A 144,179-nucleotide genomic window follows, 5' to 3' on the forward strand; every position below is an offset into this window, starting at 1 on the left:
CCCCTCCAGAACTAGTGGAGAAGCCATCCACTTACCCCATCCTCCACAGGATGAAGCTCACAGGGCACAATGCCCCCTCCAGGACCAGGGGTATTGGACCATCTTCCGGCTCAGGTGCCGCCCCATTACCAGTCCTCCTCAGGTGCCTGGCTATTTTCGACCTGATGCCCCTGCAGTGTTCTCCCTGTGTTGTTGCTTGAGTGAGGTGGGGCCTTGGACTATGTGATGTGGCCCTGTGGCCCACGGACATTGGACAGGGCAGTGTCCCTACATTTGTAAATATGTATATACTTGTTGATTTGGATGCACGTATTTATACTATTTTATCTTATTTCACTCACTTTAATCAACCCATTTTGTCCATGCATTATTCCTCAGGGGTACGGGGTGAATATGTAATGTTAGTGCATCTGCTTGTGTGTATGGTGTTGGGGGTGGGGGTGTTGCGTGTTGTGTGTGTGTCACTCTCTTTTTCCTCCCCCGCTCCTCTGTGTGCTAGGTGGCAGTACTCACGTGGTTGTCTTCGCCGGTGTTGGTGTTTGTAGTGGAGCAGAACGTAGAAGAGCATGGGGAACACATGCAACTCAGGCTCCATGGCAGCATGGTTCTTCCTTGAGTCTCCAGATGTGAGTCCCTTCTGTGCAGTGTTTCCGCCAGGCTTTTGATGTCGTTGGTACCACCCTGGAAAAGGTGGTGGATTGGTGTGTCATTATACAGTGGGCAGAACATTGCCTTCCGCCTGGCTGTAGGCGGTTACTGACGTGGTGCCTGTTGATTTAACCCTGGCGGTCGGTGTGTTAAAGTGGCTGTCTGAGCGGTTTCTGCTGTGGTCATTATTTCATACTTATTACTGCCAGCCTGTTGGTGGTATTACTGCCACTATATCACCAACCACCAGGGTTGTAATGAGGGCCTGAGTCTGTGAAAGGACAGCGGCAGCATGTCGGAACCAGATGGTTGACGTGATCCGGTTGGCAGTGTTGAATGACTCTGTGACAGCTTCCTCTCAGAGTCGGACAAGATGTCACTGGGTGGTGGTGGTGATGTTGGGGGCACTGTTGGGAAGGCCCACCAGTGTAGGGTTTAAGGCTGGAGTCAGTTGAGATCTAGGAACAGATCCAGAGAGCCCAAAAGCCGTCAGTGACGGATCCTCCAGCGGTAACGGAGCTGGGACACCTCAGTTCCATGGGACCCATAGGCACACCAGAGAGAGTCAGTAGCCAATAGATGGGAGTGCATTGCCTCATGAAATGCCCTAAGTTGGGTGGGTTAGCACCAGGTCCAGGGAGGCAGAGCAGACCCAGCCGCAGGTTCCACCAGTGGAATGCAGGAGTTTTAGAAAACTGGCTCTCTATATAGTGTACGAAAGTGAGGTACACTGTGCAAAGTCCAGGTATCACCACTAGTGGACAGGGGCTTGCTTTAACAATATCGAGGTGCTCGATTTGTGGTAGTGTGGTTGAGCAGTCTTAGGCTTAACAAAGGAAAGTGTTAGATATTTGTTGCACACAGTGTCAATAAATGAGACACTCAAATAAGGAAATCTAACACAAATTTTGAAAAATAACAGATTTTAATATTAATTTATACACCAAGATCTTTGGGATCAGGTAAGTACTTTTCAAGTTAATGATATTTAAAAGTACAGAAAATACAGCAGTCCGATTTTAGGCATGAGCATCGAACAGGGTTTTGTTATCCTAGATGAGAAACATACACTGAATAGGGTCACTTGCAAATGACTTACAAGACTGTTCTTCTGGACTTAAGGTAAGGAAGGGCCAAGGTCCTTAGAACCACCAACATCTCTAGTTTACCTACCCTGATATGTCCAGGTGCAGAGGTGCTTACCGTGTTGGTAACACCATACTCTACATGCTAAAGTTAATGGGGAAAAGTACCTGTAAGAAAAAGGCTGCAAATGGGGACTGGGGAACCAGTCCGGCAGAAACCAAAGGGAGGCTCTCAGGTCCACAGAGACACCATTGGTCTCAATGGGCTCGGGCTGGGGAGCTCAGGTGCATAGATGTTTTGTCCAGCGGGTCGGCAAGTTTGAGGCTCTCACAGTTCTCAGTACACCTGCAGAAGATGGGAGAAAAACACAGCAAGATTACTTCTGGTGTGGAGCTGGCTTGTCTTGAAGTCTCTTGATAAGCAGGTAAGATTTGGCAGCAGTGGTGTTTGGACAGAAAACAAACAAGCCTTGGTGTTTGCAACAGGTTCTGGTACTAGAGTATAGTTTCAGGGAACCTCCGGGGTGGATCAGAGCCTCCAAGACTAGATGGACCATCAGGGCTGATCTCCTAGATGCTCAGTGACCAGGCAATGGGCTGCTGCTGTGTCGTGGACCAAGCGGTCAGGAGATCTGTGACCCGGACTGTGCTGTTGATGTCTGCAGGCATGTGGCTCCTCCACTTCAAGGGAGATGCATGCTGGTTGGTGAAGTGCTGGCAGTTCTCCAAGGCTATCTGTGGGTGCACAGCTGCAGGATGAGTCGGATTTTTACAATTTTTGAGACAGGAGGAGGTAGGCAGCTCAAGGTCCACAAATAGTCCAGAGCTCTTGCGCTTTTGTTTCTTTTTTTTCTTCTTCTTGTAGTTAGGCGTATCTGAGCTCCTGCTGTCAGGGGGCCACCTAAATACTTAATTTAGGGGTATGAAGGGTAGTGGCCAATGGGCTACAATACCCCTGGGGTCACTACTCCCCCTATATGACCACTTCCTGTGGGGAGTGGCCATAACCCTGCCCAGAGTTCCTAATTCCACCAAAAACAAGATGGTGGAACCCTTATTCCGTGGAGCACATGAGGCAGCCCACCTTAGGGGTGAGACTAGCCTGGAGATGCAACACGTCTACTGCATAGCTAATTTACTGCCTGCCCTAGTGCCAATTGGACCTCAGGGCAGGGGTGGCATTCCCCAGGTCTGGAAGAATTCAGGGTTGCATTTCAAAGGGTGGAAGTAAATAGCAATAAGCTGTTAAAAGTTCTTTTCAGAACAGTTCTAGGGGGGAAGAAAAGTTAGTACGATTTGAAGGTAAGTACAACCCCAAACACCCACCACCAGCAACAAGGGGCCAGCCAGTTGCAGAGGTAAAAGTTGAGGTCGGATTAACATGGGCTCCTATGGAGACGGAGGGAACTTGGAATCAGGCCTGCCTGCATGTAAGTACCTGCGTCTTTGGAGGGCAGACCTGTGGGGTTTAGAGGAGCACCAGAGGGGGCCACAGGTCAGCACCAAACACACACTTTCAGCAGCGCAGGGGCAGCCGGGTGCAGGGTGCAAACACAGTGTTGGCCTTCCAATGCTTGCCTATAGGGAGACCTCAGGCCACAAAGATGCTGCAGGTGAAATCCAGGGGGTCGGTTCCAAGAAACCAAAGGCTGGATAAGGAGGGAAGCCACCTGCTGGAAGTTGCTGTACTAAAGGTCGGATTCCCCAAGGCCAGAGGGCTGTGGGTGCAGGGGTACCTTTTGGTATTGGGAATCTTCATCCAGTTCTGTCGTGGTCAGGGGGGTCCTCTGGGTTCAGGTTGCAGGTGTTGTTGTGGTGGACAGAAGGGGTCAACCCAGGTTCTGCACTTGCTCAGAATCACCTGGGGACCAGCTCTAGTTGGTTGAGCCATCTGGACACGGACCGTGAGCGTAGGGTGCAGAGTGGACAGGACTCATGGATCAGTGAGGGCTCTCGAGTCCTTGGATGGAGATTCTTCTTGGGCAAGGCTGCTGTCCAGTTCTTGGTCCTCTGGGAAGCAGGCAATCCTCTGAAGGCTTTTCAGAGGTTGCTGGTCCTGCAGGATGCGTCACCTTCTTTTTGCAGGGCTTTTGAAACTGGAGACAGGCTGGTAGGGCTGGGGCTAAGTCAGTTTGCGTCTTCAGTCTTCTCTGCTGGGGTTTCAGCTTAGCAGTCCTTCTTTCTTCTTGTGAGATAACCAGGAATATGTCGAGCTAGGTTCAGGCAAATCCATAAATCCTAGATTTAGAGGCTTTACAAGGGTCAGCAGCCAATGGCTACTGTCCCTGAGGGTGGCTACACCCTTCTTGTGTCCACTCCCTTTAGGGAGGGAGACACAGACCTAACACTATTGGTCCCTGTCCTCCAAACTAAGATGAAGGATTTTGCAATGGAATGGGTCACCTCAGTTCTGGACACCTTAACAGTGGTCCCAGCTGAGGTGGTCACTCCTTGTTTTTCCTAAATTTCCTGCTGAACTTCCCACCAAACGTGGGGCTTTGTCCGGGGGGAGGGGGGGAGTATCTCCACTACCTGGAGTGCCCTGTGGCACTGTAAATAAGAGGCCTGAGCCTTTAAGGCTCACCACCAGGTGTTATAGTTCCAGCAGGAGGGAGGTGTGAAGCACCTTCACCCAGTGCAGACTTTGTTTCTGGATACCGACAGCACAAAAGCTTTCACCCATGAGGTCAGAAACAAGTCTCTTAGTGGCAGGTTAGCACAGACCAGCCAGTCCTGCACTAAATGACTGGGTAAAATACAGGGTGCATCTTTCAATAAATCCAACACTGGCATCAGTGTGGGTTTATTGTGCTGAGAAGTTTGATACTAAACTTCCCAGTATTCAGTGAAGCCATTATAGAGCTGTGGAGTTCATAATGACAAACTCTCAGCCCATATACTCAATATAGCCACGCTGCACTTACAATGTTTAAGAATGGACTTAGACACTGTAGGGGTATTTTGATCATGCAGCTATGCCCTCACCTGTGGTATAGTGCACCCTGCCTTAGGGGTGTAAGACCTGCTAGAGAAGTGACTTACTTATGCCACAGGCAGTGGTTTGTGAGTATGGCACGCTGTGAGGGGTGCCATGTTGACTTTGTCTTTTTCTCCCCACCAGCACGCTCAAGCTGCAATGGCAGTGTTCATGCGCTTGATGAGAAGTCCCCCAGGGCGGCATATTGCATGCAGCAACCCTTGAGAACCTTTCCTGGCCACAGGGCCCTTGGTACAATGGGTTCCTTTTACAAGGGACTTAACTGTGTGCCAATTGTAGGAACAATGTACAGTTTTTGGGAAACACTGGTGGCTGGGGCCTGGTTACCAGGATCCCACTCTCAGTAAAGTTGGCATCAACATCATGTAAAAAGGGGGAGGGTAACCATGCCAACAAGGGCACTTTCCTACACAATCCTTTCTCAACTGAAAGAGGATGAGACTAACCTTTCCCAAGAGAGCCTTCATTGTCTAAGTGTCTAAATGGAAGAACCTGGAAAGGCCTTCTGCATTGGCATGGGCAGTCCCAGGTCTGTGTTCCACTACATTCCCTGTAGGGAGACGGACCACCTCAAAAGTTTGTGGTTCTCACCTTTTATTTGCATTAGCCGCCTGAGAGGCCTGTGGTCAGTTTGAACTATAAAGTGAGTACCAAACAAGTATGGTCTCCGCTTTTTCGGTAACCAAACCACAGCAAAGTCCTCCCTCTCAATGGCCCTCCAACACTGCGCCCTGGGTAGTAACCTCCTGCTAATGAAAGCAACAGGCTGGTCATGGCCATCATCATAGGTTTTGGACAGGACTGCTCCTATCCCATGTTCAGAGGCATCTGTCTGCACAATGAAATGCTTAGAATAATCTGGAGCTTTGAGAACTGGTGTTGAGCACAATGCCTCCTTCAAGGTGACAAAGCCCTTTTGACAGTCAAGGGTCCAGTTTACTTCTCTAGGCATTTTCTTTGAGGTCAGTTCTGTGAGGGGAGTCCCAATGGATCCATACCCCTTCACAAACCTCCTATAGGATCCAGTCAAGCCACGTAATGCCCTGACTTGAGTCCTGGGTTTTGGAGCTTCCCAGTCTAGGTTTGTCTGGATCTTAAGCTGTAAGGGTTGCACTTGGCCTCCACTTACAAGGTGGCCCAAGTATACAACTATTCCCTGCCCTATCTGGCACTTCGATGCCTTAATAGTGAGGACTGCTGATTGCAAGGCCTGCAAAATCTTCCCCAGGTGGGTCAGGAAATCCCTCCAGGAGGAGCTAAAGACCACAATATCATCTAGATATGCTGCACTAAGGACTCCAAGCCAACAAGAACTTGATTAACTAACCTTTGTAAGATGGCAGGGGCATTCCTTAAGCCAAAGGGCATAAGAGTGAACTGATAATGTCCATCAGGTGTAGAGAATGCTGTCTTTTCTTTTGCTCCAGGTGCCATCCTAATTTGCTAGTACCCTGCAGTTAAGTCAAAGGTACAAAGGAATTTGGCTGCAACTATTTTTGTCAATCAATTCATCTGCTCTTGGTATAAGATGGGCATCTGTCTTGATGACAGAGTTGAGACCCCTATAATCCTTTATTCTCTCTTCATTTCTCTCTTGCCATCTTTGGAATGAGGTTTGGGGACTAAGACCACTGGGCTATCCCAGGGTCTGCCAGAGGGCTCAATAACCCCTAAATCCAGCATCTTGTGGACTTCCACTTTGATGCTCTCTTTGACTTGGTCAGACTGTCTGTATATTTTGGTTTTGACAGGTAAACTGTATCCTGTGTCCACATCATGGATACACAGGTGAGTCTGTCCAGGAGTCATAGAGAAGAGCCCAGCACACTGCTGTAGGACTTGCCTGCAGTCAGCTTGCTGTTGGGCAGTGAAGGTCTCTGAATAGACAACTCCATCAACTGACCCATCTGTAGGGTCCTTTGAGAGGAGGTCAGGGAGAGGTTCACTCTCTGCTTCCTGCTCCTCATCAGTAACCATCAGCATGGTTCCATCTGCCCTGTCACCTGAGAGCTTGAGGCGGTTCACATGAATCATTATTTTGGGTGTCCTGCTAGTTCCCAAGTCTACCAAGTAGGTAACCTCAATCTATTTCTCAGAAATAGGGTAAGGGCCACTCCATCTGTCTTGAAGTGCCCTGGGAGCCATAGGGTCCAGAACCCATACCCTCTGGTTTGAATTATACCAGTGCAGCCTTTTGGCCATACCACAACGTCTAGAGCTGTTGGCTGGCCTCAAGGTTTTGGATGCCTTTTCCATGTACTAAGCCATCATTGAGCAGAAGGCAAGTACATAGTCTACCACATCTCGTTTAGGCTCAAGGAGAGGTCTCTCCCGGCCTTCTTTTACAAGTGCGAGTGGTCCCCTTACAGGGTGGCCAAACAGAAGGTCAAAGGGAGAAAACCCTGCACCTTTCTGAGGCACCTTTCTATAAGCGAAAAGCAGGCATGACAGGAGGACATCCCATCTCCTTTTGATTTTTTTAGGGAGCCACATGATCATGCCCTTCAATGTCTTGTTGAATCTCTCAACAAGTCCATTGGTTTGTGGATGGTATGGTGTGGTGAATTTGTAAGTCACCCCACACTCATTCCACATGTGTTTCAGGTAAGCTGACATGAAGTTTGTACCTCTGTCAGAAACCACGTCCTTAGAAACCCCCACTCTGGTAAAACTACAATCAGGGCCTTGGCTACTGCACTAGCTGTAGTAGACCCTAAGGGGAATTGCTTCAGGGTATCTGGTAGCATGATCCACTACTACCGGTATGTACTGGTTCCCTCAGGCTGTGGGTGGCTCAAGTGGACCCACAATGTCCACACCAACCCTTTCAAAGGAAACCCCCACCACAGGAAAAGGAATGTGGGGGGGCTTTGGGTGGTCACCTGATTTAACTCTGGCTTGGGAGGTGACACAGGAGTTAAGAAACTCCTTCACCTTCTGAGACATATTGGGCCAATAGAAGTGGCTGACAAGCCTACTCCAAGTTTTTGTTTGTCCCAGATGCCCAGCAAGGGGTATGTCATGGACCAAAGTTAGGATAAACTCCATAAACTGCTGAGGCCTTACCACTCTCCTGGTTGCACCAGGTTTGGGGACTCTGGCCTCAGTGTAAAGGAGTCCCTCTTCCCAACAGACCCTGTGGAAGCCACTGATACCTTCCTTTTCCTATGCAGCTGCCTGCGGCCGTAGGCCTCCAAGAATTGGACAAGTCTTTTGTCCCTGGCACAGCTATTCCCTTGAGGGTCCCCCTATGCCCAAGAGCTCTACCTGTTAAGTATCCAGCTCCATGGACTCAGTTTCCTCAGGGGAAAAGATATCTTCCTGAGAAGAGAGGTCTTGTTTCCTATGCTGCTCAGAAGATGGTCACCCAGGCTTCTTGCCTTTTCTCTTAGGAGGTTGGGCTATAATTTCAGGCTATTCATCTGTATTTTAAAACTATATTGAAAGAGATAGTTAATAATTTATTTTAGATGTAGGGCATGCTCTGTATAGTAGTATAATATAGTTCAATGTGAGATTGAATTAGGAACTCGGTTTATTAGAATATGGTAAGGGATATGTTAGGTTAGGGTGTAACAAAATTTGTGGCTAAAATTTATGTAAGAATGGTTTTATTTCAGCTGCCACATGGGCAAAATACAATTATGACATTGATTGATTTAGTTTACATTTCGATATAATATAATTTTGGATATTTCAAACGTGGTCCCAGTAATAATACATACACGACCCTTGGTATAGGTATTCGTACCAAAGGGATTAGTCCGCTTTCTATTTCCCTTATACGGACGTACATAATTTCCTAGTCCGTTTTCTATTTTTACTACTACCATCAGTGATACGTATTTGTACCAAATGGATTAGTCCGCTTTCTATTTCCCTTATACGGATGTACATAATTTTCTAGTCTGTTTTCTATTTTCACTACTTGATCGCGGCCTTTAAATATGACGCAAATAGGGGGAACTCGGTTTGGATAGTGGCATGTTGGCGTACTCGCCGAAAGGATACAAAACTATATACAGGTAAGATATGAGACTTAGGGGGTCATTACAACATTGGCAGTAAAAGGCGCTTACCGCCGTGCAGAAGACCGCCAACACACCGCCGCGGCCGCGGGAGCCCGCCACAGCTATTATGACACACATCACGGAACCCGCTGAAATTCAGACACCCACACAACACCGCCACACCAAAGGTCAGCGATAAACATGCGGAAACAAATCCTCCACCTCCACGCCAACAGAAACACGCCAATGCCATTACGACCCACGAATCCACGCGGCGGTCTTTCAACCGCGGTATTCCATTGGCAGTACACACCGCCGCGCTCAAAATACACACACAGCTCAAAAACACCGCCACATTGGACAAATCAAAATACACACACCTGATGCACATACAAACAACACTCCCACACATCCAACACAATATAAATCACACACCCACATCACCCACAAACCCCTACGACCAGAAATTAGAGAGAACGCCATAGAGAGACAGCACAGAATAGAGAACCCCATCACACAGAGGCACACTACACCATCACCCACACAACATCCACGCACAAAACACCACATACCACTACACTCACCACACTCATCAACACATACACCACCCCACACCTCACCCACACCACCCCATGTCATGCCAAAGACACCCCCGCTTCTCTGAGGAGGAGCTCAGGGTCATGGTGGAGGGAATCCTACGGGTAGAGCCACAGCTATTTGGCTCACAGGTACAGCACGCATCCATAGCCAGGAAGATGGAGCTATGGCAAAGAATAGTGGACAGGGTCAACGCAGTGGGACAGCACCCAAGAAATAGGGAAGACATCAGGAAGAGGTGGAACGACCTATGGGGGAAGGTGCGTTCCACGGTATCCAGGCACCACATCGCGGTACAGCAGACTGGCGACAGACCCCCACCTCCTCCCCCACAACTAACAACATGGGAGGAGCAAGTCTTGACCATCTTGCATCCTGAGGGCCTCGCAGGAGTCGTTGGAGGAACGGACACTGGTAAGTCAAATCTTAACTTTCATATCACCCACCTTACCTGCATGCAATCACCCCCCCCCACCCTCACACCCTCCCCTATCACCCTAACTCCTCACTAATGTACCCATAACACCAACCACCCATCCCAACCCCAAGACCTGCATGACACAACTAAGCATGGATACCCATCACTAAAGCATGCCCACTGCACATACCCAGAACACCCCCCAACCATCAGCACACAAGCCCCCACACAGGAATGCCTGCACTGGGATACACGCACACCCAACCATTGCACACCATGAAACACACACATGCAATAATCATGTACTTATACCCCCCCAGGAACCCGAAGGAACGTCACCACACCAGAGGATACAGACAACACCACTCCACCCCAGAAGAGGCCCACAGTGACGACAGCAGCTCTGCCCTACTGGATCTTGATGACCAGCCCGGACCATCGTGGGCCTCAGGACAGTCGGTTCCCCTTGCCCAGCCACAGCCCAACACCGAACTACCACCCTCTGGTAACACCAGCACAGCATCCACCCAGCGGGCCCATACCTCCCTACCCAGGACAGGTCAATCAGCGGTGTGTCCACCACTACAGGGCACCCAGGCTAACCCACCACCCCAACAACAACAGGGACCTGGGGGCAGTGGTAGTGGGCACACGGTCCAGGGGACGGAGGCACAGGAACACAGGGGAACTGGGAGGGCTGCTGTGCGACAGAGGGAGGACAGGCCAAGGGAACCTACTCTCAACGAGGCCCTCTCCTCCATCATGGGAGCATACCACCACTCCCAGGAGACGATGGCAACGGTCCTGGACAAGTTGCAGGAGACCCTGCGTCTGCAGGAGGAGCAGTATTTGGGGTTCAGGGAGGAGCTCAGGACCATCACCTCCGCCCTGGGCACCATTGTAGGGGTGCTGACGGACATTCAAAAGACGTTGAGGGACACCGTGGCACTCCAAGGGGCCCCTGACACTAGCCACGATGATGAAATGCCCACCTCCACCGCCGGCGCTAGTGGACAGGACGCCCAGCCACAGGACCACCACACCAGCACCCCACCCCCTGCAGACGGACAACCACCACGAAAGCGGTCCCTGAGATCCAGGAACAGGACAGAGCAAGATGGCAAGACCCCCGCCAGGAAATAAGACTACCCTGATTGTCCCCCCACTGTCCCACTTTGTCATCCTGTCCAGATTGGAACTGCCCCAGCTCCACTTCCAATGGCCAGATGGGCAATGTACCTGTGAGACTAATAGACTGGACTCTGCCATGGACATTCTTCTACCATAACCCATCCCGAATTCACAACCCCCCTTCATTTTTCTGCACTTAAATAAACACCCTTGAAACACTAATAAAACTGGAGTCAGTCTATGATTTTGAACTTTGTATCGTCAATTACAGTGTCAAAAAGGGTTACCCATTGGAAGGCCAACATACCAATGTCACACATCACAAGCCTTTCAAGGGTGCAAGCTGTTGACACGTAGGTTACCACATTTGTGAAACTGAAATGGAAGGGGACAACTCAATTAACAAATAGTGAGTGAAATGTAGGTACAGGATAGAGGTAGACGTGTGAAAGTTAATGTAATGTTAAACCTGAAAATGTACTCACCTGTGTCTCACTGGAAATATTGCTGTATGACTGACTCCCTGTTGTCGTTTTCATCTTCCTCAGCTTCATCCTCATCACTGTCCACAGGCTCCACAGCTGCTACAACACCGTCATCTGGATCATCCTCCTGCAGAAAAGGCACCTGGCGTTGCAATGCCAAATTATGGAGCAGACGATGATCATGTCACACACCTTCTTCGGTGAGTAGAATAGGGACCCACCTGTCATATGGAGGCACCTGAACCTGGCCTTCAGGAGGCCGAAGGTGCGTTCGATCACCCTCCTATTCCGCCCATGTGCCTCATTGTACCGTTCCTCTGCCCTGGTCCTGGGATTCCTCACTGGGGTCAATAGCCACGAAAGGTTGGGGTAACCAGAGTCCCCCAATAGCCATCTGGAGTTGACCCATCATATCAGGGATGCTGCTATTCCGCAGGATGTAGGCGTCATGCACAGAGCCAGGGAACATAGCATTTACCTGCGAGATGTACTGGTCTGTCAAACAGACCATCTGGACATTCATCGAATGATAACTCTTCCGGTTCCTGTACACCTGTTCACTCTTCTGGGGGGGGACCAGAGCTACATGGGTCCCATCAATAGCACCTATGACGTTGGGGATATGTCCAAGGGCATAGAAGTCACCTTTAACTGTAGGCAAATCCTCCACCTCAGGGAAAATGATGTATCTCCTTAAGTGTTTCAGCAGGGCAGACAACACTCTGGACAAAATGTTGGGAAACATAGGCTGGGACATCCCTGTTGCCATGGCCACAGTAGTCTGAAATGACCCACTTGCAAGGAAATGGAGCACTGACAGCACCTGCACGTCAGGGGGGGATTCCAGTCGGATGGCGGATTGGTGACATCAGGTCTGGCTCCAACTGGGTACATAGTTCCTGGATTGTGGCACGGTCAAACCAGTAGGTCACGATCAAATGTCTTTCTTCCATTGTCAACAGGTCCACCAGCGGTCGGTACACCGGAGGATTCTGCCATCTTCTCATATGTCCCAGCTGACGGTGCCTAAGAAGGACAACAGCGAAGAACCAGTCACTATTCCTCCAGGTATGTACCCACAGTTACACACAAGACTACACTACTCACAAAACCCCTTCCTGTATGTGTGTTGATTATAGGCCTAGCTATGTGTGACGCAGTAGTAAATGAAGCCATGTGGGCCCCTGAAATGGCGGCTGCCTGACCTCTAAAATGGGACAATGGAATTGTGGGGTAACTGCGCTGGCGTTGGACACCGTCGCGGTAGGCGGTCGTAGAGCGCGGCGCAATGCTGCATTGGTTAACATTGGACCCTATGGGTCCCAGGAGCCAATGAACAGGTGCGCCGGCAGGGATGATGCGCCCCGCCACAGACGTCACCACCGCGGACGTTATCGCAATTTTCTATCTCTTCAATCACTAGATACCTGACCTTCGACAGGAGAGGACCTACACTGCTAGTGCTGCTGTGACCTCGGTCTGGAAGCGACGATGGCTGCTGCGTCTGGGGAAAGGGCCCCTGCCTTCACTGCACAGGAGTTGGAGAAACTTGTGGATGGGGTCCTCCCCCAGTACATGCTACTCTACGGTACTCCAGACCAACAGGTCAGTACACAGGGAGCACGTTGGATGGGCTATGCCTGGGTGGAGAGGGCTGGTTGGAAGAGAGAAGGGTGCAGAGTTCATAGAACATAAATGCATGGGAATGAATGGGCCACATGGCCAGAGTATGGAGGGGGCCACTCACATTGTCGGTGCAGTAGGTAATGACTGTTCCTCTTTCCTTGTGCATGTCATGTAGGTCAGCGCCCACCAGAAGAGGGACATTTGGCGTGCCATTGCCAAGGAAGTCCGGACCCTGGGGGCCCACCAGAGACGGGGCACCCACTGCCGGAAGAGATGGGAGGACATTCACCGCTGCAGCAAGAAGACGGTGGAGGCTCAGCTGGGGATGGCCTCCCAACGTGGGAGGGGTGCCCGTCGCACCATGACCCCCCTAATGTTCCGGATCCTGGCGGTGGCCTACCCGGAGTTGGATGGGCGCTTAAGGACATCACAGCAGACACAAGGGGGTGAGTACAACCTCATTCTGTGGATTTTGCGTGCAGTGGAGGTGTCTGGGTGGGGGAGGTGGGCAGTGGGTGTCCATAGGCCAGGGCGAGTTAGGTAGGCAAGGCCCCTCCGTAATGTAGGCCATGTGGCACTCTAGCCCAGCTCAGAACAGTGGCAAGTTGATGTATAGTTGCCCCTTTGCCATCCATGTGCGCAGATTTCTACCATTGCCATGTAGGCCATATCCCAGAAATTGCATGTGCAGAGGGCAGGAGCACGGCGTAATGCATGGGGCTGCTGCGCCTGTCTTGTCTGCCAACGGTAGCGGTATGCCATGCACTAAAACTCTCTTTCTTCTGTCTCCCCCCCTTTTCCCTGTCCTTTTGTACATCAGCATCATCAGGCGGAGGTACAGTGGCACCGGAGCACGAGGGAGCTGCATCCCACATGGCCATGGAGGGCCACACCACAGACTCTGAATGCACCAGTGGGACGGAGGGCGAGGGGAGCTTCACGTCGGCCACAGGATCACCAACCAGTGACACTGACTCGTCCGCCGATGTGAGCTCCCCTGTGGTGGCGGCACCATCTGTGCGCCCCACTTCTACAGGTACCGCCACCTCCCCTACCAGCACCGCCCTCCCAGCAGCCCCTCAGTGTTCGCCCCGTGCCCGCTCACCCAGGAGGGTGGGCATCACCTTTGCCCCAGGCACCTCAGGCCCTGCCCCTGTCACCCCTGCTGCCCTCAGTGAGGAGGCCATTGACCTCCTCAGGTCACTCACTGTTGGGCAGTCGACCATTGTGAATGCCATCCAGGGTGTAGAACAAGAGTTGCAACACGGTAATGCATTCCTGGAGGGCCTTCATTCTGGTCAGGCTGTCCTTCAGCGAACCCTGCAATCTCTGGCCTCAGCACTGATGGCAGCCATTGTCCCTGTGTTCAGCCTCCCCGCTCCAACTTCCTCCACCCAGACCCAATCCCCTGTACCCCAGCCCATCCCAAGCACACCTACAGACCAGCATGCACACAAGTCAACACCCAAAAGTAGCTCAAGCAAACATAGGCACCACACACACCACAGGCACTCACACAAGCATCACACCCATACAGACACAGCAACATCCACTGTCTCCACTGTGTCCCCTCCTCCTCTTCTCCCTCCTCCCTCCCAGTCTCGTCTACAGACACACCTGCATGCACCACATCTACAGGCACTAGGACTCGCACCAGGACAACCAGCGCCACAAGCCGCTCACCTGCACTCACCACCCCCACTGCCATTTACACGTCCCCTGTGTCCTCTCCCAGTGTGTCTGTGACGCCCCCTCCCAAAGTACACAAACGCCGGCAATCACTCACCCAACATCCATCCACCTCACGACAGCCTCCAGTACCTGCACCTGCACCCAAAACACCTAAAGTGACACCTCCCACAACCACCTCCTCTTCCTCCACTCCCAGACCCCCTCCAACTACCCATCCCAGTGTCCGTCAGGAACTGTCCCTATGTCAAATTGACCTTTTTGCCCCCCCCTCCAATTCATCAGTCCCGTCGTAGCGCCTCAGCCAAAAAGCCTCCAGTACCAGTGGTGCTTGTTCCAGGTTTTTGGAGTGCACCGTCCACCAGGGCAGGCAGTAGGACCCGGAGCCAAGGCACTGGCAGCTCACCCCCTGTAAAGGCTCTCAAATTGGAGAGTGGACGACGGGACCGTGTCAAGACTCCTGGTGGGATTACAACTGAAATGGGATCGAAGGCGATTGGTGAGTCAGCTGTAACTCCAAAAAAGGTGGGGAAGGTCCCGAGGAAGTCTCCCCAGCCTGTTGTGAGTGTCACGGCGGAGAAGTGCGCCATCATTTCCGGCGGTCCAGGCACCGTCGTTACTGGTCAGGAGACCACCGCCAGAGTCACAGCCCAGGAGGGCCCAAGTATCGTCACTGGTCAGGAGACCACCGCCAGAGTCACAGCCCAGGAGGGCCCAAGTATCGTTACTGGTCAGGAGACCACCGCCGGAGTCACAGCCCAGGAGGGCCAAAGTATTGTTACTGGTCAGGAGACCACCGCCGGAGTCACAGCCCAGGAGGGGCCAGGATGCCACAGCCCCGCTGGGCAATGATGGAACGTCATGCCACACACCAATGTCCAGTGTGGAGATCGTCATGCCACACACCAATGTCCAGTGTGGAGATCGTCATGCCACACACCAATGTCCAGTGTGGAGATCGTCATGCCATACACCAATGTCAGTATCAGAACCGCCATGTCAAAGCAATGATGAACAGTCCTGAACCGCCATGGCAAAGCACCGCTGAACAGGGCACAGACCGCCATGTCAAAGCACCGCTGAACAGGGCACAGACCGCCATGGCAATCCACCGCTGAACAGGGCACAGACCGCCATGGCAAAGCACCGCTGAACAGGGCACAGACCGCCATGGCAAAGCACCGCTGAACAGGGCACAGACCGCCATGGCAAAGCACTGCTGAACAGGGCACAGACCGCCATGGCAAAGCACCGCTGAACATACCAAAGACCGTGAAGATATGAATAGGCCACCACATCAGGCATCCTTATCCCATGTGCAGCTGGGACAGTGACAGGACAGGAACTTTCACGGGGAGACTCATCCAGTCTGGGCACCAGTCCCACCCAGTACCAGTAGAGAACTGCATCTACTTGAGAGACTGTGGCTTTGCACTCCCCAGGATGGCACAGTGGGCAACCCACCCACTGTAGAGACTTGAGAGACTGTGGCTTTGCACTCCCCAGGATGGCACAGTGGGCAACCCACCCACTGTAGAGACTTGAGAGACTGTGGTTTTGCACTCCCCAGGATGGCACAGTGGGCAAGCCACCCACTGTAGAGACTTGAGAGACTGTGGCTTTGCACTCCCCAAGATACATCAATGGGCATGGAGCCCCGTCGTGGATCTGGCTTCGCATTCATGTGGCTGAGGTGCCCCCCTTCCCTTCCCCCTGATGTGCCTGTAGTGTTTCTATCTGATGCCCCGGCAATGTTCTCTCGGATTTTGGTCAGGTATCTGTTGTGGGCCTCGCCCATGCATTTTTGGACTGTTGGTGCACGGACATTGTTGTGTACATATCTGCACTACTTCTTGTATTGTATATATAATTATGACAGATTTCGAGATATATATCAGTATATTTTTGTATGACATGTATATTGGCACATTACAATGTTTGACCGCAATTTGCTTTGTCTTTGCATTCTTCCGGGGGGATTGTGGGTTGTTCATGTGATATTTTTGACTGCATTGGTGTGTATGTTGTGATATGCGAGGGTGGGGGTGTTTGGTGGGTGTCACCCTAACTTTTGCCTCCCCGTGTCGTAGGTGCAGTACTCACCGGTATCTTCGGCGCCTACGTCGCTGTTGGTCGTAGAGGAGCAGAAAGACAAGGGCAGGTAGTATATGGAGTTCCAGCTCCATGGAGTCGTCGTTCCTCGTGGAGTGTGTTCAGGTGAGCGTTTTCCCATAGCAAAAGCTGTTTCCGCCGTGTTTTTATCCGCGGTGAATCCGCCCCGGAAAAGGTGGCAGATTGGTGTGTTCTGATACTATGGGCGATACATTGTCTCCCGCCTGTCTGTTGGCGGTGACCGCCGCGCTGCTTGTCTGTACCGCCGTGGCGGGCGGTGTGTTAAAGTGGCTGTCTTTGTTGGCGGTTTCCGCCAGGGTCATAATTCCCTTTTTTTGTCCGCCGGCCTGTTTGCGGTATTACCGCACCTTTAACACCGTCCGCCAGGGTTGTAATGACCCCCATAGTTTCAGATATTTAGTATATTGGATTTTGCGATTTGGGAGATCACTCATTTTGAGTTTTTTCATGGCAGATATTACAGGAGGCAAAGTCGGGGATATACAAATACCAACAGAATACATATTACATATGAAATAATTTTGTTGAGATAGGTGAGCATTATAGGAAATCTAAAAATATTACAACGTATAATTGTGGGAGAATATGAGGTATATTAAAATAATTATATATTCCCCGTCTATTTTTAGCTACACGTGTAGATATATTGAAATTTTCCATAAAGAACGGGTCTCCAAGGCATTGGATAAGTGAGCATTATCTAAATATAAAGGTATATAGTATATATTTTCATCTGGATGCACATCTTGGTTCGAATTTAAATTGACATGTGGGGTTTATTTCAGATATATAGTACCTCTGTGGTAGATAATCTAACTCTTATGAGCATGCTCTACACGTGGAACACCTCAATATTAATTTTAATTTTAATTTAATTTCTCTTATTTTAATTTATTTTCTCTTACTCTACTTCACATTAACAAGAGTGCTTCACAAATGGACATTATGAACTATTGTGGATGAATAACTTGCACGGTTCCCACTATATGACATGGTTACGTTGGTACACTATTAATAATGAGACTAAGGAAGTAAAATATATGTTGAATAATGATATGTTATTTATGGGAATACTATTTTAGGAGGTCCTGAAGAAATCCAGGGGCACTCCCCGGATGAAACACGTGTTGACGGACAAGCAAGTTGAAGGTTTTTTTTTTTTTGGATATGTATACGTGAATGACGGATAAGCCATTGAAATTTGAAGATTTTGCTTTTAGAGATGCACATGTGATTTTGTAAAACTTCTGGATGGAACATTTAGTCTGGACTGCTAAATTTCATTTCTGAATAAACGCTTTTCGAAACGCAAGGAAGGACTTTATTGCACATGATATTATAAATAATGTTCTACTGTATTTTCTGATACATGTATGTACTGGTCTATTGATATTGTAATTTTACACGTGTGCCATCACTTATTACATTGTTGGATAACTGTTAGTGTTATCGTGTAGGGTGTTGGGGGGGTGAAACCCTAGTTTTGGGCACCTTGTTTAATCTATACACAGGTAGTTTGATTTGATAGTAGGAGCGCCATTCACTCACTATATCACCCTCTTTTTCATATTTATAATTTCAGGCGCCAACACTTCTTTTTCACCCTGTGCTCTTGTTATTACACACATCAGTTCAGGGATTCCCACCATGGCTGCATGGGTGTTGAGCTCTACCTCAGCCCAAGCTGAGCATTCCAGATCATTCCCTAGCAAGCATTCCAATGGGATTGCAATAGACACCACTACCTGTTTCAAGCCAGTAACCTCTCCCCATTCTAAACTCGCATAGCCATTAGACTTTAGTTACATTGTCAGCACTGGTGACTGGATAAGTTTGTCCAGCCAAATACCGTCCTGGGGACACGAGTTTCTCTGTTACCATGGTGACAGTGGCACCTGTATCCTTCAGGGCTTCTATCTGCATTCCATTAATTAAGAGGTGCTGTTTGTATTTTTGCTTGTTAGGCAGCCAGACAGCAAGTGTGGCAACATCTACTCCACCCTCAGATACGAAAGTAGCTTCAGTGTGAACCCTGATTTGCTCTGGGCACACTGTTGATCCCACCTGGAGACTGGCTATACCAGTACTAACTGGAGCAGTGCTAGGGGGATTCTTTTTGGGACAGTTTGGTGCCCATGCTGCTTTGGGATCAAAGTTTTTACCCTTGTACCCACTTGTGGACTGTGAAGAGGCTCGGGCCCACCCTCCTGTGCCCTTGTGAAGACTTTGTTTTTGTCCTTAGGCGTCTCACCACCCTTCCCTTTGGGAGACTCTGTGATCCCTTTCTTTTGGTCACCCCCAGTGGAAGTCTTGGTCACCCTTGTCTTGACCCAATGGTCTGCGTTCTTTCCCAATTCTTGGGGGAGAAATTGGACCTAGGTCTACCAGATATTGATGCAACTTGTCATTGAAGCAGTTACTTAAAAGATGCTCTTTCATAAACAAATTATAAAGCCCATCATAGTCATGCACTCCACTGCCAGTTATCAAACCATCTAGTGTTTTCAGTGAGTAGTCTACAAAATCAGCCCAGGACTGGCTCGAAGTTTTGTAAGCCCCCATGAACCTAATTCTATACTCCTCAGTGGTGAATCCAAAGCCCGCAATCTGTGTAGCTTTCATGCAGTCATAGGATTCAGCATCTGTACCAGTGAGTGTGAGGAGTCTATCCCTACACATACCAGTTAACAGTTCTCAAAGGAGAGCTCCCCAGTGAAATTTGCTTAGTTTTCTGGCTGCACAAGCTCTCTCAAAAGCTGTGGACCATTTGGTGATACAATCACATTCTTGATATTAAGAGACTATCCCCTAGGGGATTTTTAGGATATCAGAATGCTCTCTGACCCTATTTAGGTTGGTGCCACCATTAACCCCTCGGGTGCCCGGAACGAGTTGGTCACATCTGTTGCTGTGGCGCTCAGACGCCAGGGATGTAACCACCTCCTGCAGCTACGGGTCCTCGGGGGAAGCGGCCTGTCACCCCCCCATCCCTTGGGCAGGGATGGAAGGGGAATCGCTTCCCTTGCCACCCCCCCCACCCGATTGCGCGCTGACCTCATCATAGGCCTACCCCAAAAGCATTTCTCCTCCGATCACGTGGAAGGGTCGAGAGAGGCATGAAAGGAGAGGAAAAGCCTTTCCTCTCCTTTCATGTCTCTCTACATTTCTGCTGCCCGATCGCGATGTGAACGGGCAGCAGAAATGCCACTAGGCACCAGGGAGTTTGTTTGTTTTCTCTAATTGTGAATGAGGGGAGCAGCCCCTTTGGCAAGGGCCATTCCCCAGGGATCATTATATTAGGCCGATCTGCCCCCAGGGGGCCAGAAATCCCTAGACAACAGGGATTTTTTTTTGTGGGTTTTGTTTTTATATGTGGGGAGCGACCCATTAGGCAAGGGTCGCTCCCCTAGGGGCCAAATTAACTCTAGGCCATTTGTTCCCCCCCTTGGGGGCAAATTGGCTTATTTTTATTAGTCCAAGAGGCAGAAAGCACTAGACACCAGGGATTTTTTTAAATATATATTATTGAATGAGGGTAGTGCCCCTTTGGCAAGGGCCGCTTCCCAGGAGGCAAAATATTTTTAGGCCTTTTCTACCCCCCCCTTGGGGCAGAAACCCCTAGACACCAGGGATTTTTTTTTTTTTAACTTTGTTTTTTTTATATAGAGGGAGCGACCCCTTAGGCCAGTGGTTCCCAACCTGTGGTCCGGGTACCCCTGGGGGTCCTCTAAGCCTTCCCAGGGGGTCCACGACTACTTAGAAAAATATTAATAAATATTGACAGATATTGACAAATTATGACAATGACTCAGTGGAGGGGGTCCCCGGATTCCAATGATGATTCAGTGCGGTCCTTGGGTTCAATTAATAATAAAGTGGGGATCCACAGAAGTCACAAGGTTGGGAACCACTGCCTTAGGCAAGGATTCATCCCCTGGGGGGCAAACTGTATTTAGGCCATTTCTGTGCCCCTTGGGGGCAGATCAGCCTATTTTCATTAGGCCAATCTGCCCCAAGGGGAGCAGAAACCACTAGGCACTAGGGATTTTTTTTCTGCGTCAATTTCACACAAGAGGAGCGACCTCTTAGGCAAAGGTCGTTCCCCTGGGGGGCAAATTTATTTTAGGCAATTTCTGCCCCCCCTGGGGGGCAGATCGGCATATTTTTATTAGGCCGATCTACCCCCAAGGGGTGCAGAAACCACTAGGCACCAGGGATTATTTTTCTCCGCCAATTTTACGCAAGGGGAGCGACCCGTTAGACGAGGGTCGCTCTTGTGGGGGGGGGATTTATTTTAGGCCATTTCTGCTCCCCTTGGGGGAAGATCTGCCTATTTCTATTAGGTAGATTTGCCCCTTAATAGGGCAGAAACCACTTAGGCACCAGGGATTGGTGTGTGTGTTTTTGTTTGGGGGGGCAGCCCCAGGGGGGCAGAAAGCCCACCAGAGACCAGGGAAGATTTTTTTTTCAAAATAAGAGGGTGGGGGTATGGCCATACCCCCACCCCAAATAAATAGGGCCAAAGGTGTTCTGCCCACCAGTGGGCAGATGGGGCAATTACCCCCGATCCACACCGTGGGGGGCAGAAAGTCTACTAGCTGCCAGGGAATTAAAAAATAAAATAGTGGGGTGGTGGCTACCAACCAGTATGGGCCTGGTTATATCCTCACCCGAACTGAAGGGGGTAGCAGTCTTTCAGCTCTCCCACCGCACACTAAAACATCTAATTCCACAGCACGCAAGAGGTCATTTGATTATTTTGGGTTTTGGTTTTACATTTGGGTCATGAGAGCTTGGCTAATTCTCAAAATCGTCCCACTTGCAATGGTGAGGGCTGCACTTTTTGGACATTTACATGTAGAAAAATCCACAAGACCTAGACACATCTGAAAACTAAACACCTGGATGATTCCAGGGTGGCGTGCTTCACATGCACCCTGCACCATTTTCTTACCCACAATGCCCTGCAAACCTCCAACTTTGCTGGCAATCACACATTTTTCCCACAGTTTTTTAATGAAGCCTTCCGGAATCTGCAGGAATCCACAAAATTCCTACCACCCAGCATTGTCTCATCTATACCAATAAAAATTCTGCCCCACTTGGCATCCTAATATTGTTTTTTTTCTAACTGCCCTTTTGGACCCGCTTTGGTTCCCCCCTACATTTCGACATGTTTTTGGTTCTTCCCTGTCACAGGCACTTGGCCCACCTACACAAGTGAGATGTAATTTTTACTGGGACACTGAGGGAAACGTTGGGAGGTAGGAAATTTGCCCCGGTGCGGTGATCCCACACAGAAATGTGGGAAAAATGTGATTTGTTTTTTAGCTAAAATTAAGGTTTGCTGAGGATTCTGGGTAAGAAAACACTGGGGGATATACGCAAGTCACACCTCCCTGGATTCCCTCGGGTGTCTAGTTTTGCAGAAATGTCTGGGTTTCGTAGGTTTCCCTAGATGGCGGCAGAGCCCAGGACAAAAAACCGCAGGTGCCCCGCAAAAAAAGGTAGTTTTGTATTTGATCATTTTGATGTGTCCAGATAGTGTTTTGGGGCATTTCCTTTCGCGGGCACTAGGCCTACCCACACAAGTGAGGTACCATTTTTATCTGGAGACTTAGGGGAAGGCTGCGTGGAAGGAAATTTGTGGCTCCTCTCAGATTCCAGAACTTTCTGTCACCAAAATGTGAGGGAAGTGTTTTTTGGCCAAATTATGAGGTTTGAAAAGGATTCTGGGTAACAGAACCTGGTGAGAACCCCACAAGTCACCTCATTGTGGATTCCCCTAGGTGTCTAGTTTTCAAAAATGCACAGGTTTGGTATGTTTCCCTAGGTGCCGGCTGAGCTAGAGGCCAAAATCTACAGCTAGGCACTTTGCAAAAAACACGTTAGATTTAAATGTAAAAATGTGATGTGTCCATGTTGTGTTTCCTGTCGCAAGCATTAGGCCTATCCACGTGAGTGAGGTACCATTTTTATCGGGATACTTGGGGAAACCTAGAATAGCAGAACAAGTATTATTACCCCTTGCCTTCCTCTACATTTTTTCCTTCCAAATGTAAGACGGTGTGTACAAAAAGACATCTATTTGAAAAATGCCCTGTAATTCACATGCTAGTATGGGCACCCCGGAGTTCAGAGATGTGCAAATAACCACTGTTTCTCAACATCTTATCTTGTTCCCATTGTGGAAATACAAAGGTTTTCTTGATACCTATTTTTCACTCTTTATATTTCAGCAAATTAATTGCTGTATACCGGGTATAGAATGAAAACCCATTGCAAGGTGCAGCTCATTTATTGGCTCTGGGTACCTAGGGTTCTTGATGAACCTACAAGCCCTATATATCCCGCAACCAGAAGAGTCCAGCAGACGTAACAGTATATTGCTTTCAAAAATCTGACATCACAGGAAAGTTACAAAATAAAACATGGAAAATAATGGCTGTTTTTTTCACCTCAATTTTTTTTATTTTTTTTATTTCAGCTGTTATTTTCCATAGGAAAACCTTGTAAGATCTGCACAAATGACCCCTTGCTGAATTCAGAATTTTGTCTACTTTTCAGAAATCTTTCCTTTCTGGGATCCAGCATTGGTTTCACACCCATTTCTGTCACTAACTGGAAGGAGGCTAAACGGACAAAAAATAGTACAAATGGTTTATGTCCCAGTAAAATGCCAAAATTCTGTTGCAAAATTGGGTTTTCTGATTCAAGCCTGCCTGTTCCTGAAAGCTGGGAAGCTGGTGATTTTAGCACCACAAACCCTCAGGGAAAAAACCACAAGCCTTCTTGTGCAGCCCTTTTTTTCCCCATTTAAAAAAAAAACTAAATGGAATTTTCGCAGTATTTTGGCTACTTTCTTGGTCTCCTTCAGGGGAACCCACAAACTTTGGGTAACTCTAGAATCCCTATGATGTTGGAAAAAAAGGCCGCAAATTTGGCATGGGTAGCTTATGTGGTTAAAAAGTTATGAGGGCCTAAGTGTGAACTTCTCCAAATAGCCAAAAAAAGGCCTGGCACATGAGGGGGAAAAGGCCTGGCAGCGAAGGGGTTAAGGGGTGCTAAGCCCATTTCTGCTCTCTGCCTCTCTATAGCTAGGATATGTTACGCCAAAGCTCATCTTTTGGCCATCCTTGCTAAAAGGAGGTCCTCTTCATTGAGGCTGCCCTCAATGTTCCCAGAGGAACTGTACTCCCCTGTGGAAGATCCAGATCCTGTGAGCATCATCCTTGGAGACGGGCATTCGGGCCCTGATCTCCCTAGATAGGTGAGGAGGGGGGAGTTCATCCTCCTCATCTCTAACATCTTCCCTATCTGATGGGGGGGTCGCTTGTATACTCTTCCAAGAGCTCCTGGAACTTGATCTTGGTAGATTTGGAACCTGTCTTAACCTTTTCCAGTCTACAGAGGGACCTTAACTCTCCCCTCCCTAGATGGGGGTGGGTTTGAGTTCCACAACCATTTCCTCTGACCTGCTCATTATGTTACTAAAGTTGGGGATTACGTTTAGGAACTAAAAACTATTTCTAGTTACTAACCCCTAACTTAAAATAACTTTTCAATCTAAAAATAAATGCTAAGGGGACTTAACTAAGGCCCTAGCAGGACTTTAAAAAAAAAATTTGCCAAATTCAAAAATCTGTTTCCAAAGGCAATTTTGGAATTAAGTAGTGTGATTAGGCACTGGCTGAGTAGTCCAGCAAATGCAAAGCCACATTCCCCACCATTGATCCCCAATGTAGGAAGCTATCTCTGTAGATACTATATCAAAATGAAATATTGTGTGTTCAGAGTCCAAGGGTTCCCCAGAGGTTTAACAGAGGCTAAAGTAGATAACACTAATCCTCTCTTTTGTGGTAGTTTGGTCGAGGAGTTAGGCTTATCAAAGGGTAGTGCAAAGCATTTGTTCTACACACACAAACAATAAAGTGAAGCACACACTCAATGACCCCCTCCAGGCCAATGGTTTTTATATCGCAAAAATATATTTTGTTACCTTATTTCTAGAACCACAAGATTCAAGTTGCAGGTAATTACATTTGCAAGTAAGTATCTGACATTTGTATCAATACCACTTTGTTTCAATTTGCAAATTTAAATAGATTTCAAGTAAATAGCAATGATCTTCTTTAACAGTTGACACTGCAATTTTCTGAACAGTTCTGGGGGAGGGGGGATAGGGGGGAGTAAGTATGATTTGAAGGTAAGTACAACCCCAAACACCCACAACCAGCAACATGGGGCCAGCCGGGTGCAGAGGTCAAAGTTGAGGTTGGTTTAACATAGGCTCCTATGGAAACTGGGGGAACTTGGAATCAGGCCCGCTTGCAGCTAAGTACCTGGGTCTTCGGAGGGCAGACCTAGGGGATTTAGAGAAGCTTTGGGGGGGCCACAGGTCAACACCAAACACACACCTTCAGCAGCACGGGGAAGGCCGGGTGCAGAGTGCAAACACAGCATTGGACTCCTAGTGCTTTCCTATCTGGGGACCCCGGGGCCACTAAGATGGTGCAGGTGTAGTCCAGTGGGTCGGTTCCAGGAAACCAAAGGCTGGAGAAGGACCGGGCCGCCTGCTGGACATTAGTGAACCAAAGTTCAGAATTCTTCAAGGCCAGAGGGCTGTGGGTGCAGGGGTACCTTCTTGCGTTGGGAACCTTTGTCCGGTTCTGTCGCGGTCAGGGGGTCCTCTGGATTCAGGCTGCAAGCCTCGTTGTGGTGGGCGGGGGGGGCAACCCAGGGTGGGCCCTTGCTCAGAATGGCCTGGGGACCAGCTCTAGTTGGTTGGGCCACCTGGACACGGGCCATGGGCATCGGGTGGAGAGGGGATAGGACTCCTGGATCCGGGGAGGCTCTGGAGTCCTTGGAACGAGTTTCTTCTTGGACAGGGCCGCTGTCCTCAGGAGTTATTTGTCCTCTGGGGTGCAGGTGGTCATCTGGAGTGCAGGCAATCCTCTAGAGGCTTTTCAGAGGTCACAGGTCCGGCAGAATACGTCACCTTTTTGCAGGGCTTTTGAAGCTGGAGACAGGTTGTTAGGGCTAGGGCCAAGTCAGTTTGTGTCTTCAGTCTTCTCTGCTGGGGTTTCAGGTTAGCAGTCATCCTTTTTTTTCTTTTTAGGTCACCAGGAATCTGATGAGTTAGGTTCAGGGGAGCCCTTAAATCCTGGATTTAGGGACATTACAGGGGTCAGTAGCAAACAGCTACTGTCTCTGAGGGTGGCTACACCCTTCTTGTGTCAACTCCTTTTGGGGAGGTGGACACAGACCTAACTCTATTGGTCCCTGTCCTCTAAAGTAAGATGGAGGACTTTGCAAGGAGGGGGTCACCTCACTTCTGTACTCCTTAGTGGTGGTCCCAGCTGAGGTGGTCACACCTCCTTGTTTTCCCAACGTTTCCCGCCAAATTTGCTGCCAAAAGAGGGGACTTGTCCGGGGGAGAGAGTGGGAAACTCCAAACCTGGGGTACTGTAACAAGAGGCCTGTGCCTTTGAGGCTCACCGTCAGGTGTTAGCGTTCCTGCAGGGGGGAGGTGTGAAGCACCTACCCCCCATGCAGAGCTTTGTTTCTGGCCACCGACAGCACAAAAGCTTTCACCCCAGGAGGTCAGAAACTCGTCTCATAGTGGCAGGCTTGCACAGACCAGTCAGTCCTGCACTAAAGGATTGGGTAAAATACAGGGGTCATCTCTAAGATGCCCTCTGGGTGCATTTTTCAATAAATCCAACACTGGCATCAGTGTGGGTTTACTGTGCTGAGAAGTTTGATTACCAGTATTCAGGGAAGCCGTTATGGAGCTGTGGAGTTTGTAATAACAAACTCCTAGCCCATATACTCAATATGGGCACACAGCACTTACAGGGTCAAAGAATGGACTTTGACACTGTAGGAGCATATAGCTCATGCAGCTATGTTTTTACCTGTGGTATAGTGCACCCTGCCTTGGGGTTGTAAGGCATGCTAGAGGGGTGACTTACCTATTCCACAGGCAGTGGTGCCATGTGGACTTTGTCTTTTTCGCTCAACCAGCACACACAAGCTGCTATTGCAGTGTGCGTGTGCTTGGCGAGGGGTCCCCCATGGTGGCATAATACATGCTACAGCCCTTGGGGACCTTCTCTGGCCACTGGGCCCTTAGTACCATGGGTACCTTTTACAAGGAACTTAACTGTGTGCCAGGGGTGGGTGTGGCATTTTTGGGAACAATGCTACAGTGTATGAGGAAGAACACCGGTGCTGGGGCCTGGTTAGCAGGATCCCAGCACACTCTCAGTCAAGTTGGTATCAATATCAGGCAAAATGTGGGGGGCTAACCATTCCAACAAGAGCACTGTCCTACAAAGTGTTTGATACCAAACACCATAGCTTTCAGGGAATCCATTATGTAGCTGGGTAACTCGTGATTCCCAATGCGTATAACGTACCATAATATTGCTTCCCAATTCACTTGTAATATCTAGTAATCAAACTAGATCTCGCAGGGGCATATCTGCTCATGCAGATATGTCCTCACATAGAATATAATGCACCCTGCCTTAGGGCTTACATACATACATTACATGCAGTGACTTTGGCATGGCAAACAATGAGAGTGCCATGTAGTGATTTCGCACATGGTTAGCACCATGTCACGCAGTCTGCAGTGGTAGTCTGCCTGCATTTGTTATGGGGTCCCTTAGGGTGGCATAACACATGCTGCTGCCCTTATGGACCCACTTTAGCATCCAAGCCCTAGGTACCAGGGGTACCATTTACTAAGGACTTACAGGGGTGCTAAAGTGTATGTCAATTATACACAATTAGACCATTTAACCTTGTGTTTAGGAAAAGAGCATTGGCACTGGGGACCTATTTAGCAGGAACCCAGTGCACCTTCAGTTGAAAAACCTCAGTACCAGTGGGGGGTGACCATGCCAAAAAGAGTACTTTCCTACACCCCCCCACCCTCAAATAAAAGGAATGAGACTCATCTTTACCAAACAAGCCTTCATTGTCTAAGTGAAAAACCTGGTAAAGCCATCTGCATGCTCAGTCCCAGGCCTGTGTTCATCTATAAAGTCCATTTCCACTAGGGAGATGGACCACCTCAACAGTTTAGCATTTTCCCCTTTTTATTTGCATCAACCATATGCCGTGATATGACTGCTCCTATTCCATGTGCAGAGGCATCTGTCTGCACAATGAACTGCTTAGTATGATCTAGAGCTTTCATAATGGGTGCTAAGCACATTGCTTCATTCAGAGTGTCAAAAGTATTTTGACAGCTCACAGTCCAGTTTACTTCTTTTGGTTGTTTCTTGAAGGTCATTTCTATGAGGGGTGACACAATAGTGCCATACCCTTTCACAAACCTCCTGTAGTAACCAGTCAAGCCAAGAAATGCCCTGACTTGGTTCTGGGCTGTTGGAGCCTCACAATCCAGAATAGTCTGGATCTTGGGTTGTAAGGATTGCACTTAGCCTCCACCTACAAGGTGGCCCAAGTATACAACAGAGCCATGCCCTATCAGGCACTTGCCTGCCTTGATAGTGTGTCCTGCTTTCTGAAAGGCCTCAAGGATCTTCCCAAGGTGGATCAGGTGATCCTGTCAAGTGGAGCTAGATGGCAATATCATCAAGATATGCACCACTTAAAGCTTCCAGCTGGCCAGGGCTTTGTTTATCAGCCTCTGGAAAATTGCAGGGCCATTTTTTTGCCCACACGGCATTACAGTAGATCAGTAATGTCCATCTGGGGTCTAGAACACTGTCTTTTCTTTAGCTCCTGGGGTGAGACCAATCTGCCAGTACCTTGATGTTTAATCAAAGGTACTGAATCATTTTGCTGTACACAGCCTGTCAGTTAATTAATCTGCTCTTGGAATAGGGTGGGCATCAGTCTTTATGACTTCATTGAGTCCCCTGTAGTCCACACAAAACCTCAACTTTGATTTACCCCCATTGGAACAAGGTTTGGGGACTAAAACCACTGGGCTTGCCCACGGGCTCTATGACCCTTAACTCCTGCACCTTGTTGACTTAAGCTCTGATGCTTTCCTTGGCTTGGTCAAACCATCTGTAGATTTTATTTTTAACAAGCAGGCTGTCCTCAGTGTCCACATAATGTGTGAACCATTTTGTCTGACCAGGGGTAAGGGAAGAAAGCTTAGCATACCTCCCCAGGACTAGCCTGCAGTCAGTTTGCTGTTAGGCACGGAAGGTGCCTGAAAAGACAACTTCTTCAACAGATCCATCTGCAGAGCTGTCAGAGAGGAGGTCAGGGAGAGGTTCACTATCTTCTTCCTGATCTTCATCAGTGATCATCAGCACAGTCAAATCAGCACTGTCAAGGAAGGGTTTAAGGAGGTTCGCATGGATGACCCTGTGAGGGCTCCTGCAAGTGCCAAAGTCCACCAGATAGGCGACTTCCCCTTTTTTCTCAAGGACAGGGTAGGGTCCACTCAATTTGCCCTATTGCCAATTAGGTTCCACAGACTCCAAAACCTATAACTTTTGCCCCGGCTGGTACTGAACCAATGCAGCTTTTTGGTCAAACCACTGCTTTGGGAGATCCTTAAGATTTTATTTGCTTTCTCAGTGTAGTCAGACATAATGGAAAAAAGGCTTGTAGGAAAGTACCTCTTTTGACATGGTCATACCCCCTTCCCCACCACACACTTTTTACCTGACTGCCCATGTGATTTTGACAGTTAGTGCACAGGGTCCCTGCTAACCCGGTCCACAGTGTCAGATCTCTTTCCCCAAATTTACATTTACACGGGTCCCCGTTGTGGAGCTCCCCTTGCCCTCCGTCTCACTGGTGAACTCGGAGTCGGATGCATGGCCCTCCGGGGCCATGTGAGATGCAGCTCCTTCGTGCTCCGATGCCACTTCTCCTCCGCCTGATGATGCTAATGCACACATGAACAGGAAGACCACAAAAAAGGGGGGGGGGGAAGAAAAAATGCATGCACTGGCGACACCGTTGGCGGAGAGGACAGACACAGAAGCCCCCTGCACTACGCTGCGCACTCGGTGTACACTACTCAATTATTGTGACTTGGCCTACAAGCCTATGGACGACAACTGCACACATAGGTGACCCAGGGCCATGGATAGCTGTACTTAGCACCCTACAGAGGTGGGGGATGGGGGCACAGGGCCATGCCTTACGGAGGGGCCCAGCCTACAGAAATCGCCCTGGCCTAGAGATACCCACAGCCCTCCTCCCCCACCCAGACACCTCCACTGTGCGCTAACATAGCAGAATGTGCTGGTACTCACCCCCTTGTGTCTGCTGTGATTTCCTCACGCGCCCATCCAAATCGGGGTAGGCCACCGCCAGGATCCGGGACATCAGGGGGGTCAATTGACGGGAGCCACCCCTCCTACGTTGGGAGGCCATCCCAGCAGAGCCTCCGCGGTCTTCCTGCTCCCGAGGCGGATGTCCTCCCACCTCTTGCGGCAGTGGGTGCCCCGTCTGTTGTGGACCCCCAGGGTCCGGATGTCCTTGGCGATGGCACGCCAAATGTCGATCTTCTGATGGGCGCTGACCTATGTGACATGGACAGGGTGGGAAAATAAATATCATCATTTTCTGCATGGTCGATGTGAGTGGCCCCCCTCCCCAACCTTGCCATATGGCACATGCTCTCATCTGTCGTGCGATGCATGCCTCATTCGCTCCCCTCCCCACCATCTTTCATCCACCCCACTCAACACAGGCATTGCCCACAAAGCATGGTCCCAGTGTACTTACCTGTTGGTCTGGAGGACCGTAGAGTAGCGCATACTGGGGGAGGACCCCATCAACAAGTTTCTCCAATTCCTCAGATGTGAAGGCAGGGGCCCTTTCCCCAGTCGCAGAAGCCATTGTATCTTCCAGACCGAGGTCACAGCAGCACTTGCAGTATAGGTCCTCTCCTGTGGATGATCAGGTCTCGAGTGATTAAGCAGATAGAAGATGGCGGTCACGCCCGCGGCGGTGCGTACTGCGGCAGTGCGTACCACCGGCGCACATCGTCATTGGCTCCTGAGACCCATAGGGTTCAATGTTAACCAATGCTGCTTAGCGCCGCGGTCTTCGACCGCCTACCGCCACAGTGTGCCACGCCAGCGCATTGACCTCACATCCCATTGTAACACTTCACAGGTCAGGCAGCCGCCATTTCAAGGGCCCACATGGCTTAATTTCTACTGCGTCACACAGGCCTAGGCCTTGCATTGCCACTCATACAAGCCATTCAATGCATAGCAAATCGTGTTCTGTGCAAGCTGTGGTTACGTACCTGTGGGTTGCTTGACTCTGTGCTCCATGTTGTCCTTCCTAGGCACCGTCCGCTGGGACTTGCGAGGAGATGGAGGAATGTTCCCGTGTACAGACCGCTGGTGGACCTGTCGACAATGGAAGAAAGACATGTCATACTGACATACAGACTTGACCGAGCCACTATACAGGAACTGTGTGCCCAGCTGGAGCCAAACCTGATGTCCCCCATTCGCCAACCCACAGGGATTCCCCCTCTGGTGCAGGTTCTGTCAGTACTCCATTTTTTGGCAAGTGGATCATTCCAAACAACAGTGGCCATATCATCAGGGATGTCTCAGCCTATGTTTTCTAAGGTTTTGTCCAGAGTGTTGTCTGCCCTGATGAAATACATGCGGAGCTACATTGTTTTCCCTTAGGTGGGCGATTTGGCTACAGTGAAGGGTGATTTCTATGCCCTTGGCCATATCCCCAACATCATTGGTGCCATTGATGGGACCCATGTGGCTTTGGTTCCCCCCAGTGAAAGTGAGAAGTTGTACAGGAACAGAAAAAGTTATCATTCGATGAATGTCCAGGTGGTCTGTTTGGCTGACCAGTACATCTCCCATGTAAATGCCAAGTTCCCTGGGTCAGTGCATGACGCGTACATCATGCGAAATAGCAGCATCCCTTATGTGATGGAACAGCTACAGAGACACCGTGTGTGGCTAATTGGTGACTCTGGTTACCCCAACCTGTCGTGGCTACTGACCCCAGTGAGGAATCCCAGGACAAGGGCAGAGGAACGGTACAATGAGGCCCATGGGCGTACTAGGAGGGTGATCGAGCGGACCTTCGGCCTCCTGAAGGCCAGGTTTAGGTGCCTGCATATGACAGGTGGATCCCTAATGTACTCACCAAAGAAGGTGTACCATATCATCGTGGCCTGCTGTATGCTTCACAACCTGGCTTTGCGACGCCAGGTGCCTTTCCTGCAGGAGGATGGTCCAGATGGTGGTGTTGTAGCAGCTGTGGAGAGTGAAGAGGAGGAAGACGACGGGGACGACACAGACAACAGGGACACAGTGATACAACAGTATTTTCAGTAGCACACAGGTACGAATCAACCCCGCCATTTTACATTTACTTAAAGTCTCCTGCCTCTCTACTGTCTGTGTTTCCCCCCAGTTCCTGTTAACTGAGTTGTGACTTTCCCTTCCGTTTTCAGAGCTGTGGGCCCCACTGCGTGACCTCTGCTTTGTTTGCCCATGGACTACAGCTGTGCGACAGTGGTATGTTGTCATCACAATGTAACTGAACATTTTGGCACCGTTATGTCTAATACATTTGTTCAAAATACAAGCAGACTCCAGATTTTTTAAGTGCAATAAGTGATTTTATTAAAGTGCTAAATTTAGGGACATGATTGTAAAACGGTGATGGGTGATGGTGGAGTAATGTCCATGGCAGAGTCCAGTTTTCAGTCTCACAGGTGCATTGTCCATATGCCTGTGGAAGGATGGAGCAGGGGCAGTTTAAGTTTGGACAGGGTGACAATGTGGAACAGTGGGATGACATCAGGGGGTATCGTTTGCTGGCGGGGCTCTTGGCATCCTACTCTGTCTTCTTGTGAGATCTCAGGTACCGCTTGCGGTGTGGTTCTTCTTCTGCAGGAGGTGGGGTTCTGGTGGCCTGTCGTTGTGTGGGGGCCTCCTGTCCACTAGCGCCGGCGGAGGTGGTAGCCTGGTCTGGGTCCATGCTAGTGACAGGGGCCCTTTGTGGTGCCACATGGTCCCGCAATGTGGTGACTATCTGGTTAAGGGCCACGACGATGGTCCCCATTGCGGAACTAATGTTTCGCAGTTCCTCTCTGAACCCCATGTACTGTTCCTCCTGCAGTACCTGGATATCCTGGAACCTGGCCAGTACCGTAGCCATCGTCTCCTGGGAGCGGTGGTATGCTCCCATGATGGAGGAGAGGGCCTCTTGGAGAGTCGGTTCCCTGGGCCTGTCCCCCCCCTGTCGCACAGCAGCCCTCCCAGTTCCCCTATTTCCCTGGGCCTCTGTCCCCTGGACCGTGTGCCCACTACCACTGCCCCCAGGTCCCTGTTGTTGTTGGGGTGGTGGGTCAACCTGGGTGCCCTGTAGTGGTGGACACACCGCTGATTGACGTGTCCTGGAGACAGAGGCATGGGCCCGCTGGGTGGGAGCTGTGCTGGTGTTCCCAGAGGGGGTTAGGTCTGCTGTAGCCTGTGGCTGTCTGTGGGGAACCGACTGTCCCGAGGTCCCCGATGGGCCGGGCTGGTCATCTGGGTCCAGGGAGACAGAGCTGCTGTCATCACTGGGGGCCTCTTCTGGGGGTGGGATGGACATCTCTGGACCCTCCTGGGCGGTGTGGTGGCGTTCTGGTCCTGCAGGGGTATAAGAGTATGGTTATTGCTTCTGTGTGTGCCATTTCGTGCAATGGGTGGGTGGCCGTGTACCCCAGTGCTGGCATTCCCTTGTGGGGGCTTTTGTGACGGTGGCTTGTGGGGAAGATGGGTATGTGCAGTGGGCATGCTTTGGTGATGGGTGTCCATGCTTGGGGGAGGCATGCAGGGCTAGGTTTTGGGATGGGTGGGTTGTGATGGTGAGCCATTTGCAAGGAGTTGGTGTGATGGGGTGGGGGTGAGGGTGGGGGTATGATTTGGCATGCAGGTGGGGTGGGGGGAATGAAGTAGTGAAGATTTGACTTACCAGAGTCCATTCCTCCGCCTACTCCTGCGAGGCCCTCAGGATGCAGGATGTGCAAGACTTCCTCCTCCCATGCTGTGAATTCTGGGGGAGTAGGTGGGGGTCCGCCACCAGTCCGCTGTACTGCGATGTTGTGCCTTGATACCATGGAACGCACCTTCCCCCGTAGGTCGTTCCACCGCTTCCTGATGTCGTCCCGATTTCGTGGATGCTGTCCCACAGCGTTGACCCTGTCCACTATTCTTTGCCATAGCTCCATCTTCCTGGCAATGGTGGTGTGCTGCACCTGTGTCCCAAAGAGCTGGGGCTCTACCCGAACTATTTCCTCCACCATGACCCTGAGTTCTGCGTCAGAGAACCTGGGGTGCCTCTGGGGTGCCATGGGGTGGTGTGGATCAGGTGAGGGGTGGTGTATGTGTTGTAGAGTGTGGTGAGTGTGGTGGTGTATGGTGTTTTGTGCGTGGATATTGTGTGGGTGATGTTGTGATTTGCCTCTGTGTGATGGTCTACTCTATGCTGTGCTGTCTCTCTCTGTCCTTCAGTCGCAATTGTGGTCGTAAGGGTTTGTGGGTGATGTGGGTGTGTGTTTTATATTTAATTGGGTGTGTGGGAGTGGTGTGTGTATGTGTTTCAGGTGTGTGTATTTTGAATTGTCCAATGTGGTAGTGTTTTGTAAAGGTGTGTGTATTTTGACCGCGGCGGTGTGTACCGCCAATGGAATACCGCGGTTGAAAGACCGCTGCGGAGATTTGTGGGTCGGAATGGCATGGGCGTATTTCTATTGGCGTGACGGTGGAGGTTTGGTCATCGCCAGTTTTTCGCTGGCCGTTGATGTGGCGGACTTTTGTTGATGTCGGGTTTTTGGCGGTTTGCCAGTTGCGGGTCAGAATGACCGTGGCGGTTTACCGCGACCACGGCGGTGTTATGGCGGTCTTCTGACCGGCGGTAAGCACCTTTTACCGCCGAGGTCAGAATGACCCCCTAAGTGTGAGGGCACCCTGGCACTAGCTAAAGTGCCCCCACATTGTTCAGCGCAATTTCCCCGGACTTTGTGAGCGCAGGGACACCATTACACGCGTGAACTACATATAGGTCAATACGTATATGTAGCATCACAATGGTAACTCCAAACATGGCCATGTAACATGTCTAGGATCATGGAATTGTCACTCCAATACCAGAATGGTATTGGGGGGGACAATTCCATGCATCCCTGGGGCTCCAGCATAGAGCCTGTGTACTCCCAAACTAACTCTCTGGGGTTTTCTCTGCAGCTACCGCTGCTGCCAACCCTCAGACAGGTTTCTGCCCCCCTGGGGCCTGGGCAGCCCAGTCCCAGGAAAACAGAACAAAGAATTTCCTCTGAGAGAGGGTGTTACACCCTCTCCCTTTGGAAATAGGTGTTAAGGGCCTGAGAGGAGTAGCCTCTCCTGGCCTCTGGAAATGCTTTGAAGGGCACAGATGGTGCCCTCCTTGCATAAGCCAGTCTACACCAATTCAGGGATCCCCCAGCCCTGCTCTGGTGCAAAACTGGACAAAGGAAAGGGGAATAACCACTCCCCTGACCAGCACCTCCCCAGGGGAGGTGCCCAGAGCTCCTCCAGTGTGTCCCAGACCTCTGCCATCTTACATGCAGAGGTGTGAGGGCACAATGGAGACCTCAGAGTGGCCAGTGCCAGCAGGTGACGTCAGAGACCCCTCCTGATAGGTGCTTACATCTCTCTGTTGCCAATCCTCCTCTGAGGACTATTTTGGGTCTCTCCTGTGGGTTTCTCATCAGATAACGAATGCAAGAGCTCACCAGAGCTCCTCTGCACTTCTCTCTTCGACTTCTGCCAAGGATCGACCGCTGACTGCTCCAGTACACCTGCAAAACTGCACCAAGGTAGCAAGAAGACTACCAGCAACATTGTAGAGCCTCATCCTGCCGACTGTTTCCTGGAGGTGCATGCTCTGAGGTCTGGTCTGCCTTCACCCTGCACTGGAAGCCAAGAAGAAATCTCCTGTGGGTCGACGGAATCTTCCCCCCTGCTAACGCAGGCACCAAACTACTGCATCACTGGTGCTCTGAGTCCCCTCTCATCTTGGCGAGCGTGGTCCCTGGAACACAGGAGCTGGATCCAAGTGTCCCCGACAGTCCAGTGGCCCTTCTGCCCAAATTTGGTGGATGTAAGTCCTTGCCTCCCCACGCCAGACAGTAATCCTGTATACTGTGTGAACTGCAGCTGCTAGGGCTTCTGTGCACTTTTGCAAGACTTCCTTTGTGCACAGACTAGCCCAGGTCTCCAGCACTCCGTCCTGCATTGCCCAGCTCGCTGAGTTGGACTCCGACTTCGTGGGACCCTCTTTTGTTGTGCTGAGACGACTGCCGTGCTCAGATCTTCTGAACGCCTGTTCAGGTGCTTCTGCGGGTGCTGCCTGCTTCTGCGTGGGCTCTGTGTTGCTGAGTGCCTCCTCTGTTTCCTCCTCCAAGGGGCGACCTCCTGGTCCTTCCTGGGCCCTGGCAGCACCCGAAACCTTCAACTGCGACACTTGCAGCTAGCAAGGCTTGTTTGCGGTCTTCCTGCATGGAAATAACTCTGAATCCTCCAGCATGCCGTGGGACATCTTTTGACCAAAGGAGAAGTTCCTGGCACCTTCCGTTGTTGCAGAATCTTTGGCTTCTTCCACCAGGAGGCAGCCCTTTTGCACCTTCATCCGGGGTTTGGTGGGCTCCTGCCCCCCCCCCCCCCCCGACACCTGCGTGACTCTTGGACTTGGTCCCCTTCCTTTGCAGGTCCTCAGGTCCAGGAATCCATCTTCAGTGCTTTGCAGTCAGTTGTTTTACTTGCAGAATCCCCTATCTCGACTTTACTGTCTTTCTGGGGTGGTAGGGTAACTTTACTCCTGCTTTTCAGGGTCTTGGGGTGGGGTATCTTGGACACCCTTAGTGTTTTCTTACTCTCCCAGCGACCCTCTACACACTACATTAGGCCTGGGGTCCATTTGTGGTTCGCATTCCACTTTTGGAGTATATGGTTTGTGTTGCCCCTAGGCCTATTGTCTCCTATTGCATTCTATTGTGTTCTACAGTGTTTGCACTACTTTTCTAACTGTTTACTTACCTGATTTTGGTTTGTCTGTATAGTTTGTGTATTCTACTTACCTCCTAAGGGGGTATATCATCTGAGATACTTTTGGCATATTGTCACTAAAATAAAGTACCTTTATTTTTAGAAAGTATTGTGTTTCTTATGATATAGTGCTAAGTGATACAAGTGGTATAGTAGGAGCTTTGCATGTCTCCTAGTTCAGCCTAAACTGCTCTGCTATAGCTACCTCTATCAGCCTAAGCTGCTACAACACTACTAATCTACTAATAAGGGATAACTGGACCTGGCACAAGGTGTTAGTACCACTTGGTATCCACTATAAGCCTGGCCAGCCTCCTACAAATGGGCCTCCAATTTCACTTCAGTCCAAGTTGAAGTCTCCAGGGGTGTATGGGCTGCCGATGTTCTGCATTCTGATTGGCTCTTGTTTTGCAAACATAATTCGAATCACACCAAGGCAGAGAATTAATGGCATCCTGCACTACTTTCGAAACGTGCCACTGTACACAGGAGCAACATGTTTCTCCAAAGTAGAAAAGTTTGTGCATATAAATAAACTGTTTGACAAGCACAAATATACTGGACGTTTAGCACAGAAACATTTGTGTTACGGAAGCTGCAGTGCCCATCACATGCACGGTACCCCACTTTGTAAATACGCAGACTCATATGCCAAGAGGTATGGCATCAGTTTAAACTTCTTCCCAGACTTTCTTGTAACTGCTCTGACTCTTCGGTTTTTAAAAAAAAAAAATTATTTTTATTTTTACATGCGGTACTCCAATATCCACGATTTTGCACACCCAGGAAAGGGACACACTGGCTTACTAACACAAGCCTATGGAGGGCACCCATTCCCAATGACGTACAGTCGACACAATCGTCTGATTTATGTGTATGTGCTAAGTACTATACATAGGTCATGCATGTGCTACTTGTGTAGCACTAACCTGGTCGAAGGGCACAGGGACTTCCACAATCTGTACGCTTTATACGTGACATGCTATTCCTCTATTTAAGAAATCCAAATGTGACGGAAAATCCTTTTCAGTACCTTCTAGCGTTTGGAATGAGCTGCCATTCTGTCTCATCCCACTTAATTTTCTGGAAGAAAAGAAAGACTTCTCTTTTCGACGTAACTTTCTATTTTGATCCAGGATCTCAGATATTTTGTTTTGAGCACCAAGAGACCTCTGTATAAATACCTAACGTAACTTGGTGCAGGTAATGCGCTTTGGCATTTCTGACTGAGGCACATTTCACCTAAGGCCTGTACTTGGGCACTGGTAGTTAATTTTGCCACCTGCAATGCTTCGAGTCCATTTGTAAGAGTCTACAGTTGCAGATTCAAGCACATTGATGTTTCCATTACTTAAAATTTCTGATACTATTTGCACTGTGCCAATATAATTTGGGCAGTGAATTGTTGTAAAGCCAAGGGAGTAATGCATTGTCTATGGAGCGACATACTCAGCCTATTTATAGTGAAAATATAGAGTTGTCATTTATTGCTTAATCTCCAAGTTCCTAGCAGTATTCCCTGTTAGAGCTTTGTATGTGTACAAGTGTTCTGTATTCAGAAGACTTTCAGAATTACTTGTCTAGTTACCAAATCTACTTAGTCATAAGGGTTTTTTGTATGTCCCATAAACCTGGGCTGTGTTTGCTTGTTATAATGTATGTCATGTCTCTGCTGCTCGATTTTTCTGACAGAAACTATGGGTTGTAGTGTGGTTTCTCATACAGATGTCAAATAATGGTAGACGGACCATGTCGTATGTTTGGTGAGGAATGGAACTGGAAAATAGTGATACAAGTGGTATAGTAGGAGCTTTGCATGTCTCCTAGCTCAGCCTAAGCTGCTCTGCTATAGCTACCTCTATCAGCCTAAGCTGCTAGAACACTACTAATAAGGGATAACTGGACCTGGCACAAGGTGTTAGTACCACTTGATATCCACTATAAGCCAGGCCAGCCTCCTACAAATGCGCCTCCAATTTCACTTCAGTCCAAGTTGAAGTCATCAACTCATTACCTAGCAGACACTCTACAGGTAGATCAGAGGAAACTACAACCTTTCTAGGGCCAGTAAACACCCCCAGCCAAAGTCAATAACTGCCATGGGGTGGCACAAATGTGAGCATCAGTCACTTGGTACGTGTGACCAAGTAGGTTTTGCTCAGGTGACACCAGTTTTTCCAGTCACCATAGTGACACTGGCACCTGTGTCCCTGTAGGTTTGAGCCTCAACGAACAGGTTACTTACCTTCGGTAACGCATTATCTGGCAGAGACTCCATCTAGCTGCAGATTCCTTACTTTTGAATTCCCTGGTGTCGACTTTGAATCTGGAATGTTTTGCTGAACAATACCCTGGACGTGTCGTCAGGTGGCTGTGCTTGGATTCGCGTGCATCTTTCAGCACTGTGTGGCTTTGTAAGCGTCATTGGAGCCATCTGTGACATCATGGTCGCCTATAAAGCCACCACACCAGCGCACATACGTCAGTTCTTTTACTCAGCAAACTTCCATACCAGAAGTGCCGAGTCATGGATAGAACAAACATTTTGTCAGTACAAAACTAGGACCCTGAAAGGGATAAACCCTAACCCTACTACACATATCCACAAAGCAGGGAGGCATGGGTGTAAGAAATCTGCAGCTAGATAGAGTCTTTACTAGATAATGCGTTACCAAAGGTAAGTAACCTGTTCATCTGATAGAAACTTCTAGCTGATTATTCCTTACCTTTGAATAGATACCCAAGCCATAACCTCCTGGAGGTGGGCTGGGGATACCTCCACTCACACCAAAAAGTCCTGTAAGACTCAACGAGCAAAGTGCCCGTCTCTCCATACCTCATTGTCCAGGCAGTGATGTTTTGCAAACATGTGAAAAGATGCCCACATTGCCGCCTGGCAATTCTCCAGGACTGGAACGCCAGAGCTAGAGCAGTGGTAGACGCTTTTCCCCAGGCAGAATGAGCCCTCAAGCCCTAAGGAGGATGTTTCCTCGCCAATGCGTAGCAGATCTTGATGCAGAGAATGACCTAGCGTGAAATGGTTCGCTTCTGCACTGCCCAACCCTTCTTTGCTCTAACGTATCCCACAAAGAGTTGGTCATCCACCCGTAACTCGTTCGTTCGGTCAAGGTAGAACGACAATGCTCTTTTTTGGGTCCAGTCAGTGGAGTCGCTCCTCTTCCTTAGAGGGATGCGCTGGAACAAAGAAGTTAGGCAGGGTGATGTTCTGACCCAGATGAAATGGGGTCAACACCTTGGGGATGAAAGAGGCACGAGTTCTGAGTACCACCTTGTCTGGATAGATAGTGAGATACAGTGGCTTTGATGATAGAGCTTGCATCTCATTCACACTCCTGACTGATGTTATTGCCACTAAGAAGGCTGTCTTGATGGTGAGCAGCCGGAGGGGACAGTTGTGCAAAGGCTTAAAGGGAGCACACATCAGAAATGTGAGGACCAGATTTAAGTCCAATTGGAGCCTAACAAAGGGCGTAGGGGGAAACATATGTACAAGCCCATTGAGGAATCTATGTACAATGGGGGATTTGAACAGAGAAGGCTGATCAGGCAGCCAAAGAAATACTGATAAGGCAGAAAGATAGCCCTTGAGACTCCCCAAGGCAGAACCCTGCTGGGCAAGGGAAAGTATGAAGAGAAGGATATCAGAAGAAGAAACAGAAAGATGATCGATAGACCTTTCAGTACAATAATCTACAAAGCGTTTCCTCAGGCAGGCATATACCATTTTAGTGGAGGGACGCCTGGCTGCCAAAATAACTTTACAGACTTCAGGAGGAAGGTCAAAAGACATCAACTGCTGCCACTCAATCTCCATGCATGAAGGCACAGAGTTGACAGGTTCAGGTGGAGAACCCTCCCCTGCTGCTGTGACAGACGATCCTCCCGAAGGTACAGCCTGATCGGAGGACTGATGCATATTTTGAGAAGCTCAGGATACCAGACTCTTCGTGCCCAATCTGGAGCCACTAAGATGACCTGGGCCCTGTCTTTCTTGATCTTCTTGAGAACTCTGGGCAGAAGTGGTATGGGCAGAAAAGCGTACAGGAGACCTGAACTCTACACATGATGAAAACTCTAAGGTGCAATACTGTCAACATTGCACATTCTCTGCGGAGGCGAACAGATCAAACCTAGGCTCTCCCCACTGGTGAAGAGTCTTTGTGCCACCTCAGGATGGAGATACCATTTGTGATACGCTAGGCATTCACGGCTGAGTTTGTCCGCTTTGTCGTTCAGAGAACCTGCCAGGTGTTGAACCACCAGTGTTTTGTCCTGCTGTTCCAGCTATGTCCAGAGGCGCAGAGACTCTTGACAAAGGGTCCACGACCCCACACCGCCCTGCTTGATGCAGTACCACATTGCGGTGGTATTGTCCATGAACACCTGCACTAACTTTCCTTTCACAACAGGAAGAAATGCTTTCAATGGCAGTCGAATTGCCCGGAGCTCCAGCAAGTTGATATGGAGTCCGGATTCCGCCGGAGACCAGAGGCCTCTGATATCTGCCTCTCCCAAAAGGCCGCCCCATCCCAGAAGTGACTCATCTGTCACTACTGTGAGATCTACCTGGGGAAGAGAGAGAAGTCTGCCTCTGACCCAATTGCGGTTCACTAACCACCAGGTCTTTTACAGTTCCCTCCGAGATCTGCATCGTGTCTGTAAGATTTCGCCGATGTTATGCCCACTGGAACTTCAGGTCCCACTTGTAGGAGGCTACCTAGGAAGGAGGATTGGCTACCAAGAGAGGTAAAAGCCTATCAGAAGGAGCCTCTGACGTCACCTGCTGGCACTGGCCACTCAGAGCAGTCCAGTGTGCCACAAACACCTCTGTTTCCAAGATGGCAGAGGTCTGGAACACACTGGAGGACCTCTGGGCACCTCCCCTGGGAGGTGCAGGTCAGGGGAGTGGTCACTCCCCTTTCCTTTGTCCAGTTTGGCATCAGAGCAGGGCTGGGGGATCCCTAAACCGGTGTAGACTGGCTTATGCAGAGATGGGCACCATCTGTGCCCATCAAAGCATTTCCAGAGGCTGGGGGAGGCTACTCCTCCCCAGCCCTGACACCTATTTCCAAAGGGAGAGGGTGTTACACACTCTCTCAGAGGAAATCCTTTGTTCTGCCTTCCTGGGCCAGGGCTGCCTGGACCCCAGGAGGGCAGAAACCTGTCTGAGGGGTTGGCAGCAGCTGCAGTGGAGACCCCGGAAAGGCAGTTTGGCAGTACCCGGGTACTATGCTAGATACCCGGGGGATCATGGAATTGTCCCCCCAATGCCAGAATGGCATTGGGGTGACAATTCCATGATCTTAGACATGTTACATGGGCATGTTCGGAGTTACCATTGTGGCGCTGTACATAGTTAGTGACTATGTACAGTGCACGCGTGTAATGGTGTCCCCGCACTCACAAAGTCTGGGGAATTTGCCCTGAACGATGTAGGGGCACCTTGGCTAGTGCCTAGGGAATTATATGGGTATACCAGTATGCCAATGTGAATTGGTAAATTTAGTCACTAGCCTGTTAGTGACAAATTTGGAAAGCAGAGAGAGCATAACCACTGAGGTTCTGGTTAGCAGAGACTCAGTGAGACAGTTAGGCATCACACAGGGAACACATACAGGGCACATACTTATGAGCACTGGGGCCCTGCCTGGCAGGGTCCCAGTGACACATAGACTAAATAACATATATACAGTGAAATATGGGGGTAACATGCAAGGCAAGATGGTACTTTACTACACCACTGCAGAGCCTTCATATGCCATCCGGCATGTTTGACTAACAGGATGCAGGAAGCCATGAGTCCCAAAAGCCTCAGAGTCTGTCTCAACAAAATCCAGGTTAGAAGTCGAAACATCAGTATCATAACCTGAATATCCAGGGTTCGCTGCTCGGGAGGATAAACCCGAAACTGCAGTGTGTCCAGAACAGCCCCGATGAAAGGAAGCTTCTGAGACGGAGTCAGGTGTGACTTCTGCACCTTTATAGTGAACTCAAGCAAATGAAGGAGGTCTGCCATAGCCTGAAGGAGGGTGACGAGATCCTGGGGCGTCACAGCCTTCAACAGCCAGTTGTCTAGGTAGGGGAAGACTGAGATCCCTAACCTGCGCAGAAGAGCTGCTACCACAACCATCACCTTGGTGAGCACCCGAGGGGCGCTGGTGAGACCGAAGGGGAGCACAGTAAAATGAAAGTGCTCGTGGCCCACCTTGAACCGCAAGTAACGCCTGTGGTAGGGAAGGATGGGGACGTGAAAATTTGCATCCTGCAAGTCCAACGCTACCATCCAGTCTCCTTGGTCTAGGGCAGACAAGACCTGAGCAAGAGTGAGCATCTTGAATTTCTCCTTTTTGAGGAAGAGATTGACATCCCCTAAATCCAAAATAGGGCGAAGACCCTTGTTCTTTTTTGGAATCAGAAAGTAGCAGGAAAAACAACCACTGCCTACTTCTGACATTGGGACCCTTTGCATGGCTTCTTTGGCCAAGAGAGCCATAAATCCCTCGCAGAGCAAGATTAAGGCCCTAATTACATCCCTGGCGGTCGGTGTTAAAGCGGCGTTAATACCGCCAACAGGCCGGCAGAAAAAAATGGGATTACGACTGTGGCAGAAACCGCCAACATAGACAGCCACTTTAGCACTCCGACCACCACGGCGGTACAAACAAACAGCGCGGCAGTCACCGCCAACAGACAGGCGAGAGACAATGTACCACCCACCCTATCACAACACAGCTATCCGCCACCTTTTCCGGGGCGAAACCAACGCGAATTAAAAACACGGCAGAAACAGTACACAGAAGAGGAAACACTCACCTCTCCACACCCCACGAGGAACCAGGACGCCATGGAGCCCGGATTGCAGATACTTCCTGCTCCTCTATCAGGAGCTCCAACGACGGCGGCGATGACCACGGTGAGTACTGCACCTACAACACAGGAGAGGGGGGAGGGAAAAGAGAGTGACACACACATGCAACACGCAATACCCAACCCCCCACCCTCACCCACAACACCATACACACAAATACATGCTGCAACATTACATATACACCCCCCACCCCCCCTGAATAACACAAGAAAAAAAGGAAATGATTGTCACGATTGTAATCAATAAAAATCCATTAGTCAAAAGTCAAAATCCAGTATATACAATTAAGTGCACCAACTACACAAGTCCGGATAGTGCACCAATCATTGTCCATGGACCACTGGGCCCAAAATGCATGGGTGAGGCCCACACATGATACCCGACTCCAAACGGAGAGAGAACACTGGAGAGGCATCATACAGAAAATATACAGGCAGCTCAGGGGGAGGGGGATGGGGGGGCACCTCAGCCTGATGAACGCACAATGCCACTGCTCCACGAGGGGGCTCCATGCCCATTGATGTATCCTGGGGAGTGCAAAGCCACAGTCTCTCAAGTCTTTTCAGTGGGTGGTTTGCCCACTGCTTTATCCTGGGGAGTGCAAAGCCACAGTCTCTCAAGTCTTTTCAGTGGGTGGTTTGCCCACTGCTGCATCCTGGGGAGTGCAAAGCCACAGTCTCTCAAGGGATGTCTTTCTCCACTGGTTCTGGAAGGGGCTTTGTGCCCAGAGTGCTTCATCCTGCCAAGGACTGTGTTAGTGGATGCCTTTCTCCACTGGTTCTGGACGGGGCTTTGTGCCCAGAGTGCTTCATCCTGCCAAGGACTGAGGTAGTGGATGTATCTATCCACTGGTTCTGGAGGGGGCTTTGTGCCCAGAGTGCTTCATCCTGCCAAGGACTGTGTTAGTGGATGCCTTTCTCCACTGATTCTGGAGGGGGCTTTGTGCCCAGAGTGCTTCATCCTGCCAAGGACTGAGGTAGTGGATGCCTTTCTCCACTGGTTCTGGAGGGGGCTTTGTGCCCATAGTGCTTCATCCTGCCAAGGACTGAGGTAGTGGATGTATCTATCCACTGGTTCTGGTGGGGCTTTGTGCCCAGAGTGCTTCATCCTGCCAAGGACTGTGTTAGTGGATGACTTCCTCCACTGGTTCTGGAGAGGGCTTTGTGCCCAGAGTGCTTCATCCTGCCAAGGACTGAGGTAGTGGATGCCTTTCTCCACTGGTTCTGGAGGGGGCTTTTTGCCCAGAGTGCTCCACGTGCATTGTGGCCGGAACAATACACTTGCCTGAATGTGTGTGCCACGAAATTGCCGAGGTACAGTTAGGATGATACGCCATGGAGGCAGAGACCTACCCCACACTGCTGCGGCTTCGCATTCCATATGCAGGTGACAACTGTGATGACAGTGATGCTTCATGGAAGCTGCCCAGGGTCCTGGAACTCACCACCAGCCTCGGACGACTGACCACTGGGGATGGTAGCCATGTCTGCGGTGGTGCCACTGTCTGAGGATGTTGCGGGGCTGCTGGCAGTGCTTGCGGCGGTGTGAGTCGCGGCTGTGCTTGTGACGGTGTCAGTTACGGCGGTGCTGGCTGCGGGGTCTGTGTCGGCGGTGCTGTCTTGCCACTATCCGTTTTCCCTGACCCCTTGGTGGCAGGTGTTTTCGGCTTCTCCCTCCGGGATGTGAGCACCTTTTTCACCTTGGCAGGTGGCAGAATATACTTGCCCTCGCTCCGAGGCAAACTGGCAGCCCTGATGGTTGGCGCACTCCATGACCCCGCAGTTGCTGGCACCTCTGTGTCTGGGGATGTGGTGGCTGAGGTGCTGGGCTGGGACCTGGAAAGCCTGGCCCTAAGGGAAGGACAGGGGGGTGTAGGGAAGAGGTCAATATTAGCCAGGAAAGGTTTTTTAGACACATTGGGAGGGGTAGATGGAGGGGGTTTGGGAGTGGAGGTAGAGGTAGTGGTTGTAGGAGGTGTGTGTCTGCTGAATTTGGGTGAAGGTGCATGGGCTGGAGGGTGTTGTGAGGTGGATGGCTGTTGGGTGGGTGTGTGCCTGCGTTTGTGAACTTTGGGAGGAGGGCTCACAGACACACTGGGAGAGGACACTGGATGTGTGAATGGTAGTGGGGGTGGTAATTGCACGCGAGCGGTGTGTGTTGATGGGCGTGCTGGTGATGGAGGTAGTGGCTGAGAATGTAGTGCATGCAGGTGTGAGTGGAGACGAGACTGGTAGGGAGGAGGGAGACGTGGAGGCGGAGTACACAGTGGAGGCAGTGGATGTTGGTATGTGTGCATGGGTATGATGCTTGTGTGAGTGCCTGTGGAATGTGTGATGCTTATGTTTGCCTTAGCCACCCTAGTGTGTTAATGTGTGTGCATGCTTGTCTGATGGTGTGCCTGGGATAGGCTGAGGTACAGGGGATTAGGTCTGGGTGGAGGAAGTTGGAGGGAGGAGGCTGGACACAGGGACAATGGCTGCCATCAGTGCTGAGGCTAGAGCCTGAAATGCTCTCTGTTGGGCTGCCTGGCCAGAATGAATGCCCTCCAGGTATGCATTTGTTTGTTGCAAATGCCTCTCAACACCCTGGGTGGCATTCAGAATGGTAGACTGCCCAACAGTGAGGGATCTCAGGAGGTCAATAGCCTCCTCACTGAGGGCAGCAGGGCTGACTGGGGCAGGGCCTGAGGTGCCTGGGGCGAAGGAGATGCCCACCCTCCTGGGTGAGCAGGCACGGGACACAAGCTGAGGGGCTGCTGGGAGGGCAGGGCTGGTAGCGGGGTGGCAGCTGTACCTGTTGATGTGGGGGCACTGGGGCCTGCCACCGCAAGGGAGCTCCCATCAGAGGAGGAGGCGCTGTCACTGCTGTCAGCTCCAGTCCCCGCCGTGGAACTCCCCGCGCCCTCCGTCCCACTGGTGACCTCAGACTCCGTTGTTTCGCCCTCCAGGGCCAAGTGGGATGCATCTCCCTCCTGGTCCGGTGCCAATTCTCCTCCGCCTGATGATGCTATTGCACACAAGAACAGGGAGACCACAAAAAGGGGGGGGGGGAGACAGAAGAAAGACATGTTCAGTGCATGCAACACCACTACCGTTGGCGAACACTACAGACACAGCAGCCTTCTGCACTACGCCATGCACTTATAGTTCCTAGATTAATCACATGCCCATGGGGTACAAGGCTTAAGCCTGATTGCTGCACACATGTTAGTCACAGGAGCCTGACTAGGTGTAGATGGCACTAACCACTAGTGGGGTTGCGTGTCATAGAGCCTGCTTCACAAGGGACCTTGCCTACCAAGATCGCCCTGGCCTATGGGAACCCACTGCCCACCTCCTCACCCAGACACCTCATAATGTGCGCAGAGTCAGCTGAATGAGAGTATACTCACCCCCTTGTGGCTGCTGTGATGCCCTCAAGCGCCCATCCAACTCCAGATACGCCACTGCCAGGATGGGAGGCCATCCCCAGCTGGGCCATCGCCATCTTCTTGCTCCAGTGGCGAAGGTCATCCCATCTTTTACAGCAGTGGGTGCTCCACCTGTGGTGGACCCCCAGGGACTGGACGTCCTTGGCAATGGCACACCAAATAGCCTTCTTCTGGTGGGCGCGGACCTAGAGGAATAGTACAGGGGAAAAGGAAAATCTTTACCCGTCCAGACCATCATACTCATTGGCCCACGTTCCCACCCTTGCCCTGACGCACATACACTCAGTGTCCGCACATGCAGGCCTCAGTCCCCCCCCCATTTATCTTCCATCCACACCACTCCAAACAGGCATTGCCCATGCAGCATGCTCACAGTGTACTCACCTGTTTGTCTGGAGGACTGTACAGTTGTGTGTACTGGGGGAGGACCCCATCCACTAGTTTCTCCAACTCCTCCGAAGTGAAGGCAGGGGCCCTTTCCCCAGACACATGAGCCATCGTCGCTTCCAGACTGAGGTCACAGCAGCACTTGCAGTGCAGGTCCTCTCCTGTTGAAGGTCAGGTATCAAGTGAGTAAACAGACAGAAAATGGCGGTCACGTCCGTGGCGGTGCGTACCGTCACCGCCAGCGTACATCGTCATTGGCTCCTCGGACTCATAGGGTCCAATGTTAACCAATGCAGGATTGCGCCGCGGTCTTCACCTACTGCGACGGTGTACAATGCCAGCGCTGTTACCTTTATTTCCCCTTGTCCCACCTTCCAGGTCAGGCAGCCGCCATTTCAGGGGGCCACATGACATTAATAATAACTGCGTCACACTAATGTAGATCTTGAATACACACAGTAACAGGCACATTGCGGATTAATAAATGTGTGCAAATGACATTTTGTGATACCTCAGTGTTGGCTGACTCTCTGCTCGCTGTTCTCGTCCATAGGGCACGTCTGCTGGGCAGGTGATGAGATGGTGGCATCCTCCGGTGTACAGACCGCTGGTGGACCTGTTGACAATGGAAGACAGACACGTAATAGTCACCTACAGACTTGATCGTGCAACAATCCATGAACTGTGTGCCCGGTTGGAGCCAGACCTGATGTCAGCTATCCGCCATCCTACAGGAATCCCCCCTCTAGTGCAGGTCCTGTCAGTACTCCATTTCCTGGCATGTGGTTCCTTTCAAACAACAGTGGCCATTGCATCAGAGATGTCCCAGCCAATGTTCTCTAACATGTTGTCCAGAGTGTTGTCTGCCCTGCTGAAACACATGCGCAGCTACATCGTGTTCCCTCAGGTGGAGGATTTGCCCACAGTGAGGGGTGACTTATGTGCCCTGGGACATATCCCCAACATCATAGGTGCCATTGATGGGACACATGTGGCCTTGGTACCCCCCGCAGGAGTGAACAGGTGTACAGAAACCGGAAGAGCTACCATTCTATGAATGTGAAGATGGTGTGTTTGGCCGACCAGTACATCTCCCATGTGAATGCCAAATTTCCTGGCTCAGTGCATGACGCTTACATTCTGAGGAATAGCAGCATCCCTTATGTGATGTGGCAACTCCAGAGGCACCGTGTGTGGCTAATAGGTGAGGACAAGGACCCTATACAGTGTGAATAGTTGTCTGGGTATGTGGTTGTCCCTACGGGTTAGTGTGTGTCTAATGGTTGTCCCTCGACATTTGCAGGTGACTCTGGTTACCCCAACCTGTCATGGCTACTGACCCCAGTGAGAAATCCCAGGACAAGGGCAGAGGAACGCTACAATGAGGCACATGGGCGAACTAGAAGGCTGATTGAACGCACCTTCAGCCTCCTAAAGACCAGGTTCTGGTGCTTCCATATGACAGGTGGTTTTCTCTACTACTCACCAAAGGTGTGCCAGATCATCGTGGCCTGCTGTATGCTGCACAACCTGGCTTTGCGACGGCAGGTGCCTTTTCTGCAGGAGGATGGTCCAACTGGTGGTCTTGTGGCAACTGTGGAGCCTGTGGACAGTGAAGAAGAGGAGGCAGAAGAAGAAGATATCAACAACAGAAACAACATAATCATGCAATACTTCCAGTGAGACACAGGTAAGAAGATGTCACTGCCTCCCACATCTCAAACTATTGTTGGAGCTAGCATGAGTCTGTCTTTTTCACTCAGTGTATGGACCCTGACTTGTCACTTTGCCTTTCCATTTCACAGATGTGGGCCCCACTTTGTGCCCTCTGCTATATTTCCTCCAGCCCTACAGCTGTGTTACATCGGTATGTGAACAATTAAATTGACATTGCTATATTCCATGGTTATTGCAATTACAAGCTTGTGAAAGCACAGACTGACTCCAGATTGTTTTGTGACTGAAGTGTGTTTATTTCTGTATGTGTTTATTTCTGTACAAATAAGTGGAGGGGGTTGTAAAATGGGCAGGGGTGATGGTGGAGGAATGTCCATGGCAGAGTCCAGTCTAGTTGTTTCACAGGTGCATTGTCCAAAGGGACGTAGGAAGTGGAGCAATGGCAGTTTAAGGATGGACAGGGTAATAAAGTGGGACAGAAGGTTGACATTCAGGGGGGTCTCATTTCCTGGCAGGGGTCTTGGCAATGTTCTCTGTCTTGTTCCTGGATCTCAGGGACCGTTTGCAGGGTGGTTCTCCATCTGCAGGGGGTGGGGTGCTGGTGTTGTGTTCCTGTGGCGGTGCCTCCTGTCCACTAGCGCCGGCGGAGGTGGAGGGCTGTTCATCATCCAGGCTAGTGTCAGGGGCCCCTTGTTGTGCCACAGTGTCCCTCCTGGTGTTCACAAGGTCTTGCAGCATCCCTGCAATGGTAATCAGGGTGTTGTTTATGGACTTTGGGTCCTCCCTGATCCCCAGATAGTGTTCCTCCTGCAGCTGCTGGGTCTCCTGAAACTTGGCCAGTACTGTTGCCATCGTCTCCTGGGAATGATGGTAAGCTCCCATGATGTTGGAGAGGGCCTTGTGGAGAGTGGGTTCCCTGGGCCTGTCCTCCCCCTTTTGCACAGCAGTCCTCCCAGTTTCCCTGTTTTCCTGAGCCTCTATCTCCTGAACCGTGTGCCCACTGCCCCCAGGTCCCTGATTTTCTTGGGTTGGTGGGTTTGCCTGGGTTCTCTGTAGTGGTGGACACACTGCTGCTTGAAGTTGAGGTGCCATAACTTGGTGTGGGTGATGTGTGAGGTGGTGTGTGTTGTGATGTGTGAGGGGATGTGTTGTGTGTTGTTTGAGGTGCATGGATGTTGTGTAAGTGGTGGTGTTGTGTGTCTGTGGATGCTGGTGTTGTTTATGGTGGGGTGTCTCAGAATTCTGGTAGTAAGGGTTTGTGGGTGATGTGGGTGTGTGTTTTATATTGGATTGGGTGTGTGGGTGTGGTGTGTGTATGTGGGTCAGGAGTGTGTATTTTGAATTGTCCAATATGGTTGTGTTTTGTAAATGTGTGTATTTTGAGTGTGGCGGTGTGTACCGCCAATGGAATACCGCAGTTGAAAGACCGCCGCGTGGGTGCGTGATTCGTGATAGTGTGGGCGTATTCCTGTTGGCGTGACAGTGTCAGTTTTGTTATCGCCAGTTTATCACTGACCTTTTGTGTGTCCGAGTTGTGTGGGTGTCTGTATTATGGTGGATTCCGAGTTGTGGGTCGTAATAGCTGTAGCGGAATTCCGCGGGCGCAGCTGTACATTGGCGGTCTTCTGCACGGCTGTAATCGGCATTTACCGCCAGGGTTGTAATGAGGGCCTCAATGATCCCCCATCAGCTGTTCTTTCAACGGAGGGATAGACTGGAAGGGGAGGGAATATCCCTTCTTTATGTTCTGCAAGACCCATTTGTCTGATGTTATGGACCGCCAGTGAGGGAGATGAAATCAAATCCTCCAACTGGACGAACATGGTCTTGTAGAACCACACTAGGAGGGCTTGGGTGTTGTGGAAGAGGGGGGCTGGGTGGTGGCTGACGTCTGGCTAGACCCTCTGGGTCTGAAGGTACCACGATCTTGTCCTCACACTTGATGCTGTGAAAATGGAGGACAGTGGCTGACCTGTGGATGGCGTGGTACCGCGCCCCTCCTGAAGCCTCGAAAGGGGAGGAAGGCAGACTGCTGGCGAGCAGGTGCCTAGAGACCCAAGAATCTGTCCGTAGCTCGAGAGACCTTGAACTGCTCAAGCGCAGAGTCAGCCTTTTCTCCAAAAAGGCATGAGCCATTAAAGGGCATGTCCATCAGATTTGCCTGGACATCCTCCGAAAAGCCAGTGGTACGCAAGCTTGGCGACGAAGGGCCACTGTCAATGAAATTGCCCTGCCCAGCGAGTCGGTTGTGTCCAAACCCAAACCACACCGAATTGTAAACTTGCCTGCATTCCTCCCATCCTTGACAGCCTGAGTGAAAGTGTTCCATACGTCTTCCGGGACCTGGGGCAGCACCTGAGCCACTGTATCCCATAAAGTATGGGAAAAACGGCCCAATAGGCATGAGGTGTTTACGGACCTCAATGCCAGGCTAGAGGAAGAAAACATCTTCTTCCCAAGTTGGTCCAGCCTCTTGGATTCCCTATCCGGGGGAGCAGATGGGAAGGCACCATGGGATGTGGAGGCTTGGACCACCAAGCTCTCCGGGGTGGGGTGTTGGTGAGGAAACTAGGGTCGGTAGAAGTTGGTCGATGGCGGCGGTGGCCAATTGTCCTATTTACAGGAGCCCGTGTGCTGGGTTTGGACCACGCTCCCAGCAGGACATCAGTAAGGGCCTCATTAAAGGGTAACATTGGCTCCTGGCTGAAACACCTCTGTCAGGATGTTAGTCCTGACCAGCACTGTAGGCACGTCCAGGTCCTCAGCAGCCCTACGCACCACCATGGCATATGACGCTCCCTCCTCCATAGCCACAGAAGGAGGGGAGCGCATACCAGCATCTGGAGAAGTATCCAGTTCACTGGCTTCCCCTAGATCCACATACCAGTCCTGCCCCTGTAATCCATACTATAAAGGATCCTCAGACCCCTCCCGTTCCTCATCTGTGCCTGGCTGTTCAAAATAAGTCTCAGACACTGATCTGCGCTGTGTCAGCACTGTCGAAGTCGGAATCAGTGCCGTACGATGTGGTTTTGGCTCCGGATCATCTGGAATTAGGCTCCCACCACCGGTGGGGGCCAGCGGTGGGGGGGGAAGCATCAACGTCAGACCCAGAAGAGGCAGACTGTGTGGAACCAGCACCTGTCTGGATCAGATATCCGACCCTGGGGTCCCCAACGGCACTGAGGCCGAAGCCGCCGGTGCCCCTGCTGACCCCGCAGGGTCCGAAGGCCATCCCGTGGGCACAGCCCGCTCAAAAACGAGGTGCATGGCTTCGTAGAAGTCTTTAATTTGAGCGGGGTCACTCCGCCTCTTGATTAAGGGGGGAGACGAGAAGTTGGCCCTGGCATCTGCTCTGCAGAACCGTGCTCGGAATGTCGACATTCCCGTGATACCTCGTCGGCCGACAGGCGTGGCGAAGTCGAAGTCCGTTGGACTTCTTCTTGTGCCTCTTCCCCAATTGCTCCGAGGACCTCAAGTGCGAAGAAGAGGACTTGGGGCTCCTGGAGTTGACTGCCGGGCCCCCATGAGCTTTAGAGACCGCTCTCTCAAAGCCATCGGCCATGGTCTGGCATTCGGGGCACGACTTCGCATTGTGGTCTCTGTCGAGGCACCAGAGACATACCTGGTGGGGGTCCTTTAACGACATGGCATGATGGATGACGGCTTAAACCCCGCCTTCCTAAATGACATCCTCGCACAGACATGAAAAATCTTTGACAAAATGGTCTAAAAAAAAGCTTGCAAAAAAAGGCAAAGGTTAGCTCGATCCTGGACAGGCAGTTAACTAACATGGAAGGAAAAGAACTGATGTACGGACGCTGGGGTGGTGCCTTTATAGGTGACCGTGACATCACAGATGGCTCCAATGACAATGACGAAGCCACGCAGAGACGAATGATGCACGTGGATCCGAACGATGCCACCTAACGGCGCACAGGGTATTGCTCAGCAAAAATGCCAGGGAATTCAAAGTTAAGGAATCTGCAGCTAGAAGGCTCTATCAGAAACCATTTATTAAGCGGTGCTGCTTGTAATTACCCATATTAAGGGGACAGGCAGCTAGGGTAGCAAGGTCAATGCCACCATTGGAGACAAGTACAGCTTCAGTGGTCTCCCTGATTATCCCAGAACCCACTACAGTCCCCTAGGTGAACTCAGCTACACTTTTGGACTGACCACTGTCATTACTATTACCACTCCTATTGTTACTGCTAGGGGCACTAGGGTAGAAGTGTTATTACTAGTGGCAGGGGACTTCGTGCCTTTCTTAGGACAGGTGCTGTCACCTGCCCTATGGCCTTTATGCTTTGAGATGTAGCACCAAGTTTTCTTAAAGGGTGAGGAAGAGGATATAGTCCCACCCCCAGAAGAGTTTTGTGGGCCTGATGAAAACTTTTTTGGTTTGTCTTTGTCCTCACCTTTGTCGTGATGCTTACCTGCTTCCTTTTTTTTATGGCCACGCCGTCTGAGTTTTTCTACTCACCATGGTGCGGACCCACTTGTCTGCCTTCTATCCCAATCCCTTGGGAGAGGTCAGATCAGAGTCCACCAGGAATTGATGCAGCTGATCAGAAATACAGTTATTCAGAATGTGCTCTCTCAGAATCAGACTATACAAGCCCCAGTAGTCACTTACTTTGCTCCCATGTAACCAGCCTTCCAGAGATTTAACTGAGCAGTACACAAAATCTATCCACTTCTGGGAGGACTCCTTTTTGGTCTCCCTGAACTTAATCCTATATTGTTCAGTGTAGGAAAGTACCATCTTCCTTGGCATGTTAGCCCCATTTTTATCTGTATGTCAGTATGTTTTTGCCTGTCTCACTGGGATCCTGCTGGTCAGGACCCCAGAGCTCATAGTTTATGGCCTAATGTGTGTGTCTGTATAGTGCTAGGCTGTGTCACTGAGGCTCTGCTAATCAGAACCTCAGTTCTTATGCTCTCTCTCCTTTCAAATTTGTCACTATAGGCTAGTGACTTCATCTACCAATTTCAATTGGCACACTGGACCCCCTCACTTATAAGTACCTAGTATATGGTACTAAGGAACCCAGGGCATTGGGGTTCCAGGGGATCCATATGGGCTGCAGAATTTCTTTTGCCACCCATAGGGAGCTCAGACAAACCCTTGCACAGGCCTGCCATTGCAGCCTGCGTGAAATAATGCACACATTATTTCACAGCACGTAAGTAACTTATAAGTCCCCTACATGTCTAACCTTCACTTGCTGAAGGTTAGGTACTAAGTGTGAGAGCACCCTTGCACTAGCAAAGGTGCCCCCACATAGTGCAGGGCCATTTCCGGGGACTTTGTGAGTGCAGGGACGCCATTACATGCGTGCACTACATATACATCAATACCTATATGTAGCTTCACAGTGGTAGTACTCTGTCAGGACAGACTTCTGGTCAAACTATTGCTTTTGGGGCTCTTGGCTGGCCTGAAGGTTTTTAGTGGCCTTTTTCGTGTACTCAGCCATTCTACTTCTCAGGCTAAGTACATAGTCCACACTCTCTTGCTTTGGAGCTTTTAAAGATTTTTCCCAACCCTCCTTAACAAGAGCAAAGGGACACCTGACAGGGTGACCAAATAGGAGTTCAAAGGGGCTGTAGCCCACTCCTTTTGAGGGTACCTCCCTGTAGGTGAAAAGGAGGCATGGTAATAGGACATCCCATCTCCTCCTGAGTTTTTCAGAGAGTCCCATAATCATGCCTTTGAGAGTTTTATTAAACCTCTCAATCAATCCATTAGTTTGTGGATGATAAGGGGGGGTGAACTTGTAGGTACCACCACACTCCTTCCACATTTCTTTTAGGTATGCAGACATGAAGTTACTAACTCTGTCTGACACCACTTCCTTAGGGAAACCCACCCTGGAAAACATTCCTAGGAGGGCTTTTGCCACTGCAGGAGCTGTAGTGGTCCTTAAAACGATAGTTTCTAGATACCTTGTGGCATGGTCCACCACCACAAGGATGAATCTATTGCTGAAGGTTGTTGGAGTTTCAAGGGGGCCAACAATATTGACCCCTACCCTTTCAAAGGGATCCCCAACCACTGGCACTGGCATTAAGGGGGCCTTTGGGGTGCCACCAGTCTTGCCACTGGCTTGGCAGGTGACACAGGAGCAACAAAACTCCTTTGTGTCTTCTGACATATGGGGCCAGTGAAAATGTGGAACAAGTCTGTCCCATGTTTTACTCTGGCCTAAATGCCCAGCTAAAGGGATATCATGAGCCAGAGTTAGGAAGAATTCCCTATACTGAAGGGGGATGACCAGTCTTCTGGTAGCACCAGGTTTAGGGTCCCTTGCTTCAGTATAAAGGTGATTATTCTCCCTATAAACTCTGTGTGTGTCAGTGACATCACCATCTTGCTGCTTGACAGCTTGCAGTCCTAGGCCCTCCAATGTGGGACAGGTTTGCTGTGCCACACTCAGCTCTTCCCTGGCTGGCCCCCCTGCACCAAAAAGCTCAGCTGTGTCAGCGTCCAGCTCCTCTGGTGTAGGTTCTGCAAAGGGAGAGAATTCCACTTCCTCAAAGTTTCCCTGTCCTCTTTGCTTCTTGGCCTGAGTTCTGGTAAGAGCAAAGATGTGCCCAGGAATGACCAGCATTGCTGCATGGGCCTCCAACTCCACTTCATCCCAAGCTGAAGTCTCCAAATCATTGCCTAGAAGACATTCTAAAGGTAAATCAGTGGCCACCACAACTTTCTTTGGACCAGTAACCCCCGTTGAGATTCACAACAGCCAATGGGTGGCTTACAGTGTTGCTATGGGCGTCTGTCACTTGGTACTGATCACCAAGTAGGTGCTGCTCAGGGGCAACCCATTTTTCCATCACCATGGTGACACTGGCACCTGTGTCCCTGTAGGCCTCAACCAGTCTACACCGGTTCAGGGCCCCCTTCTCTCCTGCTCTGGTGGGAAACTGGACAACAGAAAGGGGTGTGACCACTCCCCTGTCCATCACCACCCCAGGGGTAGTGCCCAGAGCTCCTCCAGTGTGTCCCAGACTTCAGCCATTTTGCTTTTAAAGGTGTGGGGGCACTCTGGAGGGCTCTGAGTGGCCAGTGCCAGCAGATGACATCAGAGACCCCTCCCAATAGGTCCATACCTGATAAGGTAGCCAATCCCCCTCTCATGGCTATTTAGGGTCTCTTCTGTGGGTTCTCTTCAGATTCTGCTTGCAAGTTTCCTTCAGGAATCCTCTGCAACTACTTCATCCTCTGACCTCGGGTCAACCGCAGCCTGCACCAGGAACCGCTGTAACAGCAACAAAGTATCCACAAGGGATACTTTTCATCTGCAACTTCAGCTCCAGCCAGCAACTGCAACAGTTTCCACGGTGTGCATGCTCTGGGGTGTCCCTGTCTTCCCCCTGCACCACAAAGACTGAAGAAATCTCCGGTGGGGTGACGGAGTCACTCCCCTGCCCAAGCAGGCACCTTCCAAGATGACGACCGGTACCTGTGGACTCCTCTCACAGCGACAAGCCTGCTCCTAAGGACACAGAGGTTGGACCCCATCGACGTAGACTGTCCTGAGGTCCTGCTGACGCAATTCCTTGCCTTCCCTGAGAGCAACGGTACCCTTGTGTACTGCATCTTCTTCACTTCCTGAGGCCTCTGTGCTCTATTTGCTCAATTCCTTCGTGCAGAGCCTGGCCCAGGTCCCCAGCACTCCATCCTTCAACGCTTAACTCGCTGAGTTGTTCTCCTGTGGCGTTAGACCTTCCTTTGTTGTGCTGCACCAACCGCATTTTGCACCTCCTTTGTCCCCATGTCCTGAGACTCCAGTTGGTTCTGCCTGGAATCCTGAGGTCTCTCTAAAGTGCTGAGAGCCCCCTCTTCGTCCTCACACAGAGTTGAGGCCCCAGATCCCTCCTGGGTCCAGCCAGTGCCATTTTTACGCAAAATACACTTTTTTCGTAAACAAGGCTTGTTGGCAACTTCCAACACAAAATCACATCCGCATCCATCTTCACGTCGTGGGACATCCTTTACATCATGCAGGAACCCGCTGGCATCTTCCTAGGGTGCATTTCTGCAGTCTTCGACTAACGGGTACTCTTCTTTTGTACCCTCTTCTGGGTTGGCAGGGGATCCTGTCCTTTCCGGAACTTCTTTGGACTTCTGGACTTGGTCCCCTTCTTTTGCAGGTCTTCAGGTCCAGGAATCCAGCAGTTGTTGTTTGCAGACTTGGTTGGTTACTGCAATATCCCAATCACGAGGTGTGGTGATTCCCAAGGAAACTTGCAGTACTTTACTCCTACTTTTCTGGGCTCTGGGGTGGGGTAATTTACTTCCCTTTACTGTACTCTTACTCTCCCAGCGATTCTGCACACAGTACAGTTGTCTGGGGGGGAATTTGTGATTCATATTGCACTTTCTTAGAATATGGTTTGTGTTGCCCCTAGACCTATTTTTTCCCATTGCATTCTATAGCATTTCCTATAGTTTGCACCATCCTATGACTGTTTACTTGTCTAATTTTGGTGTCTAGTGTATATATTGTGTATAATACTTACCTCCAGAAGGAGTATTGTCTCTAAGATATTTTTGGTACTGTGTCACCCAAATAAATAACTTCATTTTTGGTAACACTGAGTATTGTCTTTACTTGTATATAAGTACTGTGTATAAGTGGTATTGCATAAGCTTTGCTTGTCTCCTAGGTCAGCCTAAGCTGCTCTGCTATAGCTACCAATATCAGCCTAAGCTGCTAGAACACTACTACATTGCACTAATAAGGGATAACTGGACCTGGTTTAAGGTGTAAGTACCCAAGGTACACACTACAAACCAGGCCAGCCTCCTACATTCAGTGGTTAGCCCAAATCCATCTAGGAGTGCATTTTTGAGTGCTGTATAATCATCTGCAGCTTCCTCTCTGACAGTGAGGATTTTGTCTCTGCCTTTGTCAGAGAAGGAGAGCCACAAGATTGCTGCCTACTGTCTTCGGGGGACCCTTTGTACTTTACAGCTCTCTCCAAAGCAGTGAACCATGTAGGAGTGTCACCTCCCACCGTGTAAGTTGGGACTCTCTTGCTCAGGTTCCTAGAATCATGAGTCTCCCCTGACCCTGCTGGCCCTAAAGCTAAGATTGCTGCCACCATGGGGAGCTAACCTCAAATCCTGTATCTCCCTTTCCATTACTAAGGCCTTCCTATCTAGGGCTAGCTGCAGCCTCGCTGTGGCCTCCTCCAATCTCAGTTTTCTAAGTTCTCTATCTAAGGAATCTTCTCCCGAGTTGGAGCAATGGGTCCCCTCAGATACAGAGAAGACATGGGTGTTGACAGAAGAGGACCTATCCCTACTTCTGGGGACTCTCTGAACCAGTCCTCTAGGAGTAAAGGTGGGCCTGCTGGAATGACTCCCCTTTTCACTACCTACGGTGCTCACAACAAGGCTGTGGTGTTCCCCAGATTCTTCCTGAGCCTCCCCAGTGTAACCTAAATCTACCCTGTTTAAGATTGAAGGATCAGCCTTTACTTCCTCCTCCTGGCTAACTGCAATATCCTGGTCAGTCTGGAGTTGTTACCTGGAAACACATATCCACCTCAACTCTTGGAAGGTACAGCTCTCATAGTGAAAGTCTGAGACCTGGGCTGTGTAATCCACTGAAGGCATCTTGCTAGAGTGGTGTGGGTGCACCTAACTGCTCTACCAACTTCGCTCCCTAGGAAAGTTTGGAGAAAGGGCTATGCTAGACCCCCAACTTACTCAAACTAGGAGACTGGAGATCCTGTTCACTAAGTGCACTGTGTACCTAACAACTAGAAATGGTCTTTCCTGTGGAAAGTGTCTAGTAACAAAGTGGGTGGCAATTGCAAGTGTATTATCCCACCACTGCACCACCAATGTAGGAAGCTGGCCTGATGCGGAGACCTCCTATGGTGTTATCACCCTATACAAGGTCCACGTATCCCCTATTAGTGAAGTGTAGGCAGTGTATAGGAAGCCAGGGCTCTCTAGAGGTAGCTGTGGATGAACAGCCAAGACTTATCAAGGAGACATGCAACGCTTATGCAATACCACTACAGTCATACAGCACTATCATACTTGAAAGAAACACATAGGTGGTCATTCCAACCTCGGCGGTAAAAGGCGCTTACTGCCAGACAGAAGACTGCCTGCCATAAGACCGCCGCGGTCGCGGTAAACCACCACGGTCATTCTGACCCACACTAGGCAAACCGCCAAAATACCGCCATCCACAAAAGTCCGACACACCAAAGGTCAGCGATAAACTGGCGATGACCAAACCTCCACCGTCACGCCAACAGAAATACGCCCATGCCATTACGACCCACGAATCCACGCGGCGGTCTTTCAACCGCGGTATTCTATTGGGGGTACACACCGCCGCGGTCGAAATACACATACACCTACAAAACACTACCACATTGGACAATTCGAAATACACACACCTGATACACATACACACACCACTCCCACACACCCAATACAATATAAAACACACACCCACATCACCCACAAACCCCTACGGCCAAAAATTTCGAACGAAGACCAGAGAGAGACACCACAGTCAACTACCAAGCATCCATAGGCACACAATACCAATACCCACAGAACTTCCACGCACCTCACACAACACACCACTAAATAGCACCGCACCTATCACTACACACTCCACCCCACACATCATCCACACCACCCCATGGCACCTCAAAGACACCCCAGGTTCTCAGATGCTGAACTCAGGGTCATGGTGGAGGAAATCCTACGATTCGAGCCCCAGCTGTTCGCGACACAGGTGCAGCACACCACCATTGCCAGGAAGATGGAGCTATGGAGCAGAATAGTGGACAGGGTCAACGCTGTGGGACAGCACCCAAGAAATCGGGATGACATCAGGAAGAGGTGGAACGTCCTACGGGGGAAGGTGCGTTCCATGGTATCAAGGCACAACATCGCGGTACAGCGGACTGGCGGCGGACCCCCACCTCCTCCCCCCGAATTTACAACATGGGAGGAGCAAGTCTTGAACATCCTGCATCCTGAGGGCCTCGCTGGAGTATCTGGAGGAATGGACTCTGGTAAGTCACATCTTCACTACTTCATCCCCCCCACCCCACCTGCATGCCAACTCATACCCCCATCCCTCACCCCCTTCACAACTACCCCTTGCAAATGTCTCACCATCACAAACCACCCATCCCAAAACTTAGCCCTGCATGCGGCCCCAAAGCATGGACACCCATCACCAAAGCATGCCCAATGCACATACCCATCACCCCCCCCCCCCCCAAAACACCGTCACAACAGCCCCCACAAAGGAATGCCAGCACTGGGGTATACGGACACCCACCCATTGCACGCCATTGGCACACACAGAAGCAATAACCATACTTTTATACCCCTGCAGGACCCGAACGCCAGGTCACCGCCCAGGAGGGTCCACAAATGTCCCCTCCACCCCCAGAAGAGGCCCACAGTGATGACAGCAGCTCTGTCTCCCTGGATCTAGATGACCAGCCCAGTCCATCCGGGACCTCTGGACAGTCGGTTCCCCTCAGACAGGCACAGGCCACAGCAGACCTACCCCCCTCTGGGAACACCAGCACAGCACCCAACCAGCGGGCCCATACCTCTGTCCCCAGGACACGTCAATCAGCGGTGTGTCCACCACTACAGGGAACCCAGGCTAACCCACCACCCCAACAACAACAGAGACCTGGGGGCAGTGGTAGTGGGCACACGGTCTAGGGGACGGAGGCCCAAGGAAACAGGGGAACTGGGAGGGCAGCTGTGTGACAGGGGGGGACAGGCCAAGGGAACCCACTCTCCACGAGGCCCTCTCCTCCATCATGGGAGCCTACCACCACTCCCAGGAGACGATGGCGACGGTCCTGGCCAGGTTCCAGGAAATCCAGCTTCTGCAGGAACAACAGTATATGGGGTTCAGGGAGGAACTGAGAAACATCAGTACCGCCATGGGTACCATCGTAGTGGCCCTGCATGAGTTAATCTCCACATTGCGGACCACTCTGGCACCTCAAAGGGCCCCTGACACTAGCATGGACCAAGAACTGGCTACCACCTCTGCCGGCGCTAGTGGACAGGAGGCCCCGACAGAAGACCAACAGGCCACCAGAACCCCACCCCCTGCAGAAGGAGAACCACCCCGCAAGCGGGCCCTGAGATCCAGGAAGAAGACAGAGTAACATGTCAAGACCCCCGCCAGCAAAGGATACCGCCCTGATTGTCATCCCACTGTCACCCTGTCCAACCTTAAACTGCCCCTGCTCCACTTCCCACAGGCATTTGGACAATGCATCTGTGAACCTGATAGTCTGTATTCTGCCATGGACAATCCTCCACCATCACCCCTCACCGATTTGCAACCACCCATCCAAATTAGAGCACTTGAATAAACACACTTATTGCACATAAACAATCTGGAGTCTGTCTGTGATTTTAACAAATGTATTAGACATGACAGTGCCAAAATTGTTATGCCAACAAACCGCTGTCACACAGCTGTAGTCCATGGGGAAACTAAGCAGATGTCACGCAGTGGGGCCCACAGCTCTGAAAACGGAAGGGAAAGTCACAACACAGTTACCATACACTGGGGGAAAAAGTCAGACAGTAGAGAGGTAGGAGTCATTAAGTAAATGTAATATGCCGGTGTCTACTCTTACCTGTGTGTCACTGAAAGTATTGCTCTATTACTGTGTTCCTGTTGTCTATGTCGTCCTCTTCGGCTTCCTCTTCTTCACTCTCCACAGGCTCCACAGCTGCTACAACACCACCACCAGGGAACTTGGCATTAACATGGGAGATATACTGGTCTGCCAAACAGACCATCTGTACATTCATCGAATGATAACTTTTCCTGTTCCTGTACACCTGTTCACTTTCTCTGGGGGGTACCAAAGCCACATGGGTCCCATCAATGGCACCTATGATGTTGGGGATATGTCCAAGGGCATAGAAGTCACCCTTCACTCTAGGCAAATCCCCCACCTCAGGGAAAACGATGTAGCTCCGCATGTGTTTGAGCAGGGCAGACAACACTCTGGACAACACCTTGGAAAACATAGGTTGAGACATCCCTGATGATATGGCCACTGTTGTTTGAAATGACCCACTTGCTAAGAAATGGAGTACTGACAGCACCTGCACTAGAGGGGGGATCCCTGTGGGTTGGCGGATGGGTGACATCAGGTCTGCCTCCAGCTGGGCACACAGTTCATGTATAGTGGCTCGGTCAAGCCTGTATGTCAGAATGACATGTTGTTCCTCCATTGTCGACAGGTCCACCAGCGATCTGTACACGGGAAGATTCCTCCATCTCCTCGCATTGCCAAGCGGACGGTGCCTAGGAAGGACAACAGCGAGCACAGAGTCAATCAACCCACAGGTACGTTCCCACAGCTTGCACACAACACAATTCACTATGCATTGAATGGTGTGTATGAGTGTTGAGGAAAGGCCTAGGTATGTGTGACGCAGTAGAAATTAAGCCATGTGGGCCCTTGAAATGGCGGCTGCCTGACCTGTGAAGTGTGACAATGGGATGTGAGGTCAATGCGCTGGCGTGGCACACCGTGGCGGTAGGCGGTCGAAGACCGCGGCGCAAAGCCACATTGGTTAACATTGAAACCTATGGGTTTAAGGAGCCAATGACGATGTGTGCCGGCAGTCGCGGTACGCACCGCCGCGGCCGTGACCGCCATTTTCTATCAGCTTAATCACTCGATGCCTGATCTTCCACAGGAGAGGACCTACAATGCAAGTGCTGCTGTGACCTCGGTCTGGAAGAGACAATGGCTGCTGCAACTGGGGAAAGGGCCCCTGCCTTCACTTCTGAAGAATTGGAGAAACTCGTGGTTGGGGTCCTCCCCCAGTATGCGCTACTCTACGGTCCTCCAGACCAACAGGTAAGTACACTGGGAGCATGCTTTGTGGGCAATGCCTGGGTTGAGTCGGGTGGATGAAAGATGGTGAGGAGGGGAGCGATTGAGTCATGCATCAGACGACAGATGAGAGCATGTGCCACATGGCAAGGGTGGGGTAGGGGGACACTCACATCGAGCATGCAGAAGGTGATGAAAATTTTTCTCTCCCTGTACATGTCACATAGGTCAGCGCCCACCAGAAAAACGCGATTTGGCGTGCCATCGCCAAGGACGTCCGGACCCTAGGGGGTCCACAACAGACGGGGCACCCACTGCCGGAAGAGGTGGGAGGACATCCGCCGCGGGAGCAGGAAGACGGCGGAGGCTCTGCTGGGGATGGCCTCCCAACGTAGGAGGTGTGCCAGTCGTCAATTGACCCCCCTGATGTCCCGGATCCTGGCGGTGGCCTACCCCGATTTGGATGGGCCCGTGAGGACATCACAGCAGACACAAGGGGGTGAGTACACTCTCATTCTGGTGACTTTGCGCGCAGTGGAGGTGTCTGGGTGGGGGAGGAGGGCTGTGGGTCTCCCTAGGCCAGGGCGAATTCTGTAGGCTAGGCCCCTCCGTAAGGCATGGCCCTGTGCCCCCGCCCCCCACCTCTGTAGGGTGCCAAGTTCAGGTATCCATGGCCCTGTGTCATCTATGTGTGCAGTTGTCGTCGACAGGCTTGTAGGCCATGTCCCACGGATTGCGTAGTGGTCCCCAAGTGCGCGGCGTAGTGCAGGGAGCTTCTGTGTCTGTCTTGTCCGCCAACGGTAGCGGTAATCCATGCACTCAACATGTCTTTATTTCTCCCCACCCCCCCTTTTTTGTGGTCTTCCTGTTCATGTGTGCATCAGCATCATCAGGCGGAGGAGAAGTGGCATCGGAGCACGAGGGAGCTGCATCTCACCTGGCCATGGCGGGCCATGCAACTGACTCGGATTTCACCAGTGACACGGAGGGCGAGGGGAGCTCCACAGCGGGGACTCATGCTGATGTCAGTGGCAGCGACTCGTCCTCTGAAGGGAGCTCCCTTGTGGTGGCGGCAACATCCGTGCCCCCCGCAACAACAGGTACAGCCGCCACCCAGCGCACCAGCACCGCCCTCCCAGCAGCCCCTCAGCCTTTGCCCCCTGCCCGCTCACCCAGGAAGGTGGGCATCTCCTTCGCCCCAGGCACCTCAGGCCCTGCCCCTGTCACCCCTGCTGCCCTCAGTGAGGAGGTCATTGACCTCCTGAGGACCATCATTGTTGGGCAGTCTACCCTTTTGAATGCCATCCAGGGTGTAGAAAGGGAGGTGCACCGGAGTAATGCATACCTGAAGGGCATTCATTCGGGTCAGGCTGCCCATCAGCGATCGTTCAACGCTCTGGCCTCAGCACTGACGGCAGCAATTGTCCCTGTCTCTAGCCTCCCCCCTCCAACTTCCTCCACCCAGACCCAATCCCCAGTACCTCTGCCTATCCCAGACACACCATCATACCAGCCTGCACACACCTCAACACCCAAGGGAAGCTCATCCAGACATAAGCACCACACATCCCACAAGCATTCACACAAGCAACATCCACATGCAGACATACCAACAGCCACTGCCTCCACTGCGTCCCCCTCCTCCTCGTCTCCCTCCTCCCTCCCTGTGACATCTCCACTCACACTTGCATGCAAAACATCATCAGCCACTACGTCCATCACCAGCACACCCAACAGAACACTTCGCACACGTGCAGTCACCACCCCCACTACCATTTACACGTCCCCTGTGTCCTCTCCCAGTGTGTCTGTCACCCCCTCTTCCAAACCACACAAATGCAAGCAGCCACTCACCCAACAGCCATCCACCTCACGACAGCCTCCAGCCCAAGCACCTGCACCCAAAGACACCAGACTTCACACTCCTACAACCACATCCTCTTCCTCCACTCCCATTCCCACTACACCTACCCGTCACTCTCTTTCCAAATTGCTTTTCCTTGCCAACCTTAACCTCTTTCCAACAACTCCCCCACCCCGTCCATCTCATAAGACTGCAATCAGCACCTCAGCCACCACCAAACCAGGACCTATCAGGACTGCTGTCCAAGGACTGTGGAGTCCCCCACCCTCAAGGGCAACAACTCCGGCGAGGAGCCAAGGCACGGCCAGACCACCCCTGGAGAAGCACCCAAAAGTTAGCAGTGCCCGGCGCGAGAGGCCACGGACACCAGGGACCAAAATCCCTACCCTGGCTCCGTCTGGAAGTGGGGTGCCACCTGGCACACCGCCAAAGGTGTAAAAGGGCCACAGACGACCAGGGAAGGGTGGGAAGGGCAGCACGCCCGACAAGTCCGGCAGCAGGCCAGCTGCCCAGGAGTGCCCCACCAGCCCCCTCCCAGGTGTGCAGGAGGACACCCAGAGGCCCGGTACGGCAGCCCAGGAGGGCCCGCAAGCCAACGGACAGATGGGCAGGAAGGCCCTGCCAGCCACATACCAGGTGGCGAGTGACACCCATGCCTGGGCCGGAACCGCTGAATTGGGCCCTTTCAAACAAGCTCCGCTGAACTGGGCCCTTTCAATCAAGCACCCCCGAACTGGGCACCGCCGTCTCAAGCACCGCTGAACTGGGCACCGCCGTCTCAAGCACCGCTGAACAGGGCACCGCCGTCTCAAGCACCGCAGAACTGGGCCCTTCATCTCAAGCACCGCTGAACTGGGCCCTTTCAAACAAGCACCGCTGAACTGGGCCCTTTCAATCATGCACCGCTGAACTGGGCCCTTTCAAACAAGCACCGCTGAACTGGGCACCTTCATCTCAAGCACCGCTGAACTGGGCACCTTCATCTCAAGCACCGCTGAACTGGGCCCTTCATCTCAAGCACCGCTCCGCTGGGCCCTTCATCTCAAGCACCGCTCCGCTGGGCCCTTCATCTCAAGCACCGCTCCGCTGGGCCCTTCATCTCAAGCACCGCTCCGCTGGGCCCTTCATCTCAAGCACCGCTCCGCTGGGCACTGCCGTCTCAAGCACTGCTGAACAGGGCACCGCCTTCTCAAGCACCGCTGAACTGGGCACCGCCGTCTCAAGCACCGCTGAACTGGGCACCGCCGTCTCAAGCACCGCTGAACTGGGCACCGCCGTCTCAAGCACCGCTGAACTGGGCACCGCCGTCTCAAGCACCGCTGAACTGGGCACCGCCGTCTCAAGCACCGCTGAGCAGGGCACCGCCGTCTCAAGCACCGCTGAGCAGGGCACCGCCGTCTCAAGCACCGCTGAACTGGGCCCTTTCAAACAAGCACCGCTGAACTGGGCCATTTCAATCAAGCACCGCTGAACTGGGCACCGCCGTCTCAAGCACTGCTGAACTGGGCACCGCCGTCTCAAGCACCGCTGAACTGGGCACCGCCGTCTCAAGCACCGCTGAACTGGGCACCGCCGTCTCAAGCACCGCTGAACAGGGCACCGCCGTCTCAAGCACCGCTGAACAGGGCACCGCCGTCTCAAGCACCGCTGAACAGGGCACTGCCGTCTCAAGCACCGCTGAACAGGGCCCTTTCAATCAAGCACCGCTGAACTGGGCACCGCCGTCTCAAGCACCGCTGAACTGGGCACCGCAGTCTCAAGCACCGCTGAACTGGGCACCGCAGTCTCAAGCACCGCTGAACTGGGCACCGCCGTCTCAAGCACCGCTGAACAGGGCACCGCCGTCTCAAGCACCGCTGAACAGGGCACCGCCGTCTCAAGCACCGCTGAACAGGGCACCGCCGTCTCAAGCACCGCTCCGCTGGGCCCTTCATCTCAAGCACCGCTCCGCTGGGCCCTTCAGCTCAAGCACTGCTCCGCTGGGCCCTTCAGCTCAAGCACCGCTGAACTGGGCCCTTCATCTCAAGCACCGCTCCGCTGGGCCCTTCATCTCAAGCACCGCTCCGCTGGGCCCTTCATCTCAAGCACCGCTCCGCTGGGCCCTTCAGCTCAAGCACCGCTGAACTGGGCCCTTCATCTCAAGCACCGCTCCGCTGGGCCCTTCATCTCAAGCACCGCTCCGCTGGGCACCGCCGTCCCAAGCACCGCTGAACTGGGCCCTTCATCTCAAGCACCGCTCCGCTGGGCCCTTCATCTCAAGCACCGCTCCGCTGGGCACCGCCGTCCCAAGCACCGCTGAACTGGGCCCTTCATCTCAAGCACCGTTCCGCTGGGCCCTTCATCTCAAGCACCGCTCCGCTGGGCACCGCCGTCCCAAGCACCGCTGAACGGGGCCCTTCATCTCAAGCACCGCTCCGCTGGGCCCTTCATCTCAAGCACCGCTCCGCTGGGCACCGCCGTCCCAAGCACCGCTGAACTGGGCCCTTCATCTCAAGCACCGCTCCGCTGGGCCCTTCAGCTCAAGCACTGCTCCGCTGGGCCCTTCAGCTCAAGCACCGCTGAACTGGGCCCTTCATCTCAAGCACCGCTCCGCTGGGCCCTTCATCTCAAGCACCGCTCCGCTGGGCACCGCCGTCCCAAGCACCGCTGAACTGGGCCCTTCATCTCAAGCACAGCTCCGCTGGGCCCTTCATCTCAAGCACCGCTCCGCTGGGCCCTTCATCTCAAGCACCGCTCCGCTGGGCCCTTCATCTCAAGCACCGCTCCGCTGGGCCCTTCATCTCAAGCACCGCTCCGCTGGGCCCTTCATCTCAAGCACCGCTCCGCTGGGCCCTTCATCTCAAGCACCGCTGAACTGGGCACCGCCGTCTCAAGCACCGCTGAACTGGGCACCGCCGTCTCAAGCACCGCTGAACTGGGCACCGCCGTCTCAAGCACTGCTGAACTGGGCACCGCCGTCTCAAGCACCGCTGAACTGGGCACTGCCGTCTCAAGCACCGCTGAACTGGGCACCGCCGTCTCAAGCACCGCTGAACTGGGCCCTTCATCTCAAGCACCGCTCCGCTGGGCCCTTCATCTCAAGCACCGCTCCGCTGGGCCCTTCATCTCAAGCACCGCTCCGCTGGGCACCACCCTCTCAAGCACCGCTGAAAGGGGCCCTTCATCTCAAGCACCGCTGGCCCATTGGCGGAAGGGGCAGGCCCGCATCTGTGTCAGGCAGGGCTGCACGAAGCACTCTGGGCACTAGTCCCCCTCCAGTACCAGTGGAGACTGTTATCCACTTGAGAGACTGTGGCTTTGCACTCCCCAGGATTGGACAGTGGGCAAGCCACCCACTGTAGAGACTTGAGAGACTGTGGCTTTGCACTCCCCAGGATGGGACAGTGGGCAACCCACCCACTGTAGAGACTTGAGAGACTGTGGCTTTGCACTCCCCAGGATATGGCAGTGGGCAACCCACCCACTGTAGAGACTTGTGAGACTGTGGCTTTGCACTCCCCAGGATGGGACAGTGGCCATGGAGGCCCCTCGTGGATCTGGCGTTGTGTATTCATGTGGCTGAGGTGCCCCCCCTTCCCTTCCCCCTGAGGTGCCTGTAGTTTTTCTATCTGATGCCCCTGCAGTGTTCTCTCCATTGGTGTCAGGTATCAGGGTTGGAATGAGGGCCATAGTGTTACAAAAATAAAGGTACTTTATCAGGGTAAAACAAATACTAGAATACTAATAGGCAGTCCCACAACTGAAGGTAAGTAAACACACTATTATACACACATTAGCAAACAGTAAAGAGCATAAAAAGCAATAAGCATTGGCAAAAGTAATAGAAAATAGTGAGGGCCTTAGACGAGGGCCAACACATATACTAAGAAAGGGGAATGCGAGATACAGTCCTCCACCCAAGGATGTGGAATCGTTAGAGGGGAGCTGGAGGAACTAAGAACCCCAAGAGGTGAGTACCAGAGTGATCCCCAACGACCAGGAGAGCAGAGGTAAGTACCTGGTTTTCCACAAAACCAACAGGAGGACTTAGGAAAAGGATTGTGCAAGACCCAAACAAGACTCGAAGAACCCAAAGGTGGATTCTGGCAGCGGAGGACCTGCAAAGGAAGGGGACCACATCCATTTCATGATGGAGTGTCCGGTTGTGGCAGGAGCCACTACCAACCCTTCTGTGGATGCAGGACCAGAATGACGGGGGAGAAAGAAGACTAGCTGTGCAGCACAGGAGATGTAGGGGAGTCGCTGAAGTGATGAAGAGGGTGTCCCATGTCGGCTGTCGGGTTGCAGTGGGACACTGGTGCAGGAAGGCCACCAACAAGCCTTGGCAAATGCAAAACAAGAAAAAGAAGTGTTGCAAGGCTTACGAGGAACAGCAAGGCCCAGGGGACTCGACCCAATGAGGGGAGCCTGGAATTACCCTCAGCAGTCGGGAGAGTCACAGAAGAGGAGGCAGCCCCCACAAGCACCTACTGGCAGCAGGCACAGCAAGTCTCAGTGAGGCCTACTCAGCACACCTGAAGAGGAGACACAAGTCGCTGGAGCAACAGAGAGGAGGCTGTGCTTGGCAGGAAGATTTGCTGGGGGCCGGGGCTACACAAAGCATGAAGATCCCTTGAAGGAGAAGCAAACAAGCTGTGGTAGATGCAAGAGTCGGGGTGCACAGGGGTACTGTTCTGCAAGAAGAGGTAAGGTCTTCCCGTCTCCCAAGTTGGACAGCTGCTAGAGAGAACCAAGGGGACTGTTCCAGACCACCATCTCCGATGCTGGATCTACGCAGTTCCAGAGGAGCTTAGATCCAAGCAGCCAGTCCTCATTGCAGTTGGTGCCTGCAGATGAAGGGGAGTAACTCCTTGACTCCAAGGGAGATTCCTTCTTACTTCTTGGTGCAGTCTGGAGTCTCGTCAACCACAGAGGATGCACAGCCAGGGGGGAAATGTTGCAGTTGCTGGAAGGAGCCAGAGAAACAATGTTGCAAAGCGGAGTCATCCCTGAAGTTGCAGATTGTTGGATCCTGAAGAGTCCAGTTGCAGTTCCAGTGGCCAGAAGATGAAGTAAATGGTGCAGAGGAGTCCCGCTGGACTCTTGCATGTCGAATCTGAGGACCCACTCAAGAGGGAGACCCCAAATAGCCAAGGAAGGGGGATTTGTTACCCAGCAGGGTGACCACCTATCAGGAGGGGGCTGTGACATCTACTACCTGACCTGGCAACTCAGATGCTCCCAGGGGCCTCTGCCCACCCTGGATTCAAGATGGCAGAATCAAGTGGCAACCTGGAGGAGCTCTGGGCACCACCCATGGGGTGGTGATGGACAGGGGAGTGGTCACCCCGCTTTCCATTTTTTAGTTTTGCACCAGAGCAGGGACCAAGGGTCCCTGGACTGGTGCAAACTGGTTTATGCAAGTAGGGGACCAAATGTGCCCTTCAAAGCAAGTGGGTGGCTTGGGGAGCCTAGCCCTCCTAAGCCATGTAACAGCTATTTCCAATGGAGAGGGTGCTACCTCCCCCTCCCACAGGAAATCCTTTGTTCTGCCTTCCTATGCCTGAGCTGGTAAAGCAGCAGGAGGGCAGAAACTTGTCTGAGAGGTGGCAGCACTGCCGGCTGCCTGGAAAACCCCAGAAGACCGGTAGGAGCAATGCTGGGGGTCCTCTAAGGAGCCCATAGAGGGCATGGAATCATACAACTAATACTGGCAATAGTATTGGGGTATGATTACGAAATATTTGATACCAAACATGCCCATGTTTGGAGTCACCAGTATGTAGCTGGACACAGGTCCAGTATACAGGTAAAATGGCTTCCCCACACTTACAAATTACAGTGTAATTGAACTGGAGTTCGTAGGGGCACCTATGCCCTCACACACAGGGATCCTCACCCTGCCCTCTTGGCTAGGAGGGCCAACCATTGGGGTGACTTACAGTGACCTAGTGCAGTGACCTGTGGTGAAAGAGTGCATGCACCTTTTCATGCAGGTTTCTGTGGCAAGCCTGCAGACATATTTTGCATGAGTTCAGCATGTATAGTGCCACCCATGGCAAGCCCATGGGAAACCCCTGGTGCCCCAATGCCCTTTGTACCTAAGTACCATAAACTAGGGACTTACAAGGGGGCACCAGTATGCCACTTGTGGGGTGTGCAAAGACCTAGGCAACCACCTTTAGAGGGAGAGAGCACAATCACTAGGGTCCTGGTAAGCAGGATCCCAGTGAAACAGTCAAAGCATACTGATAGCAGGCAAAAAGTGAGAGTAACCATGCCAAAAAGAGTGTACTTTCCTAGAAGACAGTAGTGCTAAGCATTTGTAGTACACACAGTGTCAAGAAATGAAGCACACACTCAATATTTAACTCCAGTCCAATGTTTTATGTATCAAAAAATATATATTGTTACTCTATTTCTAGAACCAAAAGTTTCTCTGTTGCAGGTAAGTAGTTTCAAGAATGTATCACTTTCAAGTATCAAATGCACTTAGTTTAGAATTCATAGCAAAAACAGTTTTCAGGTAAGTAATACTTTTCAATAGCAAAAGTAGGGACTTAGTGCAAAAATCATTAAAGGCAATGCAGTCCTAGGGGAGGAAAAGTACCAACACAGTTTACAGGTAAGTACTCTGACTTATGGTCCCAATCTGCGGGTGTTAAGGTGCCCACAGGGCGAAGTTTAGGAAAACACCAAGGGTGCACTACCAGCAACATGGGGCTCGCTGGGTGCAGAGGTCAAAGTTGGTACCGGGCACCCAATGGAATCCTACGGAGACTGGGGGCACTTGGAAGTGAATGGTTTGCAGGTAAGTGCCCGCGCTCTCAGGGCACAGGCCCTGGGAGGTTTAGATCTGCACCAGAGGAGCCATAGATCAGCACCAAACACACATCCTCAGTGGCAAGTGGCGGCCTGTTGCAAACACTGTATCAGGCACCCAGTGATTTTAAATGAGGAACCCCCAGTGTCACAAATAGGCTACAGGCTTGGTCCAGGGATTTGTCTGAAGAAAACCAATGGCTGAACAGGCAAGTAGGTTTAGTTCCCCAAGGCCGGGGGCCTGCAGGTGTAGTGGTACCTTTTAGGCATTGGGAATCTTCGCTGGTCTCGGTCGGGGGGATCTTTGGGACTTAGGCTGCAGGCCTCATCATCTATCAGGACGGGTCAATCCACGGTAGACTCAAGGTCATAATTGCCTGGGGACCTTCTCTGGACCAGTGGGCCACCTGGACTCAGGCCGTTGACGTCGGGTGCAGAGAGGGCAGGACTTGCGGATCCGAAGGGCTCTGGAGTCCTCAAGAGTTCTTGGTCCTTAGATAGGCAGACAGTCCTCTGGGGGTTTGTAGAAGTTGTTGGTCCTACAGGATGAGTCATCTTTTTGTAGCAGGAGTCTTGAAACTGCAGACAGACTGGTAGGATTGGGAACAAGGGCCAGATGTACCAAAGGATTTTACCCATTCTGTGTCTATGGGAAAATGCTTTAGTACATATGGCCCCAAGTCTGTTGTCGTCTGGAGTCTTCTCTGCTGGTGCGGCTCTTCAGTCCGTTTTAGGTTGAGCATAGTTGCTCGCAAGCGCTGCTTTTCTGATGTGTTGGTATGTATCTGGGCTTTTAACCACACCCACTGCATGCACATCACTATCACTCGCTCATGGGCTTGCCTTTCAAAAATCCTTTTTTTGTTGGTAAATGCTTTAAGTTTGTCCCCCCTTGGGGTGGTTTTGTTACCACTTTGGCCATCGACCCTGTCACATGGATAATTGCACTTTTGTCGATAACTCTGACTGCAAGCAAACTTCTTTTTCCTTTTGTGTCTCTCCTCCGTGCTCACACTCATTGTAGAGGTGGCACTTTGAATTGGCTCGCTTATGTCAACTGTATTACTTTTCATTTTCAGTTTGTGTGGCAAGAAAAGTCCAGTAAGGAATTTAAAAAACTAATAGCTCTAACTTGAACCAACGCAAGACCCATTGCATTGCAAATGCTTGTTCTTCTTTAAGGTCATCAGGAATCTTAACAGCAAGGTTTAGGGTTGCCCTCTAAATACTGGGTTTAGGGGTGTTACAGAGGTCAGGGTGCAATAGCCAATGGCTACTGACCCTGAGGGTGGCTACTCCCCTCCTTCACACACTCCCTTTGGGGAGGGGGGCACATTCCTAACACTATTGTCAATTGTAGGAAAGTGCCACTGTTGGCATGGTTATCCCCCACTGTTTGCCTAGTGTTGATGCCAACGTTGATTGAAAGTGTGCTGGGACCCTGCTAACCAGGCCCCAGCACCAGTGTTCTCTCCCTAAAACTGCACATTTGTTTCCAGAATTGGCACAGCACTGGCACACACAGTTAATTCCCTTGTAAAAGGTACCCATGGTACCAAGGGCCCTGTGGTCAGGGAAGGTCTCTAAGGGCTGCAGCATGTATTATGCCACCCTAGGGGACCCCTCACTCAGCACATTCAGATTTCCTTCCAGCTTGTGTGTGCTGGTGGGAAGAAAAACACAAAGTCGACATGGCACTCCTCTCAGGGTGACATGCCCACAATCCACTGCCTGTGGCATAGGTAAGTCATCCCTCTAGCAGGCCTTACGGCCCTAAGGCAGGGTGCACCATACAACAGGTGAGGGCATAGCTGCATGAGCAATATGCCCCTACAGTGTCCAAGTCCATTCTTAGACATTGTAAGTGCAGTGTAGCCATATTGAGTATATGGTCTGGGAGTTTGTCATTCTGAACTCCACAGCTCCATAATGGCTACACTGAATACTGGGAAGTTTAGTATCAAACTTCTCAGCACAATAAACCCACACAGAAGCCAATGTGGGATTTATTGAAAAATGCACACAGAGGGCATCTTAGAGATGACCCCCTGTATGTAGCCCAGCTGCTAGTGTAGGACTGACCAGTCTGTACTAGCCTGCCACTTTCATACAAGATTCTGACCACATGGGGTGAGTGCCTTTGTGCAGTCTGTGGTCAGAAACAAAGCCTGTCCTGGGTGTAGGTGCTTCACACCTCCCCTCTGCAGGAACAGCAGCACTTGGGGGTGAGCCTAAAAAGGCTCCTGCCGTTTGTTCTGCTATCTCAGGGCACTCCAGCTAGTGGAGATGCCCAGCCCCAGACAACACCCCACTTTTGGCAGCATGTCCAGTGGGAAAATTAGGGAAAGCAAGGAGGAGTGACCACCTGTAAGGAAATGCCTTCCTTGGCATGGTTACCCCCTTACGTTTTGCCTTTTGGTGATGCCAGCTATGATTGAAAGTGTGCTGGGACCCTGCTGACCAGGCCCCAGCACCAGTGTTCTTTCCCTAAACTGTACCTTTATTCCCACAATTGGCACAGCCCTGGCACACAGATAAGTCCCTTGTAAATGCCACCCTGGGGACCCCTCACTCAGCACATGCACACTGCCTCACAACTTGTGTGTGCTGGTGGGGAGAAAATGACTAAGTCAACATGGCACTCCCCTCAGGGTGCCATGCCGACCTCTCACTGCCTCTGCCATAGGTAAGTCACCCCTCTAGCAGGCCTTACAGCCGTAAGGCAGGGTGCACTATAAAACAGGTGAGGTCACAGTTGCATGAGCACTATGCCCCTACAGTGTCTAAGCAAAACCTTAGACACGTAAGTGCAGGGTAGTCATAAAGAGTATATGGTCTGGGAGTCTGTCAATTACGAACTCCACAGTTCCATAATGGCTATACTGAAATCTGGGAAGTTTGGTATCAAACTTCTCAGCACAATAAATGCACACTGATGCCAGTGTGGAATTTATTGTAAAATACACCTAGAGGGCATCTTAGAGATGTCCCCTGAATACCAGTCTGACTCTAAGTGCTAGGCTGACCAGTTTCTGCCAGCCTGCCTCAACCAGATGAGTTTCTGGCCACATGGGGAGAGTGTCTTTGTCACTCTGTGGCCAGGAACAAAGCCTGTACTGGGTGGAGGTGCTTCTCACCTCCCCCTGCAGGAACTGTAACACCTGATGGGGAGCCTCAAACGCTTGCTCCTTTTGTTATAGCACCCCAGGGCATCCCAGTCAGTGGAGATGCCACCCCTCCGGCCACTGCTACCACTTTTGGCGGCAAGGCTGGAGGATATAATGAGGAAAACAAGGAGGAGTCACCTACCGGTCAGGACAGCCCCTAAGGTGCCCTGAGCTGAGGTGACACCTGCCTTTAGAAATCCTTCATCTTGGTTTTGGAGGATTCCCCCAATAGGAATAGGGATGTGCCCCCCTCCCCTCAGGGAGGAGGCACAAAGAGGGTGTAGCCACCCTCAAGGACAGTGGCCATTGGCTACTGCCCCCCAGACTTAAACACACACCTAAATTTAGTAATTAGGGGCAACCCTGAGCCCAGGAAATCATATTCCTGCAACCTACAACAAGAAGGACTGCTGACCTGAAAGCCCTGCAGAGACGACGGAAACACCAACTGACTTGGCCCCAGCCCTACCGGCCTGTCTCCAGACTCAAAGAACCTGCACAGCGACGAATCAGACGGAGACCAGCGACCTCTGAGGACTCAGAGGACTGCCCTGAACCTAAAGGACCAAGAAACTCCCAAGAACAGAGGCACTGTTCAGAACCTGCAACAACTTTGCAACAAAGAAGCAACTTTTGAAGGGACTCTCCCTTCTCGCCGGAAGCGTGAGACTTCACGTGCTGCACCTGATGCCCCCGGCTCGAGTTCAGGAGAACCAACACTGCAAAGAGGACTCACAGGCAACTCCAACGACGTAGACACCCTAAGTCTACCTCCCTGCACCCCCCCAGCAATGCCTGCAGAGAGGATCCAGAGGCTCCCCCTGACCGCGACTGCCGGGTAACAAGGAAACCGGCGCCTGGACCAAGCACTGCACCCGCAGCCCCCAGGAATGAGAGGAACCACCTTCCAGTGCTGGAGTGACCAGCAGGCAGCCCTCTTCCTAGCCCAGTTGGTGGCTGGCCCGAGAAGCCGCCCTGTGCCCACCTCACTCCAGATGCACGAGCCCTGACCCCTGTGCACCCGACCCCCCACGGTCTGTGTCCAGGCAGTCCAACCAGCAAGAGACTGGCCCCAGGCGATTGTGAGAAAGTGCCCACCTGGGTTGACCTCTCCACAATGACACCTGCAGAGTGAATCCCGAGGACCCCCTGACCTCAAGCTCCGGACAAAAATATCCGACGCCTAGAGAACACACTGTACCCGCAGACCCCAGGCCTTGGAGAAACTGACCCCCGGTGTCTCATCATTCAGAAGGCAGCCCTCCTCTCTGTACGACCAGTAGTGTGCCTGAGACACCCCCCTGGACTTCGTCTGCAGCCTCTGAGTGACCCCCGGGGTCTCCTCATAGACCAGCATTGGAAACCCAACGTCCTGTTTGCACCCCGCACCCGGTCGCCCCTGTGCCGCTGAGGGTGTGTGTTTGGTGCCTACTTGTGGCACCTAATTGTGGCACCTCCAGTGCTCCTCTAATCCCCCTGGTCTGCCCTCCACTCTGGATTCTGAGCACCCCCTGTCTCTACAGGAGCCCACCTCAGTTTTGCTCAACTTTGACCTCTGCACCTGGCCGGTCCCGTGTTGCTGGTGGTGAGTGTTTGGGGTTAACTTTAACCCCAACAGGTGGACTTCCTAAAACCCGGAGACTGAGACTGTAAGTGTTGTACTACAGATCTAACTTTTCTTCCCCCAGGAACTGAAAATTGCATTGTGTCCATTTTTAAAATAGCTTTTTGGCAATAATTCAGAAACTGTATTACTTACCTATTTCAAACGGAGTACTGTTGATACCTGTTTGAAATACAAAACGTTTAAGGTACAGACCTGCAACTTGAATCTTGTGGTTCCAAAAATAAATTAACAAAAGATATTTTTACAATATAAAAATCGTTGGTCTGGAGTTAAGTCATTGAGTGTGTGCTTCTTCTATTTTCTGGGTGTGTGCAACAAATGCTTTGCCCTACCCTGTAATCAGCCTTTGCTTGACCAAACTACCACATAAAGAGCATTAGTATGGTCTATTTTTGCCTCTGTCAAGCCTCTTGGGAACCCCTGGACTCTGTGAATACTATATCTCACTTTCATATCATTATAGACAGAGCCAGCTTCCTATAACTATCACCCTCCGAAACAAGATGGAGGATTTTGCAAAGGGGGGGGTCACCTCAGCTCTGGGCACCACAGGGGTGGTCCCAGCTGGACACTCCTACTCTTGTTTACACATTTTCCCGGTGGACCTGCCACCAAAAGTGGGTCTTGGTCCGCGAGTTGGGCATCTCACCTAGCTGGAGTGCCCTGAGATAGCAGAACAAATGGCAGGAGCCTTATTAGGCTCACCCCCAAGTGCTGCTGTTCCTGTAGGGGGGAGGTGTGAAGCACCTCCACCCAGGGTAGGCTTTGTCCCTGACTCCCGAGAGACTCTCACACAAAGGCACCACCCACCATGCTGTACCACCAAATGTAGGGAGCTGGCTCTCTATAAAGTGTACCAAAATGAGGCACTGTAAAGGGTGTCCAGGTATCTCCACTAGTGTACAGGGGCTTGCTTTGACTATCTCAAGGTGCTCCATTTGTGGTTGAGCAATCTTAGACTTATCATAGGAGAGTGTTAGGCATTTGTTGCACACACAGTCAATAAATGAGACACACTCAAATATAGAAATTCAACACCAATTTAGATCTTTACATTAATTGAAACACTAATATCTTCAAGATCAGATTAGTACTTTTCGAGTTAGCGATATTTAAAAATACAGCTGTCAGATTTAAGGCATGAGCCTCGAACGGGGTTATGTTATCCTATGGGAAAACATACACTGCAAAGGGTCACTTGCAAATGACTTACAGGACTATTCTTCTGGACCTAAGGTAGGTAGGCCAAGGTTCCTAAAGCCACCATCAGTTCGAGTTTATCTGCCCTGGTGTGTCCGGGTGCAGAGGTGTTTCCAGCAGTGGTAGGCTTGGAAGCTACATGCTAAAGTCAATGATGTAAAGTACCTGTAAGAAAAGAGCTGCAAGTGGAGACAGGGGGATCACTCTGGCAGAACCCAAAGGAGGTGCTCAGCTCTTGAGGATGTCCACAGAAACACCATCGGTTTTAATGGACTCGGGCTGGGGGGCTCAGGTCTGCGAGTTTGAGGCTCTCGCCGTTCTTGGTGCACCAGCAGAGAAGGGGAGAAAAACGTTGGCCTCTCTGAAAGTCCCTCAGCACGCAGGTAAGTTTTGGCGGGGTGGTGTTCGGACTATACACAAACAAGCCTCGGTGCTTGCAACAGGCTCTTATACCCTGGGTATTGGTTGAGGGAGCCCCTGGGGTGGATCAGCAACTTGAAGGCTGGATGGATCAATGGGACTGACCTCCTAGACACCCAATGACTTCCTCCTGGGCTGCAGCTGCGTTGGTGGACCTGGTGATCAGCAGAACGATGAACCGGACTGTGCAGTCAGTGCCTACAGACAAGTGGCTCCTCCACTTCAAGGGAGATGCTGGCTGATTGGTGAACTGCTGGCAGTCTTCCAAGGCTCAGGGGGGATGCAAAGCTGCAGGATGAGTAGGTGTTTGCAATTGTTGAGACAGAAGCAGGGTTTGGTGCCAAGTCCACAGTTCTTGCGTCTTCCGCTCTTTGTCCTTCTTCTTCTTCTTGTAGTCAGGTGAATCGGAGTTCCTGGTGGGGCATTAAGGGGTGTGAAGGGTAGATGCTAATAGGCTTCTTACTCTGGGAGTTACTATGACCCCTATAAGACCACTTCCTATGGGGGTGGGCATAACGCAGTCCCAGAGTTCATAATTCCACCAAAAACCAAATGGTGTAACCCTTCTTCAGTGGAGCACATCAGGCAGCCCATCTTAGGGGTGAGGCTAGCCTGCAGTGGGCAACATGACTACTCCATAGCTAATTTCCCACCTGTCCTGGTGCCAAATGGGCCTCAGCAGAGGGTGGCATTCCTCAGGTCTGAGGGAAGCCAGGGTTGCATATCGAAGTTCAACAGAGGCTTTGAAGCCTCTAACTCAGATGAACAAGTTACTTACCTTGTGACATATTCTAGTTGCAGATTCCTCACCTTAGAATTTCCCCAGGCGTCAGACTGGATCCGGAGATTTTTCTTTGAGCAGTACCTTTGTGCACCACCAGGTGGAGTCGGTCAATTCTGCATTTGTCATAGGTGTTGTGGTCGTGACTTTCCACGGCAGTAGGGCGGAGCCATGAAGAAAACTGAAATTGGTGCGCCAGAGCTAGGGCTCTGAAAGGGAAATCCCTGTGCTTACGAATCAGTTCGCAAGCAGGGAGGATGGGTTGGTCAGTAAGGAATCTGCAACTAGAATATGACTCTACCAGATAAATCGTTACCGAATGTAAGTAACTTTTTCACCTGATAGAGACTTCTAGTTGCAGATTCATTAACTTAGAATAGATAACCAAGCAATACCACCACCTCCACTGGTGGGCTGCGAACCAAGATCATACTAAAAAGTCCTGTAGGGCTGAACGACCAAATTAGCGGTCTCTGCGGACCTGACTGTCCAGGCAGTAATGTTCTGTGAATGTGTGCAGAGATGTACATGTTGCTGCCTGGCAGATATCCAGGAAAGGAACGCATCAATCTAACGCTGTGGTAGCAGCAGTTGCTCTGGCTGAGTGAGCATGCAAGCCGTAAGGGGGTTGCTTCTTTGCCACAGCGTAGCACATTTTAATGCAGAGCAATACCCATCGTGAGATGGTCCGCTTCTGCACCGCCTTCCCTTCCTTCGCCCACACATATTCAACAAAGAGTTGATCGTCCACCCGGAAATCTTCAGTATGATTGAGGTAGAACGCCAACGCTCCTTTTGGATCCAGACAGTTAGTTCTCTCCTCTTCATGAGAGGGATTTTGGGGTGGATCGGCCTATGTGAAAAGGGGTAACAACCTTAGGAAGGAAGGAGGCCCTTGTACAAAGCACCACTTTGTCAGGGTGGACAGACAAAAATGGTGGCTTGGAAGAAAGAGCTTGAAGCTCACTCACTCTGCAAGCGGAGGTGATGGCAGTAAGAAAGCAGTCTTGATGGTTAAAAGCCGCAAGGGAAAATTGTGCATTTGCTCAAAAGGGGTTCCCATGAGTTAAGTCAGGACCAGGTTCAAGTGCCATTGGGGCATAATGAACGGAGGTCGGACGACACAGATGGTCAAGTCCCTTAAGGAACCTTCCAACAATGGGAGATTCGAATAAGGAAGGTTGGTCTGGCAATCTAAGAAAGGCAGGGATGGCCGATAACTAACCTTTAAGGGTGCCCTGCTGGGCCAAAGAAATGATGAACGAGAGAACCTCAGAGAGAGGTGAAGAAAGGGGATCAATAGACTTGTTGGTAGACCATGCCACAAATTTATGCCAACAGGCATATACCGTTTTCATGGAGGGACGTCTGGCTGGTAAGATAACATCACAGACTTTGGGCGGAAGGTCGAAAGCTGTCAGCTGTCAACTGTCACCACTCAATCTCCACACATGCAGGAAAAGACTGGACAGATTCGGGTTGAGAACTGTCCCCTGCTGCTGCGACAGAAGATCCTCCTGAAGGGGCAGTCTGTTTGGAGGATCCTTGGCCATGCTCAATAGCTCTGGATAACAGACTCTTCGTGCAGAGTCGGGATCCATCAGGATTACTTAGGCTGGTCGTTCTTGATCTTCTTCAGAACTCTGGACAGAAGTGATTTTGGTGGGAAGACGCATAGGAGGTCTGAGTTTGACTTGAGATGAAAAGCACTGCAGAGCGAGTGCCGCCTTGGAAACTCCAGCACGTGAACCAGCTGACATTGCGCATTCTCTGTGGAGGCAAACAGATCTAACCAAGGCTCTCCCCACTTCTAAAAGAGACCTTGTTTCACCTCCAGATGGAGATGCCATTCGTGATCGACTATGCATCGACAGCTGAGTTTGTCTGTTCTGGTGTTCAGAGAGCCCGCCATATTTTGAACCATCAGGTTGATGTCCTGAAGTTCCAGCCATGCCCAGAGGTGTAGAGACTCTTGACAAAGGGTCCATGATCCCACTCCCACCTGCTTGTTGCAGTACCACATGGCGGTAGTGTTGTCAGTAAACACCTGCACCACTTTCTCTTTCAGATAGGGATGGAATGCTTTTAATGTAAGCCTGATCGCCCAGAGCTCCAAAAGATTGATGTGGAGTCAGAATTCTGCCGGAGACCAGAGACCTCCGATCTCTGCCTATCCCATGTGGCTGCTCCATCCTAGAAGTGATGCATCTGTCACTACTGTGGTATCTGGTTGGGGAAGGGAGAGGGATCTGCCTCTGACCCAATCGCGATTCGAAAGCCACCACTGCAGGTCTGTCGCAGTTCCCTCTGAGATCTGGACAATGTCGGAGAAATTCCTCTGATGCTGCGCCCACTGGAACTTCAGGTCCCACTGCAGAGCTCGCATATGCAATCTGGCATTTGTTGCCAGCAAGATGCAGGGGACCATGAGGCCCAGCAGCCTCGGAGTCATTCTCACCGAAATCCAGGATAGAGGCTTAAACATTGTAATCATAGCCTGAATATCCTGGACTCGCTTTTCGAGAGGATAGCCCCGAAACTGCACTGTGTCCAGAACAGCTCTGATGAAAGGGAGCATATGAGAAGGAGTCGGGTGTGACATAGACACATTTATAGTGAACACCACCAAATACAGAAGGTTCGTCGTAGTCTGATGGTGGGAGACAACTTTCTGGGGCATGTTCACCTTCAACAGCCTGTTGTCGAGGTAGGGGAAGACTGAAAGCCCTAGCTTGCACAGATGAGTTGCAACCACGACCACCATCACTTTCGTGAACACCCGAGGGGTGCTGGTAAGGCCGAAGGGGAGCACAATAGATTGAAAGTGCTTGTGACCTACCACAAATTTCAAGTTGCGCCTGTGGGCAGGCAAGACAGGTATATGGAAGTAAGCGTCCTGCAAAATCAATGCTACCATCCTGTCTCCTGGGTCCGAGGCAGACAGGACCTGAGCTAGAGTGAGCATTTTGAACTTCTTCTTGAGGAAGAGATTAAGTGCCCAAAGGTCAAGGATAGGACATAGGCCCTTGTCCTTTTTTGGGTACCAGAAAGTAGCAGGAATAACAACCACAACCTACTTCTGATGCAGGGACCCTCCCTATGTCTCCCTTGGCCAAGAGAGATGCAACTCATGGAGAAGTGCCAGATGATCCTCTGGTAAGGAAACGTAGGATGGACGCATGGCTGGAGGGGCAGTCTCAAAGAGGAGGGAGGAGCCCCTTCGGACGATATGCAAAACCTACCTGTCCATTGTGATGGATTCCCAGTGGGGCAGGTGATGTTGAATCCTGCCTCCTACTGGTCTGAGGTGAGGGTATGGACTAGGAAGGCTTGAAGGCAGCTGCAGGGGCAGAGGTGGACTGTGCAGACCTCTCGTACCCTGTCCCACAAACCTGTGGGATTCCGCATCCACGATCTGTGGCTGGCAGGTTAAGGACGCGTCAGGGAGCCCCTTCCATGGCCACAAAAGGGGCAAAAAGTGGACTGTGGTGGGCGAGGTGTAGTCGCAAGGCCAAGGAATCAAGCCATAGCCCGGGACTCCTTGAACGTCTCCGAAAGGGCTAGTGCCTTAGAAGGGCATGTCCACAAGAGACTGTTGGACATCCGCGAAAAAACAGATGTCCTCAACCAGGCATGGTGTGTCAAGGCCACCATCGACACAACTGATCTGTCCACTGAGTCGGTTGTGTCCAGCCCAAAACAAATCGTGAACTTAGCCACATCCCTTCCATCAGCAACGCCATGGGAGATGATGACCCAGGCCTCCTGCGGGACCTGCGGCAATACCTGCGCAACCACACCCCACAGTGAATGGGTGTAGCGGCCTAAAAGGCATGTGGTGTTCACAGACCGCAATGCCAGAATGGAGGAAGAAAAGATCATCCAAATTGGTCCAGTCTTTTTGATTCCCTATCTAGGGGAGTGGATGGGAATGTGCCATATGACAAGGAAGCCTGGATGCCAAGGCTCTCAGGTGTGGGGGATGTTGGGACAGGAATTTAGGGTCGTTTGGGGGCAGGCAATTGCCCTATTCACAGGAGCACCTGTGCTTGATCTGGACCGAGCACCCAGAAGGACATCAGTGAAGGCCTCATTGAATGGAAGTAGAGCCTCTGAAGTAGAATCCCCAGGCTGAAGCACGTGTCAGGAGGTTAGTCCAAACTGCCACAGTGGGAAGCTCTAGGCTAAGGACCTCAGCCGGCCTAATGACTACCGTGGAGTAAGACGCTCCCTCCGCTGTAGCCACAGTAGGAGAAGAAAGCATGCCAGCGTCTGGAGAAATATCCAGACTACTAGCTTTGCCAAATTTGTGTGCCCAGCCCAAGTCAGGGTGTTCTAGCTGGTATTCTAAAGGATCCAGCGACCCCTCTAATCCTTCCTCATATTCATGCCTATAATAATAAGGGTCCGAATCCAACCTGGGGTGAGTAGGCCTTGTTGAAGTTGGAAGCGGCGTCAATCGTTCCGGCTCCACGTCATCAGGGATCAGGATTGGGTCAACGTTGATTACGGGCCCAACTGACGTCGGGAGTGTCGACGTCTTAGCCGGCGCTGTGGAAGGTTGCCTTGGTATGTCCGGCGTCGGCACAGATTCCAGAAAGGATCCGGAGGGGTCCTTCGAAGCTGGAACCACCGGTGCAGAAACCAAAGGGCCCCCATCCAAACCATGAGGTCCCAAAGGCACTGCAAAGGGGTTAGGTTTGTACAAAAATAAGGCACATGGCCTCAAAGAATAACTTAAGCTGGGCACGGGTGGCTGTGGCTCCTGGGAACTCAGGGAGGCACGGACCGGACCCAGAAGCAGGCCAAGTGGATGGAGGCCTTGAGCGTTGAAGCACTTCCTGCGTTGCACTGGCTGAGTGATCGGCTTAAGTCGAAGAACGTTTAGCCTTCTTCGACTTCTTCTTCTTATGACTCGAATGTCCTGACAATTTTTAATGAGACAAGGAGGAGTGGTGTAGGAAAGTGCCCTTTTTGGGATGGTTACCCCCACCTTTTGCCAGATATTGATGCCGACTTGACTGAGAGTGTGCTGGAATCCTGCTAACCAGACCACAGCACCAGTGTTCTTTCCCAAACCTGTACTATTGCTCCCACAATTGGCGCACTCCTGGCACACAGTTAAGGCCTCTTTAAAAGGTACCCATGGTACCAAGGGCCCTGTGGTCAGGGGAGGCCCCCAAGGGCTGCAGCATGTATTATGCCACCCTGGGGGAGCCCTGACCAAGCGCATGCACACTTTGCAGCTTGTGTGTGCTGGTGGGGAGAAAAATACAAAGTCGACCTGGCACCCCTCTCAGGGTGCCATGCCCACAAACCACCGCCTGTGGCATAGGTAAATCACCCCTCTAGCAGGCCTTACAGCCTTAAGTCAGGGTACCCTATACCACAGGTGAGGACATACCTGCATGAGCAATATGTCCCTAGAGTGTCTAAGTCCATTCTTAGACTGTAACCGGGCGCCTCCGGACGCCGGTTCCTGGGCGGAGCGAACGACCGCCGGAGGATACCCCGGGGGCACCCAAGGATGTCCTGACGCGATGACGTCCAACGTCATCCGTCAAATAGAGGCCGGAAGGAGGACCGAAGGAGGAGGAGCGCCGCGCGACCCAGAGGAAGCCGCCGACGTCAAGGAAAGCCGGAGAGAAGAACGCCGCGGACCAGACAGAGAGAAGGCAAACCCCGCTGCGGAGAAGGAGCAACGCGTGGAGAGCAGAAACGCTTGGGCGCCTCTCGCCCCTGCCGAGACAAAGTCGGGAGATCGCTTACAAGCCGGCCACGTCCCCGGAGGGGCGTGGCCAAACCAGGTACGAGCGTACCGGGGCTGGGACTGGGGTTCTGGGTGGTTGGCTGGTTTTAAGGGGGTTAAGAAGGGAGGACTGAGGTCGTGTAAGGAAGGGGAGCCTATTTAAGCAGGACCACGGTTAAACCGAAGGATAACCCCACAAGGGCCATACCCAGACCAGTGAATTAAACTGTAAGGGGGTCACAAACAGGGCACGACGAAAGAAAGACACAAGAGGAGTGCAAACCCACATTCCTTCACCTCCACACAACCCCCCCCTCTCACACCTTACTAACCCCAATTAACCGTATATAAATAAATCTCCCCACTTACCTGTTCCTTTCTCCTTCTTTGTTTTGGGGAAATCCTGGGACCATGAGAGCCGGCTGAACAAGACCTCTCCCTCCGGACCAGACCAGCCCATCCCGGGAGCATCAAGGAACCCTGAAAGAAAAGGGACTTTATAGATTAGTTTTGTACTGGAATATCACCCTTTGGCGGAAAAGCTAGGGCTACAATTCCAACGAACATATAAATAAACGTACTACACCCTTCAGCGTCGCGTCTGTCGCCTTCTTCCAGCATCCCCTCGGCTCGGGATAAAAAGAACCCGCCACAGTGGTGTCAGAAGTGGGATGCTGGAATAGGAGACAGAGACTCCCCAACCATGGAGGAGAAGTGTACCCTATCCGATATGATGCAACAGTTGGCCTCCGGACAAAGACACCTACAATTAGTGTGGGAAGAGCAACAAAAAGAGGCCAAATTGGAAAGGGAGGCACTACAAAATGCCCTTAAGAGTCAGGCCACCATAATGGCCAACAACCAGTTGGTTCATGAAACCGCCATTAAGAATCTCACAGATACCATCGCTGCTACCCGTGTACACCCGAATGTGCCCAGTTCGGTCTTACAACGATATCAAGAAGGTGAAGACCCCAATGCCTTTTTCACCAATTTTGAACGGGTTGCTACTTCCGCTACCTGGCCTCCGGAGCGATGGGGCCAATATATCGCCCCCTTATTGACCGGGACTCTCCAAGCAGCCTATCAAGCGGTAAACCCCGGTGGAATAACCCCCTATAACGATATCAAAAAGAGCATCTTAGAACGAGTGGGGTTTGATTCTGAACATTATCGAGTCCGGTTTAGAAAAGCGAAGTGGGGACCCAACGAAAATCCCCGGGCCCTATATTTTAGGATCAAAGATCTGGGCCTCAAATGGTTGGGACCCATTGGGACAAATCGGGAAGACATTATCGAGATCGTGCTCTTAGAGCAATACCTGGACGCTCTGCCCCCGTCTACACGCAACTGGATCAAACAACATCCAAACCCGGATACCAGTACTACCATCGAGTTGGCCTGTGCCTTTCATCGCTCCCTTGAATTCAAAGTAACCACCCCCCGATCAACACCTGGTCCCCTGCGTCTGGGTTCGGGAACGTCTTCGACGGTGGGACGAAGAATCAATGATGACATAGGAAAATCCCGGGGACTAGATAGGCCATATATACAACAACCTCAGTGTTTCAGTTGCGGGGAATGGGGCCACATAGCTCGAGGTTGCCCCCTGAAAACAGAAAAATCGGAACCCATGGAAATAGGGGTCACTAGGGGAAGAGTTTTTTATACAGGAAGAAGAGACACCCCTTATAAAAAGAGACTGATTATCAATGGGAAAAGCACAGTAGCCCTCATCGATTCAGGGTGTAGCCAATCTGTGGTCAGGGCCGGGTTGTTCGACGCACCTTACTACACTTCGGAATTCACGGTATCAATCTGTTGTATTCATGGAGAAACCAGAGAATATCCCCTAATCTGGAACACCCTCACCTGGGGAGGACAAGAAATACCCATAAGAGTGGGTTTAGTAGAGCAACTGGTTGAAGAAGCTATTATAGGAACTGACTTTTCGGAGTTCCCGCAACTCTTAGACAGCCTTAGACAGCTCGAAGAAACCAACAACTGGTGGAAGGACGCTCCTTTCTCCAATATGCCTCTATCACCTCCGAGGGTACGACCTAAACTCACCCGGAAGGAGAAAAGAATTATTAAGAAAGCCTATAACCAAGGCCACTCCAACAGGGTAATTACAAAGGTCCTCGCCCTCACTGCCCTTCCCAGCTTCCGGACTTCGCAAAGAGAAGACCCTAGTTTAATACATGCATGGAAAAGTGCACGGCCACGGAACCCCCAGGATAAGGGTCCCTCGTTCACCATAGTTAAAGACCTATTATACCGAGTTACTTACAAAGACCAAGACGAAAAGAAACAGTTGATAGTTCCAGAAGTTTATAGACAACAAGTTCTACACTTAGCACACAGCCAGCCCGGGGGTGGACACTATGGGAGGGAGAAAACAGAGGAATATTTGTTGAGGAAGTTTTACTGGCCGGGGGTATTTTCCCAGATTAGGAAATTCTGTCAACAATGCCCAAAATGCCAATTGGTTGACCCAGGCTCGCGGAGAAAGGCCCCTTTACAACCCCTCCCCATCATTGATGTCCCCTTCTCTAGAATAGGGATGGACCTCGTTGGCCCTCTTCTGCCCTCGTCGAGAGGCTATCGTTATATATTGGTACTAGTAGATTACGCCACGAGATACCCTGAGGCTATTCCCCTCTCTAGTATTAACACCAAGAGTGTTGCACACGCCATGATAGGGTTCTTTTCCCGAATTGGGTTTCCTCGAGAAATCCTAACGGACCAAGGTACCCAATTTATGTCCAACCTGATGACGCAAATATGTCAGCTATTAGGGATTAAACAGTTACGGACGTCAGTCTACCATCCACAAACCGATGGTTTGGTGGAGAGATACAACTGTACTCTCAAAACACTACTAAAGAAAACTATCTCAGAGACTGGTAAGGACTGGGATAAGAAACTCCCTTTAGTATTATACGCAATCAGGACACACGAACAAGCCTCCACGGGCCATAGTCCGTTTGAGCTGTTGTTTGGGCGACAACCACGGACCCTACTAGATATGGCCGCTGAGATGTGGGAAGAAGAAGACGGGGAAAAAACCATTCTAAAGTATGTCCGTGAGTTAAAAACCCACCTGCATACAGTATGGGAAAGCGTAAGGGAACACATGGAGAGGGCCCAAACCAAACAGAAAAGGAATTATGATCGGAATACCCAATTGAGGTCCTTTTCCCTAGGAGATAAAGTGTTAGTTCTTCTTCCCAGTTCAGACAACAAATTGTTGGCCAAGTGGCAGGGACCCTACACCGTAACAGGACTAGTAACCCCCGTAACGTATAGAATTCAGCTTAACGACATTCCCCCTAGGTCACAGATCTTCCATGTTAATTTATTAAAAAGATGGGAAGAACCTCCGAACGACCCAAGGCACGGCTGCCTAGTCAATACCGTTAAGGAATTAGAGATAGGGTGGTGCCCCACCGATCCCCCTGGCGAGAGAGAGGTTCCTATCATTAATACAGAGATCTCGATTCAACAAAATAGACAATTGAAGAATCTCTTCGATAAAAACGGGCGGGTATTCTCCTCGGTACCCGGTAGGACACAGTTGGTACATCATCAAATCCTCACACCACCTGGGAAAACCGTGCGATTAAAACCCTATCGTATCCCTGAAGCTAGGAAAACCCTCGTAGAAAACGAAATTGAGAAGATGTTAGATCTAGACATCATAGAACCTTCCCAAAGCCCCTGGTGTTCGCCCGTGGTTTTGGTACCCAAACCTGATGGGTCTATATGTTTTTGTATCGACTTTAGACAGGTCAATTCCCTATCACAATTTGACACATATCCTCTTCCTAGGATAGACGAGCTCTTAGAAAGACTGGGGAAAGCGAAGTACATGTCTACCCTTGACTTGACCAAGGGATATTGGCAGATCCCGTTGGATCCCGAAGACAAGGAAAAGACGGCTTTCGCTACTCCCTCAGGATTGTATCACTTTAAGGTTCTCCCTTTTGGGTTACATGGCGCCCCCGCCACCTTCCAACGTCTCATTGACACCATATTACGACCTCATACCAGATATGCGGCGGCCTATCTGGATGACATCGTTATTTTCAGTGAGACCTGGGAAGACCATGTGGTCCACATAGACCACATCCTCTCGGCTTTAAGGAAGGCTGGATTGACAGCCAACCCCGCCAAGAGCCGAATGGCTTTTAGTGAGATCTCATACCTGGGTTATCACATTGGCAACGGTATACTGCGACCCCAAAAAAATAAAATCGAAGCCATTCTACACACCAGTGCTCCCACCACGAAGAAGGGAATTCGTTCCTTTTTAGGTCTAGTGGGGTACTATCGAAGGTTCATTCCCCAGTATTCCAGTTTGGCTGCCCCCCTAACCAATCTCTTAAGAAAAGGACAGCCCAACAATATCCCAGGACTAGACCCGACTCAACTTCATAGTTTTCATACCTTGCAAAGGTGTCTCACCACTCAACCGATATTGAAATGTCCTGAGTTTGACAAACCCTTTCATCTCCAAACGGATGCCTCCGACGTGGGGGTAGGGGCCGTTCTTTTTCAAAAGGATGAAGACGGAGTGAGCCATCCCGTCGTCTTTATTAGCCGTAAGCTGTTTCCCAGGGAGCAAAGATACCCCATTATAGAGCGGGAATGTCTTGCCATTAAATGGGCTATCGAAAGTCTCCAATACTATCTTTTGGGCAGACCTTTCTTACTATATACGGACCATGCACCCCTTACGTGGCTCTCAAGATATAAGAATACCAACAATCGTATATTGAGATGGTTCATGGAGCTCCAACCTTTCTCCTTCCAGGTTTGCCACCTCCCTGGTGACCTTATGGGTCAGGCTGACTATTTGTCCCGGGTTCCGGTTCTGATGGGGCTCGATCAGCCCCATTTATGTGAGGGGATGTGTAACCGGGCGCCTCCGGACGCCGGTTCCTGGGCGGAGCGAACGACCGCCGGAGGATACCCCGGGGGCACCCAAGGATTTCCTGACGCGATGACGTCCAACGTCATCCGTCAGATAGAGGCCGGAAGGAGGACCGAAGGAGGAGGAGCGCCGCGCGACCCAGAGGAAGCCGCCGACGTCAAGGAAAGCCGGAGAGAAGAACGCCGCGGACCAGACAGAGAGAAGGCAAACCCCGCTGCGGAGAAGGAGCAACGCGTGGAGAGCAGAAACGCTTGGGCGCCTCCCGCCCCTGCCGAGACAAAGTCGGGAGATCGCTTACAAGCCGGCCACGTCCCCGGAGGGGCGTGGCCAAACCAGGTACGAGCGTACCGGGGCTGGGACTGGGGTTCTGGGTGGTTGGCTGGTTTTAAGGGGGGTTAAGAAGGGAGGACTGAGGTCGTGTAAGGAAGGGGAGCCTATTTAAGCAGGACCACGGTTAAACCGAAGGATAACCCCACAAGGGCCATACCCAGACCAGTGAATGAAACTGTAAGGGGGTCACAAACAGGGCACGACGAAAGAAAGACACAAGAGGAGTGCAAACCCACATTCCTTCACCTCCACACAACCCCCCCCCCTCACACCTTACTAACCCCAATTAACCGTATATAAATAAATCTCCCCACTTACCTGTTCCTTTCTCCTTCTTTGTTTTGGGGAAATCCTGGGACCATGAGAGCCGGCTGAACAAGACCTCTCCCTCCGGACCAGACCAGCCCATCCCGGGAGCATCAAGGAACCCTGAAAGAAAAGGGACTTTATAGATTAGTTTTGTACTGGAATATCACCCTTTGGCGGAAAAGCTAGGGCTACAATTCCAACGAACATATAAATAAACGTACTACACCCTTCAGCGTCGCGTCTGTCGCCTTCTTCCAGCATCCCCTTGGCTCGGGATAAAAAGAACCCGCCACATAGACATTGTAAGTGCAGTGCAGCCATATACAGTATATGGGCTGGGAGTTTGTCATTATGAACCCCACAGCTCCAAAATGGCTTCACTGAAGTTTGGGAAGTTTGGTATTAAAAACTTCCCAGCACAATAAACCCAAACTGATGCCATAGTTAGATTTATTGAAAAATGCACTCATAGGGTATCTTAGAGATGCTCCCTGTATTTTAGCAAAACTTCTAGTGCAGGACTGACCAGTGTGTGTCAGCCTGCCACTTCCAGACGAGTTTCTGACCACTTTGGGTGAGAGTCTTTGTGCTCTCTGTGGACAGAAACAAAGACTGCACTGGGAGGAGGTGTTTCACATTTCCCCCTTGCAGGAACTGTAACACCTGGAGGTGAGCCTCAAAGGCACAGGCCTCTGGTTACAGTGTCCCAGGGCACTCCAGCTAGTGGAGATGCCCAGCCCCCCGGACAAAGCCCCACTTTTTTGCAGCAAGTCCAGTGGGAATATTAGGGACAACAAGGAGGAGTGACCACTTTAGCTGGTGGGACCACCCCTAAGGTGTCCAGAGCTGAAGTGAACCCCACCCGCCTTGCAAAATCCTCCATCTTGGTTTGGAGGACAGGGACCAATAGGGTTAGGTCTTTGTGCCCCTCCCCAAAGGGAGTGGGCACCGGAAAGGTGAAGTCACCCTCAGGGACAGTAGCCACTGGCTACTACCCTCTGACCCCTTTCACACCCCTAAATCCATGATTTAAGGGCTCCGCTGAACCTAGCTCATCTGATTCCTGGGGACCTCACAAGAAGAAAGAAGTAGGACTGCTAAGCTGACCTCCAGCAGAGAAGATTGAAGACGCAAACTTACTTGGCTCCAGCCCTACTGTCCTGTCTCCAGCTTCCAAAGCCCTGCTGAAAGAAGACAACGCATCCTGAAGGACCAGTGACCCCTTAAAAGCCTCAAGAGAACTGTCTGCACCCCAGAGGACCAACATCTCCTGTGGGCAGTGGCCCTGTCCACAAGGAAATACCAGCCAAGGACTCCAGAACTGCCCCAGATCCACGAGTCCAGCCCACCCTGCACCTGACGCCCACTGCCCTTGTCCAGGTGGCCCAACTGACCAGAGCTGGTCCCCAGGAGATTCTGAGCAGGGGCCAATCCTCAATTGACCCCTCCTGTTCAACACAATGACACCTGCAGCCTGAATCCGGATTGCGACAAAACCAGACAAAGATTCCCAATGCCAAAAGGTACCCCTGCACCCGCAGCCCCATGTGCTTGGAGAATCTGACCTTCAGTGCAGCAACGTCCAGCAGGGGGCCCTCCTCCTTGTCCAGCCTCTGGTTTTCTGAGACCAACTCCCTGGACTTAGCCTGCTGACCTGTGTCCCCCCCCCACCCCAGTGCTCCTCTAAACCCCTCAGGTCTGCCCTCCAAAGAGAAAGATACTTAACTGCAAGTAGGCTTGATTCTGAGTGGCCCCAGTCTCCATAGGAGCCCATTTTAAATTGACCTCAACTTTGACCTCTGCACCCGACTGACCCTGTACTGCTGGTGATGGGTGCTTAGGGTCAACTTGAACCCCAACCTGTGGACATCATAACCCCTGGAGACTGGAACTGTAAGTCTCGTACTTACCTTGAAACCGTGATAACGTTACTTCCCCCATAGAACTGTTCTGAAAATTGCACTGTCAACTTTTAAAACAGATTATTGCTATTTATTCAAAAACCGTATAACTTGCCAAATTGAAACAAAGTGGTATTGATACATATGTTTGATACTTATGTGGTAATGTATTTACCTGCAACCTGAATCTTGTGGTTCTAGAAATAAAGTAACTAAATATATTTTTGTTATATAAAAACAATTGGCCTGGAGTTAGTCATTCTGTGTGTGTTTTATTTATTGCCTGTGTGTGTACAACAAATGCTTTGCACTACTCTCTGATAACCCTAACTACCACAAAAGAGAGCATTAGTATTATCTACTTAAGCCTAGTTTAAGCCTCTGGGGAAACCCTGGACTCTGTGCACACTATATCTCATTTTGATATAGTATATACAGAGCCAGCTTTCTACAAGTGGTGATGACTCCGCGAGCGGTCTCGAGACCTTCCTCTTGACCAAGACCGGGAGCGACGTGCCAGGCTGCCATAGGGACTGTAGGAAAGTACCATCTTGCCTGGCATGTTACCCCCCATTTTAACTTTTGTGTCAGTTTGTTTTTGCCTCTCTCACTGGGATCCTGCTAGCCAGGACCCCAGTGCTCATAATTGTGGCCTGAATGTGTGTTCCCTGTGTAGTGCCTAACTGTGTCACTGAGGCTCTGATAATCAGAATCTCAGTGCTTATGCCCTCTCTGCCTTTAAAATTGTCACTGCAGGCTACTGACCATTTTTACTAATTTTAATTGGCACACTGGAACACCCTTATAATTCCCTAGTATATGGTACCTAGGTACCCAGGGAATTGGGGTTCCAGGAGATCCCTATGGGCTGCAGCATTTCTTTTGCCACCCATAGGGAGCTCCGACCAATGTTACACAGGACTGCCACTGCACCCTATGTGAAGTAACGGCCACATTATTTCACATCCATTCTTCACTGCACTTGAGTAACTTATAAGTCACCTATATGTCTAACCCTCACTTAGTGAAGGTTAGGTGCAAAGTTACTTAGTGTGTGGGCACCCTGGCACTAGCCAAGGTGCCCCCACATCGTTCAGGGCAAATTCCCCGGACTTTGTGAGTGCGGGGACACCATTACACGCGTGCACTGCACATAGGTCACTACCTATGTACAGCGTCACAATGGTAACTTCGAATATGGCCATGTAACATGTATAAGATCATGGAATTGTCCCTCCATGCCAAATCTGGTATTGGGGTGCCAATCCTATGCATCCCCAGGGATCCAGCATGGACCCCGGGTACTGCCAAACCAGCTCTCTGGGGTTTTCCCTGCAGCTACCGCTGCTGCCAACCCACAGACAGGCTTCTACCCTCCTGTGGTCTGGGCAGCCCAGTCTCAGGAAAGCAGAACAAAGGATTTCCTCTGAGAGAGGGTGTTACACCCTCTCCCTTTAGAAGTAGGCGTTAAGGGCCTGAGAGGAGTAGCCTCTCCTGGCTTCTGGGAATGCTTTGAAGGGCACAGATGGTGCCCTCCTTCCATAAACCAGTCTACACTGGTTCAGGGATCCCCCAACCCCTGCTCTGGTGCGAAATTGGACAAAGGAAAGGGGAGTGACGACTCCTCTGTCCATCACCACCCCAGGGGTGGTGCCCAGAGCTCCTCCAGTGTGTCCCAAACCTCTGCCTTCTTGAATGCAGAGGTGTGAGGGCAGAACGGAGGCCTCTGAGTGGCCAGTGCCAGCAGGTGATGTCAGAGACCCCTCCTGATAGGTGCTTATCCGACTAGGTGGCCAATCCTCCTCTGAGGGCTATTTAGGGTCTCTCCTGTGGTCTTCTCATCAGATAAGCTCACCAGAATTCCTCTGCATCTCCCTCTTCGACTTCTGCCAAGGATTGACCGCTGACTGCTCCAGGACGCCTGCAAAACTGCAACAAAGTAGCAAGAAGACTACCAGCGACATTGTAGTGCTTAATCCTGACAGCTTTCTTGACTGTTTCCTGGTGGTGCATGGTCTGGGGGCTATCTGCCTTCACCCTGCACTGGAAGCCAAGAAGAAGTCTCCCGTGGGTTGACGGAATCTTCCCCCTGCTAACGCAGGCACCAAATTTCTGCTTCACCGGTCCTCTGGGTCCCCTCTCATCGTGACAAGCGTGATCCCTGGAACATAGGAGCTGGATCCAAGTGACCCCGACAGTCCAGTGATCCATCTGTCTAAATTTGGTGGAGGTAAGTCCTTGCATCCCCACGCCAGACAGTAATCCTGTGTACTGCGTGAACTGCAACTGCTAGGGCTTCTGTGCACTTTTGCAAGAAATCCTTTGTGCACAGCATAGCCCAGGTCCCCAGCACGCCGTCCTGCATTGCTCAACTCACTGAGTTGACCACCCGCTTCGTGGGACCCTCCATTGTAGTGTTGAGACAACCACTGTGCTCAGTTTTCTTGAACCCGTGTTCAAGTACTTCTGCAGGTGCTGCCTGCTTCTGCGTGGGCTCTCTGTGTTGCTGGGTGCCACCTCTGTCTCCTCTTCCAAGTGGCGACCTCCTGACACTTCTTGGGCCCGGGCAGCACCCATTTTCTTCGACCGCAACCTTTGCAGCTAGCAAGGCTTGTTTGTGGCTTTTCTGCGTGGAAACAACTCTGCATCCTCCAGCACACCATGGGACATCTTCTGTGCAAAGGGGAAGTTCCTGGCATCTTCCTTTGTTGCAGAATCTTCAGCTTCTTCCAACCGGAGGCAGCCATTTTGCACCTTCATCCGGGGTTTAGTGGGCTCCTGTCCCCCTGGACACTTTTGTGACTCTTGGACTGGGTCCCCTTCCTTTGCAGGTCCTCAGGTCCAGGAATCCGTCTTTAGTACTTTAGTGTGTTTCTGGGGAAGTAGGGTCACTTTAATCCTACTTTTCAGGGTCTTGGGGTGGGGTCTCTTGGACACCCTTAGTGTTTTCTTACACTCCCAGCGACCCTCTACACGCTACACTAGGCCTGGGGTCCTCAAGTGGTTCGCATTCGACTTTCTTAGTATATGGTTTGTGTTGCCCGTAGGCCTATTGCCGCCTATTGTATTCTACAGTGTTTGCACTACTTTTCTAACTGTTTACTTACCTGATTTTGGTTTGTGTGTATATTTTGTGTATTTTACTTACCTCCTAAGGGAGTATATCATCTGAGATATTTTCTGACATATTGTCACTAAAATAAAGTACCTTTAGTTTTTAGTAACTCTGAGTATTGTGATTCTTATGATATAGTGCTATATGATATAAGTGGTATAGTAGGAGCTTTGCATGTCTCCTAGTTCAGCCTAAGCTGCTCTGCTATAGCTACCTCTATCAGCCTAAGCTTCTAGAACGCTACTAATCTACTAACAAGGGAAACTGGACCTGGCACAAGGTGGAAGTACCATAAAGTACCCAGTATAAGCCAGGCCAGCCTCCTACAGGGACCTCTCCGTCAAAGCCTTCGGGTTTATGGCCCGGCACTCAGAGCACGACTTCAAGTCCTGGTCGTGCTCCAAACACCACAAACATACCAGGTGCAGATCAGTCACTGACATCATGAGGTGACAGGCTTTGCAAGGCTTGAAGCCAATCTTACGAGACATCCCTCGATGCACCAAAAAGTCCAAGAAGCCGACAAAAAGGTTGAAGTTGGTCAAAAACTGACTGGGGTTGCTCTTCTTCAGATCTGCGTGTGGCACGGAAAGAAAACTGAGGTCAGTGCACCAGGGTGGCTATTAAGTACGTCTGCAACATCATCACGACACCTACGACGACCGTGGAGTTGACTGACGCCGCCTGATGGCATGCAAGGGTACTGTTTGAAGAAAAATCTCTGGATGCAGTTCGAGGCCTGTGGAAATTCTAAGGTAAAAAATCTGCAACTAGAAGTCTCTATGAGATATGCTGTTTCACTAGCAATCTTGCTGGAGGAGCAGGCATTAATTCTGGCCTCTGTCTGTGGTGGCATGCTAGTCGATACCAGTCAGCCAGCACACCAGAAGACTCGGTTTTCAGGAGGCATCTCGAAGGTGCTGTCTGGGTGCATGTCATAATAAATCCAACACTGGCATCAGTATGGGTTTATTAAGACAAGGTGTGTGATACCAAACACAACAGGTTTCAGTGATGCCATTATGTAGCTCAGTAACTCGTAATGACCAGTGCCCAGTACATACCTTAACATGGTTTTCCTGTTTACTTGCAATATCTGGTATTCAAACTAGACATCACAGGAGCATATCTGCTCATGCACATATTTTCTCACATAAAACATAATGCACCCTGCCTTAGGGCTCCAAGGCCTACCATAGGGGTGACTTACAATATAAGCAGTGGCTTTGGTATGTGTGTGCCATGTCGTGTTTTCACACATGGTATGCACCAGGTCACGCAGCATTCAGTAGCAGTCTGCATGAATTTGTAGGGGTTCCCTTGGGTGGCATCATACATGCTGCAGTCCTTAAGTACCCTCTTTAGTACCAACGCCCTATGTACAAGGGGTACCATTTACTTGGGAGCTACAGGGGTGCTAAAGTGTGTGCCAAATGTATACAATTAGACCATTTTACCTTGTTTTTAGGGAAAGAGCAATAACATTGGGCACCAGGTTAGCAGGGATTCAGTACATCTTCAGTCAAAAAACTTCAGTGCCAGTGGCAAAAAGTGGGGATGACCATTGTAGGAAGCTGGTCTGGTGTGTGGTGAGCACCTATGGTGTTATCACCTTATACCAGCTATCCCCTACTCTCGAGGTGTAGGCAGTGCCTAGGAAGCCCTGGCTTTCTAGGGGTAGCTGTGGATGTGCAGCCAAGACTTATCCAAGAGACATGCAAAGCTTATGCAGTACCACTGGAGTCACACAGCACTTACACACTTGAAAGAACCACACAGTATTACAAAAATAAAGGTACTTTATTATAGTAACACAAATACTAAAATCCTGTAAAGGCAATACTCCAATAGGAGGTGAGTAAGCACACTATTATATATACATTAGAAGTCAGTGATTCGCATAGAGAGCAATAGCAAATATTTAAACAGTAAATAGTGAAGGACCTGGTGGGAGACCAAACCATATACTAAGTGAGTGGAATGTGAAAGGCAGTCTCCCACCCAAGAAAGTGGAATCAGTAGAGGGGAGCCGGAGGAACTAGGGACCCCAAAAGGTAAGTACCAGGGTGCCCCCCCAGTGAACAGGAGAGAAGAGGTAAGTACCTGTTTTTCCCCAAACTCACAGGAGAACTTCGGAAAAGGACTGTGCAAGACACAGACAAGACTGGAAGAAACCAAAGGTGGATCCTGACAGAAGAGACCCTGTAAAAGAAGGGGACCAAGTCCAGTTCGAGTTAGAGTGTCTGGCTGTGGCAGGAGCCACTATCCACTCTTCTATGGATGCAGGACCAGGTCGACGGTGGATCAATAGAGTCAGCAGTGCAGCACAGTAGCAGACGAAGAGTTCCAGAGTAATGCTAGTGATGTCCCATGTCAGCGGTCATGATGCAGTCAGTCAACGTTGCTGGAAAACCACTAACAAGCCTTGGCAAATGCAAGAGTCGGAGAAGAAGGTTTTGCAAGGCTGAAGAGGACCAGCAAGCCTCAGGGGACTCGACCCAAGGAGGGGAAGTCCGAGGGGACCCTCAGCAGCTGGGAGAGTCACAAAAAGAGGAGGCAGCCCCCACAGGCAGCAGGGACAGGAGTCGCAGTGAGTCCCACTCAAAACACCTGAAGAGGAGTCCCACGCCGCTGGGGCAGCAGGCAGGAGACTCTGCATTGCAGGGAACAGTGCTGGAGGCTATACAGTGCCTGAAGCTCCCTTTGAGGAAGAGCAAACAAGCCTTGGTAGCTGCAAGAGTCGCAGTGCACAGTGGTACTGTCCTCCAAGGAGAGGCAAGGGCTTACCGTCTTCCAAGTTGGACAGCTGGTAGAGAGAGCCAAGGGGACCACTCCAGACCACCACATGTGATGCAGCATCCACGCATTTCCGGAGAAGAGAGGATCCATGCAGCCAGTCGTTGTTGCAGTTGGTGCTTGCAGATGCAGGGGAGTGACTCGTTCACTCCAAGAGAGATTCCTTCTTGCTTCTTGTGCATACTGAAGACTCGTCGCCCTCAGAGGATACATAGCCAGAGAAATGTTGCAGTTACTGGAAGGAGCCGAAGAAACAATGTTGCAGAGCAGAGTCGTCCCTGGAGTTGCAGATTGTCAGTTCCTGGAGGGTCCAGTTGCAGTTCCGGTGGCCAGAAGATGAAGTAAACTATGTAGAGGAGTCCTGCTGGAATCGTGCGTGTCGAATCCAAAGACCCACCTGGGAGGGAGACCCTAAATAGCCCCAGAAGGGGGATTGGTCACCTAGAAGGGTGACCACATACTGAGAGGTGGCTGTCACATCACCTGTCTGACCTGGCCACTCAGATGCTCCCAGGTTCCTTTGCCCAGCTTGGATTCAAGATGGCACAATTAAGTGGCCACCTGGAGGAGCTCTGGGCACCACCCTTGGTGGTGGTGGGGGGGTAGGGAGTGATGGGTGATGGACAGAGGAGTGGTCACTACCCTTTCCAATGTCCAGTTTTGAGCAGAGCAGGGATTGGGGGTCCCTGGACTGGTACAAACCAGGTTTATGCAAAGAGGGTACCAAATGTGCCCTTCAAAGCATTAAAGTGGCTTGGGGAGGCTACCCCTCCAAAGCCATTGAACCTCCATTTCCAAAGGGAGAGAGAAAGGAAATCCTTTGTTCTGCCTTCCTGTGCTTAAGCTGGTCAAGCAGCAGAAGGGCAGACACCTGTCTGTGGGTTGGAAGCAGCATGGGTTGCCCAGAAAACTCCAGAAGACTGGTAGGAGCTATGCTGGGGGGTCCTCTAAGGAGCTCCCAGAGTGCATGGAATCATACAACCAATACTGGTGGCAGTATTGGGGTATGATTCCGACATGTTTGATCCCAAACATGCCCAGGTTCGGAGTTATCATTATGTAGCTAGATTCAGGTAGTGACCTGAGTCCAGTACACAGGTAAAATGGCTTCCCCCACATATGAAGTCCAGTGTAATGGAGCTGGAGTTTGTAGGGATACCAATGCTCATGCGGGGGTGACCTTACACACAGGTTACTGAACCCTGCCCTATGGGCTAGGAGGGCCTGCAATAGAGGTGACTTCTAGTGACCTGGTCCAGTGACCTGTAGTGAAAAAGTGCATGCACCTTTTCACGCAGACTGAAATGGCAGGCTTGCAAACATATTTTGCATGGGCTCCCATGGGTGGCACAATACAGGCTTCAGCCCATGGGGAACCCCTGGTGCCCCAATGCCCTGGGAACCTAAGTACCTTATACTAGGGACTTATATGGAGGCACCAGTATGCCAATTGTGGGGTGTGCCAAGTCCTAAGCAACCAAATTTAGAGGGGGAGAGCACAGTCACTGATATCCTGGTTAGCAGGATCCCCGGGAACACAGTCAAAACACACTTGAGTAGGCAAAAAGTGAGGGTAACCTTGCCAATAAGAGGTTACTTTCCTACAACCATGTAAAAAAAGTCACTTTCCTACAGAAGCGGTGCTTAGAAGCACAGGTCTGCTAAAGAAAGCCTTAGAACGCTTCAAATACTTTTTTGTGCTTCTTGGAGTTACCAGTCTTTGACAACGACCATCTGCAAGACCGGCTTTGTGACCCAGCCCAAGACCTCCCCTGGGATTGCAACTGTGAACGACGCAGGACCTTCTTGTGCTGCACCGCTAGGACCTTTGTCATTTGCAGACCGCCTTAGGGTGCATCAACCGACAGTTGTCGCAGCGCGTGGAGTTGTGGTCTGACTCCCAGCACAAGTGTGGGATTACTCACATACATTTGCCTGTGACTATTGACACAAGGTTTAACATATCCTAGCACACTCCTTTGTAGTTTGGACTCTTGCTCTAGGCAAGACTGCTGGTTTAAGGATGACCGTACTTATGTTTGTAGGCGACTATGCCTATCCTACAACAAGTCGCAACTGTCATCCCAACCTTACTGGCTCACTAGCAGCACCTCACCAGAAACCAAAATAGTAAAAGGTGATTTGTGGCAGCCTTTACGCATGGACTAGAGAGCATGACTTCTCAGTGAGTGTCGTGATTAAACAGAGATTACCCCTTTCTCAGAGATATATAATGTCTCATTCAAACACAGGCAATAACAAAGATGCAGTAAAGTTTCAATGGATTTTATTTAACACAACTGCAATTTGTGATAAGTTGCATGGGCTGCAATGATTGGGATAATGAACAGTGCAAGAAACAAAATTGTAAAGACAAGAGTCATTATTACAAATACCTAACCATCTTGCAATAACATGAAAAGACCTGAAGTGTATAATGTGTCCTGATACCCTATCATGATAGGCCTAACCTCCTACCTAAAGGAGAGCTGGGTTTGTTAAACCTAATCTACCAATGCCATGTCCATGAGAGGAGCCCCCAACCCTCGTCACCTTGGAATGAGGTCTCTATCTCAGACTCCGTAGGGACATGAAGACTGGGTCAGCATCAAGACAACGTGCAGCATCGATATCAGCGATGGTGGTGATGCCCTCTGGTCAGAATCCCTCTGGTTATCTGTCTAAAGTATGATGTATTTATACCGATCTACTTGGACCCCTGACGTAGGTGTGTTCCCAAACAATGGATAACAGGCATGCTTGGGGCAGCAATTAATATAAACAATCCCCTCGAAAGCATAGAAAGGGAAAGTCCCTAAGTGTGAACACCTACTGTTTGTTTGTCTTTGTCACTTGATCTTGACGCCTTAACGCGGTGGCACTGATAATGCAAATCATAACAAGTGGCCTAACTATAAACAAGGCAGCCATCTTAGAAGAATTAAATAATTAAATGGGCTAAGACAGAGCAAGCTAGGTAGGTTAAAAGTCACTAGGTGACGGGGGCACGAGTCTGCAAGCCAAAGGCTAAGCTAACTCCTGTTATCCCATTAAAACAAACTAGGATTCACTACAACTCAGAGCAGTTTGCTCAAAACAGGGTAGACCAAAAGGTCAAGAAGCCTGTCAAAAAATGGCAGAGGTATCTCTCCAGATCTGTACTACTGAAATTTAAAGAAGTGAAAAGTCACTGCGCCCGGGTGCCTCCGATGTAGTCACAGCACGTCATATCCAGCATAAGTGACGTTTACGTATAGCTGTTGATGCCATCTACAGGGATACAGATGTACTGTTCATGATTTTCCAGATTCAGTTTAACACCTTGGTAATAATCTAAGTGACAAACCTGCATTTAGAAGTCTCTATCAGAAGGCTAAATATGGAGAATCTGGCTTAGAAGGGAGACTATTTTCCTCGAAAGCATGACACGACCAAATGCTGATGCCTTGCTATAGGTGTTAGAAGAACCATTTGAATTGCTCCCTCACTATGTTTTCAGAAACCAGTCAATATTTGAAAATGGCAAGTGTAAGATTGTTGTATGTTTGTTTCCTTGCAATTAAAAATGGGTAACCCACAAAGGGTTTGGAAGAAACATGCGTCTTAAACCTTTTAAAACTGCATTACAACTGGTGGTTTGAGAAAATGTAAAATGGTTGAAAGGACCAGCAAATAACCTTAAACTGTGCATACAGCAAGACCATGCTGGGCCACAGATAAAACAAACAAGGCACCCACTAGATTGGCATGTACTGACTCCGGATGCCAGAGCAGGTAAAAACTCTTCCCAACAACCGAAGGAAATAGACTCTGTAGGTAACATGGAAGCAAGGATGACATGAACAACCTCAGGAGGAAGATCAAATGTAGTAATATACCACCATTCAATCCCAGTACAAGGAAGTGCATGTCGAACAGGGTCAGATGCAGGACCCTACCCTGCTGCTGTAACAGATTCTCCAGAAATGATAGATGGATCAGTGGACAGAAGCGAATGGCCATTAGTTCTAAGCTCCACACTCTCCTTCCCCAAGACCAGAGCAATTAAGAAGACTTGTGCTTGGTCGTTCTTTTATCTTCAGAACCTGGACCAGGAGAGGCAACAGCTGAAAGGCATACATAAGTCCTCAGCTCTTTTCTATCTGGAATGCGTCTCCAAGAGAGCCTTTTTGGGAACATCATCTCACACGTTTTGATACTTCACTTTCTCAGCAGTGGCAAAAAGATCCAGCCAGCATTCTACCCATTGCTGAAAGATGCCCTTTGACACCTCGGACTATGACCACTACACATGATTCACCAGGCGCTTCATTAAAAGATCCCGCCAGGTGATTCACAACCAGGGAAATTACCTGACACTCCAGCCAGCTGCAGAGATGAATTGTCTTTTAGCACAGGACCACAGTCAGCTCTGCTGGTGCAGTACCACATGGCGGTGGCGTCCCTAAACACCTGAACCAGCGTCCCTTTGATGGATGGAAGGAAGGCTTTTAGTGTCTGGCAAATGGCCTGCAACTTCAACAAGTTGATGCAGAGCCCCACTAGGGATCAGTCTTCTGATATTCACCTCTTCCAGCTGACCTTCCCATCCCATCAATGGTGCTTCTGTCACCACCATCAGGTCTTGGTGGGGCAGGGAGATTGGTCTGCCACCAGTTCAATAGAGGTTGAACAGCCACCACTGCAAATTTGATTAACAGTCTTTACTGAAACCTGGATGGAATCTGACAGTTTCCCCTGCTGCAGGGCTCACTGAGTTTCCAAATTCCACTGCAGAGCCCACATGTGCCACTTGGCATAGTCCACAAGCAAGAAGTAGGAGGCCAAGATGTCCCAAAGCCTTGGAGCCACTCTCACGAGACCCAGGGCAGAGACTGAAACATCAAAATCCTAGTCTGAATGTCCAGTAATCACAGTGATGGAGGAAAGGCCTGAAACGTCATACAGAGGATAGCTCCAATGAATGGGAGCCTCCACAAAGCAGTCAGATGTGACTTCAGCACACTGATAGTGATCCAAAACCATGTCAGAAGGTCTACTATCATGTTGTGGTCCAATGCTGCTTGTAGAGAGGCAGTCTTCAATAACAAATCGTTGAGGTAAGGAAAGTCTTGCACACCTGACCTTCAACGGTGTGCTGCCACCACAGCGATCACTTTTGTGAACACCTGAGGGGCACGGGTGAGACCAAAAGGGTGTAAATTGGGATTAAAATGCTCCTGCCCCACCATGGGGCGATAGGCCTGCTGGTGGGTTTATGAATTTATATGTCCTGCAGATCCAAGGCCACCATCCAGTTTGCAGACCTTGGCCACTGTGAGCATTTTTAATTTCTTTGATTGTAAGCCACCACCAGCCTAGACCGCTAAATGTCTGGGCGCCCTGTGAAGGATGGCTTGGCTGACAGTACTGGGCACCTTTGCCAAAACTGCGAAAGGAGTGGAAGGACCGATGCGGCTGGCAAGGTGAGGCAGACATGTCTAGAGTGAGCATCATGGCCCCTGCTCTAATTGAACTGCGTGAGAGCAGATTCTTCCTCATTCTCAAACAGGAGAACCCCATTGAATGGTATGTCCATGAGGGTAGACTGAACACTGCCTGAAACCCGCTGGATCGCAGTCAGGCATGGCGGCAAATGGGGACACTGGGGTCAATGGCCAGCCACATGGAATCAGTGGATCTTCAGGGACCCCTGGGAGGACTTGTACCACCTAAATCACAAAGGGTGTGGGAATAGTGCCCCAGCAGGCAGCTGACATTCACCGATTGAAGCAGCAAGCCGGTGGATGAGAAGGCCTCTTTCACGAATGTCTCCACTTGTTTTGATTCCTGATCTGGGGAATGTAGTCGGGAATGGATTGGAGTTAGTCTTACATGCAGATGTCTGTGCCACCAAGCTTTCAGGAGAGGGGTGCTGAGTTAAGAATGCAAAGTCGTCCAGTGATGGGTAGAGGCGTTGTGTAATCTGGAAGTTAACGGGCAGCCAGCACAAGGTTTGGTCCATGTTTCCAACAAAGTTTCTGTTAGTCTCTTGTTGAAAGGCAATACGGGTTAAGAGGATGTCTGGCCCAGATGAAGGACTTTTGAAAGAACACTTGTCTTGCCCTCGAAAGCAGGGAGCAGAATATAAAGGACTTCAGCTGCCTTATGAGGAAGAAAATCCTTGTTAGTAAAAGAACTGTGTAAAAGACCACAGTAATAAAAAGTGATAAAACAAACATTAAGAAAATGGGTATAGATCACCCATGATCGCTTTCATTCAAATTATGTTCTTAGAACAAAACTGGTCTAGAGTGATGCAAAAAGACTGGCATTCATAAGGATGAAGGTGAGCCCTAATATATATATATATATATATATAAAACACAAAGGGAGAGTGCTGGGAGTGTTACTATCCCACGCCACCTCACAAGAAAAAGCTATATAACCACTAAAGGTGTGGGATAGTTGGGGTTGAGGGTGGAGTCGGATCTCTGTTCCCTCAATTGTCAGTACCGGTTAGGTCGCATTTCGTGAAAGAAAAAAAGGAAGAGGAGCATATGTGGGGAGTGTCTCTGGAACGGATGGCTGTGTTGAATAAGGGGGGAGTCCCCTTACGGACTAGGTGGTCTCACACACTTTATAGTGTCTTGCTTCATCATTTGACCACCTAGCCCCACCCAAGTAAGATGGTACTACTTGGGCGGACTCAACCTCTTAGTTAAAAGAACAAGAGGGAGTGCTGAAATTAAACTGGCTGGATAAATCACAGGGATCCAGATAGGGTGGAAATAAAATTACCATACATGTCACCTATATCAGTTAATTAAGCTTTAATGGAGGTGCAGTTGTTTTTTGCAAAGTTGGCCTCTAGCTCAGCCGGCACCTAGGGAAACCTACCAAACCTGTGCATTTTTTAAAACTAGACACCTAGGGGAATCCAAGATGGGGTGACATTAATGTCAAAATAAAGACGAAGTAAACATGGCTAAAAAAAACACTACCCATGACGTAGGACAATATTACCAAATGAGGCAGTGAAATTAATCTATTTGTTCTTATAAGTAGACTGAAACTGCATGTTCTACCATCTTGGAACACACAACAGCATAACATGCCATTGAGCAGAACCTCTTACCATGTAAAGGTATAGCCTAACAAGAACTCCATTATAAGACAAGTAGGAAAGTAGCATCTTTCTGGCATAATTGCCTCCACTTTTTGCCTGGTGTCAGTATGTTCAGACTGTACTACACTGGGATCCTGTTAACCAGGACCCTAGTGTCAGTGTTCTCTCCCCTAAATTTAGTTGTATGGTAACTTTTACACTCCACAATTGACCTGCTGGTGCACCCATGCAAGTCACTAGTATATGGAGGGTCTGTGCTGCTGGCGACCCCAGAAACTGTTCTGCCCTCCTGCTGCTGAGCTTAACTCAGGTAGAGAAATGCAGAACAAAGGATTTCCTGTAAGATAGAGGTGTGGTCACCTCTTCTTTAGAAATAGGGGTCTCTGGGCTGTGGGTGCCTTGAGTGCTACCAAACTGCTTTGAAGGGAACATTTGGTGCCCTCCATGCATCAACATACTGGAGCTCCTTGTGATCTGACTGGCATTGAAAGCCTTTCTTCACGCTATAAAGGGAAAGATATTACAGGTGTTCATGTACAACACCAAACCCATGTGGTACTGCAACAAGCAAGAGTGGGGCCGTGGACCCTTCGTCAAATGGCTCTTTGCCTCTGGACGTGGCTGGAACAACAGGGCATATCCCTGGTGGTTCAACATCTGGTGGGGTCTCTGAACCCCAGAGTGGAGAAGCTCAACTGAAAATGCCTATTGGATCAGAAATGGCATCTCCATCAGAGGTTGGCAAAAGGACTCTTTCAGCAGTGGGGAGTCTTGGTCAGAACTCTTTGCTTCTGCTGAGAATGCACATCAGCAGTTTTGCGCGCTGGAATTTCCAAGCCGGCATCTCATTCCTCCATCCCATTCATTATGTCCCAGTGGGATCTTAATTTGGTTTTGACTTTTTGATGTGCGCTGCTTTCGACCCTCTTCATAACTGCCCCTCAGGCTTCTCACTTTGAAACAGCCTTCCTTGTGGCAATTACGTCTGCCCACAGAGTGAGTGAGCTGCAGGCTTTATCATCGAAACCATTCTCCCTCTCTATTTACCCTGACAAAGTGGTACTTCGCACTAGGGCCTCTTGTCTGCCATGAGTGGTCACGCCTTTTCATGTATGTTAATCTATCACCTTGCCTACCTTTAAGGCACCCCCAACTCCTTTCCAAGAAAGGGGAGTGACTCCACCATCTGGACCCAATGAGAGAATTGGCATTCTACCTTTAATATACAAAAGAGTTCCCAGTGGACAACCAACTCTTTGAGGGGTATATGAGTGCGAAGAAAGGTCGGGCCTTGCAGAAGCAAACCATCTCTCATTGGGTCATGCTCTGCATCAAGATCTGCTACGCATTGGCCAAAAACAACCACCTGAGGGCTTGCCAGCTCATTCTACCAGAGCTAATGTTGTGACAACTGCTTTGGCACATGCAGTTCCCATCATGGACATCTGTCAGGCAGGGATCGAGGCATCTCTGCATACATTTGCCAAAAACTACTGCCTGGACAGTTATATCCATAGGGACAGGCACTTTGCCTTTTCGGTCGTGCAAGATTGTCTCTCTTGAAAATAGTTTGCAGACCCACCACTGGGGATGGTATTGCTTGGGTATCTATTCAAAGGTAAGGAATCTGCAGCTATAGACAAGCTACTTGCCTTCAGTAACACCTTATCTGGTAGAGGCCACGCGAATGGATTTCTAGGGGTCGGAACTTCCCTTTTCACACACCAGTGGTCAGTGTTCTTTATGGATCCCCGCTTCTAGCATGGAAAGTTGTGAAAAGAAACTCAGGTGGGCTCGTCTGGGTGGCGCCTATATAGGAACCGCAACACTATTTGCGGGGCGGACGAGGACATGGAGCCGATCAACACCACCTACCAGCGTACAGGGTTAGTGCTCACGAAAAATCTTCAGGATCCAGTCTGATGCCTGGAGGGTTTATTCAAAGGCAAGGAATCTGTAGCTAGATATAGTCTCTACTAGATAAGGGATTACCGAAGGTAAGTAACTGGTCTGTCTGGCAAATCACGAGAGAGCTACCCTCAGTCAGTTTTCAACTTTTGGTGAAGTTTTTTGAGGTCTTTCTCCTGGTGTGACAGGGATGTCCACCAGGAAAGCTGACTTCAAGCCCTGCAGCATCTGTTGCAGAGAGATGCTTGTAATGGACCCGCATCTTGTATGCCTCTGTTGTCTTGAGGGCCACCATGATGTGAAGGCATGCGTCAACTGCAATGCCATTCACCCCAATTCTGTGAGGGAGCGGTCCCTCAAGCCCTTGCTTGAGTCTTGATTACGGTTAAGAGGAACATTCTGGGATCAGTCGCAGAGCCACTGATCTTTGTTGCAGTGGAAGTCATCCGGGTTTATAGGTAAGTCCCACCAGAAGAAAAAGAGTAAGAAGTCGAAGAGGTGTTTGATTTAACACGGTCAGCCGAAGTCATTAGATCAGATGAGGAAGTGTTGTCATTTGAGTCCTGACTTTGCTGTTGAGCCTGTGCCTAGGCCAGCTCCATGCCTCCCTGAGCTTCCTTTGACTGGCACGATAACCGCCCAACTCCGCAAACTTTATGAGGCTGTGCACCTCTTATTTGGGCTGCCTGAGGGGCCACTATTGGTTCCCCGCCGGGAGTTCCACCTCCGGCACCAGTCAGGCCTCTTGGATCCAATGATGGATGAGGACCGGCACGGTCACACCACTTTGACCTTCATCGATGCCAGTCCCGATGTCTGCGCTCTTGGCGCTGTTCCCATTTTCATTCCCGACTCTGACATGGAGCCGAAGGGGCGTCGTTCGACGAAGACTCCAGTGCTGACTGGAGCCTTGCCTTCCAGGTCGGAGCCTGAGCCATATTCCTACAAGTTAGTACTTGGGGTAGATTGGGATTGGCCACTTGACCCTGAAGGATCCCAGCCCCTGGACCCCAACATGGACTGGTGTGAGAAATTGGTGGGCATCAGTAGACTGGACACCTCCCCAGATACCTGCATGGCCTCTCCTACTGTGGCTACAGAGGAAGCATCCTTTTTTACTGTTGGGTAGAGAAGGCCAGCCAAGGTTCTGGACCTTAGCCTGACCTCAGGGGCAGTCAAAACACCTTGACAGAGGTGCTTCAGCTGGGACTGACCCCCTCAGATCTGCCTCTACCATTTAGTGCTGCACTTACAGATGTCCTTCTTGGGACTTGGGCCAAGCCCTCATAGGGTCTCCAGTAAACAGGACAGTTGCCTGCCATCATCACCCTGCCCCAGAGGACCGCAGTTAACTCACATAACATCCTATGGAGAGCTTGGTGGTCCAAGCCCCCAGTTCCTGTGTAAGTGCTGGAGCATTCTCAACCACCCTACTGGATAGGGAATCCAAGAGGCTAGACACCATAGCAAAAACATGTTTTTCTCCCACCAGACTGGTATTATGGTCTGTGAACACAGTACGCCTTTTTGGGCTGTTACTCCATTGCAGATTTGGTTGCTCAGGTGCTGCCCATGGTCCTGAAAGAGGCCTGGACCATACTCTCCTTCAGGTTATGGCAGATGGGAGAGGTGCAGCCAAGTTCACAATCAGATGTGGGTTGGACACAACCAGCTCACTAAGCAGAGTGGCTTCTTTGTTGGTGCCCTTATGGTGCCAAGCCTGGCAGAGGGCAACTGGCTTTTCAGGGGATATCCAAGCTTTGTTTATAGACATGCCCTATGGTGGCTCCTGTCTCTTCGAAGACAAGCTGGACTCAGCACAGAAGCGCTTCAAGTACAGCAGAGTTATGGCCAGGTCCTAGTGCCTTTTTATGGCCTTTCACTGTAGAAAAGTAGCACCTTTCCAACACAGTTATCCCCACTTTTTGCCTGGTGTTAGTGTGTTTGAAGTGTCGTACACTGGGATCCTGCTAACCAGGACCCCAGTGTCCGTGTTCTCTCCCCTAAATTTTGTTGTATGATAACTTTCCCACCCCACAATTGGCCTGCTGGTGCACCCATTTAAGTCCCTAGTACATGGCACTTTGGTACCCAGGGCATTGGTAAACCAGGGGCCCCCCGAAGGGCTGCAGCATGTAATGTGCCACCCACCGGGGCCCATGAAAACTTAAAATACAGGCCTGTCATTGCAGCCTGTGTGAAATGGTGCATGCACCTTTCATTCCAGATATAAGGTTTGTCTTATGTCATGGTCATTGTACTCTGACCCTGTAAGTCACCCCTAAGGTAGCCAAAGGGCAGGGTGCATGGTTTTAAGTGTGAGGGCACCCCTGCATAAGCAGAGGTGCCTCTAAAAACCCCAGACTCCATTTCCTTGGTTTTGTAAGTGTGGGGAAGCCATCTTAAGGAATGTAGTGGACACTGGTCAACATGAGTTGTCCAACTAAATAATGGCTTCTGCGAATATAGGCATGTTTGGTATGAAATATGTTGGAATCATGCAACTACACAGATTTCAGTGCTAGTTGCATGATACCATGTATACTCTGGGGGTTTCCTAGGGGATCCCCAAACATCTGCCTGTACAGCCTTGGAGGGTCTGCATGCCAGCCTATGCTGCTGCCGACCCCAGACACTGTTCTGCCCTCCTGATGCTGAGCTTAACTCAGGTAGGGGAATGCAGAACAAAGGATTTCCAGTAAGACAGTGTTGTGACCCCTTCTTCTTTAGAAACAGGTGTCTCTGGGCTGGGGGTGCCTTGAGCGCAAGTAGACTGCTTTGAAGAGAACATTTGGTGCCCTCCATGCATAATACAAGAGTTGTACCCGTGCAGGGACCCCAGTTTCCACTTTCGCGTAGGCTCTCATTATTCTAATGAGACTACTGGATTTGAGCGTCAGAATCACTTGCACTGAGGGGGACTGAGTCTGTACCCACTACAGGTGACAACTGTCGGCCTAATCCGGGTTTTGCACTGGCTAACTAGCAGTGCCTCTTCTCCACCCAAGAGTAGGGACGATTGGGCAGCCGAGCGCATGACACAATTGATTCCTCAGGGAAATCGTGGTCACTCAGATCGCATCCGTTTCTCTCAGTTACATTAGTCTCACATATACAGGGACAATCAGAGGCAGTATACATTTCAATAAGATTTTAATGAAGCAACTGCATCTTAGATGATAAAGCATGTACTGCAATAACTAGGACGATGAAGCATGACAGGATTAAAATTGTGACGAGGAGAGTAAAGCAGAAAAATAACACTACCATATTGTCACCAGAATCATTAAAATAATTCCTACCTAGGCTATGTTAGAGCATAGGGGGTCATTACGACCCTGGCGGACGGTGTTAGAAGAAAAAGAGACAGAAGAAAAAGAGTAAGAAGTCGAAGAGGTGTTTGACTTAACACGGTCAGCCGAAGTCATTAGATCAGATGAGGAAGTGTTGTCATTTGAGTCCTGACTTTGCTGTTGAGCCTGTGCCTAGGCCAGCTCCATGCCTCCCTGAGCTTCCTTTGACTGGCACGATAACCGCCCAACTCCGCAAACTTTATGAGGCTGTGCACCTCTTATTTGGGCAGCCTGAGGGGCCACTATTGGTTCCCCGCCGGGAGTTCCACCTCCGGCACCAGTCAGGCCTCTTGGATCCAATGATGGATGAGGACCGGCACGGTCACACCACTTTGACCTTCATCGATGCCAGTCCCGATGTCTGCGCTCTTGGCGCTGTTCCCATTTTCATTCCAGACTCTGACATGGAGCCGAAGGGGCGTCGTTCAACGAAGACTCCAGTGCTGACTGGAGCCTTGCCTTCCAGGTCGGAGCCTGAGCCATATTCCTACAAGTTAGTACTTGGGGTAGATTGGGATTGGCCACTTGACCCTGAAGGATCCCAGCCCCTGGACCCCAACATGGACTGGTGTGAGAAATTGGTGGGCATCAGTAGACTGGACACCTCCCCAGATACCTGCATGGCATTACGACCCTGGCGGACGGTGTTAAAGGTGTGGTAATACCGCAAACAGGCCGACGGACAAAAAAAGGGAATTATGACCCTGGCGGAAACCGCCAACAAAGACAGCCACTTTAACACACCGCCCGCCACGGCGGTACAGACAAGCAGCGCGGCGGTCACCGCCAACAGACAGGCGGGAGACAATGTACCACCCACACTATTACAACCCGCCAATCCGCCACCTTTTCCGGGGCAGATTCACCGTGGATAAAAACACGGCAGAAACAGCTTTTGCTATGGGAAAACGCTCACCTTAACATATCCCACGAGGAACGACGACTCCATGGACCCCGAACTCCAAATACTACCTGCCCTTGTCTTTCTGCTCCTTTACGACCAACAGCGAAGGAGGCGCAGAAGATACCGGTGAGTACTGCATCTACGACACGGGGAGGGGGGAGGCAAAAGTTAGGGGGACACCCATCAAACACCCCCACCCCCGCATAGTACAACATACACACCAATGCAGTCAAAAATATCACATTAACAACCCACAATCCCCCCGGAAGAATGAAAATACAACGCGAATTTCGGTCAAACATTGTAATGTGCCAATATACATGTCATACAAAAATATACAGATATATATGTCTAAATCACTCATAATTATATATACAATACAAGAAGTAGTGCAGATATGTTCACAACAATGTCCGTGCACCAACAGTCCAAAAATGCATGGGCGAGACCCACAATAGATACCTGACCAAAATCGGAGAGAACACTGCCGGGGCATCAGATAGAAAGAAAACAGGCACCTCAGGGGGAAGGGAAGGGGGTGCACCTCAGCCAGATGAATGCAAAGCCAGATCCACAATGGGGCTCCATGCCCATTGATGTATCCTGGGGAGTGCAAAGCCACAGTCTCTCAAGTCTCTACAATGGGTGGTTTGCCCATTGAACAATCCTGGGGAGTGCAAAGCCACAGTCTCTCAAGTCTCTACAGTGGGTGGGTTGCCCACTGTGCCATCCTGGGGAGTGCAAAGCCACTGTCTCTCAAGTCTCTACAGTGGGTGGTTTGCCCACTGTGCCATCCTGGGGAGTGCAAAGCCACAGTCTCTCAAGTTTCTACAGTGGGTGGTTTGCCCACTGTGCCATCCTGGGGAGTGCAAAGCCACAGTCTCCCAAGTCTCTACAGTGGGTGGTTTGCCCACTGTGCCATCCTGGGGAGTGCAAAGCCACAGTCTCTCAAGTAGATGCAGGTCTCCACTTGTTCTGGAGGGGGACTGGTGCCCAGGCTGGATGCGTCTCCCCGTGAAAGTTCCTGTCCCGTCACTGTCCCAGCTGTACATGGGATAAGGATGCCTGATGTGGCGGGCCATTCATTCCTACATGGTCTTTGCCCTGTTCAGCGGTGCTCTGACATGGCGGTCTTTGCCCTGTTCAGCGGTGCTTTGCCATTGAGGTTCAGGACTGTTCAGCGGTGCTTTGCCATGCCGGTCTTTGCCCTGTTCAGTGGTGCTTTGACATGGCGGTCTTTGCCCTGTTCAGCGGTGCTTTGCCATTGAGGTTCAGGACTGTTCAGCGGTGCTTTGACATGGCGGTCTTTGCACTGTTCAGCTGTGCTTTGCCATTGAGGTTCATGACTGTTCAGCAGTGCTTTGACATGGCGGTCTTTGCCCTGTTCAGCGGTGCTTTGCCATTGAGGTTCAGGACTGTTCAGCGGTGCTTTGACATGGTGGTCTTTGCCCTGTTCAGCGGTGCTTTGCCATTGAGGTTCATGACTGTTCAGCGGTGCTTTGACATGGCGGTCTTTGCCCTGTTCATCGGTGCTTTGCCATTGAGGTTCAGGACTGTTCAGCGGTGCTTTGACATGGCAGTCTTTGCCCTGTTCAGCGGTGCTTTGCCATGGCGGTCTTTGCCCTGTTCAGCAGTGCTTTTCCATTGAGGTTCAGGACTGTTCAGCAGTGCTTTGCCATGCCGGTCTTTGCCCTGTTCAGTGGTGCTTTGCCATGGCGGTCTTTACCCTGTTCAGCGGTGCTTTGCCATTGAGGTTCAGGACTGTTCAGCGGTGCTTTGCCATGCCGGTCTTTGCCCTGTTCAGCGGTGCTTTGACATGGTGGTCTTTGCCCTGTTCAGCAGTGCTTTGCCATGGCGGTCCTGATACTGACATTGGTGTGTGGCATGACGATCTCTACACTGGGCATTGGTGTGTGGCATGACGATCTCTACACTGGGCATTGGTGTGTGGAATGACGATCTTCACACTGGACATTGGTGTGTGGAATGACGTTCCATCATTGGCCAGCGGGGCTGTGGCATCCTGTCCCCTCCGGGGCTGTGACTCCGGCAGTGGTCTCCTGACCAGTGACGATACTTGGGCCCTCCTGGGCTGTGACTCTGGCGGTGGTCTCTGGACCAGTGACGATACTTGGGCCCTCCTGGGCTGTGACTCTGGCGGTGGTCTCCTGACCAGTGACGATACTTGGGCCCTCCTGGGCTGTGACTCTGGAGGTGGTCTCTGGACCAGTGACGATACTTGGGCCCTCCTGGGCTGTGACTCTGGCGGTGGTCTCCGGACCAGTGACGATACTTGGGCCCTCCTGGGCTGTGACTCTGGCGGTGGTCTCCTGACCAGTGACGATACTTGCGCCCCCCTGGGCTGTGACTCTGGCGGTGGTCTCCTGACCAGTGACGATACTTGGGCCCTCCTGGGCTGTGACTCTGGCGGTGGTCCCCTGACCAGTGACGATACTTGGGCCCTCCTGGGCTGTGACTCTGGCGGTGGTCTCTGGACCAGTGACGATATTTGGGCCCTCCTGGGCTGTGACTCTGGCGGTGGTCTCTGGACCAGTGACGATACTTGGGCCCTCCTGGGCTGTGACTCTGGCGGTGGTCTTCTGACCAGTGACGATACTTGGGCCCTTCTGGGCTGTGACTCTGGCCGTGGTCTCAGGACCAGTGACGACGGTGCTGGCGGTTGTGTCTGGACCGCCGGAAAAGATGGCGCACTTCTCCGCCGTGACACTCACAACAGGCTGGGCAGACTTCCTCTGGACCTTCCCCACCTTTTTTGGAGTGGGGAATGCAATCACCAGTCGCCTGCGATCCCATTTCACTTGTTGTCCCACCAGGAGTCTTGACACGGTCCTGTCGTCCACTCTTCAATTTCAGAGCCTTTACAGGGGGTGGGCTGCCAGTGCCTTGGCTCCGGGTCCTACTGCCTGCCCTGGTGGACGGTGCACTCCAAAAACCTGGAACACGCACCACTGGTACTGGAGGCTTTTTGGCTGAGGCGCTACGACAGGACTGATGAATTAGAGGGGGGGGGTGGGGGCAAAAAGGTCAATTGACATAGGGACAGTTTCTGACGGACACTGGGATGGGTAGCTGGAGGGGGTCTGGGAGTGGAGGAAGAGGAGGTGGTTGTCGGAGGTGTCACTTTAGGTGTTTTGGGTGCAGGTGCAGGTACTGGAGGCTGTCGTGAGGTGGATGGATGATGGGTGAGTGATTGCCGGCGTTTGTGTACTTTGGGAGGGGGCGTCACAGACACACTGGGAGAGGACACAGGGGACGTGTAAATGGCAGTGGAGGTGGTGAGTGCAGGTGAGAGGCTTGTGGTGCTGGGTGTCCTGGTGCGAGTCCTAGTGCCTGTAGATGTGGTGCATGCAGGTGTGTGTGTAGACGAGACTGGGAGGGAGGAGGGAGAAGAGGAGGAGGGGGACACAGTGGATGTTGCTGTATCTGTATGTGTGTGATGCTTGTGTGAGTGCCTGTGGTGTGTGTCGTGCCCATGTTTGCTTGAGCTACTTGTGTGTGTTGACTTGTGTGCATGCTGGTCTGTAGGTGTGCTTGGGATGGGCTGGGGTACAGGGGATTGGGTCTGGGTGGAGGAAGTTGGAGGGGGGAGGCTAGACACAGGGACAATGGCTGCCATCAGTGCTGAGGCCAGAGATTGCAGGGTTTGCTGAAGGGCAGCCTGACCAGAATGAATGCCCTCCAGGAATGCATTACTGTGTTGCAACTCTCGTTCTACACCCTGGATGGCATTCACAATGGTAGACTGCCCAACAGTGAGTGACCTGAGTGACCTGAGGAGGTCAATGGCCTCCTCACTGAGGGCAGCAGGGGTGACTGGGGCAGGGCCTGAGGTGCCTGGGGCGAGGGTGATGCCCACCCTCCTGGGTGAGCGGGCACGGGGCGAACGCTGAGGGGCTGCTGGGAGGGCGGTGCTGGTAGGGGAGGTGGCGGCTGTACCTGTAGAAGTGTGGGGCACAGATGGTGCCGCCACCACAAGGGAGCTCCCATCGTCGGACGAGTCTGTGTCGCTGGTTGCTGATCCGGTGGCCGACGTGAAGCTCCCCTCGCCCTCCGTCCCACTGGTGCATTCAGAGTCTGTGGTGTGGCCCTCCATGGCCATGTGGGATGCAGCTCCCTCGTGCTCCGGTGCCACTGTACCTCCGCCTGATGATGCTGATGTACAAAAGGACAGGGAGAGCAGAAAATGTGGGGGAGACAGAAGTAAGAGAGTTTTAGTGCATGGCATACCGCTACCGTTGGCGGACAAGACAGACTCAGCAGCCCCATGCATTACACCGTGCTCCTGGCCTCTGCACATGCAATTTCTGGGATATGGCCTACATGGCAATGGTGGACATCTGCGCACATGGATGCCACAGGGGCAACTATACCTCAACTTGGCACTCTTCTGAGGTGGGGTAGAGTGCCACATGGCCTACATTACGGAGGGGCCTTGCCTACCTAACTCGCCCTGGCCTAGGGACACCCACAGCCCACCTCCCCCACCCAGACACCTCCACTGCACGCAAAGTCCTCAGAATGATTGTGTACTCACCCCCTTGTGTCTGCTGTGATGTCCTCAAGCGCCCATCCAACTCTGAGTAGGCCACCGCCAGGATCTGGAACATCAGGGGTGTCATGGTGCGACGGGCACCCCTCCCACGTTTGGAGGCCATCCCCAGCTGAGCCTCCGCCGTCTTCTTGCTGCAGAGGCGAATGTCCTCCCATCTCTTCCGGCAGTGGGTGCCCCGTCTCTGGTGGGCCCCCAGGGTCCGGACCTCCTTGGCGATGGCACGCCAAATGTCCCTCTTCTGGTGGGCGCTGACCTACATGGCATGCACAAGGGAAGAGGAACAGTCATTACCAACTGCACCATCAATGTGAGTGACTCCCTCTGACCATGTGGCCCATTTATTCCCATGCTTTACTGTAGTATGAACTCTGCCCCCTTCCCTCTTCCACCCAGCCCTGTCCACCCAGGCCTAGCCCATACAACGTGCTCCCTGTGTACTAACCTGTTGGTCTGGAGGACCGTAGAGTAGCATGTACTGGGGGAGGACCCCATCCACAAGTTTCTCCAACTCCTGTGCAGTGAAGGCAGGGGCCCTTTCCCCAGACCCAGCAGCCATTGTCGCTTCCAGACCGAGGTCACAGAAGCACTAGCAGTGTAGGTCCTCTCCTGTCGAAGGTCAGGTATCTAGTGATTGAACAGATAGAAAATGGCGGTGACGTCCGCGGCGGTGCGCATCATCACCGCCAGCGCACCTGTTCATTGGCTCCTGGGACCCCTAGGGTCCAATGTTAACCAATGCAGCAGTGCGCCGCGGTCTACGACCGCCTACCGCGACGGTGTGCAATGCCAGCGCTGTTACCCCACAATCCCATTGTCCCAGTTTAGAGGTCAGGCAGCCGCCAATTCAGGGGCCCACATGGATTCTTTTTCAACTGCGTCACACATACCGAGGCCTACACTCAACACACATACAGGAAGGGTTCATTGTCTGGTGTAGTCTTGTGTGTGACTGTGGGTACATACCTGGAGGAATAGTGACTGTTTCTTTGCTGTTGTCCTTCTTAGGCACCGTCAGCTGGGACATATGAGAAGATGGCGGAATCCTCCGGTGTACCGACCGCTGGTGGACCTGTAGACAATGGAAGAGAGACATTTAATCGTCACCTATAGGTTTGACCGTGCCACAATCCAGGAACTATGTAGCCAGTTGGAGCCAGACCTGATGTCACCAATCCGCCATCCGACTGGAATCCCCCCTGACGTGCAGGTGCTGTCAGTGCTCCATTTCCTTGCAAGTGGGTCTTTTCAGACAACAGTGGCCATGGCATCAGGGATATCCTAGCCTATGTTTTCCAACGTGTTGTCCAGAGTGTTGGCTGCCCTGCTGAAACACGTAAGGAGATATATCATTTTCCCTGAGGTGGAGGATTTGCCTACAGTGAAAGGTGACTTCTATGCCCTTGGACTTATCCCCAACGTCATAGGTGCCATTGATGGGACCCATGTAGCTTTGGTACCTCCCCCGCAGGAGTGAACAGGTGTACAGGAACCGGAAGAGTTATCATTCGATGAATGTCCAGATGGTCTGTTTGGCAGACGAGTACATCTCGCAGGTAAATGCTATGTTCCCTGGCTCTGTGCAGGACGCCTACATCCTACGGAATAGCAGCATCCCTAATATGATGGGTCAACTCCAGAGGCACCGTGTATGGATATTGGGGGACTCTGGTTACCCCAACCTTTCCTGGCTATTGACCCCAGTGAGGAATCCCAGGACCAGGGCAGAGGAACGCTACAATGATGCCCATGGGCAGACTAGGAGGGTTATCGAACGCACCTTCGGCCTTCTTAAGGCCAGGTTCAGGTGCCTCCATATGACAGGTGGGTCCCTATTCTACTCACCGAGGAAGGTGTGCGACATCATCATCGCCTGCTCCATGCTCCATAATTTAGCATTGCGACGCCAGGTGCCTTTTCTGCAGGAGGATGGTCCAGATGACGGTGTTGTAGCAGCTGTGGAGTCTGTGGAGCCTGTGGACAGTGATCAGGATGAAGCTGAGGAAGAAGAAAACGACAACAGGGAGTCAGTCATACAGCAATATTTCCAGTGAAACTCAGGTGAGTACATTTTCAGGTTTAACATTACATTAACTTTCACACGTCTACCTCTATCCTGTACCGACATTTCACTCACTATTTGTTAACTGAGTTGTCCCCTTCCATTTCAGTTTCACAAATGTGGTAACCTACGTGTCAACTGCTTGCATCCTTGAAGGGTTTCTGATGTGTGACATTGGTATGTTAGCTTTCCAATGGGTAACCCATTATGACACTGTCACTGACTCAAGTTTTTTTAGTGTTTCAAGGGTGTTTATTTAAGTGCTAAAAATGAAGGGGGGTTGTAAAATGGTGACGGGTGATGGTGGAGGAATGTCCATGGCAGAGTCCAGTCTATTAGTCTCACAGGTACATTGCACATCTGCCCATTGGAAGTGGAGCTGGGGCAGTTCCGATTTGGACAGGGTAATAAAGTGGGACAGTGGGGGGGACAATCAGGGTGGTCTCATTTCCTGGCGGGGGTCTTGCCATCTTGCTCTGTCCTGTTCCTGGATCTCAGGGCCCGCTTGCGTGGTGGTTGTCCGTCTGCAGGGGGTGGGGTGCTGGTGTGGTGGTCCTGTGGCTGGGCGTCCTGTCCACTAGCACCAGCGGAGGTGGTAGGCAGTTCATTGTCGTTTCTAGTGTCAGGGGCCCCTTGGAGTGCCATGGTGTCCCTCAAGGTCTTTTGAATGTCAGTCAGCACCCCTACGATGGTGCCCAGGGCGGAGCCGATGGTCCTGAGCTCCTCCCTGAACCCCAAATACTGCTCCTCCTGCAGACGCAGGGTCTCCTGCAACTTGTCCAGGACCGTGGCCATCGTCTCCTGGGAGTGGTGGTATGCTCCCATGATGGAGGAGAGGGCCTCGTGGAGAGTTGGTTCCCTGGCCTGTCCTCCCTCTGTCACACAGCAGCCCTCCCAGTTCCCCTGTGTTCCTGTGCCTCCGTCCCCTGGACCGTGTGCCCACTACCACTGCCCCCAGGTCCCTGTTGTTGTTGGGGTGGTGGGTTAGCCTGGGTGCCCTGTAGTGGTGGACACACCGCTGATTGACCTGTCCTGGGTAGGGAGGTTTGGGCCCGCTGGGTGGGTGCTGTGCTGGTGTTACCAGAGGGTGGAAGTTCGGTGTTGGGCTGTGGCTGGGCAAGGGGAACCGACTGTCCTGAGGCCCACGATGGTCCGGGCTGGTCATCAAGATCCAGTAGGGCAGAGCTTCTGTCGTCTCTTCTGGGGGTGGAGTGGTGTTGTCTGGACCCTCTGGTGTGGTGACGTTCCTTCGGGTTCCTGCGGGGGTATTAGTACATGATTATTGCATGTGTGTGTGTAATGGTGTGCAATGGTTGGGTGTGCGTGAACCCCAGTGCAGGCATTCCTGTGTGTGGGGTTGTGTGCTGATGGTTGGGGGGTGTTCTGGGTATGTGCAGTGGGCATGCTTTAGTGATGGGTGTCCATTGTTAGTTGTGTCATGCAGGTCTTGGGGTTGGGATGTGTAGTTGGTGTTATTAGTACATTAGTGAGGAGTTTGGGTGATAGGGGAGGGTGTGAGGGTGGGGGGTGTGTGATAGCATGCAGGTAGGGTGGGGGATGTGATAGTTAAGATTTGACTTACCAGTGTCCGTTCCTCCAACGACTCCTCCAAGGCCCTCAGGATGCAAGATGGTCAAGACTTGCTCCTCCCATGTTGTTAGTTGAGGGGGAGGAGGTGGGGGTCCGCCGCCAGTCCGCTGTACCGCGATGTGGTGCCTGGATACCGTTGAACGCACCTTCCCGCGTAGGTCGTTCCACCTCTTCCTGATGTCCTCCCTATTTCTTGGGTGCTGTCCCACTGCATTGACCATGTCCACTATTTTTTGCCATAGCTCCATCTTCCTTGCAATTGATGTGTGCTGTACCTGTGAGCCAAATAGCTGTGGCTCTACCCGTAGGATTTCCTCCACCATGACCCTGAGCTCCTCCACGGAGAAGCGGGGGTGTCTTTGGCGTGACATGGGTTGGTGTGTGTGATGTGTGGGGTGGTGTATGTGGTGATGAGTGTGGTGAGTGTAGTGGTATGTGGTGTTTTGTGCTTGGATGTTGTGTGGGTGATGGTGTTGTGTGCCTCTGTGTGATGGCGTTGTCTATTCTGTGCTCTCTCTTTCGCCTTCTCTCAGAATTTCTGGTTGTAGGAGTTTGTGGGTGATGTGGGTGTGTGTTTTATATTGTATTGGATGTGTGGGTGTGGTGTGTGTATGTGTATCAGGTGTGGGTATTTCGAAATGTCCAATGTGGCGGTGTTTTGTAGATGTGTGTGTATTTTGAGCGCGGCGGTGTGTACCGCCAATGGAATACTGCGGTTGAAAGACCGCCGCGTGGATTCGTGGGTCGTAATAGCATGGGCGTATTTCTGTTGGGGTGGAGGTGGAGGATTTGGTTCCGCATGTTTATCGCTGACCTTTGGTGTGGCGGTATTGTGTGGGTGTCTGAATTTCGGCGGATTCCATGATGTGTGTCATAATAGCTGTGGCGGTCTACCGCCGCCGCAGCAGTGTATTGGCGGTCTTCTGCACGGCGGTAAGCGCCTTATACTGCCAGGGACGTAATGACCCCCATAGTATGTTAAGCTTTAATTCTGCCCTTCAGGTTCCCCAGGGAGAACATCATCCCTCATACCTGAGAAAGAGGCCTGTAGTCTACATAAGCAGCTGTGGCAAAGCTTTCAGCAATCAGCATACAGTCGTGGTCATCTGGCTGGAATCTCCCTCTTACGTACATGGGTCACAGTAGTGTTTTCATTAAAAAAACAGCTGATGTTCCAAGAAAGGATCCTTACGTAAGAGTGTATATGTTTCTATAAACACTTGAGACAAAGCATTACCACATTTGCCGGCAACCTATCTTACTGCAGAATTGAGAAAAGCACAGAGTGAAAGCAATGTCTTGTGTAAGAACGTTGTACTGACCTAGGCAAAGAACAGCCAGATAGAGAGAAATAAAACAAGACCGCAAATGTGGCTATTCTTCAAATAATAAACAAAGCTGAATAAAATATATCTAGTTTAAAGTGTACAGCGGCAGTCCTATTTCACTAAAATAACATGTATGAAGCTATAACAAAAATGGCTACACAATACCGCTCTGGCACGAAATCACACAAAGGTCAGGGGCGTGACCACCCCCGTCCAGCTCTTCCCCTAGGGAGGTGCATAGAGGTCCGCTAGGTGGCCACTTGATTCAGCCATCTTGGAAATAACATGAGCAGAGGCCTCTAGGAGCATATGACTGGTTAGTCCAGCTGGGTGACACCCCTGAACCCCTATGATAGGTGGGTCACTGCAGTAAATGTCCAGCCCTCTCCTGGTGTACTTAAGGACTCCCCTGAGAGTGGGACCCTAGATTTATAAGCAAGACTTCAGGAACCGTCTGCAAGACTCCTCTGCAACACACTTCTTCAACCTGGATACCGGAACTGCTGCTTCTATACCCTGGAACCAAGACAAGAGCAAGACTGTAACCAGCAGGAAGGCTCTTACTGGAACTTTGTTTCCAAGTTCTGCAAAGACTTCTGCAACCCCGTGGCCGTGCATCCTCCAGATTCACTAGGACTCTGCACTTAGGACAGCGAGACGGAATCTCCCTTGGAGTGAAGTAGTCACTCCCCTGCAATTGCAGGTACCTCAATGACGACTGGCTTGTGAATCCTGTTGTCCCACTGACTCTTTAAGGCTCTACACCACAGGTGGTGGTTCTGTGGCTCTCCAGAGGTCTGCCCTATCATCCTTGCAACTGGGAAGTCTGTGGTCCCTCGCTGGAGCTGCTTGGCTGGATCCCCTGTGCACCGTGTCTGTTGTTGCCATGGTGTAGGAAAGTGCCCTCTTTCTTGACATGGTTACCCCCATTTTCATCCTGTTGTCTGTGTGTGTGACTGTGTTCACTGGGATCCTGCCAACACGGAGCCCAAAGATCCCTTGGAGGAGGAACAAACAAGCCTTGGTAGCTGCAAGAGTGGCGGTGTACAGGGGTACTGCCCTCCAAGGAGAGGCAAGGGCTTACCGTCTTCCAAGTTGGACAGCTGGTAGAGAGGACCAAGGGAACCACTCCAGACCACCACATGTGAAGCAGCATCCACGCAGTTTTGGAGGAGAGAGGATCCACGCAGCCAGTCGTTGTTGCAGTTGCTGCTTGCAGACACAGGGGAGTGACTCCTTCACTCCAAGGGAGATTCCTTCTTGCTTCGTGTGCAGGCTGAAAACTCATTTCCCTCCAGAGGATGCCCAGCCAGAGAAATGTTGCAGTTGTTGGATTGAGCCGGAGAAACAATGTTGCAGAGCAGAGTCGTCGCTGGAGTTGGAGATTGTCGGTTCCTGGAGGGTCCAGTTGCAGTCCCGGTGGCCAGAAGATGAAGTAAGCTATGCAGAGGAGTCCTGACGAAATCATGCACATTGAACCTGAAGACCCACCCGGGAGGAAAACCCTAAATAGCCCAGGAATGGGGATTGGTCACCTAGCAGGGTGATCACCTATCAGGAGGGGGCTGTGATGTTACCTGCCTGACCTGGCCGCTGAAATTCTCCAAGGGACCTCGCCTACCCTGGAGTCACGATGGCAGAATTAAGTAGCCACCTGGAGGAGCCCTGAGCACCACCCTTGGTGGAGGGGGAGTAGGTGAGGGGGGGGTGATGGACAGGGGACTGGTCACTCCCCTTTCCAGTGTCCAGTTTTGAGCAGAGCAGGGACCAGGATCACTGGACTGGTGCAAACCGGTTTATGCAAAGAGAGCAACTAATGTGCCCTTCAAAGCATAACTGTGGTTTGGAGAGCAACCCCTCCCAAGTCATGTAACATCTATTTCCAAAGGGAGAGGGTGTTGCATCCCTCTCCCAAAGGAAACCCTTTGTTCTGCCTTCCTCTGCTTGAGCTGGTCAAGCAGCAGAAGGGCAGACACCTGTCTGTGGGGTGGCAGCAGCGCGGGCTGCCCGGAAAACTTCAGAAGACTGGTAGGAGCTATGCTGGGGGTCCTCTAAGGAGCCTCCAGAGTGCATTGAGTCTTACAACCAATACTGGCAGCAGCGTTGGGGTATGATTCTGACATGTTTGATACCAAACATGACCAGATTCGGAGTTACCATTATGTAGCTGGACACAGGTAAAATGGCTTCCTCCACTGACACAGTCCAGTGTAATTGAGCTGGAGTTCGTAGGGGTAGCTCTGCTCATGCAGGGGTGCCCTCACACACAGGTACCTGCACCTTGCCCTCTGGGCTAGGAGGGCCTGCCATAGGGGTGACCTGTAGTGGAAGGGTGCGTGCAGCTTTTCATGCAGGCTGAAATGGCAGGCTTGCAAACACATTTTGCATGGGCTCCCATGGGTGGCACAATACATGCTGCAGCACATGAGGAACTCTCTGGTGCCCCCATGCCCTGGGTACCTAAGTACCATATACTAGGGACTTATATGGAGACACCAGTATGCCAATTGTGGGGTGTGCTAAGTCCTAAGCAACCAAATTTAGAGGGGGAGAGCACAGTCACTGGGGTCCTGGTTAGCAGGATCCCCTGAACACAGTCAAAACACACTGTCAGTAGGTACAAAAAGTGGGGGTAACCATGCCAAAAAGAGGTTACTTACCTACAACCATGTAGAAAAAGGTCACTTTCCTACAGCAAGCTGCGCTTAAAAGCACAGGTCTGCTATGGAGTGGCCCGCGGAGAGAGAGGACGGGAGGAAGTGGTGCGGAGGCGCCCTATTGGAGGACAGGTAAGTAGGGGAGGGAGTTAGTTAGGGTATAAAAGGGGGGTGGAGGGTGGGGTCGGCCTCTTTCTCCGCGCAGACTAGTTAGTTAGGGGAAAGTTTTGAGGCAGGTTTTGAAGTTTCCTGGATAGGGCCAGAGGTAAGGAGAGTTTAGTTAGGGCAGTCTGGGGGCCGATGGGTGGGGTTTTTTGTGCTGCATGAAATTTGACCGCTTGGCACAACAGGGAGCCAGGGGCTGCGCGCACAGGACGGCAGGGGGGGCAGCACTTATGACCCGATTACTAACGGTCCCCACTAGACGCGCGGGCCGCTTTTGGGCCACGTTCGGGTGCCGCGTTTGGTCCACGTTTCGGCCGATTTTGGCTGCGTTTTCTGGGACGCGCTTGGGCGCGCAGGTGGTGCGTTTAGGGGACGCGCAGGCCATGTTTTTGGGGCCGGGTGCACACGGGCACTAGTTTAACCGCTCAGCAGGCACTCCGGGGGCCGTTAATAAAACCGGGCGGGCCCCTCAGGCATCAAAAAAATAAATAAATAAAATATAGACAGGCATAGAAATAACACGGGGGAAAAAAGAGATTTTAGGTCAGTGGGCCTAAGGTACAAAAAAAATAAAAAATAAAAAATACTGGATAAAAAGGCAAGGCCCAGGTTTTTGAGGCAGAAAATTCGCCCACTAAGGGGATCCTCAGCGGGCCACAACATACATTTTGGGAAGGCACACACATTTTATTGAGTATTGGAGGGACACCAGTTGGGGGGACAAAAAAAAAAAAAACATATAGGGATTACAAGATAAAATTAATACAGGAGGAAAATATAGATATAACAATCTACATACAAACAAGGAAGGCCATGGCAGCTAGCCATGACGCAAAGGCTGTGAGGGCTGCGCTCCGCGTGCTAGGTGAGGCAGGCCGCGCGGATTTACTCAGACCGGGAGTGCTAGAACAGGCTTGGGTGGGCATGTCGCGCCCGACAAGGGCAGCATCTGGCCAGGTTGCGGCAGCAATCGTGGCATGCAAGTTGCAGGACTCAGATGGGGACAAGGAGGAAGGGTCGGTGGCCCCGGGACAGGGCCCAGAAACGCATCAGGATTTTCTCAGTGCGCACAGCCCACTGATGTTCAGCGGAGGAGCCCCAGGGGCACTGGATGAGGGACAGGGAACGGCAGAGGTAGGCGGCGCGCCAATAGGGGCCGACCCCGTGGTCCCAGTGGGGCAACCGGCTGCGGAGGAAGGGCACACAGTGCAGGACGGGGCGAAAAAGCAGCCCCTACTGGGGCCCAGCGGGGATTTTGCCCTATTAGATTTGTCATACCACAAAGGAGAGGGACTCAGCGCTGGGGGTTTTGGGGCCCCAGTAAAGAAGAGAGGCAAGTACTCGGGGAGATCCAGAGGGGGGGCGGGGAGAGCTAAGGCGGCGCCCCGGCAGGCCAGAGGTGGGAAAACCAAGTCAGTACACGAGGTAGGTTCCAGAGAGGACCCAGCCCCACACATGCAGGGGAATTGGGACCCGGCGGAGACCTGGGATCTGGAGGCCAGAATACGGGAACAGCGCAGGGTCACCCTGGAGACGGAAGCCAGGTGGACACAGTTGTGTATGGACAGGGAGGAGGCGACCGCTCGCAGCGAAGCGGCCAAAAGGGCCAGAGAGGTCAGGGAAAACATAGGTGCGCAGCAGCCGGGGCCGGGAAGTGGAACCTGGGTATGGGTCCCACAGCCAGAAGGAGAACAGAGACAAGAGGCTGGTGCGGCCGAGGGGCAAGTTGGTGTGGGGAAACCCGGTGACGCATACGGTCACAGGGGTAAAAGTAAACCAATGCCAACGACGGAGGTTGGCAAGAGACGGGCCACGCCAACTGGGCGCAACACGGACCAAACGCGTTGGCACGAAGCATTGGAGGGGTCTGCGGCGGCCTTCTCCACCCCGGGGGAGCACGGATACCGTACCGATGGTGTGCGCCATGCGGGCACGGAGGTGACCGAGACGACATCAATCAAGGCAAGAGCTGCGGCCCAACATAGGGGCCAATGGGGAGGAGAAGATGAGTTAGAACTGGATTATGAAGAAGAGGGGGATGAATGGGAAGATGGGGAAATTCGGGATTTCGAAATGAGCGTTGTCAAAAAAGGGAGGGCCCGAGGGCGCAAGAGCGGCACAACCTCTTCTTCGTTTGCTGTGTTACAGGATATGATCCCAACGGAAGGCCCCACAGGAGGGCGGCAAGCCGTGCCGCGTGGCAGAAGCCTGAAGAGAGTGCCAAGGAATTTGGGAGAGAATGTCGGAGGTAAGAAATGGTGGTCAGTGTGGGGCGAGGGGGGAGAGACAGCGAAGGAGGCTAGCACATGTAGGTCCATTGGGGTAGGTGACGGGTCCGTTTTGGATGTACCAGGCACTAGTTCCACACAAGGAACGGCTGTGAGCAAGGAGAAGGAGGGTGCCGCAACAGTAGAGGTAGCCAAAAATAGTAAGGAGGATGTGGAGGAGGCGACAGCAGAGGACAAAGAAGGGGGAGGACATAAAAAGCGTTTGCCATATATGGGTTTGGCGATGCCACTCAGGTCCCACATAAAGAAAATGAAAGCCAGGATATGGAAACACGAATATGTGGACGTTTTTAAACTACTGCATAGGGACATACAGGCCAAGGAAGGATCTAAGGAGGAGGAATGGGAACTAGCGCGCAGGCCCAGGGTGCCTATCACAATGGACAATTGGACGTCAGCCTTTTTGATATTTGCCAGTATATACTGTGAGAAATACCCGGACAGGGCCATTGCATTGTTTAAATACATGGACATCATTAGAAAGGCACAAATGCATTTCGGGGGTTTCGCATGGCTCAGTTATGATGAGGAATTCAGGGCTCGGGTGAGCGTTAATCCGGAGAAACCTTGGGGGGATGTAGATCCAGAGCTATGGATGGCATCGGCGCAGGCAGCGGCGTCCACTCATACAGCAAGTGGACTGCCAGTGACATATAAGCCCTTTCAGGCCCGCCCCGCCCTGGGAGGGGCGGGCGCCGCCACAAAAACTACAGGGGCAACTTCGGGGGCCTGCTGGAACTTTAACAAAGGTTTTTGTTCCAGAGCACAATGCAGGTTTAAACATGATTGCTTCAAGTGCGGGGGCAGTCATCCAGTCATTCAATGTTTCTCACTGTCCAGCCCAGCAGAACAGTGGAGAGCTTCAAGAGGAAGAGGAACGCATAGCGCTCCTGCACCAAAAGGGTCCTACACCAGTTAGACTGGGATTTCTGTTGCCTTGGTTGCGCATTTACCCAAATACGGACAAAGCGCGTTTATTGGAATGGGGTTTTCGAGAAGGGTTCAGAATAGGTTACCAAGGTCCCAGGGAAAGGAGATGGGCTGACAATTTGCGGTCAGCCAAAGAACGGCCCCAGACAGTGCGCGACAAACTAGCAAAGGAGGTGGGTTTAGGCAGAATAGCAGGCCCTTTTTCCGAGTGGTTTAGCAATTCTCTGATGATATCCCCTTTGGGGGTAGTACCCAAAAAGACGCAGGGAGAGTTTCGCTTGATTCACCATTTGTAATGGCCGAAAGAGCGTCAGTTAATGATTTCATTGCTCAAGAAGACTCCAAGGTAATTTACGCATCAGTCGATGATGCAATAAAGTTAATTTTAAAGTGCGGGAGGATGGCGGAAATGGCAAAATGCGATATTCAATCGGCTTTTAGATTGCTTCCTATTCATCCAGCAGATTTTGACCTTTGGGGCATGCAGCTGGATGGCAAAATTTACGTAGATAGGGTTCTGCCCATGGGCTGCGTGATATCATGCGTGCTTTTTGAGACTTTCAGCACTTTCCTGCAGTGGGTTTTTGTGAGAACTAGTGGACATAGGTGGGTGACTCATTACCTGGACGATTTCTTATTTGTAGGAACATCTGCATCCGGGGCGTGTGGGAGGGCGCTGAACACATTTCAGAGGTTAGCACAACAAGCAGGAGTACCCCTGGCCCCGGAAAAAACAGAAGGGCCAATGACGATCTTGACCTTTTTGGGTATCGAGCTGGATGCAAGAGAATTGGTTGCCAGATTGCCAGCGGCAAAAGTGGGGGAGATACTGGAGTTCTTAGCAGAGGTACGCACTTTGCGTAAAATAGATTTGCGGACGGCTCAGAAGCTTTTAGGTTATCTCAATTTCGCGTGTAGGGTAGTAAGAGGAAGCCGGACTTTCTGTAGGCGGCTGGGTTTGTCCATGTCAGGTGCAGTACTTCCACACCATAGGATACGAGTTTCCTTGACATTACGAGAGGACATGAGAATATGGGAGATCTTTTTGAAAAATTTCAATGGGGTACCAATGTCTTTTGGTGAGGCGGACACAGTTTGGCAGGTCCAAATTTTTTCTGATGCGGCGGGAGCGTCGGGTTTTGGTTTATACTGGGATGGGAGGTGGTGTGCGGAAACATGGCCAGCTCCTTGGTTGCAACAGGGGAGAAGCATCGCGTTTCTGGAGTTTTTTCCCTTAGTAGTGGCACTGGCAGTATGGGGACAGGAGTTAGCCAACAGGACAGTGATCTTTCAGGTAGACAACATGGCGGTTGTAGATTTGGTCAACAGGCAGAGAGCAAGGGACCTTAGAGTTTTGCGCTTGCTGCGGCAGTTCATGCTTCTATGCTTATCCTTGAATGTTATTTTCAAAGCTGCGCATATACCAGGGGTTCACAACGAGATTGCAGATTCCCTATCTCGTTCATAGTGGCGGCGTTTTCGCGAATTGGCACCTGGAGGGGAACGGAACAAGACTGTGATCCCGGCAGACATTTGGGAATGGGGGGCATGATGATCACGGGGCTGGTGGAGATGTCATTAGCGGTATCTACGAGACGAAATTACAGACTTGCATGGTTGGAGTTTCAATCTTTTGAGCCTTTTGGGGGCAATTTTTGGGCGCAAGGCCTGCGAACGCTTGAAGCGCGGACCAGACGTTTCGTGCTTTTTCTGATCAGGGAGGGTTTATCTCCAGCGACAATTGGGGGAAAACTGGCAGGTGTTTCTTTCTACGGGAAACTCTTTTTCGGGTATGACCCAGCGAACAGTGATTTACTGGGTAAGATGTTGAAGGGCTGGAGCAGGTTTAGGGCCAGTGGGGATAAACCAGCAAGAGAACCCATTACGTTTTAAATATTGTTGGAGATTGTACAGGTGTTACCAGTTTGTTGTACAGATGAGTATGAGGCGGGTTTACTCCGTTTGTGTATGTTGTGGATGTTATTTGGAGCTTTTCGAGTGTCCGAGCTGCTGGGGGTGCGGAAAGAAATTGGGGTGAGGAGGAAGGAGGTGTGCATGTATAGGAACAGGTTGGGGATATGGCTCAGACGTTCAAAAACGGATCAGCTGGGCAAGGACAAGTGGATATGGCTGGAGAAAGGGGGCGTTGAAATGGCTTGTCCGGTAACAGAATGGGTCAGTTTTAAGGCCAGGTGGCAGGGTGCAGGCGACTCAGGGGTTTTTATGCATACATCAGGGAAAAAGCTGACTAGTTATCAGCTGTTGCAAGTTATGAGAATGGCACTTGGAAGAATAGGGCTGCGCGCAGGGGATTATGGAACACATTCATTCAGGATTGGGGCAGCGACTGCGGCAGCGCATTTGGGATGGGACTGGGCGAAGATCAGGTCCATAGGGAGATGGAAGTCTAGGTGCTGCGAGCAGTATGTTAGGTCCTGAGGAGAACATAGTTGGTGAGGGAGGTTTAGCCCACCAATACAGTTTTTACAATGTTTTTTCTTTGCAGGATGCGTGGCTGGGCCGCAGTCGGACAAGATGACGACATGGTTGGTCAGCCATTCGTTCGTTCATTGGGCAGCAAAATTTGCGGAGAAGCAAATTTACGGCAGATCATTGGGACTGCCCAGCAGTCACCATGAAGTGCGTTGGTGGGGCAAGAGTGGTATGAGGTGGGGGAGCCTGCTCCTATTTATCACAGGTAACTTGCCGCAGTGGGATGCCCAGACCTCTTATTGATTCATCTTGGGGAAAATGATTTAGTGAAGCTATCGGGGCTCACTTTGATACAACTCTTGCAGAGAGATTTGGAACTGTTGAAACAAAAACTATGCGGGACATGCCTGGTATGGATGGAATTCGTGCCTAGAAGGGCATGGAGAGGGGCACTCAATCACGGAGCCATTGAGCGGGCTCAGAAAAAGCTGAACAGGGCCATGAGTGCCTTTTGCTGGACTCATGGGATCAAGGTTTTAAGGCCTGGTGACATAAAGGAGCAGGAGAAGGTTTTGTTTCGAGATGACGGTGTTCATCTGTCGCAGATAGGAAATGCGTACTACCTAACTGAGCTAAGGTTGATGATAGAAAGCATGAGGGGAGTAAATTTGTGGATTAGAGATTAAAAAATAAAATAAATAAAAAAGATAGGGGGGAAAGGAGAGAATATGCTAGGACACGTTTGCAACTGGAAAAGGTTTGTTTTTCCTGGGGTGAGGCAGCAAAACGCCTCATGGGTTTCGCTGGGTGGCAGAAGATGGGGGAGGGTGGAGAGCCAGATGTGGGCTTGTCCACCCTTCCAGGGGGAAAAACAAGGAGGTGAAGGATCAGAGCGGGGGGAGGGTAGGTTTAAAGCAAGGAAGGCATGGGAGGAATAGGGGAGCGTATACGGTAGGAGAATTGAAGGGAGCTATCTGAGGAGAGAAGGAAGGCAAAAGGATGTTGTCAAAGTTAAGATCTGGTTTAATAGGACGATATACAGTTAAAATGTTAAATGATGTTTGTGTTTTAAACCCTTTCCTAACATAAATGACCTTTTACACCAACGAAGAGTGTCACTGTATGTATGTCCCGATGGAGGGGCCTGCGGAGAGAGAGACCCGGTCTAGTCTCTCCGCGGGTACGTTCGGGATGGGAGGAAGTGGCGCGGAGGCGCCCTATTGGAGGACAGGTAAGTAGGGGAGGGAGTTAGTTAGGGTATAAAAGGGGGGTGGAGGGTGGGGTCGGCCTCTTTCTTCGCGCCGACTAGTTAGTTAGGGGAAAGTTTTGACCACCCACCCACCCTGCATAGTAAGGAAAGGGGGGAGGATGATATTTAGGTCAAGGAGGGTAGGTAGGTAAGGTTTCGTTAGCAGTCATTTAGGGCAGGTGATTTGAGAGGTAGCAGGAGATGGGGGAGGGTGGAGAGCCAGATGCGGGCTTGTCCACCCTTCCAGGGGGAAAAACAAGGAGGTGAAGGATCAGAACGGGGGAGGGTAGGTTCAAAGCAAGGAAGGCATGGGAGGAATAGGGGAGCGTATACGGTAGGAGAATTGAAGGGAGCTATCTGAGGAGAGAAGGAAGGCAAAAGGATGTTGTAAAAGTTAAGGTCTGGTTTAAAAGGACGATATACAGTTAAAATGTTAAATGATGTTTGTGTTTTAAACCCTGTCCTAAAATAAATGACCTTTTACACCAACGAAGAGTGTCACTGTATGTATGTCCAGAGAGAAAGCCTTAGAACGTTTCAGTCTTTTTTTGTGCTTCTTGGACTTCGTCTGCAAGGCCGGCTTCGTGACGCAGCCCAAGACCTCCCCTGGGATCGCAACCGTGAATGACACAGGACCTTCTCGCGCTGCGCCGCTAGGAGATTCATCCCTCACAGATCGCCCTAGGGTTCATCAACCGACAGTTGCCGCAGCTCGTGGAGTTGTGGTCTGACTCCCAGCACAAGGGGTGGATCAGACACATACATCTGCCTGTTACAATTGTCACAAGGTTTAAAACCCATAGGATTGTTGGGGAACATATCCTAACACACTAAGAGCAGTTTGCTCAAAACAGGGTAGTCCAAAAGGTAAGAAAGGATGTAAAGAAATGGCAGAGGTATCTCTCAGGATCTGCACTGCTGGAATTTAAAGAAACGAAAAGTCACCACGCGCCTCCGATGTAGGCACAGCACGTCATATCCAGCACAAATGATGTTACGTATAGCTGTTAGCGCCACCTACAGGGAAACAGAGGTACTGCTCACAATTTTCCAGATCCAGTTTAACACCTTGGTAATAATCTAAAGTGAGGAACCTGTGTTTAGAAGTCTCTATCAGAAGGCTAAACATGGAGAACCTGATTTAAAAGAAAGACTATTTTATTTGAAAGCATAAAGCGACCAAATGCTGAGGCTCTGTTATAGGTGTTAGAAGCACCATTTGAATTACTCCCTCGCTATGCTTTCAGAAACCAGTCCATATTTGAAAATGGCAAGTGTTGTAAGATTGTTGTAGGATTCTTTTCTTGCAATTAAAAATGGTTAACTCACAAAGGGTTTGGAAGAAACATGCGATTCAAACCTTTTAAAACAGCATTACAACTGGTGGTTTGAGCAAATGTAAAATGGTGAAAGGACCAGCAGGTTATTTGCTGTGCATACAGCAAGACCATGCTGGGCCACAGATAAAACAAACAAGGCACTCAACAGATTGGCCTGTGATGATTCTGGATTCCACACCAGGCACAAACTTGTCCCAACAACTGAGGTAGACAGACTCTATAGGACACATGGCAGCAAGGATGACATGCACAACTTCAGGAAGAAGATCAAATGTAGTAATCTACCACCATTTAATTCCAGTACATGGAAGGGCACGTCAAACAGGGTCAGATGCAGGATCCTACCCTGCTGTTGCTGTAACAGATTCTCCAGAAATGATAGCTGGATCAGTGGACAGAAGCGAATGACCATTAGTCCTAGGCTCCACACTCTCCTTCCCCAAGACCAGAGCCATTAAGAAGACTTGCGCCTGGTCGTTCTTTTATCTTCAGAACCTGGACCATGAGAGGCAACAGCTGAAAGGCAATCAGAAGTTCTCAGCTCTGCTCTATCTGGAATGCGTCTCCAAGAGAGCCTTTTTGGGAACTTCATCTCACACGTTTTAATACTTCGCTTTCTCAAAAGTGGCAAAAAAATCCAGCCAGCATTCTACCCATTACTGAAAGATGCCCTTTGCCACCTCGGTCTACAGCCACCAAACATGATTCACCAGGCGCTTCATTAAAAGATCCTGCCAGGTGATTCAGAACCAGGAAAATTACCTGACATTCCAGCCAGCTGCAGAGATGAATTGCCTTTTGGCGCAGGAACACAGTCAACTCTGCTGGTGCAGTACCACATGGCGGTGGCACCCCTAAACAGCTGAACCAGCGCCCTTTGATGGATGGAAGGAAGGCTTTTAGTGCCTGGTGAATGGCCTGCAACTTCAGCAAGTTGATGCGGAGCCCCGCCGGGGATCAGTCTTCTGATATCCACCTCTACCCATCAATTGTGCTTCTGTCACCACCATCAGCTCTTGGTGGGGCAGGCAGATTGGTTTGCCACCAGTTCAATAGCGGTTGAGCAGCCACCACTGTAGATTTTATTAACAGGCTTTCCTGAAACCTGGATGGAATCTGACAGTTTCCCCTGCTGCAGGGCTCACGGAGTCTTCAAATTCCACTGCAGAGCCCACATGTGCCACTTGGCATAGTCCACAAGCAAGATGTAGGAGGCCAAGTTGCCTCAGAGCCACACTCACAAGACCCAGGACAGAGACTGAAACATCAAAATCCTAGTCTGAATCTCCTGTAATCACAGTGATGAAGGAAAGGCCTGAAACATCGTACAGAGGATGGCTCCAATGAATGGGAGCCTCCACAAAGCAGTGAGGTGTGACTTCAGCATACTAACAGTAGACTACCTGACATGGTTGTGGAGCACTATCATGTTGTAGTCCAATAATGCTTGCAGCAAGGCAGTCTTCAACAGCAAATCGTCAAGGTAGGGAAAGACTGGCACACCTGACCTTCGACAGTGTGCTGCCACCACAGCCATCACATTTTGAAAATCTGAGGGGCATGGGTGAGACCAAAGGGGTGTAAATAGGGCTGAAAATGCACCTGCCCCACCATGGGCCAATAGGCCTGCAGGTGGGTATATGAACTTAGATGTCCTGCAGATCCAATGCCACCATCCAGTTTCCAGTGTAGGCAACACCTTGGCCTCTGTCAGCATTTTGAATTCTTTGATTGTAAGGCACCACAGTCTAGACCGCTAAACTGCTGGGCACCCTGTGAAGGATGGCTTGGCTGACGGTACTGGGCACCTTTGCCAAAACTGCAAAAGGAGTGGAAGAACTGATGCGGCTGGCAAGTTGGGCCAGACATGTCTAGAGTGTGCATCATGGCCCCTGCTCTCCTTGAACGGCCTGAGAGTGGACTCTTCCTTATTCTCAAACAGGAGAGTCCCATCGAATGGTATGTCCATGAGGGAAGACTGAACACTGCCTGAAACCACGTTGGACCGCAGCAAGGCGTGGCAGCAAATGGGGACACTGGGGTCAATGGCCAGCCGCATGGAATCAGTGGTGTCCAAACCACAACGAATTGTGGACTTGGCCATGTCACAACTGTCCTACATGGCCTGGGAAAGGACAGGTCGAGGATCTTCAGGGACCCCTGGGAGGACTTGTACCACCTAAATACCAAAGGGTGTGGGAATAGTGCCCCAGCAGCCAGCTGACATTCACTGATCGAAGCAGCAAGCCGGTGGATGAGAAGTCCTTTTTCACGAATGTCTCCACCTGTTTTGACTCCTGATCTGGGGAATGTAGTAGGGAATGGATTGGGGTTAGTCTTACATGCAGATGCCTGTACCAACAAGCTTTCAGGAGAGGGGTGCTAGGTTAAGAATGCTGGGCAGAGGTGTTGTGCAATCTGGAAGTTAACGGGCAGCCAGCACAAGGTTTGGTCCATGCTTCCAACAAAGTTTCTGTTAGGCTCTTGTTGAAAGGCAATAGGGGTTAAGAGGATGACTGGCCCAGATGAAGGACTTTTGAAAGAACACTTGTCTTGTCCTCAAAAGCAGGGAGCAGATCATAAAGGTCTTCAGCTGCCCTATGCCCTACCATAGCATAAGAAGCACTCCCCTCAGTGCCAGGACCAGGGGGTATCAAGTCTAAAGGCCCTCTGCAGGTCAACATACCAATTCTCATGATAAGGTACCCAAATCTCATTACCAACATCATATTTACTGTCTAAATCCATGCAAAACAGAGAATGCAAGGTGTGCATTTGTCTTGGTGGAGGAAGATCTAATGAAGGAAGCATGGATTCTATTGCAGCCTCAGTTGATTTTGAACTGGCACCCACTCGAGGTCAGAGGATAATGCAACCTCATCTTCCGGCGTTGATGGAGTCTGCATCTTCATCAATGTACAAGGAAGAGCTTTGGCCCATGGTGCTAGAGGTGGAGTCAAGACAGGAGGTGGCTCCGTAGGGGGCTCGAAGGGTCCAGCTGGCACAAAGGTCAAACCTGCCAGCGATAATCCAGGTGGAGAACCTCTTCACTCCTTGGGGCCCACAAGCGCAGCAGAGGGATCCTGCAAGGATCCAAAGAGTTGGACCAGGGTCTTTTGGCACTCTCCGATTCATTTAGTAGTAGTGGATCGCTCTGGAAACTTGGGTATTGCCAGAACGAATTGCAGAATTGGCTCTAAATAACAAGTTACTTAGGTTTGGTAATGTCTTATCTGGTAGAGACAGGATCTTGCCGCAGATTCCTTACTTTAGAATTATTCCCAGGTGCGAGTCTGGATCTGGAAACTTTTTCCGTAGTATGTCTGTGAGTCAGTAGACAGTGTTCAACGACTTCGTAACAATGTCATCCACTAGATGTAACGTCAGCAGAGCCCATATAATTTCTCTGCTGACGTCAGTTTCTTCCATGACTATTTTCCGTGCTCAAAACATGGAGATACAATAGAAATTGCCGATCGAAACTGTGTGCTTTGACACAAAAGACATCCTTGTGTAAAAAAAAAAAAAAAAATCAAATCACTAAATGCATAATTCTAGGAGTTCATTTCAAAAATGAAATCCTCTGAGACCAAAGAGGAAATCAGTTTGCAGAGCAGGAGGGTCATTAACCCCTCCGCTGCCTGGCCTTTTCCCCTCCTGTGCCGAGCCTTTTTTTGGCTATTTGGGCAGTTCGCGCTTAGGCCCTCATAACTTTTTGTTCACATAAGCTACCCACACCACATTTGCGTCCTTTTTTTCCAACATCCCAGGGATTCTAGAAGTACCCAGACTTTGTGGGTTCCCCTGAAGGAGTCCAAGAAATTAGCCAAAATACAGTGACAATTTAGTTTTTTTCAATAAAATGGGAAAAAAGGGCTGCAGAAGGCGGCTCGTGTTTTTTTCCCTGAAAATGGCATCAACAAAGGATTTGCGGTGGCAAGATCAACATCTTCTCAGCTTTCAGGAAGAGGCAGACTTCAATTGGAAAACCCAATTTTTCAAAACAATTTTGACATTTTACTGGGACATACCCCATTTTTACTATTTTTTGTGCTTTCAGCCTCCTTCGAGTTAGTGACCAAAATGGGTGAGAAACCAATGCTGGATCCCAGATAGCTAAACATTTCTGAAAAGTAGACGAAATTCTGAATTCAGCAAGGGGTCATTTGTGTAGATCCTACAAGTGCTTCCTAAAGAAAATAACAGCTGAAATAAACAAATATTGAAATTGAGATGAAAAAACTGCCATTTCTCTCCACGTTTTACTCTGTACCTTTTTCCTGCAATGTCAAATTTTTTAAAGCAATATACCGTTACGTCAGCTGGACTCTTCTGGTTGCGGGGATATATAGGGCTTGTAGGTTCATCAAGAACCCTAGGTACCCAGAGCCAATAAATGAGCTGCACCTTGCAATGGGTTTTTATTCTATACCGGGTATACAGCAATTCATTTGCTGAAATATAAAAAGTGAAAAATAGGTATCAAGAAAACCTTTGTATTTCCAAAATGGCCACAAGATAAGGTGTTGAGAAGCAGTGGTTATTTGCACATTTCTGAATTCCAGGGTGCCCATACTAGCATGTGAATTACAGGGCATTTCCCAAAAAGACGTCTTTTTTACACACTGCCTTACATTTGGAAGGAAAAAATGTAGAGAAAGACAAGGGGCAATAACACTTGTTTTGCTATTCTGTGTTCCCCCACGTCTCCCAATAAAAATGGTACCTCACTTGTGTGGGTAGGCCTAGCGCCCACGAAAGGAAATTGCCCAAAACACAACGTGGACATATCACATTTTTCCACAGAAAACAGAGGTGTTTTTCCAAAGTGCATACCTGTGGATTTTGGCCTCTAGCTCAGCCGGCACCTCGGGAAACCTAGCAAACCAGCCCATTTTTTTTAAACTAGACACCTAGGGGACTCCAAAATGGGGTGACATGTGGGGCTCTGACCAGGTTCTGTTACCCAGAATCCTTTGCAAACCTCAAAATTTGGCTAAAAAAAACACTTTTTCCTCACATTTCGGTAACAGAAAGTTCTGGAATCTGAGAGGAGCCACAAATTTCCTTCCACCCAGCGTTCCCCCAAGTCTCCCGATAAAAATGATATCTCACTTGTGTGGGTAGGCCTAGTGCCCGTGACAGGAAATGCCCCAAAACACAACATGGACACATCAAAATTATCAAAAATAAAAACTGTTTTTTTGGGGGAGGGGCACCTGCGTTTTTGGTCCTGGGATCAGTAGTCATATAGTGAAACCCACAAACCCAAACATTTCTGAAAACTAGACACCTGGGGGAATCCAAGATGGGGTGACTTGTGGGGCTCTCACCAGGTTCTGTCACCCAGAATCCTTTGCAAACCTCAAAATGTGGATTAAAAAAACACATTTTCATCACATTTCGGTGACAGAGAGTTCTGGAATCTGAGAGGAGCCACAAATTTCCTTCCACCCAGCGTTCCCCCAAGTCTCCCGATAAAAATGATACCTCACTTGTGTGGGTAGGCCAGGTGCCTACAACAGAAAAAGGCCTAAAACCTATAGAGATTGAGGGGATAGCACAGTGAGTTGATAAGCACAGATTTTTCTTTTATGCATCTTTAGGCTGACTCTGCTTTGGGGACCCAAACAAGTGAGGTGTCATTTTACTTGGGAGACTGAGGGGAATGCTGGGAAGTAGAAATTTTGTGCTGGAGCGGTGATCCTACAAAGAAAAGTCAGGAAAATATGCTTTTTTTAAGCACATTTTGAGGTTTGCTGAGGAGTCTGAGTAAAAAAATGGAAGCCACCTCCCTGGACTCCTTGGGGTGTCTAGTTTTTTAAAAAAATGTCCGGGTTTGGTAGGTTTCCCTAGATGAAGGCCGCACCCAGGACCAAAAACATAGGTGGCCCCTCCCCCCAATATATCATTTTGATGTGTCCACGTACGTCTGTGATGTGGCAAACACAAAAATTGTGAAAAGAAACGCACTTAGGTTATGTGAAAAAGAACCCTCACCCACCAACCAAGTGGTGGGATGCTTCATCATCGGGGTCCCACCTGAGACACAGAGCGTGTCACATGTGTGCTGCGATGCCTGATTACAGCGGAGCAGGTTTTGCCATTTTGACCACACATACTGGTTGGATTTGGCATGAGGGTGAGTGATAGTTCAGTAGATCAAATTTTATTAACAAGAGATTTCACAAAAGTGAAATGCACTGTTAATAACTGAAAGGCCAAAAAACTGAACCAATGACTCACAGCTTGTGAGCTGTAAAGCCATGTCAAGGCACCAACCGTTTTACAGTTTATTCACACACCTTTCATACATGACATACACAAGACCATTCACGCCGCTAGCCATGGGCCCAGCACATTACAACACTCGCATCGACAGACACCGCCACTCAAGGGCCCATCACTTACATCCGCCCACATGCCTGATACAGCAATCACACTAGCTGATGGGAATGTGTGGACTGACTTTTAGCTGGCACCGCCAGCCAAGCGCCACTCCACGCACACCGCCAGCCAAGCACCACTCCATGCACACTGCCAGCCAAGCACCACCCCATGCACACCGCCAGCCAAGCGCCACCCCACACACACCACCAGCCAAGCGCCACCCCACGCACACCACCAGCCAAGCGCCACCCCACGCACAAGCCATCACTTTTGTTTTTGTTTATAAACAATGAAGAAACCACTAACTAATTATAAAATAAGTACAAAACTACAAACACAAAAGCTCGAACTAAATACATGACAGTAATGTTAACCGTGAAACTGAACATATGAAAATATAAAATAGGCAGTTTACACTCACGGTATTTCCCCAAAATTATTTTTGGTGTGGTAACTCCTGAAACAGCCGGCCACACACAGCCCAGGCTTTGAAGGGCAATCAGGGCAGTACATCCGGCTCTCCCTCCGGATACCTCTTCGGAACATACTCTACATTTCTTAGTGGGCAAGTCTTTTTTGGGAGTGTGAGGAATGCGATCTGGAAAGTGGCGATCTTTCAATCTAGCCACATCCTCCACCACTGCTACTCTAGGAACTCTTGCCTGTTCCACCACAATAAGGCTCTCTATCAGTGACTCCTGAAATGTAACACATTTCATCCTTGACTCAGGGGAACAATCCTTGAACACAATAAAAGCATTAAAAGTTGACAAATGAAGCAAATGGATGGCCAACTTTTTATACCACACGTAAGACTTACGAAGAACAGTGTAAGGTTCCAACCTCTGATCTACTCTATGAACACCACCCAAGTGGTTATTGTAGTCCAAAATGCACGCAGGTTTGCACACTTCCGCAACCTGACCCCAAACAGTCACAGGGAAAGTACTCTCAGCAGGGATGGTAGATATCATGTACACATCCCTCCTGTGTGAAAATTTCAGAGCTAGCAGCTCATTATTCCGCAAGGCACTGCACTGTCCCCTCTCAAGTTTTTCACAGACAAGCTCCCTTGGGTAGCCTTTCCGGTTAGAATGGATTGTGCCACAGTGTCCACTCTAAACAACTCCTTGAACAACTGCACTCCAGTGTCAAAATTATCTACGTACAAATGGTGACCTTTGTTAAACAGTCGTCTACCAAGTTCCCACACAATTTTCTCACTAACTCCAAAAGTGGACGGACAACCAGGAGGGTCAATACTGGAATCCCTACCAGTGTAGTCCCGAAAATTAAACACGTATCCGGTACTACTTTCTGACAGCATATACAGTTCAATTCCATACCCTGCCCTCTTTCTAGGAATGTACTGCCTAATAACCAAACGACCCTTGAACAGGACTAAAGACTCATCCACACTTATTTCTTTGCCTGGAACATAAACCTCTGAAAACTGATCTACAAAATGATCAAGGACAGGCCTAATCTTAAAAAGATGGCCAGAATCAGGGTGATCTCATGGCAAGGCTGAAGCTTTGTCAACAAAATGTAGCATCGAAAAAGCAAATACCGATTGCGAGTCATCCCTGCAGGAAATATAGCCGTTGGCATCAAGGTACTAGAAGACAAATAAGAAGCCAGTGACGGCTTCTTTATCAACCCCATCAAAAAAGTAAAGCCTAAAAACGTTTTAATCTCTTCCAGATATGTGGGAACCCACTGAGTATCTCTAGACTGAGGCCTAAGTCTGGCAGTGTTGTCCCTCAAATATTGCTCCGCATACAAATTAGTCTGCTCAACAATCTCTTCCAAAAATACATCATCCATAAACAAGTGAATGAAATTGACAGGCAAAAAGTTTTCCGTATTGACTCTTCACCCTGGGATGCCAGTAAATGCAGGTAACTGTGGTTGCTCCATGTTTGGGGAACTCCAGGTGTCAGGTCTTCTAATGGGAGACCCTTCAGCCCCAGGCTGCTGCACTCTTGGCACACCAATGTCCTCCTCTAAAACAGGCCCTTTATCTGCACTGAGAGTGGCTTCCTCATCAGAAGAATCCTCTCGGACAGAAAACCCACTGAGAGAATCTCTCACTTCCTCCTCTGCCTCAGATGCAGAGTCAGTCTCATAATCATGGTTAGAAGACGACTCAAAAAGCATGCCAACAACCTCCTGAGTGGTCACTCTGCGGCTAGCCATGATCCTTTCTAACAACAAATGGATTGCCAACAACAACCAGCACTAAAATAAGTAATAAACAAAGTGTAGCTTTATCACAAAGAGTTATGTACTAAAAAACGATACCACTCACTTGCCTGAAAAAGCTACTCACCAGCAACTACTCTGCACAGCCACAGCAATCACCAATGCTATCCCACTTAAAAGAAAAAAGAAAAAAGCAAATTAGACATATGACAACACAAATATCATTGTGCTCAAATCTAAGGACAATTATACACACAATCCTGCATTTAATACACCACCTACAAACATGTCATTTGTGCATGTCAACAATACTCCTTTGGAGTAAACTGCTTTTACTTACCTAAAACATGCAACTATGCAAACCGTAGGACAACTACTGCCAAAACCGCAAGGATCCTCAGCAAAGGAAGCAAAAGCTTTGAGCTAGAACAAAAAGAAGAAATAAACTGTTATAATCACAAATACAAATACTTCGACAGTTGACGAACACCCCGCCACCAAGAACTTAGAAATTGTCCCTGGTACCTAAGTGGCTTGTGCCCCCCTTGGGGGCAGATGGACCTAAAAAAAAAATAGCCCGATCTGCCCCCAAAGGGAGCAGAAATGGCCATCAGTAATGTGCCACCTTGGGGGGGGGCGACCCTTGCCAAAGGGGCCGCCCCCCACACAAAACACACACACACAAGATCCCTGGTGCCTAAGTGGATTCTGGCCCCCTTGGGGGCAGATGGGCCTAAAAATAAGTAGGGCTATCTGCCCCCAAGGGTGGCAGAAATGGCCAACAGCTCTGTGCCCCCTTTGGAGGGATACCCTTGTCAAAGGGGGCGCCCCAGCACATAAAAAAACAATGGAACCAAAAAAAAATCCCTGACATCTCAGTGCCTTCTGGGCCTAAAAAAATAGGCAAATCTGCCCCCAAGGGGGTTAATGTCAAAATAAAGACAAAGTAAACCTAGCTAAACAACACTACCCATGACGTAGGACAATATTACCAAAGGAGGTAGTGAAAAGAATCTATTTGTTCTTATAAGTAGACTGAAACTGCATGTTCTACCATCTTGGAACACACAGCAGCATAACATGCCATTGAGCAGATCCTCTTACCGTGTAAAGGTATAGCCTAACCAGACCTATATTATAAGACATGTAGGAAAGTAGCATCTTTCTGGCATAGTTGCCTCCACTTTTTGCCTGGTGTCAGTATCTTTAGACTGTACTACACTGGGATCCTGCTAACCAGGACCCCAGTGTCAGTTCTCTCCCCTAAATTTAGTTGAATGGTAACTTTTACACCCCACAATTGGCCTGCTATTGCACACATGCAAGTCACTAGTATATAGAGGGTCTGCATGCCAGCTTGTGCTGCTGCCGACCCCAGACACTGTTCTGCCCTCCTACTGCTGAGCTTAACTCAGGCAGAGGAATGCAGAACAAAGGATTTCCTGCAAGATAAAGGTGTGGCCACCTCTTCTTTAGAAATAGGTGTGTCTGGGCTTGGGGTACCTTGAACGCCACCAGACTGCGGTGAAGGGAACATTTGGTGCCCTCCATGCATCAACATACTGGAGCTCCTTGTGATCTGACTGGCATTGAAAGCCTTTCTTCCCTCTATAAAGGGAAAGATAGTCCAAGTGTTCATGTACAACACCAAAGCCATGTGGTACTGATACAAGCATGGCAGAGTTGGGCCATGGACCCTTCGTCAAGAGGCTTTTCGCCTCGGGACATGGCTGGAACAACTGTGCGTATCCCTGGTGGTTCAACATCTGGTGGGGTCTCTGAACACCAGAGTGGAGAAGCTCAACTGAAAATGCCTAGAGGATCACAAATGGCATCTCCATCAGAGGGTGGCACAAGGACTCTTTCAGCAGTGGGGGGTCTTGGTTAGATCTCTTTCCCTCTGCAGAGAAAGCACATCAGCAGTTTTGCGCACTGGAGTTTCCAAGCCGGCATCTCATTCTCCAATCCCATTCATTATGTCCCACTTGGATCTTAATTTGGTTTTGACCTTTTTGATGTGCGCTCCTTTCGACCCTCTCATAAATGCCCCGCAGGCTTCTCACTTTAAAAACATCCACCCTTGTGGCAATTACGTCTGCTCACAGAGTGAGTGAGCTGCAGACTTTATCATCTAAACCACCATACCTCTCTATTTACCCTGACAAAGTGGTACTTCGCATTAGGGCCTCTTGTCTGCCATAAGTGGTCACACCTTTTCATGTAGGTTAATCTATCAACTTGCCTACCTTTTACGCACCCCCACATCTTTCTAAGTAATGGGAGTGACTCCACCATCTGGACACAATGAGAGCATTGGAGTTCTACCTTGAATGTACAAAAGAGTTCCCAGTGGACAACCAACTCTTTGTTGGGTGTGTGGGTGCGAAGAAAGATCGGGCGGTGCAGAAGCAAACCATCTCTCATTGGGTCGTGCTCTGCATCAAGATCTACTATGCACTGGCCAAAAAACAACAGCCTGAGGGCTTCCCAGCTCATTCTACCAGAGCTAAATTTGTGACCAATGATTTGGCACATGCAGTTCCCATCATGGACATCTGTCGGGCAGCAATGTGGGCATCTCTGCATACATTTACCAAACACTACAGCCTGGACCATTATATCCGTTGGGACAGGTACTTTGCCTGTTCGGTCATGCAAGATTTTCTCTTTTGAAAATAGTTTGCAGACCCACCGCTGGGGATGGTATTGCTTGGGTATCTATTCAAAGGTAAGAAATCTGCAGCTATAGACAAGCTACTTGCCTTCAGTAACGCCTTATCTGGTAGAGACTATAGCTGCAGATTCCTCAACAACCCACCCATCCTCCCCCGCTCTGCAAACGGATTTCTAGGGGTAGGAGCTTCCTTTTTCACACACGAGTGGTCAGTGTTCCTTATGGCTCCCCGCTTCTGGCATAGAAAGTTGTGAAAAGAAACTGTAGTTGGCTCGCCTGGGTGGCGTCTATATAGGAACCGCAACACCATTTCTGGGGCGGACGATGAAATGGAGCCGATCAACACCATCTATCAGCGTACAGGGTTAGTGCTCACGAAAAATCTTCTGGATCTAGTCTGTTGCCTGGGGGGTTAATTCAAAGGCAAGGAACCTGCAGCTGGATATAGGCCCTCATTATGATATTGGTGGTAAGTCCCACTTACCACCATGCTGACTGCCACCAACATAGTGCCGCCGCGGTTTTCCACTACCCATATTATGACCCACACATAGCAAATGCGTCACTATACAGACACACACACAAGTCCTCCAGCCCAAAGGTAAGTGATAAACTGGCGGTATCCAACCCACACCGTTACGCCAACAGAACTACGCCCACAGCATTATTACCCATGAATCACCGCGGCGGACATTCAACCGCGGTAAACCATTAGCGGTACATACTGCTGCGCTCAAAATACACACAACCTAAAAAAACAACACTACATTGGACAATTCAAACTACACACACCTGACACACATACACACACCACACCCACATCCACTACCCACAACCCCTTACGATTCAACAATATTGCCAACTGAG

Source organism: Pleurodeles waltl, chromosome 10, assembly GCF_031143425.1.
Source record: "Pleurodeles waltl isolate 20211129_DDA chromosome 10, aPleWal1.hap1.20221129, whole genome shotgun sequence".
In the NCBI taxonomy this organism is placed as follows: Eukaryota; Metazoa; Chordata; class Amphibia; order Caudata; family Salamandridae; genus Pleurodeles; species Pleurodeles waltl.